At 43.1% G+C, this 117371-nt stretch overlaps 1 protein-coding gene across 1 annotated transcript; it reads right to left on the bottom strand.

Moving 5' to 3' along the window:
* Positions 1–12331: 12331 nt before the first annotated feature.
* On the bottom strand, positions 12332–107224 carry LOC126252172 (probable inactive serine/threonine-protein kinase slob2). The gene is made up of 2 exons (XM_049953041.1): positions 106897–107224; positions 12332–12441 (listed from the first exon to the last, which is right to left on the bottom strand). Exons 1-2 carry the CDS (start codon positions 107222–107224, stop codon positions 12332–12334), a joined length of 438 nt encoding a protein of 145 aa, XP_049808998.1.
* Between the last annotated feature and the right edge of the window lie 10147 nt (positions 107225–117371).

A 117371-nucleotide genomic window follows, 5' to 3' on the forward strand; every position in this document is an offset into this window, starting at 1 on the left:
TTTGCTCCTCAATTTGGTCCTACGGAACTTGACATGTAAATAAATAAATAAATAAATAAAGTATGAGATGGGAGAGGGTCAAAACATGCAGGCTATATTATAAACATGGCAGCCAATATAGAAGCCACCATCTCGGATACAACCTGTAATTTACGAATGGTAAGGGGTCATACAGATAGGCAATTACATGAGAAAAGCAATGCTGGCTCATGTGAACACAGCGTCAATCATTATCGAGCTACGACCGATGTTTCTTCTCTCCGGCTCACGAGAATGCTCTTAATACAAGCCGAAAGCAATAGGATCGTCCTGATTTCAGGATACAAGATAGCAGAGGATTTCAACCATCGTCACCCAGACAGACCATCCATTACCCACAGCGCAGGTGTGAAACTTCTCGCGATGTTCCATGAAACTGGCTGTATCACAGACAATCCGAATACTGAACAAACGAAAACGGCTACGGAGGAAATAACATTCACCGCTTCAACTTTTGTAGTCCTGTCTTCCTCAACTGCGTATAATATTACGGTATATTGGTAATTTTTCCTTTTTGGGCCGTCTGACTACAACTGAGTGAATCACAATGTGTGTGCCACACGCGTTTCGGCTTTATTCTCTGAAAGGCATTTTCAGTGGCCGGGAAGATGTACATATGTTTACTATTTAGTTTACATTTTGGGGCAGTGTACCTATAGGTTATAAACATTTTAAATTATACTTACAGGTTGTGCGGACGATTTTCTACATAAGATGTTTTTGTTCCATTTTTGGTGCCGTTCCTCTTCTTGTAATTGCCACTTGGGGTTTACTCCACAATTCACAGCACTAGGAACTTAACACTTGTTTTAATGCAGTGTTTTGGTTTGTGTTACCGACTGTCTGATGTTCTTGCCAAAGATCAAATCTTATTGCCAACTTTCGAGAGTAATTTTTGAAGTATCTGCGAACTGTTTGTGTATGCATGTGTGTGAGTCTTGGTGTGAAATATATTTATTTTGGTGTGCTTTTTCTTTTATTTCTTTTGTTTATTATTTTTTTTATTTTGTGGTTATTTGTGTGAGAGAAACGATTTTTATCGTGTCATTTCTTTTATTAAGTGTAGTAGGGAGTCTGTCCTGTTGTGTGTTTGCTCATTTATCACATGTTTGTTTTCAGCAATGGCTTTCTGAATGTGGAAGTTTTCTTGCATTTGTATGAGGTATTTGGCATGGTTATTTATTCTCATTATTTTTATTTCTGGTTTCATGTTTGTAGGATGGTGGTTATGGTGTTTTAAATGTTCTGCAAATGTGGAATGATTTATTTCGTACTTCCAACACCTAAAATATTCTTTGTACCATATTTTAAAATTCCTGCATGTCATCCTGCCTCTCAACTTTGACATACAAGTTTATATATTCCTAATCCCTGGAATTTATCCCTCTTGTTAGTTGGTTGGATTAGGTGTGATTGGAGGGTTTGCCCAGTCTTATGTGCTACGTGCAAGCTTTGTCTCTTCAGTATGTTGGCAGCACTGTGTGTTAATTTATGTGTATACACTATGATGTACCACCTGGTTCTTTTCTGTGTGATGTTGTCATTGTGTGTGTTCATTGAATGTGCTTGTGAGTTTGCAACTTGTGAGTTATCTTGCATTCTGGAAGTGTTGTGTTTGTTTCGTATTTGTGTTTTTATTTTTTGATTGATCCTGTGTACTACAAGTGTGTCGTACAAATTGTTCCTGGCTATTTGTGTGATTGTACTCATTTGTTTTTTCATACAACCTGTAAGTAGAATTTAAAATATTGCTACATCATAGCAAAAACCAGCCACCAGAACTGTTTATAACCTATAGGCACATTGCCCAAAAATGTAAACTAAATAATAAAAATATGTACATATTTCAGGCCACTGAAGATGCCTTGCAGAGAATAAACGCGAAACGCGCATGGCAAGAAAACTGTGTTTCATTCAGTTGTAGTCAGATGGTCAAAAAAGTAAAAATTATTAATATACCGTAACATTCCTCCGGTTCTCGCAGTGTCCAGATCACCGTACTCACAGATCACCCAGGAAACTGGGGTTAGCAGTACATCTATGATGAGAATTCTGGTCGCACATAAATAGTGCCCTAACAAAATGCAAATGTTGCAACATCTCACCGAGGAAGACTCAAACGGTCGCGTTCATTGTCCATAGTGGGTGACACTCAAGCTGGACGAAGACCTTTGCTTTCCATTTAGCTACACTGTTTACGAATGAAACTAATTTCTGCGTGAACGCAGAAGTGAAAAAATAGAATTAAGGTATTGGTCGGATGTCATCCCTCACTTTGTGGGGACATCGAAGGCAGCTGGCGCATTGGAAGTGGTGGTCCAGTGTGGAATATGTGGTTCTCTTATTGTTGCGGTCTTCTTTATTGATAGTACGCTAACAGTTATCTGCTGTCACTGCTGTCTGAAGACGGTACTTTACCAACTTTCTTTCAGCTTGATGGTACTCCACCTCATTACGAGCACGTCCGAAAATTCATATTCCTAGACATGATGGGCAATAGAGGTCTGGTGGAGTGGCTGCACGTTTTTTCAGTTTCAAGTCCATTAGATTTTTATAACTGGGAATATGTGAAGGCAGTTGTGTATGTGGTGAATACCAGTAGCCTTTCATACCTCATGGAACGGATTGTTTATGTTTGTGCTCGCATTCTGGCACACGGTTTAAGTCTATGAAGTATGGGAACGAACTTTGAAAGTGCTGGACAACACATTGAGTACGTCCTGTCGCCTTTATGTCTTAACAGCATTGGCCTTGTTCTGTAAAAACTGCGAAATAACTTGAGAATCAATAAAGCTGTGCTTAAATGAAATACTCCATTATTTTATTCTTTTCTCATCTAATTCTCCACCTGTTTAATATTCCCCATGATCCCATTTCCATGTGATAATTAGGCTTGCATCCAAGATGGAGGCTTCCAGAATAGCCTCCATGTTGGTAACATGGCGTAACAAGTTTTCCTCTTCTCTGATCTCGTACTACTTGATTTAATTTCTGTTTATCCGCCTGTTTTCGTTTTAGAAGTGTGCCTCCACATCTATTGACCACCTTGTAGACTTAGATACAGATACTGACTTACCTTACTTCTGTCACAACTAAAATACTTAATCTTTTAGACAGTATAAACTACTGGCCATTAAAATTGCTACACCACGAAGATGGCGTGCTACAGACGCGAAATTTAACCCACAGGAAGAAGATGCTGTGATATGCAAATGATTAGCTTTTCAAAGCATTCACACAAGGTTGGCGCCGGTGGCGACACCTACAACGTGCTGACATGAGGAAAGTTTCCAACCGATTTCTCATACACAAACAGCAGTTGACCGCCGATTCCTGGTGAAACGTTGTTGTGATACCTCGTGTAAGGAGAAGAAATGAGTACCATCACATTGATGACTTTCATAATGGTCAGATTGTAGCCTATTGCGATTGCGGTTTATCGTATCGCGACATTGCTGCTCGCCTTGGTCGAGATCCAATGACTGTTAGCAGAATATGGAATCGGTGGGTTCAGGAGGGTAATACGGAACGCCGTGCTGGATCCCAACGGCCTCGTATCACTAGCAGTCGAGATGACAGGCATCTTATCCGCATGGCTGTAACGGATCGTGCAACCATGTCTCGATCCCTGAGTCAACAGATGGGCACGTTTGCAAGACATCACCATCTGCACGAACAGTTCGACGACGTTTGCAGCAGCATGGACTATCAGCTCAGAGACCATGGCTGCGGTTACCCTTGACACTGCGTCACAGACAGGGGCGCCTGCGATGGTGTACTCAACGACGAACCTGGGTGCACGAATAGCAAAACGTCATTTTTTCTGATGAATCCAGGTTCTGTTTACAGCATCATGATGGTCGCATCTGTGTTTGGTGACATCGCGGTGAACGCACATGCGTGTATTCGTCATCGCCATACTGGCGTATCACCCAGCGTGATGGTATGGGGTGCTATTGGTTACACGTCTCGGTCATCTCTTGTTCGCATTGACGGCACTTTGAACAGTGGACGTTACATTTCAGATGTGTTACGACCCGTGGCTGTACCCTTCATTCGATCCCTGCGAAACCCTACATTTCAGCAGGATAATGCACGACCGCTTCGCAGGTCCTGTACGGGCCTTTCTGGATACAGAAAATGTTCGACTGCTGCCCTGGACAGCACATTCTTCAGATCTCTCACCAATTGAAAACGTCTGGTCAATGGTGGCCGAGCAACGGGCTCGTCACAATGCTCCAGTCACTACTCTTGATGAACCGTGGCATCGTGTTGAAGCTGCATGGGCAGCTGTACCTGTACACGCCATGCAAAGGTACTGATTTCTCAGGCTCTATGCAACCAAATTGCGTGAAAATGTAATCACATGTCAGTTCTAGTATAATATATTTGTCCAATGAATACCCGTTTATCATCTGCATTTCTTCTTGGTGTAGCAATTTTAATGGCCAGTAGTGTAATTGCATCCTTCACATAGATAATTCTTCCAGTGTATGTGCTACAGAGGCTTCCCACCCCACAGCAGGCGTACCTTGGGGTTTTGCCCTAATGTATATCCTCTACAGCGCCTAAACTCATATTCCTGTCTCCTTCCTCCAGCACGCGGGCGACACCGATTTCTTGCCACATAAGCCAACCTCTAGAAAAACCAACGATCCTTTCAACTGCATATCAATCAGTTTGCCTGCTAGTGCAATAAGTGGTTCCTCAATATCGACTCTTGCAAGACGCAGGTAATACTGACAGGACGAACCAAGTGCAGTATTCGCCTCCCTGTCTCCTACTGCACCATCTTTAACCGTCGCATCCGATTACCTAACATACTAAACTGCCTCAGATTTGCACTCTTGCGCAATCTCACATGATTCCACAACTACTAACTTCTCAACAAAAATCCCACAATAGACTAAAGGTACTAGTCGACCAGACATGCGAATTGCTTATCTCCACCATACTCCCCACTACCAATGTCTTAATTCGTCCAGTCCTCTCTTATTTAAGTGTCGCTTGCATTTGTGCTCAACCAAAATTTTCCTCTTTTGCATTTGACCTCCACCAAAATTTTCCCATTTCCTATAAATCCTCGAATGCTATGCTGTATGCCTTCCCTCCGCTATTTATCGCCTCTCTCCCCTCTCACACAGTTCCCTTGAAGTTGATATCAATCTGCCTGTCCCTGATTATTAACCCTCTTACTCTGACGCACTTTTACCAACACAACGCCCCACCGTTATACGTTCTGTGTATCCCAGCTCATAGAACCTCTGGCCACTTGCCTCCCCCTAGCTTGCCTCAGAGATCTGCACGTTCTTAAAACTTCAGCGGAATACTCTCTCACGACGTGAGAGCTTCTCTTTCCCTGCGCCCCTCCCCCATCTGAAACACACCCCATCCCCTCTTTCCAAATGTTTTTGGATCCTCCTCCTCAATTCTTTCATCCAAAACTTATTCCCGAACACTCTTCCACCACCAACCCTCCTCATCTATTGTTGCTTTCTTGTACCTTCAATAAAATGAAGTGCTGCGGTTTTATAAAGACTATGCTCAACCGACTATGTTTTAAGGAAGGCAATAATATTGTAAGTTTTGTTATATTTTTAGAAGCTGTATTGTGTATTTTAGTAATGAGGTCGGCTAAAGTGCGAAGCGCATCGCGGTTAGAATAAAGGGAACAAAAGCTAAGGAACATATCGTTTTAAAATTACAGTTTTATACTTTAATGAGTTGATTTTTATGCAAAAAATCCACTTCACTTCACAAGCATTGCTTGTATGTTGTTAAATGTTAATTGTACGACTGACACACTGTTAGGCATGGCATCATCCGATGTCAACGGTAGTTCCTTCACGCATGGAATGTGAGAAGTAGACAGCTGGGCAGCAAAGTTTGTACAAGAAAATGCTGATTTGACTAATGTGTATCTGTTCCTGGGGAAGACTTTTTTTCATTTTTATGACATGCTTTTATCTTTGTGTTTGTATTGGTCATAAGGTTAGAAGACACCAGGGGTAGCTGTCTTCGAATGTATCTGCTCCTTATTGACTTCTGTTTCTACGTTATGTTGCAACTATTACGATGTATGTGAGCGCCACTTAAATGTACTGCACTCATTTGCTGGTATACGTCTGAAAGGGAGAGGAGGACGCAACTCTTGTCGTTCTTCCGCCGGTTGCATTGTTATCGCCACAGAGTGTCTTAACGAATGTTTGCCTTAGTCGACCAACAACACCGTAACAGTAACATTATCATCCACCGTTTGAGGACTTTTCATGATAAATCTACTGCTGCGCACATGCATGAGCAACCAATATAAATACATGACTCGAGGAGCCAAGTTACAATTTATTGTGAAATCGATTTTTTCTCTCGGGAGGCCTTCGTATAATTCTTTACCTTTTCTCATTTTATTGGTCATTGCTTACAAAAGAATTGCTGATAAACAAGGAGATCAGATATAAAAAGTAATAGATTTAGCAGCCTCCTCTTCGTAACGTAGCTACAAAGAAAATCACAAATTTCTATATTAAATACAGAAAGCACTGGATTTTAATCATGCAAAAGACAAATCTGGCTTTAGAAGTAGCATAGCACAATGGACTATTTTCAAGGATGAATGATGTTACAAGAAGGCTCGTTATGTATGAATTACTGCTTTGTTTGGAATTCTGAGATTAAAAAAAGTAGGAAAGGAAAAAAAAACTTTCGACTCAGTTTCAACAGAGTCTGTATTAACAGCTGTTGAGAAACCAAATATTGATTCAATCCAAGTTAGTTATGGTAAGGGCCATTAAATAAGTAATGCAACACATTTTTTCTCGGTCATTTTCGGATGAAAAAATGCAGAATTTGTAGTGGGACATCGTGGAATATTCCCAGTTCAGCCACTTATAGCGTCCCCAGCGAAATAATAAGAAAAGACTTAAAAAACAATATTTATAAAGAAGAGACATTTAAAAATTGAATACTATACATTTTTCTCCGTATTATAATAATTTCTCTGTGTAAGTTTCGAGCGCAAAGAAATATAAAAAAATGATCTAAAGAGACGACAAGATACGCTCTTTTATTAATTTTTTTAGTCGTCTTCGCTTCTTCTCTTGTCTTCGTTGCGTGTAGACGGACATCTTACGAATGCTGGCCAATGTAAGCATATTTGTACTAATTAAGCAGATAATATATTGATTTAATATCATTGTTAACTTTTAATTTGTAAGAGGTGACCCCGATTTCATGTCCGCCTTCCTTAAATTAACCTGAATTCGAGTAATTTACAGTGCAACAATCGCAACGGCCGATGCAGCCAACGACGCCATTATGTGGCGATATTAACTTACAAAATTTAGCAGAAGCGAAAAACTCGCCCGCTATTAACGTAATATACATTTTTCTCCACAGCCGCTCGACGCTGCAGTAAATACGTAGCTTTAAGATTCTTATTTTCAGTACAATAGCCGAGAGCCAGAGCCAGGACTCCGACTAAAATGCAATGGTTAACGGAGATAAGAAGAAATACTCTCGCGCGTGTGTGGGCCGCAATTGTAATTAATAACTAAAGATTTTTTGCTTTAAATTGAACTGACTAGCCAAGGAAATTAATATGGAAAGTTTATTCCATTGTTCAACTTATATGCTCATGCTTTAAGATTCAGTGAGTCTAACGTTCATTAACGTAAAAAATAATTTATACTGAAGATTAAATTGTTAAAAAAGGAGAACTTCACAAAAGCATTTAATTGTAAATCACAATTAAATGAAATATCAGTTTCATTAAGGGCCACCACGTAAGTCGGCAACAATTAACGTTACCAATAAATAATGTATTAAATTACGACGGCCGACGGACGTGAGACACTATAGTTCCCACAGGTGGGGGTGATATACGTAGCCATCAAAATGGTGCCTGAAACGGAGGTGCGTTCCAAATAGAAGGCTGTCATTGCATTTTCTTTGAAGGAAAACTGGAGCATCGCAGATATTCATAGGCGCTTGCAGAACGTTTTAGAGATCCGACAGTGAACAAAGGCACGGTGTGTCGTTGGGCGAGGCGCCTGTCATCATCGCAGCAAGGTCGCCCAAACTTCACTGATTTTCCGCCTGCCGGCCGACCACACACAGTTGTGACTACTGCCGTTTTGGAACGTGAGGACACTCTCACTCGAGGTGATGGACGGATCACAATCGAAGACCTTGCTGCTCAACTGGATGTCTCTGTTGGTAGTGCTGACACATTCTCCACCAGTTGGCATACTTAAAGACGCGTGCTTGCTGGGTTTCTCGCCGGCTAACAGAAGACAATAAAGTGCAACGAAGAGACATCTGTGCGGGGTTGCTTGCGCGTTACAAGGCTGACCGTGACAATTTGACAATTTTTGTCGGGCATCGGCATAGGCAATGCAACACGGGTTCATCACTTCGAACCGGAAACAAGATGGTAATCCATGGAATGGCGCCACAGTACCTCTTCTCCGAAAAAAATTGCAATGTCACTCTCTCGGTCGGTAAAGTCATGGCGACGGTCTTCTGGGACAAGTGCATTGCGCTGCCCTCAGGAAACTGAAAAAACGACCAGCTTATTCGTCGACACAAAAATGCAAACGAACTTATCATTCTTCATGACAACGCAAGGTGTTACAGAAGTCTGTACATCCGAGAGGAGTTCAGAAAACTTCGTTGGCTGTTGAAACTTCCTGGCAGATTAAAACTGACCGAGAAGTTTCATATCAGCGCACACTCCGCTGCAGACTGGAAATCTCATTCTGGAAACATCCCCCAGGCTGTGGCTAAGCCATGTCTCAGCAATATCCTTTCTTTCAGGATTGCTAGTTCTGTAAGTTTCGCAGGAGAGCTTCTGTAAAGTTTGGAAGGTAGGAAACGAGATACTGGCAGAAGTAAAGCTATGAGGACGGGGCGTGAGTCGTGCTTGGGTAGCTCAGTTGGTAGAGCACCTGCCCGCGAAAGGCAAAGGTCCCGAATTCGAGTCTCGGTCTGGTACACAGTTTTAATCTGCCAGGAAGTTTCATATCAGCGCACACTCCGCTGCAGAGTGGAAATCTCATTCTCGTTGGATGTTCTTCCTCATCCATCATACAGCCTGGATCTCGCACCTTTCGACTTCCATCTGTTTGGCCCAATGAAGGATGCACTCCGTGGGAAGGAGTACGTGGATGATGGGGAGGTCACGGACGCAACAAGAAACTGGCTCAGAGGTCGATCAGTAGAACAGTACCATGCGGTCTTGCGGGCCCTCCCAGTAAGGTGGCGTGGTACCATAAAATTGAATGGAGATTACATTGAAAATTAGGATTTTGTGGCCAAAAGAGGAATAATATGGTATACTGGAATGCCGAATGTAGCCAGCTTGCTTTCAGAAAAAGATGTGTTGCATTACTTATTGAACGCCCCTCTTATATTATATACACTGCTGGCCATTAAAATTGCTACACCAAGAAGAAATGCTGATGACATACGGGTATTCATTCGATAAATATATTATACTAGAACTGACATGTCATTACATTTTCACGCATAGATCCTGAGAAATCACGCATAGAACTGACATGTTATTACATTTTCACGCATAGATCCTGAGAAATCAGTACCTAGAACAACCACCTCTGGCCGTAATAACGGCCTTGATACGCCTGGGCATTGAGTCAAACAGAGCTTGCATGGCGTGTACAGGTACAACTGCCCATGCAGCTTCAACACGATGCCACAGTTCATCAAGAGTAGTGACTGGCGTATTGTGACGAGCCAGTTGCACGGCCACCATTGACCAGACGTTTTCAGTTGGTGAGAGATCTGGAGAATGTGCTGGACAGAGCAGCAGTCGAACATTTTCTGTATCCAGAAAGACCCTTACAGGACCTGCAACATACGGTCGTGCATTATCCTGCTGAAATGTAGGGTGTCGCAGGGATCGAATGAAGGGTAGAGCTACGGGTCGTAACACATCTGAAGTGTAACGTCCACTGTACAAAGTGCCGTCAATGCGACCAAGAGCTGATCGAGACGTGTAACCAATGGCACCCCATTCCATCACGCCGGGTGATACGCCAGTATGGACATGACGAATACACGCTGTAAACAGAACCTGGATTCATCCGAAAAAAATCACGTTTTGCCATTCGTGCACCCAGGTTCGTCGTTGAGTATACCATCGCAGGCGCTCCTGTCCGTGATGCAGCGTCAAGGGTAACCGCAGCCAGCTGATAGTCCATGCTGCTGCAAACGTCGTCGAACTGTTCGTGCAGATGGTTGTTGTCTTGCAAACGTCCCCATCTGTTGACTAAGGGATCGAGACGTGGCTGCACGATCCGTTATGCCATGCGGATAAGATGCCTGTCATCTCGACTGCTAGTGATACGAGGCCGTTGAGGCACGGCGTTCCGTATTACCCTCCTGAACCCAGCGATTCCATATTCTGCTAACAGTCATTGGATCTCGACCGACGTGAGCAGCAATGTCGCGATACGATAAACCGCAATCGCGATAGGCTGTAATTCGACCTTACACGAGGCATCACAACAACGTTTCACCAGGCAACGCCGGTCAACTGCTGTTTGTGTATGAGAAATCCGTTGGAAACTTTCGTCATGTCAGCATATTGTAGGTGTCGCCACCGGGCCAACCTTGTGTGAATGCCTTGAAAAGCTAATCATTTGCATATTACAGTATCTTCTTCCTGTCGGTTAAATTTCGTGTCTGTAGCACGTCATCTTTGTGGCAATTTAATGGCCAGTAGTGTATCTATGTACATCAATGGTTCAGTTTCGAGCAGACTTCATCGGGAGAGTAGGAAATTCAAAACTGAAAACGTGTCGTGCCAGGATATTCAGTACTACCAAAATTATTATCAGAACTCAAGGATGACGTTCTCAAAACCTGATAGTGCAAAAACGACAATGGAATACGTGACAATAGTACCTGTTTGCCAGCAGCGCGAAAGAACGAGAAAATACTGCGAAGATGGAAGAACCTCATTCGAAAGAACAATTTCTCTGTATAACTGTTTTACGCAATCTACAGTTAGTCACATTAAAGATAAGAAGAAGAAGAAGAAGAAGAAGAGGAAGAAGAAGAAGTAAAGTTTTAGTATTTATAACAGCCCACGACAAGGATGGGTGGGCAGGAAACGAAATAAAAAAAAAGAAAAAGGAAAAATGGCATGGTAGACTACTCTGTTGACCATTAAAACTGCTACACCTTGAGGAAGTCGATTATCGTTTCAGCACATTGGTAAAAGGAAGGTATTGAAATACCATCTACGTTCTGAATATAAGGAAAGAGGGTATGTCGGTTGTTTGAGAGAAGATGGAATTATGCCTTGCACAAGAAAGTGTATTCGACAGTATCAGTATCGTGGCCTATCGAGACTGCGCTTTATCGTTCTGCGACGTTGCTGTCACGCAGGTCGAGATCCCACGACTATAATGCGAATATGACCTTGATGGGTTGAGGAGGGCCGTACCCAAGGCCATGCCGGATTTCACGGGTCTATTAGCTTAGTGGGACGTCTGTATTTTGAATTATCGCAAAGATCCTACAGATGATAGCATTTCGCAGGAATGGGCAATCCATTTCTATCCAGAGTCCTACTAATGGATCGTACTGCGGCCCTCACATTTTCTCGCCATCTGCTTCACCTTTTCACACTGTCGTATGCACTTTCGTCAGGTAGCTTCAACGTGCTTTTAAAATTACTGTACAGAGAGCTTACGATCGCCGATTTGTTTATTCCACACAACGACGGTATTTTTCACCAACTTATCACTCCTACACAGGCTGAAGTCAGAGTTTTCTTGAAACTTTCATCTCTAAATTACAGTTAACACATATGCAAGGTTTGTCTGGAAAGTAATACCACTGTAAATCATAAAATGAATTTATTGATCAAAATGGTGCACTAGATTAAAATACTTCGAAAAAGGGTCCTCCCGGCTCAAGGCATTTTTGCCAGCGAGATTTGCAAGAGGAAGGCCTGCACTGGAATGTACATGCGTACGAGCAGCTTTCACGCCAGTGGTCTCGAAACGATGTCCTTTCTAGGATGTCCTGGGCCGGGGAAACAAGAAATACTCTGCGGAAGCCATGTCGCGAGTGTAGGTGGGATGGCGCAGAATCACGACGTTTTTGACCAGATAGTCTCTCACCAAGAAGGCAGTGTGACTGGTCACATTGTCTTGATGGATCTTCAAGGAAACGACGATGTGAGTTACCTTTTTTCCAGCCTGTTTTGGGTATATCCAGAGTCTATTTGACACACACTCCTTTGTGGTTTGTGATGAAAAGTTCATACACATGAGACGTTATCTTCATCTTCCGGCAATGAAGGGCAGCCGTTGTGTGCTTCCTCGTCGACGGCATACCAGGCTTCCAAAATGCTGTGTGGCAGCGACACACCTGCCGTTTTGACAGAAATTTATTCCCAAATGCCTACTCAATCGTTTTAAACTTCTCGTATTCGGTACTCCGAAGTTCTGTGCAGTATTTGATTCTTTCCTATTGTTCGAGTGAACGCTGTGTCGCAGGTGCAACAGGACCCCTAGACAGAGGTTCATGTAGGGACCCGTCCTGACTTTCCAGGAGCTCGGAAGAAACCAGGGTTGGTCACGATGGGAAGCTAACAACCCTAACCAACCAACCTGAGTTGTTCCAACCAACAGGAGAGTCAGTGGTGATGTTACTTTCCAGACAAACTTTTAGAGCTAAATGAAAAAATAATTATTCTACAGTTACCGATTTATTCGTTGCTCCCTAAATTTATAAGACACGAATAAGACAGCGTAAGCAAGTTTGAATTAAAGCAAATCACTGCATTTTGCCTCATTGACTTTTCTTCCCTCTCGATAAAACGGCGAAATTACAAGCACGCAAAGCGGCAGTTCATCTTCACCAATAACGGAAATTCTAACGTGGCCTTTGACAAATTTGACAAATGGTTTCCCTCAGCTTGCTAAGGGTTCCTCATCAGGCTAAAAATTCTTTGGGAGTTATATCAAAATGGAACACAGCAGCAGGCAATTTTAAAAAGATTGTCACAGTTCGCACGACTGTGGAAGTGCACTATTCACTCCTCACCAGATGTTTGCTTTGAAAAGACACTGGACTCGCATTCGGGAGGATGACGGTTCAAACCTGCTTCCAGCCATCCTGATTAAGGTTTTCCGTGATTTCCCTAGATCGCTTCAGGAAAATGCCGGAATGGTTCCTGTGAAAGAGCGCGGCCGATTTCCTTTCCAATCCTTCCCTAAACGAGCTTCTGCTCCGTCTCTAATGATCTCGTTGTCGACGTTGAACACTAATCTCCCCCTCCTCCTCTTCCTCCTCCTCCACCACGTCCTCTAAAAAGCGCTCATCCTCTTCCTTAAGAAAGATGTGTAATTGCACACATTCTCTTAACATACAATCTTCTTCAACACTAAGTCCGTAAAGGCAAGCCACTTACGAGAAATCTCAAACTGAGCACTGTTCCTTTGTTAATGAGAATGGTTTGAAAGTTAGGTACACATTTTCTTGAAAGTCAAAGTGTTCGTCACAGCAGTCTACAGCACGCTACATGCCACTGGCAATTTCTCATTTTCAATATTTCGATACGATCGCCATTTATAGACTTAGAAAGCGGTCTGTACAGTGACAACAATCAGTTGTTTTGATCGACTTCTGACTGGCTACTAAAGTTATCAGTTTAACTCCAGTTGCGTTTAGAAGACTATCTTTAAACATTCGTATAATAAACAAACTGTTGTTGTTGTTGTGGTCTTCAGTCCAGAGACTGGTTTGATGCAGCTCTCCACGCTACTCTATCCTGTGCAAGCTTCTTCATCTCCTCGTACCTACTGGAACCTACATCCTTCTAATCTGCTTAGTGTATTCATCTCTTGGTCTCTCTCTACGATTTTTACCCTCCACGCTGCCTTCCAATACTAAATTGGTGATCCCTTGATGCCTCAGAACATGTCCTACCAACCGATCCCTTCTTCTAGTCATGCCACAAATTTCTCTTCTCCCTAATTCTATTCAATACCTCCTTATTAGTTATGTGATCTGCCCATCTAATCTTCAGCATTCTTCTGTAGCACCACATTTCGAAAGCTTCTATTCTCTTCTTGTCCAAACTATTTATCGTCCACTTTTCACTTCCATACATGACTACACTCCATACAAATGCTTTCACAAAGGACTTCCTGACATTGCAATCTATACTCGATGTTAACAAATTTCTCTTCTTCAGAAACACTTTCCTTGCCATTGACAGTCTACATTTTATATCCTCTCTACTTCGACCATCATCAGTTATTTTGCTCCCCAAATAGCAAAACTCATCTACTACTTTAAGTGTCTCATTTCCTAGGCTAATTCCCTCAGCATCGTCCTACTTAATTCGACTACATTCCATTATCCTCGTTTTGATTTTTGTTAATGTTCATCTTATATCCTCCTTTCAAGACACTGTTCATTCCATTCAACTGCTCTTCCAGATCTTTTGCTGTCTCTGATAGAATTACAATGTCATCGGCGAACCTCAAAGTTTTTATTTCTTCTCTTTTTATTTCTACTCCGACTTTTTCTTTTGTTTCCTTTACTGCTTGCTCAATATACAGATTGAATAAAATTGGGGATAGGCTACAACCTTGTCTCACTCCCTTCCCAACCACTGCTTCTCTTTCATGCCCCTCTACTCTTATATCTGCCATCTAGTTTCTGTGCAAATTGTAAATAGCCTTTCAAATGGTTCAAATGGCTCTGAGCACTATGGGACTAAACATCTATGGTCAACAGTCCCCTAGAACTTAGAACTACTTAAACCTAACTAACCTAAGGACATCACACAACACCCAGCCATCACGAGGCAGAGAAAATCCCTGACCCCGCCGGGAATCGAACCCGGGAACCCGAGCGTGGGAAGCGAGAACGCTACCGCACGACCACGAGATGCGGGCAAATAGCCTTTCGCTCCTTGTATTTTACCCCTGCCACCTTTAGAATTTGAAAGAGAGTATTCCAGTCAACATTGTCAAAAGCTTTCTCTAAGTCTACAAATGCTAGAAACGTAGGTTTGCCTCTCCTTAATCTATCTTCTAAGATGAGTCGTAGGGTCAGTATTGCCTCACGTGTTCCTATATTCTACGGAATCCAAACTGTTCTTCCCCGCGGTCGGCTTCTACCAGTTTTTCCACTCGTCTGTAAAGAATTCACGTTAATATCTATGAAACTGATAGTTCGGTAATTTTCACATCTGTCAACGCCTGATTTCTTTGGAATTGGAATTATTATATTCTTCTTCAAGTCTGAGGGTATGTCGCCTGTCACATACATCTTGCTCACCAGATGATACAGTTTTGTCAGGGCTGACTCTCCCAAGGCTGCTAAACAAACTATAGGACATGAAATACGGGGCTAGTATAAATGATTCATTCGTTTTCAAAACTCTATGTTTTCCAACGTCCTATATGTATAAATGTAACTGATATATGAATAGAACTGTAACCTCACCAAGTTTGTATTTTGCACTGGGTCTACGTTCTGTGAGTGCACCTCTGGTCACACGACACACTTCAAAGCGAAGGTCAAGAGCGTTCTTAATTTATGCATCAACATCCTGATAATTGTCATCATAGGAATTATGTGAGCTACTCAGTGTTCTTGGGAGTTGGAATGCGTGAACGAGATTCTTAATGTGCCCCTAAAGGAAAAAGTGACAAGGTGGAAGGTCTGACGCCCTGGGCAGGGAGGGGGGGGGGGGGGCGCAAGAAGTCATAGCCATTTCACCACTCCACGGCGACTAGCATTGATGCTGCAGTGACTGGGTGTGCCTTTTTGTTGAAAGATTAAATTCTCGTAATCAGCAGTCAGCTGTGGAAACAAACACAACTGCAACATACCGTAATAAGAGGTATTCGTCACAGTATTCTCACTGAAGAAAAACGTCCCCTACAGCATCGTCTGTGACTTCACAGAAAACATTAACCTCCAGCGAATGTCCTTCACGCGACGCAATTTCATGAGGCAGTCCCTTACTCTCACAGTGTTGCGGTTAACATTTCCAAATAAATGGAAAGTTGCTTCGTCGCTGACTATGAGCTTGGAGGGGAAATATTCGTCAAATGCTTCCTTCTTTGTGATGGCGCCGACCACAGTCTTCTGGTTTCAACTGTTGCACGAGATGTAGACAACGGTTCGATGTGTAAAATCTTGCAAACTCCTGCACACAGTGTGTTGCGGTATTCCAAGTTCGTGGCTTGCGCGGCCAATTGACTTTCTTGGTATGCGTACGAAAATTCCCTCAGCCTCTCCATGGTTGTATCTGGCACACTTGGTCAACCGGTACTTTTCTGTTAACACAGACAACCAGTGTCCTTAAACTGTGGGTGCCAATGCACAATGCTTTGTTTTTATGGCGGTTCTTTTCCATAAATCGTTCTGAATGCACACTCCAATGTTGCAACGCATTAACATCTAGCGTATTTCAACAAACAATAACTCTCTTCTTGCGTTGTTGCCATTTTGTCAAATCACTGCATTCGTAACGCCAGCTGGCGTGCACAATGCAGAGTGAGTTTAGGGTTGTATTCATGCATCATATTTGTACATGTAATACTTTGGAAAATAGGAAACTTTGAAAACGAGTTAATCGTTTATAGAAGATCTGTATTATCCGTTCGGACGTAATCGAGATTTTTACATATCTCAGCAAAGTTAATCTGGAGTAGAGTTTTCAGCAGGAGAATCGTGACAGTACCACCTATGGCTAGACCTACACTGGATCGGTATTCCTTCCGATACGATGTAAAGTGCTTACAGGAACCAATGTCGCCGTCCATCATCTGCCATGAATGTCTATAATGGCCCAAGTTAAGACCCGACTGGGAAGCAGTTACAGTTGTGGCATGGGATACTATGGCTGACGGAATAATTTTTTCTGTTGGCTTCTCTGGAAAAGAACGTTCTCCTTTTAAGAGATGTAAGAAAAAGTTATTGTCGTAGCAGTTTAATGAAAAGTTAAAGCAATTTGAAGTCCAGCATTACAAATAATGTAATTAAAATTTTCATTTTTCAAATAATTGCTCCCTTAGAGACTGCCACAGTTCAGGTTTAACATCCTGGTTATGGTAGCCTCTGTTCTGCTGGTCCCATAGGCGAGGCTCACTCTTTGCAAGAAAAATCGAAAACTCTTTCCCGATTTTAGCCGTCATTATGTGCAATCAGTTTGAGCTATCGAACTAGAGACTAACAGAATAGCTGCCAGTATGATTAACTTAGAAGTAGATATCCTCGAAGCACCGTAAATCACTAAATAATGGTAAGTCTTCTGGTCCAGTTAGGTTCCCTCTAGAGTATGCTGATGCAATAGTCCCATATTTAGCAATCGTATAAAACCGCTCGATCGACGAAAGATGCGTACCAAAAGACTGAAAAGTTGCACAGCTCACACCAATGCTCGAGAAAGAAAATAGGAGTAATGCGACGAATTACAGAGTCTTACCACCGACGCCTACACGCAGTAGGATTTTGGAACATATACTGTGTTCGAACATTATGATTTACTTCGAAGGTAACGGTCTATTGACAGATGACCACTACGGATTCAGAAAATATCGTTCTTGTGAAACACAAGCACGATGTAATGAATGGTATCGACAGTGGGTGGCTTTTGTCGCCGTTCCTCTGAAGAAACTTGTAATCAAATTACGTATGTATGGAGCATCGCTTCAGTTGTGCGACTGACTTCGAGATTTCCTGCCAGAAAGGTCACAGTGCGTAGCAATCGAAGTAAAATCATCTAGTAAATCAGACTGATCAAGACTGGATATGTCGTCTTGTTCTTTTCAAGCGGCCTCAGTTTTACTCTTTAGGCTGCATTTGTGATGACCGCTCGCAACTGTGCCGCTACAAAACATTGGACGCATGAAATCTCTCACTAGATCGCCTCCATGCTCGCTGACGTTAGTCATCCGGAATGGTGCAGAACCGCGATTCGTCGTTGTAGAATCCGCCTCCATAGCTGAGTGGTGAGCGCGTTAAAATGCTATGGGAGAGACACGGGTTCGATTGCCGGCTGGGTCGAGAATATCTCCGATTGAAACCTGTGTGTTGTGTTGCCTTCATCATCATTTCATCCTCATCGACCCACAAGTCGCCGAAGTGGCGTCAACTAATAAGACTTGCATCAGGCGACCAGTCTTAATTGACGGTAGGCCCTAGCCATACGCATATTTCATGTATCATTGTCGCCGTAGATAATGCGACGCCATTCATCAGCAGGCCATACTTCCTGATCACGATGCCAGTCCAAAAGCATCTGTTTGTTTTGTTGTGTACCTGGAACAGTAATTTCCTAGTCCGGTTGCAACCAGTTTGCGACGAATAATGCGGGATGACAAAGAATATTTCGGGAATCCATTACATTGTCTTGGATGTATAACCGATCTTTTAATTGAGAACAATATTATCAGGCTCATTCTCAAATAGGGGAGAGGTGACCGATAATATCGGAAATAATTAATAGCACTGAAAAAGTTTTAATTAAAATTATCGATATATAATCTCTCATCAGAATAACGCCCGCATCAAAATAGCGCCTCAGGAAAATCAAGGTGGGTTCAACGCGGCTACGTTTGTTTCTAAATTCTAATATACAAACGATGCGCGGGTACTGTTGTTCTCTTGTCTTGTTTTCTGCGTTCCGAATAAGTCTACGTAGCTGCGGCGTGCGATATTGCTGGCATTTCCGTGTGATACGCTACGAAACGGATCAGGGCACTTCTGTTAAACTGCAAAAAAGTTACCATGGTTAATTTATACGGGACAGACTTAGGTTGAAACGTAGATCTTTGCCGTGAGGTCACGGACTAAGAATATCTGAGCAATTGTGTGCGCGAGAAAAAGTAGCGCTCAGTATTAAACTCTATCACATGCCGAATAACCAATAATAGGACCTGTGGACTGTACGAAGGAACGTTAAATTGAATATAAGAACGGAACTGGACACTTAGATTTGTGAAAGTAAAAGAGTACAAAGTTTGAATGACTGTAACGAAGTATAGTATTGGACCATAGTCCTTGCTATAATATCTTTGAGTGACGAACTATCAAAATCACGGACATTTTACCTGCCGTAATTGCTGAGATTAATTGTAGTATCAACTCTCCTTTTCTCTATATACAAAACGCAATCATTCATAATCATTTAATTATTATGAAATGTTGTTCATTAAAATCTTAAGTCATTTCTACAATAACGTGTGTATTAGTCAACGATAATCATAGGCAAGCTGCAAACTATATCTCTGGATGACAAAGGGTTTGACTATGAAATATTACGAAGCGTAAATTGTGACTTAAAAGCTATTTAACATTCCATTTCCAATCGGACGGAAATAATACAAAATCGGAAACAGTGCGGAGAAGTAGTAACGTCAGAAATAGGAACCTGAAATATTAATTAACATCCAAAGACATTATTAACTAACTTGTCTTCGGTAACGCAGCATCAAATGAAGGGTGATCGACTGTGCAAAAAGTCAACATTAATTATTATTATGGAAACCCGAAATTTAGTCACCGTTACAGTGAAGATGTTGGTTGCTGCTCCATCTGATGTGTAGACATAAAAAGGTCGGGAAACATCAATATATTACGTCAGAGAAGTCGACGACAGCAGATCGACGGAGGACGGCTACGGATGGTAGACGCAGTTGTGAAGGGGATACGAGGTGCTTGGTGCACAATATGGCGATCCTCCCTTGTGGTGGTCAGACGTGGTCGACAGGAAAATTGATGACGAGTGTGCCTGCCCCACGTTCCCATGCAGTCCAGCATCTGAAAACAGTTACATCCGAATGCCTACAATCTGGACATTGCATGACTCGACCAGTCGGCCAAATGGATACCCACAATGAAGCCCTTTTGATGTGTGTAGTAGGTACATCACGCATGATCAGGTCTTTGGATGCCGAGTTTGACTTTTATCCGCTGCTGTGGCTGAATGGAAAGTTGGTTGTAGATTCGGTTTTTGTCAATAGAGCGGCCTGCTGCAAGTCAAAGCGTTATAAACACACTGACCATCCGCTGTCCCACACTCCACCCGCCGGCAGGTGTGGCCGTGCAGTTCTAGGCGCTTCAGTTTGGAACCGCGTGACCGCTACGGTCGCGGGTTCGAATCCTGCCCCGGGCATGGATGTGTGTGATGTCCTTAGGTTAGTTATGTTTAAGTAGTTCTAAGTTCTAGGGGACTGATGACCACAGATGTTAAGTCCCATAGTGCTCAGAGCCATTTGCACCATTTTACACTCCACCCCAAGGTACAAAATGAATACAGAAAAGCATCTGACGCTGTTCACTTCGCTTACATACCCTGAAGGTAACAAAACTAAACACGAACCACCCTAATGCGAACTGGTGGCCGTTCCCCCTCCAACAGCCAACACTGCACTGCCGTCCACCCATTCAAGACTTGGTGGGATCCAACGAATGCCGGACATTTGCCACGCCGGACATTTGCCACACTTGCCTCTTCGCCAGATAGCGATCCCTCAGGTAAGGGACGCCCTTCCTCGTACTTCTTCAGTCCACTTTGAAACCGCCGTCTCCACATCTTACTCGATACAACCAGTACGTAAGGGAAAAAAATGGTTCAAATGGCTCTGAGCACTATGCGACTTAACTTCTGAGGTCATCAGTCGCCTAGAACTTAGAACTAATTAAACCAAACTAACCTAAGGACATCACACACATCCATGCCCGAGGCAGGATTCGAACCTGCGACCGTAGCGGTCGCTCGGCTCCAGACTGTAGCGCCTAGAACCGCACGGCCACTTCGGCCGGCAGTACGTAAGGGACCTTCTTCTTCGACACCTTGGCCAAATACAGAGCTTCTTTTCCGAAATCGAAATAGTTATAACTTTTGGGAAACGAAAGCAATACCGACGATTATGACAGTATTTAATTAGTTCTGCCAAGTATAAACATAGATCCCTCTGTCTGTACGGTAGCTTCCTTTCACGCTTACTGATTGCGATAGAAACAGTCCATCGCCATTGGAGCAACAAGAAAGGAACGATGTAAAGAGAATGCGAATGTACACTAATCATTTCTTTTTGATCACTGCATTTGTGCCTACTTTAATTACTACAACTACATGCCTAAAATACAATAACGAAAGAAGAAATGGGTATGTGAATGTGTGAAAAGAAGAACGACATACTCGACATTAATTTACTCTCTAAAATGCGATATCCCTTGCGGCGAAACATTAGTTAATTAAGTGTAGCCGGACAATGTTCAGAACATGACTGAAAATACGTTCACAAAATAGAGATAAGAACATCTATGATTGACATGTCATCTAAAGTCGACCTACAATTTTAATATGTTAGAAATAAGGAAATGAAGTAATACAGAATGCTATGCTTGTAACGTACGTTGTTGTTCTACATTGTTTGGCTCTGGTATTTACAGGGTCACAGAGAAAGCATCGTAGGTTTTGGAGGGAAAAGCCGTAATTGTAATGATCTGCACTACAACAGAAACAAGAAGCACAACTTAAGGAAAAATAATGTAATGTGTGTTCCAGCTCAAAGCGACATTGAAGCAGATATTCCTGTGACTTAGTATGGGCAAAGGTTATATTCGACAACCGGAATAAATTAATAACTGGCGCCTTTTACCGACCCCCGGTCTCAGATGAAACAGTTACTGAACAGTTCAAAGAAAACTTGAGTCTCATCACAAATAGGTATCCTACTCATACAATTATAGTTGGCAGTGACTTAGATCTACCTTCCCTATGTTGACAAAAATACATTTTCAGACCCTTTTGTAGATAGAAAACAACTTCCGTAATTGTTCTAAATGCTTTTTTAAAAATTAGTTTGAACAATTAGCTCACGAGGTCATTCAAATTGTAAATGGTTACGAAAACACACTTGACCTGTTAGCCACAAATAATCCTGAGCATCACGACGGTTACAGGGATTAGTGAGCACACAGTCGTAGCGAGGCTCAATTCCGTAACAAAGAAATTCACCAAAAGTAAACGCGAAATATATCTATTTATAAAAGCAGTTAAAAATTCGGTTGACATCTTTCTAAGAGACAGTCTCCAATCCTTCCAAACTATGTAAGTGAAGACCATATGTGGCTTAAGTTCAAAGAAATAGTATCAACAGCATTCGAGAGATTCATACCAAATAAATTAATAAGAGACGGAACTGATCCCCCATGGTACACAAAATACGACAGAAAGCTGCTGCAGGAGCACCGAAAATGGCACGTATAACTTAGAGGAACGCAAAATCTCCAAGATTGTCGAAGTATTACTGAGGCTTGAAATTTGGTGCGGATTTCAATGTGAGATGCATTTAATAGTTTCCACAACGAAACTCCCTCTAGAAATGTGGCGGGAAATCCAAAGAGATTCTGGTTCTATGTTAAGTAAACCACCGGAAAGGCTCAGTAAGCGATGAGGAGGAGGAGGAGGGGGAGACAAGGGACCCAACCCTTCGGAGCAGGTAAAATCGTGACAAATGTCCGCACACCGGATCCAACAAGCCAGCTCCTCAGAGAACCCATTTGCGCCGTGCCTGTTCAGACGAAGCGCTTTGACACTCTACATTTAATGATGTTTCTCGTTAAATTTTTTGTTTTAATATTTTATTTTGATTTTACGACTACTGTCTCAGTTAATCCGTTGTTTTGCAAACATCCACTGAAGACGAGACTTGTGATTTGATGAAAGATGCTCAAGCCTCGTACCTGGCAAACGAGAAATCAATTTTTCCCTATATCTTCGCTAAAAATTCACATTCAGCACATTTCGGCGCCCAGTGTGGCCTTGATATTGAGCTAGTTATCGCCCTGTATCCTGGCTGCCTGCCCAACGGCTCCTTCATCCTAGGAAACAGGAAGGAATCACAGGGTACAGTGTCAGGAAATTACAGGCAGTGAGGAAATATTTGATTGTTCAGAGACTGTGTTCTTGCAATATGAACTAGGGCGTTGTTGTGGAGAGAAACAGCCCCATGACAGGTTCCAGCGACGCTTCTTCATGATAGTCTACCTCAGACTCGTCAGGAGAGTTCGGTTATACACTCCTGGAAATTGAAATAAGAACACCGTGAATTCATTGTCCCAGGAAGGAGAAACTTTATTGACACATTCCTGGGGTCAGATACATCACATGATCACACTGACAGAACCACAGGCACATAGACACAGGCAACAGAGCATGCACAATGTCGGCACTAGTACAGTGTATATCCACCTTTCGCAGCAATGCAGGCTGCTATTCTCCCATGGAGACGATCGTAGAGATGCTGGATGTAGTCCTGTGGAACGGCTTGCCATGCCATTTCCACCTGGCGCCTCAGTTGGACCAGCGTTCGTGCTGGACGTGCAGACCGCGTGAGACGACGCTTCATCCAGTCCCAAACATGCTCAGTGGGGGACAGATCCGGAGATCTTGCTGGCCAGGGTAGTTGACTTACACCTTCTAGAGCACGTTGGGTGGCACGGGATACATGCGGACGTGCATTGTCCTGTTGGAACAGCAAGTTCCCTTGCCGGTCTAGGAATGGTAGAACGATGGGTTCGATGACGGTTTGGATGTACCGTGCACTATTCAGTGTCCCCTCGACGATCACCAGTGGTGTACGGCCAGTGTAGGAGATCGCTCCCCACACCATGATGCCAGGTGTTGGCCCTGTGTGCCTCGGTCGTATGCAGTCCTGATTGTGGCGCTCACCTGCACGGCGCCAAACACGCATACGACCATCATTGGCACCAAGGCAGAAGCGACTCTCATCGCTGAAGACGACACGTCTCCATTCGTCCCTCCATTCACGCCTGTCGCGACACCACTGGAGGCGGGCTGCACGATGTTGGGGCGTGAGCGGAAGACGGCCTAACGGTGTGCGGGACCGTAGCCCAGCTTCATGGAGACGGTTGCGAATGGTCCTCGCCGATACCCCAGGAGCAACAGTGTCCCCAATTTGCTGGGAAGTGGCGGTGCGGTCCCCTACGGCACTGCGTAGGATCCTGTGGTCTTGGCGTGCATCCGTGCGTCGCTGCGGTCCGGTCCCAGGTCGACGGGCACGTGCACCTTCCGCCGACCACTGGCGACAACATCGATGTACTGTGGAGACCTCACGCCCCACGTGTTGAGCAATTCGGCGGTACGTCCACCCGGCCTACAGCATGCCCACTATACGCCCTCGCTCCAAGTCCGTCAACTGCACATACGGTTCACGTCCACGCTGTCGCGGCATGCTACCAGTGTTAAAGACTGCGATGGAGCTCCGTATGCCACGGCAAACTGGCTGACACTGACGGCGGCGGTGCACAAATGCTGCGCAGCTAGCGCCATTCGACGGCCAACACCGCGGTTCCTGGTGTGTCCGCTGTGCCGTGCGTGTGATCATTGCTTGTACAGCTCTCTCGCAGTGTTCGGAGCAAGTATGGTGGGTCTGACACACCGGTGTCAATGTGTTATTTTTTCCATTTCCAGGAGTGTATGTTCCTGTGACGGTACGCCTCTGACAAGGATAATCTCTTATCACAAAATATCCTCAGCATATCGTAGTCGGATACTCGTGGGCCATGGCCTGTTTTGGCAGCGATGAGTCCACATGTTCCCACTGCTTGCCTTGCCATTTTGCCTCGGGTCGTAATGACAACACCCAGCGCTAGCCCACAGTGGCTAGGCGCCTAAGGAAGTCATCTGGATTGACCTCACACAGCTGCAACATTTCTGCTGCTGCCTCGGTTCGGCGAACTGTTTGAAGCTTGTAAGCAGCTGCGGAACATTTTATCACGTTCAGAATGTCGATCAGGGTGCTGAGGACTGATCCGTGACTAATTTTCTCTCTTTCCAGTATCTCATCGATTGTGCTACGCATGGGCCTTCACTTCTTTTGGGAATCTCGGTTCTTCTCGGAAAGATGGACTGCCACTTTGTTGTTCGCTATTCAGAGTTGTTTGACCACCATGGAAACGACTACGCCAAGTAACCACCGTGTCGTATTCTTATTACACAAAATCACATACTTTTGTGCAGTTACAGAAAAAACTTCACATTCTGCAAAATTATAGTATGTCTATAGTAAGTTAACTTTCATATAAAACTAAATTCCTGGGTTTAAACTTTGTAATATTATTGGGATTTCCGTCGTATGAAAGCTGTGAGTACCCTTGGAAAGGCATTCAACTATCTGTATATTAAATGATCAACTTCTGAGATGAGATCTATTCTTTGAAAGACATTTGTTTTATATAATTTACGAACTGTAAAGATGCGCATCTAACGCGGACGCTAATACATCGATTGCGCAGTCAAAGAAACATTTTAACAGAAGCTGAACTGTCGTTCCGCTTCGATCTAAATAAAAGATGACAGTAAAAAAAAAAACCTTTTGTAGATCTTCAGATTTTAATGTACTTCTGCTTGTTATGTGAAAACGTAAAGGTGGTCGACTTTAAGCTAGAAAAGTGACCGGTCTTGCCAGCGTGCAGACAACACTATTAATTAATAAAATTCAAGTAATTTATGTTCGAAACTGTAAATCGGCAAGTTATTGTTATGAAGGTGTTGAACAGTGCAAGAATTGTCTTTAACGAAGGAGAAAAGTAATGACTGTAATTTGTGACAAAAACGTGAACCAAGGAGACAGCACAGGACAGGCTGAAATCTGATCGCACCATACAGTTAGAAAAGTACTTATGTAAGTTATATTGTTTATAAATTAGTCCTAATTTGCTAGTGAGAATTGTTTGAATATATTTAGTGTTTACCAGACTTCTTATTCTGTTCTTTTCCTTTATACTTTTTTATCCTCCATGCCATATTATTTTTATAAATGTCAAACAGCCTTTACTACAGCAGAGAATACTGCGGCATCCTGGTCGTGTACAGAAGGCCGCCCCTTGTCTTCTATACAACTCATAGCTGCCCCATTTATTAATGACTTCATTTGCAAATGCAATTTTTTCTTATTGTTCATTGTTAAAGGTCCCTTAGGTAACTGTAAAAGTCATACTGATTACGTAAAGAAATCCGGGTTGTTCTTTTCCAAATAATAGAAGTCTTTGCGTAATCAAAAACTAGCCTCCTTCTGACAACGATGAGGAGCCGACCAGAAGACGGACGTCTTCGACCGCTTTCGTGTCTCCTGTGGCAAAGCTGTGCCAAACTAGGAACACGACATTCTAGTATGAAACACAGATTTAAATTGGAAGAATTGAAATATATTTAACCTAAATAATAATTTTTTTATCATACTAGAACTTCTACCTACAAATTGACCTCGATAGGAATGAAATTATGAAATTTATTGATGGGATGTATTGTTTTTATCACCACTCAAAACACATTCGATTTTAATTAATAGTTTAGGTATTTCATTGGAGAACCAGAAAGGTCCCCATCACAAGTGTCTTGAAGTTATTCCTCTGGACAATCCTCTACTAGCACAATTGTAAGCACTGGCTATTGTAAAATCGTCGTCTTTTTCGTCTATTCCTTTATCTATACCACTGAAATCTTCCTCCGTCCACCGACTAAATATTTCATCAAGCTTACGATCGTTAGAACTGATGCGTTGCAGCAAACACATTTTGTACCATACCGAAGAAAACAGATACATAGTTCACGAGGCACGGCCTGGGAGACCCTAAAACGTGTCAATAATATGTGTCAGCAATAAAACAAAGAAGGCGATAAGGCTATCAAAAGCAAAATATTATAGGGTTGGCGATGTAAGGGAAGTGCACTGGCATTCCGCCAGAGCTGGACTTAGAGAGTGTATTCGAACATTTTTGCGCCGTCTGAGGGACCACACCTCGTGAGCTAAGGACTAGAACAGGCTATGCTGAGTTGGTGGAAATGTACGGGAACTTTTTGATCGCCCTTTATATTCAATAGCTGTTTCCTTACGACATTATTATAGTATCTCGTGTGCAGATGAGTGTTATGAGAAACCGCTGTGAACTTGGATGAAAGCACGGACTACGGCAAAATTTTCCTGATATCAGAATACTAAGAAAAATCAGTTACATGGCAACCGAAACGAACTAGCGTTTAAAAGGGTGGCGTACTACATCTCACAATGGCATAAAGTCATTCTAAAGCGTAATACTCCTCAGTCTCTCGGACCTCGTTTCTTTCTCTGTCTCTCTTTCTGTTTTACACACACACACACGCACACACACGCACACACACACACACACAAGTGGGTTTGTCGTTGATTTTTAATTAGCATCTCGAAAAATTAAAGTTATGCAATCAATTTTTAATTGTTTGTCGGTGCATATATACCCGCATCGGACTCGCTCTGGGTCGCATATACGCTGCAGCACCACATTAAAATAGAAACTTTTTGAGCACGTGAGACAGTTGCTTGAAAAACAATCACATATAAAAACCTATCACATAACAACAATTTATAGTGTTTGATGTTATTTTATTGAAGCAATGAACAGAATGTTGTTGTGTTCTTCAGTCTGAAAACTAGTTTGATGTAGCTTTTCCACGCTAGTGCAAGCACAAATGTTACAATGGAAAAGTAGATAATAACTGAAAAAACCATGTTATATCTTATACCGAATCGATTGAGACTGGACCAGGGCTCGAAACCGGTGGCGGTAAATAAAATATAAAAGAAAACCATCTCTGGTGGATTATGGTTATGACAGTGTGCGACAGTTGCATTTCATACTTTTCAAAAGCTCCTATTCTCTTATTTTCTGAATTGGTTATTGCTCACGTACACTACCACACAAGGTTACATTCCAGACCGTTTGAGAAATGAATATCCCTTTTTCAGAAATGATTTTCTAGATATTGCCAGTCTTCATCTTACTTCAACCATCGTCGCTTATTTTGGTCTCTGCTACTTTCACTGTCTCTTTACCTAATCTAATTTCCTCAGTATCGCCTGATGTAAATCGACTACATTCCATTACCCTTCTTGTGCCTTTGCTGATTTTTATCTTATTCAAGATACTCTCTGTTGTGTTCAACTAATTTTTCAAAACCTCTAAGGGCCCTGACAATAACAGTCATCTGCAAACCTCAAAGCGTTTATTTCCTGTCCCTGAAATTTAATTCCTTTTCTAAATGACTCCTTTGTTTCGTTTTATGAGATCAAATCAAAAAGTCTTTACCCGTATTATTATTAGCCAATGCGTCCGCCCCCGGTAGCTGAGTGGTCAGCGCGACAGACTGTCAATCCAAAGTGCCCGGGTTCGATTCCCGGCTGGTCGGAGATTTTCTCCGCTCAGGGACTGGGTGTTGTGTTGTCCTAATCATCATCATTTCATCCCCATCGACGCGCAAGTCGCCGACGTGGCGTCAAATCGAAAGACTTGCACCAGGCGAACGGTCTACCCGACAGGAGGCCCTCGTCACACGCCATTTCATTAGCCAACGCAAGGTACCTACAGGTAATGACGAATAAGCACCCTATTCTACGTGCCTTACACTGTTTTGCAACATAGTCCCCACACTGGCACACACATTTGGCCCATCGCAGCACGAAATTTGAGGTGCCCCTGCAGTGGAATTCGTCCGGCTGACTATGGAACCACCGTCGGACTTTGGAATCGCCGTCCTGCCAGGATCTTCTTCAGCGGTCAGAAAACCTGGAAATCACTAGATGTGAGGTCTAGACTGTATTGTGGGTGGTACAGAATCACCCAGTGAAATGCGCGGAGCTTGTCGGCAGTTCTGATTGCCACGTGTGGTCTCGCGTTGTCGTGGAGCGGAATCACGTTGTCCACATCGAGAATCCGTCGGCGCCTTCGCCTAATGGCAGCCCTCAGACGTGAAAGTGTGGAACAATAACTGTCGGCATTGATGGTTGCACCTTTTGGCATGAAATCCAGCAGGAGCGGTCCATGGCTACCCCAGAAAGCCGTAAACATCACTTTCCCAACATATGGTGCTGAACGGAACTTTTTTTGTCTTAGGCGAACCCACATGTTTCCACATCATGCTCTGCCGCTTGGATTCTGGCGTGAAATGCAGTATCCACATTTCATCTCCAGCAACAATGCCGTCCAGGAAACTTTCACCCTCCTTGGAGTACCGTTCGAGATGATTTAGTGCCTTTCGTCACGCCATTCAACTGCTTAGGTATCCACCGGCATGAAACCTTCCGTTATCTTAAGGACCCGTGAGGGGTGTCGTAAGCACTCCCATACGATATACCGGGCTCCTGTGAAATGGCCGTGACGTGCACACGCCTATCTGCTTTCACCATCTCATCTACACGGGAAATGTGGTCAGTCAGCAACGAACGCGGCCTGGCCGACCGCTCATTGTCATGCAAGACTTCAGGGTCTTTGTCCAGCTCACGACACCAACACCTCACAGTTCTCAAAGTGAGACACTTCTCCCCATATGTGGGCTGCATTTCCCTGTAGATCTCGACGGTCTTTCGTCCCTTGCTCCATAGTAAATAAATCACACTTCATTGCTCTAACGCTGTGGACGTGTGAAGCACAACCGCCATCTTTAACAACTGACAGCAGCGCCGTGCGGTGGAGCTACAGCCAGCACGAACCAAGAAAGGTCCAACGCTGGGAATAAGGCCAGCACGAACCAAGAAAGTTCCAACGCTGGGAATGGGTATGTTGACTTCACATTTTCGGCCGTAATTTGGTTAAAAAAAGGGGCAAAGACTTTCAGATTTGCCCTCGTATGAAAACACGTACATTAGCTGATCAAAAGTATCCACACACTATCTAACGCCTTATTGGCCACTAGATGTCATGAGAGGCGGACTGTCAAATATAAAAGGAGGCGGGAACTACTGTGTTCTACATCTGCATCTGCATCTACATGGATACTCTGCAAATTACATTCAAGTCCCTGGCAGAGGGTTCATCGAACCACCTTCAGAATTCTCTATTATTCCAATCTCGTATAGCGCGTGGGAAGAACGAACACCTATATCTTTCCGTACGAGCTCTGATTTCCCTTATTTTATCGTGGTGATCGTTCCTCCCTATGTACGTCGGTGTCAACAAAATATTTTCGCATTCTGAGGAGAAAGTTGGTGATTGGAAGTTCGCGAGAAGATTCCGCCGGAACGAAAAACGCCTTTCTTTTAATGATGTCCAGCCCAAATCCTGTATCATTTCTGTGACACTCTCTCCCATATTTCGCGGTAATACAAAAAGTGCTGCCTTACTTTGAACTTTTTCGATGTACTCCGTCAGTCCTGTCTGGTAAGGATCCCACACCGCGCAGCAGTATTCTAAAAGAGGACAGAGAAGTGTAGTGTAGGCAGTCTTCTTAGTGGATCTGTTACATTTTCTAAGTGTCCTGCCAATAAAACGTAGTCTTTGGTTAGCCTTCCCCACAACATTTTCTACGTGTTCCTTCCAATTTAAGTTGTTCGTAATTGTAATACCTACGTATTTGGTTGAATTTACGGCTTTTAGATTAGACTGATTTATCGTGTAACCAAAGTTTAACGAGTTTCTTTTAGCACTCATGTGGATGACCTCACACTTTTCGTTATTTAGGGCCAACTGCCACTTTTCGCACCATTCAGATATCTTTTCTAAATCGTTTTGCAGTTTGTTTTGATCTTCTGATGACTTTATTAGTCGATAAACGACAGCGTCGTCTGCAAACAACCGAAGACGGCTGCTCAGATTGCCTCCCAAATCGTTTATATAGATAGGGAACAGCAAAGGGCCTATAGCACTACCTTGTGGAACGCCAGATACCACTTCTGTTTTACTCGATGACTTTCCGTCAATTTCGACGCACTGTGACCTCTCTGACAGGAAGTCACAAATAGAGTCACATAACTGAGACGATATCCCATAAGCACGTAATTTCACTACGAGGCGCTTGTGTGGTACAGTGTCAAAACCCTTCCGGAAATCCAGAAATACGGAATCGATCTGAAATCTCGTGTCAATAGCACTCAACACTTCATGTGAATAAAGAGCTGGTTTTGTTTCACAGAACGATGTTTTCTAAAGCCATGTTCACTGTGTGTCAATAGACCGTTTTCCTCGAAGTAAGCCGGCCACTGTGGCTGAGCGGTTCTAGGCGCTTCAGTCCAGAACCGCGCTGCTGCTACGGTCGCAGGTTCGAATCCTGCCTCAGGCATGGATGTGTGTGATGTCCTTAAGTTAGTTAGGATTAGGCAGTTCTAAGTTCTAGGGGACTCAGATGTTAAGTCGCATAGTGCTTAGAGCCATTTGAACCATCTTCGAGGTAATTCATAATGTTCGAACACCTATATGTTCCAAAATCCTGCTGCATATCGACGTTAACGATAGGGGCCTCTCATTTAGTGGATTACTCCTACTACTTTTCTTGAATTTTGGTGTGACCTGTGCAACTTTCCAGTCTTTGGGTACGGATCTTTCGTCGAGCGAACGGTTGTATATCATTGTTATCAGTAAAGAAGCAGCAACAGCAGAATGACTTAGTGACTCTGGAAATGGACTAGCCACTGGATGTCATCTGAGTAACAAATCCAGCAGGGACGTTTCAAGCCTTCTAAAGCTGCCGAAGTAGTTTGTTTGCGATTGTAATGAGGACACGCGAAGGAAGAACCACAGCTGCACTCACTAAGACCAGGCTGACCTTACGTCCTGACGGAAGGGGATCGTCGGACATTGCGGGGGAGGGGGGGGTCGTTGTAAATGACTGCATGGGGGGTGACAAAATGGTTCAAATGGCTCTGAGCACTATGGGACTTAACATCTGAGGTCATCAGTCCCCTAGAACTTAGAACTACTTAAACCTAACTACCCTAAGGACATCACACACATTCATGCCCGAGGTAGGATTCGAACCTGCGACCGTAGCGGTCGCGCGGTTCCAGACTGAAGCGCCTAGAACCGCTCGGCCACACTGGCCGGCCGTGGGGGGTGACAAAGATTCGATTACAATGGACGAGCAGCTCCTCATAAGCCACACATTTATGCAGTCAGTGCTAGGCGACGTTTGAGGTGATGCAAAGAAAGTTGGCACTGGACCATGGATGACTGGAAACTAACGATTTGGAGTGATGAATCAGAACGTATCCGGGGGCAGTCCGATAGAACGTTACTTTCCATCACGTGTAGTGCCAACAAGAAGTACGGAGGATATTGTGTTATGGTACAGGGCTGTTTTATCGTTTAGTGTGTGGTCCCTTTGTTGTGATTGAGAAAACGCTAAATGTAGAAGGATATGAACACATTTTACACCTCGGAAATAATTTATATTGGCATGACAATGCAACCTATCATAAAGACGCATCTATGCAGCATTGATTTGTGGACAGTGAAATTCCTGTAAAGGACTCTCCTGCCCAGGACCCCAACCTGAACCCAATGCAACACCTTTGGAATGAGCTGGGACGTCGACTTCGCTCCAGGCTGCAGCGTCCCACATCCCCAATTTATCTGATTTTGGCTGTTGAGTGAGAACGGACCGCCATTCCTCCACGGAAATTCACACAACTCTGTGAAAGTGTCCTCAGCAGAATTCAAGCCGCCATAACGAGGAAGGATAGTCGCACCCAGTACCAATGTACAAGAATAGGGGTCCGGATACTTTTGATCACATAGTGTAGGTGTCTGTAACGCTACTCTCATGTTCCAAGTTCTCTATCTCGTTTGTGTAAACGATGCTACACTACTGGCCAATAAAATTTCTACACCACGAAGATGACGTGCTACAGACACTAAATTTAACCGACAGGAAGAAGATACTGTGATATGCAAATGATTAGCTTTTCAAAGCATTCACACAGGTTTGGTGCCGGTGGCGACACCTACATCGTGCTGACATGAGGACCGTTTCCAACCGATTTCTCATACACAAACAGCAGTTGGCCGACGTTGCCTGGTGAAACGTTGTTGTGATGCCTCGTGTAAGGAGAAGAAATGCGTACCATCACGTTTCCGACTTTGATAAAGGTCGGATTGTAGCCTATCGCGTATCACGTATCGCGACATTGCTGCTCGCGTTGGTCGATATCCAATGACTGTTAGCAGAATATGGAATCAGTGGGTTCAGGAGGGTAATACGGAACGCCATGTTGGATCCCAACGGCCTCGTATTACTAGCAGTCGAGGTGACAGGCATCTTATCCGCATGGCTGTAACGGATCGTGCAGCCACGTCTCGATCCCTGAGTCAATAGATGGGGACGTTTGCAAGACAACAACCATCTGCACGAACGGTTCGACGACGTTTTCAGTAGCATGGACTAACAGTTCGGAGACCATGGCTGCGGTTATCCTTGACGCTGCATCACAAACAGGAGCGCCTGAGATGGTGTACTCAACGACGAACCTGGGTGCAGGAATGGCAAAACGTCATTTTTTCGGATGAATACAGGGTCTGTTTACAGCATCGCGATGGTCGCATCCGTACATTTCAGCAGGTTAATGCACGACCGCATGTTGCAGGTCCTGTAAGGGCCTTTCTGGATACAGAAAATGTTCGACTGCTGCCCTGGCCAGCACATTCTCCAGATATCTCACCAATTGAAAACGTTTGGTCAATGGTGGCCGAGCAACTGGCTCGTCGCAATACGCCATTCTCTACTCTTGATGAACTGTGGTATAGTGTTGAAGCTGCATGGGCAGCTGTACCTGTACACGCCATCCAAGCTCTGTTTGACTCAATGCCCAGGCGTATCAAGGCCGTTATTACAGCCAGAGGTGGTTGTTCTGGGTACTGGTTTCTTAGGATCTATGCACCCAAATTGCGTGAAAATGTAATCACATGTCAGTTCTAGTATAATATATTTTTCCAATGAATACCCGTTTATCATCTGCATTTCTTCTTGGTGTAGCAATTTAAGTGGCCAGGAGTGTATTTGAGGTTGTGTGAACAGGATCTATGAACTGCGACGAAGAACACGTGAGGGCATGTGAAAGTGGCGACAGAGACACCTACGTGTTGTCACAGAAGAACTGGAAAGAGCGCTTCGAAGAGATAAATGGTGCGGAATACTGCAGCAACTCCGTAAAAAGTTATTGCGCACCGTACAAAACAATTCGGTGTGGTCCGCTCACGTAGAGGGCACGTTTGCTTCGCGATAACGCGTTCTAGCGATACCCAAAACACGGATGGACCGTTCGAAAAGCTTCCGTGCGAGCCTCTGGACCACCCACAGTCCAAACCGGAACTAATGCCTTTTTTTTACAGCGTCCGTAACGTGTCTTATCACCTCGCTGCAATAGAAAATTTTTCTTCGTAGTACGTGTGTTGCATGTTCTCATGAGATAGCTTAGCCTTTTGCCATACCGGTACACGGATGGATCATTCGAATAGCTTCCGTGCGAGCCACAGGACCACCCATAGTCCAAACCGGAACTAATGCACTTTTTTACAGCGTCCGTAACATGTCATATCACCTCGCTGCAATAGCTAATTTTTCTTGGAAGTACATGCGTTGCATGTTCTCATGACATCGCTTAGGCTTTTGCGATACCGGTATTTAGCTCTGTATACATTAATTAGTGCTCTTTGAAGTTTTTCTTCGTTTCATCTGATGTTCCGATCACACATGTAGCAGGGGATTTACATACATTTAATGTGGTGACATATATTAAATTTTTAAGGAAACAGGTATCAATGTAGCCAGTGGTAATTCTGTAGAATAAAACGATTTTTCATTTCACCCAAAAGGGAAATAAAGTACATAGGAAAATATGTTTTCTGGTTGGTGTTCCATTTAAGGGGTTCCGGAAAGGCTGAAAATCATGAAAAGTTCAATTTTTACTTTTTTGCTTTTTCTGAATCTGCAGACTATTACCTTTTAATAGATATATAATTTATTCAATTCCGAAGACTACAACTATTTTAAAAAAAAATTTTAAATGTGTTCTACATGGGCGTGACCGACTGTGGCGCTGTTAAACTGCTGTCAAATGGTGTTATTATTAACGTCCGTGTTCATCAGGTACATTTTAGTGATGTGAGATAAAGTATGTGTTGTGGCTAACCTGTGATGGTTCAATATATATCGCTGGTGTGATTGTCGATTGTTTCATGTCTATTTACTCTGTCGTTATCTCGAAAATATTCGTAATTAATTCTGTTTCTTGAGTCTCTGTTTTGTTGAAGTATAATAATGAGTAAAAGTAAAGTTATTAGAAATCCTCTGAAGGCTTTTAAGAAAAGGAGAAATGTTGGAAAGTCAAAGGTATTTAGAAATATGGGAATGAAGTTAGGTTCTAACATGGTACGAGCGATGCTTGCTTTAGACAAGGAACGCCTTCGGGCTGCAGACAGGGCTGTAAAGAGTCTAGAAATACAAGCAAGAGTAAACAGGAGGAGGAACAAGAGGAAGCTGGAGGAGGAGTTTGCAGAGGATGAAGATAATCCATCCTATGGACCTGGAATGCACTAAAAAGTTAATCCAATCTTTGTCGCTCGATTCCCAAAACTTTTATTTTCTCATACTAATTACATGTTTTCTAAGGATCTTCCAAACATATTTGTTTCAAACTTTCAGTAAATGTTACACAGTACCTTCTGCATAATTTAACACAGCCTTTTTCCAAAAAACTGTATATTTTTGAATATATAAATAAAAAATTGCAAAAAAATGTTGTGAATTTTCATTACAATTGAAAAAAAATCATCTTTAATAACTGAACTAAAATTTTGTAAAATCCCTGTGTTAAGTTGTAGCCCATATTCCAATAAATAATCTGTAAAAAGTTCAACTTCCTACCTCAAATACTTTCTGAGGAAATATGTAATTTATAAGCGTTATTTTAACATTGCAAGTATAGGGCGTTCCGGAGCCCCTTAAATGACAAGGAACTGGGACACGACTACAATTCACCGTAACTGCTCGCTGATTGACACACAATGTCTTTTCCCGTTCCTTCAAATGCCTCGTCTTGTGCGGCCGTCCCCGTTTGACGCTATTGTCACGCTGACTTTATGCTGTGTGACGTATAGCTTTCTGTGTACGACTGGCAGACCTCTGGTAACATACTCCCGCAGTTCAATTCATTTCCAACAAGTTATTAATATGTCATGTTACTTTATCTATCTCGTACATAAATTTCACATAGCAATTTACTTTAACGATATTGTGTGTGTTAACGTGGTATAGAAGAAAATATGTATCATGGGACCGAGGTAAAATATTCTGTTCAGTGTCTTCAGGCTGTTCACCAGAATACACGGAAATAAAAATCATTATAAAGGCAAGGCTTCTACGAAAGTAATATACAGTGTCTGAAGCACACATATATCAAATTCATTTTGGAAGTAATAGATACATATAAGACAAACAGTCATGATGGGATTACATGTTTCTTGCATATCATGAGTAACAAAATAAGTCGTTTGCGTTTCATGGACGGAAATTCGTATAAAGGCACTCACTATCCTGTTGTGTTATTGCACTGTCCAATCTTCGTTCTCTATAATTACCTCAAAAATTCTCTTCAAAATTGATGTTATAGGGTTTGTAGTTCTTGTGGTGAAATTGTCGTCCATTCTTCTCGTATCCCTCTTCTCAGCTCACATATGAGCTCAAATTGCCTGCAATTGCGATGAACAGGCCTTGCGAGTATCCCCCAAACGTTTTCCACGGGGTTCAAATCCAGGCTCCGTGCAGACCAGGGCAAGACATCGATATCTTTATCTTCAAACCACTTCCCCCTTGTTGACGAAACATGCACAGATGCGTTATCGTGTTCAAACATTAGACTTCCGTCCCCTACATCCCCATACATTCTAATCCGTTCTGTCTATAGCATCTCCTACTGTTCACCAAAACAATGCGTGTTTAGCCTTAGTACAGAGGGCTCCAAAATCATAATACTTACACCACCAAAATTTATCCTCATTCTTACCTGCTGCTGTGTTCTCAGATCACGACAATCATGCTGAAATCCATCCGGACCGTCAAATTCAAACTTCCTCTTATCACTAAGCGCGTGATATATGACCGAGCGATGCCGGCACGGTAACTCAGCGTGTTCGGTCAGAGGGTTAGCTGACCTCTGTAATAAAAAAACTGAGTTAATGGATCAATGACGGACTGAAACGGGTGTCTTGCGACGTCCGCCCCGAGCAGATACAACGAACAAACACGAACAAAATAGGATTAAAAAAAAAGCGAGGTGGCGCAGTGGTTAGCATACTGGACTCGCATTCGGGAATACGACGGTTCAAACCCGCGTCCAGCCATCCTGTTTTAGATTTTCTGTCACTTCCCTAAATCGCTTCGGGCAAATGCCGGGATGATTCCTTTGAATGGGCACAGCCGACCAATCCCCATCCTTCCTTAATTCGATGGGACCGATGACCTCGCTGTTTGGTCCCCTCCCACAGATTAACCAACCAACCCTGATATATGTTTATGCTCAGGTGTTAGAGTAGATTTCTGGTGTCGTTTCTTGAACGCAATACGTTTGTCATCAGACAAAAGTTCTCGTTCACGTCTGGCAGTTACTGGCAGCTGTAAACCAGCAGGAAGTTGAGAACAACAATTTGTGACCATCGCTTTACTCAAGAGTAACCGTTTCGATGCCTTATATAATTTTCTACTTTGCCCATATTTTCAGTCCTCCCCAGTCTAACGAAATTATATATCAGTGTACTTGAATGGTTCAATTTCTTGGCGATTTGACGATTAGAATGTCCCATTTCCTTCTAGGCGCCGATTTTCCTTTTTCATCATACGGAGACTGTTTCCCGTGTGGCATTTTCACACACAGGTTTATGAACACAATACGCATTGTCACGAATAGTATCTGTTTTCTGTCTGCAGGAAAGGTGCACAGACGCGCACGCTAACACCGCATAGATCCGACTGGCTTTATACCGATTTCCACCTTCTACTACCTGAATCGTTGATATCTTGTTATGCACTGTACTCTTGAAATCAAATGTGATACCATTTGACTGCAATTTTTACTGTACTGGATCTCATACTACACACGTCAAAAAAAGCCTTGCATCATCCCGGTTTCCAGAACTCCTGAAGATACACATTGACTGTGGATTTTGTGTCACAGACACAGTCCCTTTGACTGTTCAGAGATGACACTAAATCCGCCCAAAAATATAAACAACCATGCATGAGCAGCGCCTATTACACGGAGGGGGTCCGACAGCCGATCAGTTCCAGCCATTCCACCAGGAAGGAGGTATACGGCTCGTGTTGTCTGTAGTTCAACCATTCCTAGACGGTCAATACCGCGGTTCGATCGCGTCCGTATTGTTACTTTGTGCCAGGAAGGGCTCTCAACAAAGGAAGTATCCAGGTGTCTCGGAGTGAACCAAAGCGATGCCATCAGGACATGGAGGAGATACAGAGAGACAGAAATTGTCGATGACATGCCTCTCTCAGGACGCTCATGGGCTATTACTGCAGTGGATGAGCGCTACCTACGGATTATGGCTCGGAGGAACCCTGACAGCAACGCCACCATGTTGAATAATGCTTTTCGTGCAGCAACAGGACGTCGTGTTACGACTCAAACTGTGCGCAATAGGCTGCATGATGCGGAACTTCACTCCCGACGCCCATGGCGAGGTCCATCTTTTCAACCACGACACCATGTTGTGCCGTAAAGATGAGCCCAACAACATGCCGAATGGACCGCTCAGGATTGGCATCATGTTCTCTTCACCGATGAGTGTCGCATATGCCTTCAACCAGACAATGTTCTTTGGAGGCAACGCCGTCAGGCTGAACGCCTTAGACACACTGTCCAGCAACTGCAGCAAGGTGGAGGTTCCCTGTTGTTTTGGGATGCCATTATGTGGGGCCGACGTACGCCGATGGTGGTCATGGATGGCGCCGTAACGGCCGTACGATACGTGAATGTCATCCTCCGAACGATAGTGCAACCATACCGGCAGCGTATTGGCGAGGCATTCGTCTTCATGGACGACAATTCGCGCCCCCATCGTGCCCATCTTGTGAATGACTCCCTTCAGGATAACGACTTCGTTCGACTAGAGTGGCCAGCATGTTCTCCAGGCATGAACCCTATCGAACATGTCTGGGATAGATCGAAAAGGGCTGTTTATGGTCGACGTGACCCACTAACCACTCTGAGGGATCTATGACGAATCGCCTTTGAGGAGTATGACAATCTGGATCAACAGTGCCTTGATGAACTTGTGGATAGTATGCCACGACGAATACAGGCATCCATCAATGTAAGAGGACGTGCTACTGGATATTAGGGGTACTGGTGTGTACAACAATCTGGACCACCACCTCTGAAGGTCTCACTGTATGGTGGTGCAACATGCAATGTGTGGTTTTCATGAGCAATAAAAAGGGCGGAAATGATGTTTATGTTGATCTCTATTCTAATTTTCTGTACACGTTCCGGAACTCTCGGAAGCGAGGTGATGGAAAACTTTTTTGATGTGTGTGTGTTTTTTTTTTTTTGTATGTAGGCCGTGCGCACCTATTCCAAGCGATAATGTTAATTTTCCTATAAATATTCATTCCCTTATACTGATTTCCACTAGTGTATAAGCAGGTGTGATGTCCAATAAGATATTTAAGTGGCAGAGGAACTGCACGAGGCCTGTTTTTCTGTCATATTCTTTAGAGCATGGGTCGCCAAACTACGGCCCGCGGATCGGATCCGACCTGCGACTTAAGTTCTTCCTGTGCGCGCGACGCTACTTAAACGTGCTTCACACGAAGTATGTAGCACGAGACGTTGTGATACAATTTAAATTTGATCATTATTTTTAGAGCAAAAAGAGATCTTAAATATCGTTTTTAGAGTAATAGATCTCCTGACTGCTATATCCCTTAAACGCGCCATTTTCAGCTTTAAATTAGTGTATGTAAATATAGTATAGAACGACGGTGCGGCCCACGCTCTTCATTTTGTCCGTTATCCTGCCCGCTGTGAAAAAAGTTTAGTGACCTCTGCTTTACACAAATGTTGTTCGAGTTCAGACGCTGCTGTACAGTGTGGAGTCAATCTCTAGAGATTTCTTGCAAACCCATGTAAGCGTTACGGACATGAAGCTCTGTATAGTAGCATGGAAAGTCACTCTGACTCGTCGCGCCCTATTGCTCCCTCCCCACGCACTGTCTTACGCGGCCTTCGGTGTTCCCGCATTGTCAACAGTGGTAAGACCAGTCGAATGGCAGTCTTGAAAATTTTTTTACTCTATCTTTTAGACCTGTCGTCGGCTGAAAGCATTACAGTCTTTTGCGTCTGCAACCAATGCGAGCAGGTAACAGTTCACCTACAAACGATCTTGTAAAGAAGAGATGCTAAACATTTCTGGCGGAGAAAAGGAAAGAACGGAAACAGTGTTCACCCGCAGTCGTCTCCAAGAGGTTTAGTGGGAAGACCTCTTCCGGAGTGGTTGACGTGTTCCCTGCCCACCAGATTTTTTTTTGTTTTGTTTTCCTTTCTTCCTTCACGTTTCTGGACACTGTCTTCGGAATTCATTACAGAATCACAGACATTGAACATTAACCTAAACAAGAACTATACTGGAAGCCCCCTACAATTATTATATATATTTTGCGTTGTGTGACGTCCCCTCTCCCCTTTTGCTGTCGCTGTATATGTTGAGCCGCTACTGCTACAGCTCAGTCGGTGGAATGGAGACGCGACGCGCAGTGATGGTTGTCCCCGTCGGATAACGTGGAACAGCACCTGAAAATCTCTAAAGAAAATTGTTCCTCGCGTAATGTATGAAAGTCCGTTTGCCAGTCCGCACAGTCTTCTCAGCGATGCGAACTGCTGATTTTAATTGTCTGTTATGGTTCTATGGTGATTTGCTATGCCCGGTTAGTTAGTTATTGTAGGATTGAGTGAATCATTCATCACCGGCGTCGTTTCACACCACTGAAGCGAGGAAAAATTCATTCGCGGTTCAGTATCAGTCGTTGTTGTTACATTGCTAGGCAGAATTGTTCACTACGGCACGACACAAATCCAGAGATAATCTGTAATGCTATCTTCCTTTTGTGCGTCGTAATATTATTTCAGAAAAACACTCCTTTCAATGATCAGTGTTCATCAAGTCACTCTTTCAATTAAAATGTTCACAGTTAATTTTGATCATCAACTATCACACAATTCAATTAATGATGGAGCCTACACGTGAGATTTCCATTACTGACGAACAATTTTTATTGTTTCTTCCTAGCAGTTAGTTTATAATCATCACACACCACGCACACCGATGGATCAGATCAATTACGATTCTTTTCATTTCGGTGATCGTGACAATTACGACAACTTTTACAATCGGTGTATTTGTATTATCTTCGTGTAGTCGTATTAATGGTTCCTAGTCAAGATTAATCAGGTATTGCAGTCTTCGGTACTATGTCCATTCTTCGTTGTAACTGTTCACTTTGATGAAGGTTGAGTCCAACAATAATATCTCCAATAATTAAAGTTCATGAACTTGTCGTACACTATCAGAATATCACTTCAGTTCAAGTTCTCAAAAAAATGGTTCAAATGGCTCTGAGCACTATGGGACTTAACTTCGGAGGTCATCAGTCCCCTAGAACTTAGAACTACTTAAACCTAACTAACCTAAGGACGACACACACATCCATGCCCGAGGTAGGATCCGAACCTGTGACCGTAGCGGTCGCGCCGTTCCAGACTGTAGCGCCTAGAACCGCTCGGCCACTCTGGCCGGCTCAAGTTCTCAAGTCAGAATAACTGAGAACGAACTCCGCGCATCTCTGTCACGCAATAGTACTTTTTTTGAATAGAAACAATCTCGTACCGTTCCGTTTGCAGTACTATAATAAACGGTGCTCTCTCACGATTTGATAGCAAGCAAGTTAGCAAGCGACAAACATTTCCATGATGGAGCATTGTAGACGCATTGAATTTCCTTTACGCCGCGTTTACAACTCTCTTTCACAATAAATGTTATCTCTGACCGACATATTATTGTGAACTTAACTTTCGTCGTACTGTTTTGCAGTTATTACTGAGATGTTTGATAGCTAATTAAAAACAACCTTTCTTTCTTTCTATCTTTATATCATGACATAGTCAGTAATTATTGAAATTGGTGTTCATCAAAAGTTTAAGGTGTTATATTATTGTCAAAGTTGTCGTAACTGTCAGGATAACACTGTTCCCTACTTTAAATTATCATGACATTCTTATTTGGGTTTTCCGGTTTCTTGGAGTGTTACAGTTGTCGTGGACTTTCTCACAAAAATAGCCCTTGCAAAGTGGCAAGAAACGTTTTTCTCGAAAAGCTTTTGACAAGGATTCCTGCTGTAGAATCGCACTATCTCTGAGCTGCAATAACTCAGAACAAGGGCTGATTCTGCAAAATTCGATTAATGCAAATGCTGGCTCTTGCCCACAGTTACTAGAACGTTCTGAAACCTCAAAAAATAAGCGTTATTTTTGTAATGAACTCTTCAGAAGCGATGACGAGTTGACCGTCATGTCGAATTTACAGGTTCGCTTATGATATGCTGTTGGATAGTAAACGGGTACACATTACTGAACAGGAGTTACGTTACGACGATAGACGCGTAGGCCTCTTTTCTTCTGCAGTATGTAGCCTCTTGACGAGATTACCTCCACTGCCTGGTTGAACTTGCCTGACTGACACGTGCGATGCACTGCCTCATGTGGTTCTCGACGTACTCACACATTGCCCCCAGCATGCCAATGTCTACGTATTGGCGTTCTCGCACACTGTCATCGGTATAAGCCAAAAAGTGTGTCTCTATGTACTCTCATACTGCCATTGACATGTGTCATCGTACACCTCTCGATGTACTCACACATTGCAGCTGGAATGGGCCAGTGTGCATATCTCGACTTACTCGTACATTATCATTGAGATGTCCTAACATCTCGACATGCACACTGCCATTGGCATGTGCCAGTGTGCACGCCGAATGACAAGTCCAGCTATCCTTTTCCCATGCTTACAGCGTCCAAGAGCAGTGTTACTGTCTCCTTAAATACACTCCTGGAAATTGAAATAAGAACACCGTGAATTCATTGTCCTAGGAAGGGGAAACTTTATTGACACATTCCTGGGGTCAGATACATCACATGATCACACTGACAGAACCACAGGCACATAGACACAGGCAACAGAGCATGCACATTGTCGGCACTAGTACAGTGTATATCCACCTTTCGCAGCAATGCAGGCTGCTATTCTCCCATGGAGACGATCGTAGAGATGCTGGATGTAGTCCTGTGGAATGGCTTGCCATGCCATTTCCACCTGGCGCCTCAGTTGGACCAGCGTTCGTGCTGGACGTGCAGACCGCGTGAGACGACGCTTCATCCAGTCCCAAACATGCTCAATGGGGGACAGATCCGGAGATCTTGCTGGCCAGGGTAGTTGACTTACACCTTCTAGAGCACGTTGGGTGGCACGGGATACATGCGGACGTGCATTGTCCTGTTGGAACAGCAAGTTCCCTTGCCGGTCTAGGAATGGTAGAACGATGGGTTCGATGACGGTTTGGATGTACCGTGCACTATTCAGTGTCCCCTCGACGATCACCAGTGGTGTACGGCCAGTGTAGGAGATCGCTCCCCACACCATGATGCCGGGTGTTGGCCCTGTGTGCCTCGGTCGTATGCAGTCCTGATTGTGGCGCTCACCTGCACGGCGCCAAACACGCATACAAGCGACTCTCATCGCTGAAGACGACACGTCTCCATTCGTCCCTCCATTCACGCCTGTCGCGACACCACTGGAGGCGGGCTGCACGATGTTGGGGCGTGAGTGGAAGACGGCCTAACGGTGTGCGGGACTGTAGCCCAGCTTCATGGAGACGGTTGCGAATGGTCCTCGCCGATACCCCAGGAGCAACAGTGTCCCTAATTTGCTGGGAAGTGGCGGTGCGGTCCCCTACGGCACTGCGTAGGATCCTACGGTCTTGGCGTGCATCCGTGCGTCGCTGCGGTCCGGTCCCAGGTCGACGGGCACGTGCACCTTCCGCCGACCACTGGCGACAACATCGATGTACTGTGGAGACCTCACGCCCCACGTGTTGAGCAATTCGGCGGTACGTCCACCCGGCCTCCCGCATGCCCACTATACGCCCTCGCTCAAAGTCCGTCAACTGCACATACGGTTCACGTCCACGCTGTCGCGGCGTGCTACCAGTGTTAAAGACTGCGATGGAGCTCCGTATGCCACGGCAAACTGGCTGACACTGACGGCGGCGGTGCACAAATGCTGCGCAGCTAGCGCCATTCGACGGCCAACACCGCGGTTCCTGGTGTGTCCGCTGTGGCGTGCGTGTGATCATTGCTTGTACAGCCCTCTCGCAGTGTCCGGAGCAAGTATGGTGGGTCTGACACACCGGTGTCAATGTGTTCTTTTTTCCATTTCCAGGAGTGTATATCTTGCACGAGACACGCAGACTAGGCAGAGGTACTCACGCAACGACTGATGGCTTCTGTACCACATGGTGTGGCTGCACCACGGTTACTGTTGCGCAGATCTAACCCAGCGAAAATTTGTTGCACTGCTGGCATTTATTCGCTGCTGTACTTCGCAGCATTTGATATGGTGGCACGTGAAAAGTCGTGTCTGCGTGCTCTCGGTAGCGGACAGTCCTTTGCCACCAATACGCACGAACGGCTAAGCTCTGACACGACATGTCTTGCCGATACTGCGCTAGGATCATCTCACTCAGGATACTCTACAGTGAACACGTTGATCAGCGCGCCAAAGAAGCATGAATAGTAGGAATCTTCGGTCATTCCATTATTTGATGGAAGGATTTCATCCCACGGGTAGTAGGAAAGAACAAAAAGTTTAGAAAGAATACTGTATCGCAACAGTTTCAAAAGGTAAACGATATAGCTCAGTTCAGACAGAAATTCCATCAAATCTCGGTTCAATAAGCTCAAATACGAGAGGCCTATGACAACAAGCCTGATGGGATACAATCGTGAGAGCTTTCATACACATCTACATCGAATTGGAATTCTGAACAGTCAAATATGTGATTCTGACAACAAATCCACTGCAGGCCCAAATCATATAATTACTGCATGCTCAAAAAAATGATCAGCAGAGGGAGATGTTAGTGGAAGTGTTAAGGAAGATACGTACAGCTCCAGTGGATCGTTATATGGAACCAGCACAAAATTATACAAAACCAGCATAATACGAAACATTTAATTTTCATTACGTAAGAAAATGAGTCAAATATTATATAATTCATTAGTATAGTAAGTATTGTAAAGATGCAAATGTAAGTTCCATATTTGTACTAGATTGTTTCTGTTTGATTGGCGGTTGGACATTTTTTGTAATTTACCGAACACCAAATAACATTTAAAACGAAATTCCTGCGCTCCACTGTCGAGTCGAGGACCTTTACATCACAGTCACGTGAAACGACAAAGTATTCCATTAACCTGATGACCAAAGCGCTCTTTCTCCAACAAAGCAGCCGTTTGCACTTCAGGTTATCATATAAAAAAATGGAAATAAGCGTTTGGCGTCATTGGCCGGGAGGCCCCTTGCGAGGCAGGTCCAGCCGCCTTAGTGCAGATCTTATTACATTCGACGCCACATTGGGCGATCTGCGCGCAGGATACGGATGAAATGATGATGAAGACAGCACAACACCCAGTCCCTGAGCGGAGAAAATCCCCGAGCCAGCCGGGAATCGAACCTGGTCCCGTAGGACGGCATTCCGTCACGCTGACTCAGCTGTCGGGGCGGACCAGCTTATCACATAAAAAAATTACTAATGGTCTCTGTTTCGTAAAATGTTATAGCGGAGAGAATATGCAACTGTCAATGGCTGCTTGAGTAAGGGAAGAAGAGCCGAATAAATAACTTAAAAAGAAGAAGAATCTGTACTGTAGAAAAAAAAAAATCACAGACGTTTAGGAAATGCCGAGAAATGCCTTCCGCTTCAACACAAATGTGATGAACAGAACCGCCAAACATCTTCACGAAAAGCATGCAAAGAACGTAGCGCGGGTGGTGATTCACGCCTCAAGGATTTAAGGATTTATTACCCTGAAGACTGGGGTGGGGTGGGGGGGGGGTGATCCTTCTTCTGTCGGGTTCAGATGTCTATTTCATAATTATTGTTTTCTATTTATAACTGGTGCGTTGATAAGGCCCGAATGTAATAATCGGCTTTGGAACTTTTCTGTCATTCTTCTATGCGGTTGTATGCTCTATCCGTAATATACTCGCCAAAAAACATTAGCAGCCGTAAAATAAAAGTATTTGGTTTTTATTAATCAGGCAAATGAACAAAGTGGTTTTTGGAGTGGCACAATGTACCATTCGCGATCCGTGAACAAAATTACAGAACAGAACAGCTGGTATGAATCACAGCTGCGCCAGGAAGTCACAGATATCGAAGTATTCTCCCGTGCCAGCCTTGCATCCATTTGTTGGAAGTACTCGTATTCCAGTTTGTGTCTACTCCTACAGTTTTTACAGTTTTACCTCCCTCAAGTAAAATGGATGTTATTTCTTGATGTCTTAACTCATGTCCTACCATCCCGCCTCTCCATGCCTACGTTTTCCATATGTTCCTCTTTTAGGCGCTACAGTCTGGAACCGCCCGACCACTATGGTCGCAGGTTCGAATCCTGCCTCGGGCATGGATGTGTGTGCTGTCCTTAGGTTAGTTAGGTTTAAGTAGTTCTAACTTCTAGGAGACTGATGACCTTAGAAGTTAAGTCCCATAGTGCTCAGAGCCATTTGATTTTTATGTTCCTCTCCTCGCCTATTCTGCGGAGAACCTTCTCGTTCCTTACATTATCAGCCCACCTAATTTACAACATTGTTCTGTAGCACCGTACCTCAAACGATTTGATTTTTCTCGTTTCCAGTTTTCCTACAGTTCGTGCCTGACTACCATTCATTGCTGTGCTCCAAAGTACATTCTCAGGAATTTCTTCCTCAACATAATACCTATTTTTACGAGTATACCCGCAGACTTTGTATTGACCAGGAGTGTCCTCTTTGCCTGTGCTATTCTGCTTCGTACGTCCTCCTGCCTTCCTCCGCCAAGTGTTATTTTGCTTCCAAATAACAGAATTTTTGAACTACTTCTTCCACGTGGTCACTAGTTTTGATATTAATTTTACCGCTAATTTCATTTCTGCTACTCCTCATTACCTTCGTCTTTCTTCGGATTACACTCAGTCTATAGTGTGTGCTCATTAGACTGTTCATTTCATTCAAAACGTCCTGTAAATCTTCCTCACTTTCTCTCAGGACAGCCATATCATCAGCGAATTTCGCGACTGTAATTTTTTCATACTAAATTTTAGCCTCACTTCCGAACCTTTGTTTTCTCTACCTCATTACTACTATGATGTATAGATTCAACAGTAGGCGTGAAAAACTGCACCCCTGTCTTACACTTCAATCCGAACACTTCGTTCTTCTTCTTATTATTGTATATTACCCGCTTTACCCTATAGCTTTTCTGAGAATTTCGAACATCTTACGGCATTTTACACCTTTTTCCAAATCGACAAATCCTATCAACTTGTCTTGAATTTTCTTGTTTCCATTATCAAACGTAATGTCAGAACTGCCTCTCTGGTGACGTTACCTTTGCTAAAGCCAATCTGGTCTTTATCTAAGAACACATAGGAGCAATATGGAACAGAGGACTGTAATAGATGGAAAGGTCTAGATACGTTCTTTATCAAACAGTGTCAAATGGCTGATGATGACGATAATATGATGAAGATGCTGATACCCTCTGAACAGCATCTCTTAGAATTTCGAGGTTACGCCTGCATAGCTTACGTAGCATTTTTTACATCTGCGTCTTTTTTATTTGTTTTTATTTTTTGTAAAAAATATCGGCTTACGCACAAAACTTTTACGTAAGCGACGTTGGGTAAACGAGATACTGATGTCTCATCTTTACGAGATAACATTCACGTGTAACACTCAAGAGCACTGTAAATATTTATCTTCGGAAAGGAGAAAGGGTGTTTGTGCTGTCGAACCAGAGCGGTGAAATACGTGGTAATTCGCAAAAAGTTCGTGACCACTACGCACATATATTCTTAACAATTTAACAATTTGTACTAGAGAAATGTAAAGAAACTGCTGGTGTTGTGAAGGTTTCGCCCCTGTCTCAGAGTCGATAATTGGTTTACTTCGATTACGCAGATTACTCACATAGCTTGAAAAACGTACACTTATTGTCAATACAACCATTTTTGTACACGTAAAGTCTGTACTAGGGAAAACAATTGAAAGACTTTTGTTGGAAGGGTCCTGGGAAAATGTAGTACATCTATAAAGGAAATCAGTGTTATAATAATAAGAAAATGGAAAAAATTTAAAGTATGGTACGATTGCATTATTAGAAATGTACTGCATGCACGAATTTAGGGTATTCGGACGTCCTCTCGTACATTTCAATTGTAGATGCACGCAGCCGACTTAAAGGACACCAGTGCCTGTCAAAAAATAAAGAAAATCCTCCTTACTTGGCTCCACTTCACTTCACTAAAAATACTTAATACTTTTGTTAAGTCTTTTCTTATACAGACTCACATACAATACATAACACCTGTAATACTTCATACTTTGAGCAATACATCTTAACCATCCTTCTACATACGAGAGAGTGAACCAAAATCATGTACAAAGAAAAAAATGAATGATTTTTTTTTCGTCTGCGCCTTACCTCGCATTCATAGTTAATGTCTTTGCCGACGCTTATGGTCGATCGCTGTTTCATTCATTCTTTTTAAAAAAATAAATTTTAACTTTACAATATCCGGGGGATCTTTCACCATGTACCTACACAAATGCGTGATGTCCTTAAGTTCGTTAGGTTTAAGTAGTTCTAAGCTATAGGCGACTGATGACCTAAGAAGTTAAGTCGCATAGTGCTCAGAGCCATTTGAACCATTTTTGAACCTACACAAATCGCATTCGACATGCTAATGCGATCTATTCTAGAATATTGTTTCAGTGTTCGGAGTCAATTAGGCATGACAGCATACATCGAAGACATTCCGAAATGCGTTGCTATATGTGAATCGCTAATGGATAACATTCAAAAGCATTACTGAATTGCTTTAGACAAGTACGTGTCGCGCAAGGTGTCAAGGGATGGAAAAGATGCACAGGGGTTAAATAGCCACGTCAGAAATTTACTACGAAGACGACAATGCTTCATTACAGTTTCAAGTGACGTCAATGCCTAGCTGAGAAACAAAAACTGAACAAAGGGAAAATGAGTGTAACGAGAGGAAATCAGAGAAGCGTTCAGTGAAATTAAAAGTAAAATTTTGTCGACAGATCTTGCTGAATATCCCAAGGGGTTTCGATCTTGTGTAACGTTTACATATGTTCAGTTTTTGACGGGCCATCTACTGGGTCATCTTACCACTACATCAGAGAGAAGTGCAATGAGATGTTTACTTTGTAAATAATTTTTTACTAGTGTATAGCATACCTTCAGTTTTTACAGAACTGTACATATTGTCATATAGAAGATGATGTCATTAGATGAATGACGAACACTAGCTTTACTTAGCGAAGGTTTATTCAGCACTTACACATACAAGAGCGCCGAGCGAACTACCTCCGGCCAGAACACATATACTGTATATATATACAGTTACAGAAAATTCCAGTACAATGATTCTTGACATTTGTGGGTACTTATAGAATGTACCAGTACCGAATATAGAAATTAAAATTTTACAATTCAGGTGAGTTTTGAACTCACGACCCTCCATGCAACACTTTGGTATCATGACCACTACACCCCAGTGACTCAGCTGTTCTGTTTCTTCTTCGACAACATGTGCAGTGCGGTATTGTTCTCTTTCAACATATAAAAGTTAACAGCTTGTGTGCGGTTTATTGGAATGTTTTTACTGTAGAGAACAATATACATACCTATAGTTGCCATTTTTGAGTTTCGAGATTGTTTATTTTAATGTAAATTCGTATTTTTCTGCACTTCCTGATAATACGACAGTTTTTGCGTTCCAAGCCATACCCCAGTCCTAAAGGTGACAGATCAGAGGTTGTACTGTGGTTAAGTTCGACGTTCTAACTCATCCCAGAGGTGTTCCATCCGGTCTAGGTAGCTGTTCCTGGCAGGTCAGTTCTTTTCAGGAATGTTATTGTCCACAGACCGTTATTTCAGAGATGGTGTTTCATGACGGGATGCATTGTGCAACTGGCGCAGTTTTCGGTTCCAAACTGTTCCTTTACTGTATGCGGTACACAATGCTGTAAAATGCGTTCATATCCCTCCGCACTCAGCCTTTTCTTTAGCGCAATAAGGGACCATACTTTAAAACCGTTCAGTCTGACTGCCACAGCGTATGCCGCGATTGATCATTGCAAACCATTCGTTTCCACTCGTCCACTGTTCAGTGACGTTTCTCTTTACAACACTTCAAGCTTTGCTTAGCACAGACAAAGAAAACGTGTGGAACATGAGGAGGTGCTCGACCATTGTATCCCATTATTTTTACCTCACTACGCTTAGTCATGTGCTAGTTCGACTGCTGGTAGCACTTTGGAACTCACGTGTGACTCCTAATGGATTTTTTCTTTTTCTTTTTTTTATTTTCAACCGCCCTCCATTATGCTCGACGGTCCCTGTCCGTCATACATGATGTCTACCCGGTCCTGATTTAGCTGTGGTTACTACTTCTTGTTTCCACTTCGTAACCGCTTCACCAATAGTCGACATAGCAGATTTAGAAAGGATGACTTATTCTGATGGATTCGTTACTCAGCTGACATCCAGCGACCAGTGCACATTCAGTCACTGAGCTTTTCTGGTAGACCATTCTGCTGTTACTGCATGTCTACTGATAACACATTACCATCTGTCTCATTTTATATTGATCCGCCAGAACATTATGACCACCGACCTACTTTCGATGTAAACGCTTCCTGGCGAGTAATGAAAACAAAAAATGGCTCTGAGCACTATGGGACTCAACTGCTGAGGTCATTAGTGACCTAGAACTTAGAACTAGTTAAATCTAACTAACCTAAGGACATCACACACATCCATGCCCGAGGCAGGATTCGAACCTGCGACCGTAGCGGTCTCGCGGTTCCAGACTGCAGCGCCAGAACCGCGAGGCCACTTCGGCCGGCCGGCGAGTAATGACCGCTAGTCACACGCATGGTGTATGTGGTGAGCGTGCTGTCCGTGTGTAGAACAGGGAAAGCACGTGGTCTATCTCAGTTAGACTGAGGGCAGATTGTGATGGCCCGGACGCTCAGCATGAGCATTTCGGAAACTGCAAGATTTGTAGGGTGTTCGAGGAGTGCTTTGGTGAGTGCTTTCAAAACGTGGCGAAACCAAGGTGAAAATACGTCCAGACTTTGTGGGTTGCGCGGCCACCCTTCATTACAGGCGTCGGACTTCGTAGGCTGGACAGACTGGTAAAACAGGACAGACAGCGAACTGTGGTGGAACTAATATCAGACTTTAATTTTGGGCAGATTGCAAGTGTGCCTGGACACACAGTGCACGGAACACTCCTAACGATGGGCCTCCGCAGTCGACAACCCATGCATGTGCCAATGTTAACACCATGACGTCGGCAACTAAGAGTGAAATAGGCACGTGATCATCGGCGCTGGACATTGACGCTGTGACAGAGCGTTTCATACATCATGCCAATGGGAGGGCGCGAATCCGTCTTCTTCCAGGGAACAGCTCCTTGACACCGGCACAGCGGGACGGAGACAAGCTGGCGGCTGTTCCGTTGTGCTCTGGCGAACATTCGCTTGGGCGTCCATTGGTCCATAGGAGCTCGTGCAAGGCACTATGACGGTAAAGGAATATCGTACTCTGGTTGCAGACCATGTACACCCCCCCCCCCCCCTTCATGACGATCACGTTTCCTGATGGCAGAGGCATTTTTCAACAAGATAATACACCATGTCACAAGGCCAATAGTATGACGGAGTGGTTCACGGCTAGCTCCAATCGATGTGCTGCCACCCTTTCACCCTCCCCCCCCCACCCTCCCCGCAACAAATCGCTAGATCTGAACCCGTTCGAACACGTGGCGTCAGAGCTCATCGCCCTCCCCAGAAATTACGGGAATTAGGTGACTTGTGTGTACAGATATGGAACCAATTCTCTCTCGAAACCTACCAAGACCTCATTGCTTCCATGGCACGAAGCGTTGTCGTGCCAAAGGTGGACATACCGCTATTAGGTAGGTGGTCATAATATTCTGGCTGATCAGTCTATATTGGTGGCTTGCCCTCTCGTATCATCTCGTACTCAGTTCCCCACTAAATAAAGTGTCTGGATACTTTTGATCAGATAGTGTATTTCGCTTCATGCCATCGGTAACGTGATCAATGCCATCACGGATTGTAGCTATTGATTGTGTCTTGCGTCTGGTATGCTGCACGTACGAGCAGAATTTCATTGTATTTTCTGCCAGATTTTGAGGCAGAGTTTCTTTGCAGAAGCGATCAGAAGGGTCTCGCACAGAAGTATGTGTTAAGTTTCGAGATTCTGTAAAACATCGGCCATCTTCGAGATTTTGCGTTCTTTTAAATCTGGTGTGCTTGTTTTGTTGCTGCTTCAACAGTGTTTTCCCCCCTTTTTTGGTATGCTATGGGAGATCTTTTCCGCCTCTCATTGATTTGTTACGTATAAATCTCGCAATTCACATCAGATCATCAGTATTCTTTCTCTGAATTTAAGCCACATCTGGTGTACGCTTACATGCCTGTAGTCAGTTTGAAACATGTACTTCGGAATAGAACATGGAGCTCTAGCATCTTCGCTTTGCAACCTCGTATTTTAACTTAGTAGTTCTCCACAGTGATACTGATTTTCTGGAAGGCCAGTAATCATACATCCCAGAAGCACCTGCAGTGTTACTAACTGTATCTGAGACTACTGTGCAATAATTAGTTTCCGTTAGTTACGCGTCTATTTGTACTTATTCCACCTTAGTTTGCGTAACCAAACTATTTACACGTTTCATGCGACAACGTGGTTACAGTAACTACTTTTTACAGTTTTCACGCGACCTAAACGGCAGCAACAGCCAGACACCATTTGCTTTACGTGCTTACATCCGTGTATTTGTAGTCACGTGGAGTCCTTATGCCGGCCGCTGGTGGCCGAGCGGTTCTGGCGCTACAGTCTGGAACCGCGCGACCGCTACGGTCGCAGGTTCGAATCCTGCCTCGGGCATGGATGTGTGTGTTGTCCTTAGGTTAGTTAGGTTTAAGTAGTTCTAAGTTCTAGGGGACTTATGACCTCAGCAGTTGAGTCCCATAGTGCTCAGAGCCATTTTTGGAGTCCTTATATTTACAAGCTGCAATCGCTGCCTGTTTAAAAGTCAATATTGAGAGTTCTTATTTTTATTATTATGTATGGGCATGTTAGTCTGCATGCTTCGTGCAATGTAGCTGATATTTTATCAGCAAGTTTAAAGATTGGCTGCTCGTTTTGTGTCATCGCGAAAAAGGAATAGAGTGTCATGCATATGATACACGAGTTGGTTTACTTTTCTCGTTGTGGGGAGAGTTTTTCACGAAATTTCGATCACCAACCTTCTCCTAACCGTGTCAAAATATTTTGTTGAGCACCATCTATGATCATCATAGTAAAATAGAAGCTCGCACGGTAAGACTATAATGTAACAGTGCTGCCGGTGGTGCTGTAAGGTGGCACTGCCAGGTGCATAGCCTCGGAAACACTACGATATTCTACGCTCCGTTTTGTTGTTCTTCATGGCAAGCCATCTTGGGCTTACATTTCAGCAAGACAATGCCCACCCGCAAACGGTGAGACTTTCTAGTGCTTGTCTGCGTGCTTGCCAAATTCAACCTTGGCCAGCTAGGTCATTGGATGTCAGCTCAATTGACAACGTTTGGTGCATTATGGGCAGGGGCATCCAACCATCTCTGGATTTTGACGATCTAATGCGCCGGTTGCACAGAATATGGCACGATATCATGAAGCCATCCAACAACTATGTGAATCATGCCCAGCCGAATAACTGATTGCATAAGGGCCAGAAGCAGACCAACGCGTAACTTGCTCAGTTTGTGAAGCTCTTTCTCTTGAATAAATCATCCAGTTTTTTCTGAAATTGTAATAATTTATTTATCTGTTGTAAGAGGTATGCGCTGCCTGCGATATAGAATCGCTGACCAGAGAGCAGTGTTGTCTGCAGTACGAACTGTGTAACTGTAGCAGTTAGTTTTGGCTAGTCGCGTGTCTGAGGTTGTCTGCCCTTGTCTGCAGTCTGCTGCGGTCGGAAATCTGCAGATGGAGTATTATTGTATAAGGTAAAGAAGCAGCGTCGCGCATATCTAGTAATGTATCTGAACTGTCATACAAATGTTTTAAAAATGTCCTAATAATAATTTTGGTAATATAAAGCAATTTTTTTAAAAAAAGCATTCATTTCAAAAAAAAAAAAAAATCAGTTGCTTCCTTTCACAAATCACAAATGTGTAAGCCAGCATTGCACGGAGCTGTTCCGAAAATTTTTTTAGGTAAGAGCAGATATATTCACCGTTTTTATTGAGGTAAGAATTTTTGCTTTTTATTCAGAATGATCTTACAGGGCCATGACGCAGCACTGCTGTCGTCCAATATTACCAGGTTACTGAATTTATTTTTTTATTACGAGGTTTAGGAACTTTTCTGTTTCGAGCTTATATTAAATGAGAAAAGAATTTTGTGGGTACATTAAATGTGAATGCATTTGTGCACGGAGATTATAAATGGGAACCAATTTTGTTCTGAGGTCAGAATCGCTATCTATAATAATTATTTTAATTTCAATTTAATTTTGTGGGGAGGTTACACTTGGCGACAAACTGCCAGGATCGTATTTCTTTGTGAATTTCTGAGAAGTAGTCATATATCTGCTCTTATTTACTTAAATGTAGTTTGCATCTGGCGCAACGCATTTACTAATTTGTCACTCTTTCTTTCATAGATCATCGGTAACTTATCGCTCTTTGTTGTAATTGTGTTTATTCCATTTTTGCTTCGTCTTTGTTTCATTTTTGTGCTTAATTTTGATTTATGAATAATGCCGCGAAAAACTGTTAACAGTACATCGCGATGTGCAATGAGTGAAATAGCCGACTCGAATAATTTGACCGATAATACTTGCGACACTCAGTGTCTTAATGATAGTCCCTCATTTACAGACAATCAGTGCGCACCAACCACTAATAATGATTTTAATGTTAATTATGAGCAAACAAATCCAATTCTGTCCTTTGTTAATTTAACGACAATTGATGACGCGGCACGTTCTGATACCATGAACGCTGCCCAGTTTGACACGCCTAATTTGCGAAATTTATCTAGTGAACAGATAATTGTTTTCTAACGAAGGTGAACAATATTCACAAAACACGTCAGATTTATTTGATTCCGGTGTAGTGACCAACAGTGCACATCCGATTGGCAAACCTTTTTGTGAATCAGAGAATGACCTAATGGTTACACAAAGCGTGACAAGTGCACATACACCATCACACAGCACAGAGAATAGAGTCGCTAATTTTGGCTTGGATCAAATTATGGCAGAATTGCTACAACAGAATGAAAGACAAGACAACAATCACAAACAACTTATTAATGAAATTAATGAAAAACTAGACAACAACTGCAAACAGTTGAATGAAAAACAAGACAGGTCGATCGAACAAATTAATGAGAACTTTAAACAGATTAATGAGCAGATTGCAGCAGTTGCCGTGCAATGTCATGATACTAAAGAACAATTACGTGATGAGATTAAGGCTTGTGCTAGGAACAGTAGTGAAGAAATTAGATCTGTGTCACAAGAATTAAATAATACACATGCAGCTACAACTAAATTACTTAGAGACGAAATTAGTGCAGTCGCTAAACAATGCTCTGAAAACGCAACACAGTTACGCGACCAGTTTAAATTAATGTCAGCAGAACTTTCGCGCACACTGGATGCAAAAGTAGACGCGAAATTTGACCAACAGAACAGCCAAATTGACGAACGCTTTAATCACCACCTACAAAACAGTGAAACGCGTTACCGTAAATTTATACAGGAACAGAATAAAGTAAAGCGAAAAGTCATGGAAACAATTACTGCACAGAGACAGGAAGATAAGCGTAAATTGTTTACGAGAGCAAAAACATATGTAGACAATAATATTGCTACAGTATCACACGAAATTAATACTATCAAACAGTTGAACACCGAATTACATGATGAAATCTCTGATCTTAAAACAAAAACAGACACACACACAGTAGACTTTCAGACAGTAACCGACAGACTTGAACAATTAGAACTAATTCAGGATCCCGATGCCATCAAAGCAGACATTAAAAAATTGAACGAAACCACACGTAAAATACAAAAACAAATTAATGCTTGTGATAATAAAAACGATGATCAGGTAAAAGCACAGACTGAAAAATATGATGAATTGGGCAGTCGTATTGACGTTATCGAAAATAATAATGACACCAAATCGGACGATACTTCACCAGTTTCGTTTAATCAAACACCCGAATTCCAAAATTTATAGCAGACGATCAGTGAGATAGGTTCGTCCAATAATACATTACGTAGAAAATTGTCAAGTTTACAGCAAGAAGTGATGGAGATGAAAAATATTTCAGTCACTAACACAGCATACGCCACTTTGCGAACATTTGTCAGACTCACACAGCCAGTATCATTTAGGTAATTTACAAAGAGTACGTCAGTTAGATTCCGAACAGTCACAGACAAATAGATTCTCATACAATCCTGAACCTGTTCAGACATACAGAGACGACAATTTTGATTACAAGCATTTTCTATCCGTGAGAAAATTTAAAGTATTTAAAAATGACAGAACACAGATTCACCCGTTGGATTGGATACAACAATTTGTTTTTGAATTTTCACCGGAATTGCCTGTAACGCAAAAACTAAAATTTATTTGCAGTGCGTGATAGACCTCAGGGGATTCATTACACTTTGATGAATATGTGCCGTAGCGTGCACAGGGCCCCGAGCTGTAGTAGTGCTATTTCATTTTTAGTTTTCTGCACTGCTGCCTTCTCTTCTACTATCCTTTATATCTATCAAAACAGCTCTTCAGCTGTCGATCTATCTAGGATTAGAAATGTGTAAAGAAAACCTGATACGACAAGTTTTACCCGAAAGTGACAATTTTCATTAGACACTCCAGAACTACCAGCGTAATTTTAATAAGAAACTAAATTTTAATTATCAGTATCGTCGAAATTATCAGCAACAGGAACCACATTTTGGTAACAATAGAGGTTTTTCCCAACAACAGCAACAAAGCCAGCCGGTCAGCATACCTAACCAACAATGCAGTCCGCAAGGTCAACCAAGCTTTAATGTTTCGCCGCCTACACGTATAGCGTCAGCTCCAACAAATAGTAATGCACAGCAACAAGGGAATCAGTACGTACAGAAAACACACCATTTCAATTCTATCGCAATGCACCGTATAGAAATGACTATCATAACAGACGTAAAAGTAATGAGCACAATTTTCAGCGTACGTTTAATAACAGTCGGTCTTACCAGCAGCAGAATCATCCGCAACAACAAATTATCATGAATGAATCATCCCAAACGTAATACGTCAGGAAGAAATAAAAGAACAGTACAAATAGTGGAAATGCCACAGCATCCTCCCGCAAATGATAGCACGTCAGATAGAATTTGACTAGATACAGTACAGGTTGCATCTTCCAGTAACGCAAGCACTACTTTTGACACGCAGAATCTTGTTCACGAAAATGTTATTACTTTTGACGACATCCGATACACACTTTTGCATTAAAAGGCAGAATCACAACTTATGTAGACGACATTCTTATTGCAGAAGCTAACTGGTCTGAACACAATCTGATTCTTGAACAATTGTTGCAAACTTTTCGTGCACAAGGATTCACAGTTAATCTCAGTAAATCGCACTTTGGCAAAACTTCTATATGCAGTACGGAACCGAGGGACTGCTATGGTCGCGGGTTCGAGTCCTGCCTCGGGCATGGGTGTGTGTGATGTCCTTGGGTTGGTTAGGTTTAAGTAGTTCTAAGTTCTAGGGGACTTACGACCTAAGATGTAGAGTCCCATAGTGCTCAGAGCCATTTGAGCCAAAACTTCTATAAAATTTCTTGGACATGTGATTTCAGCAGAAGGCATTGCGCCTGACCCGGAAAAACTTCAAGCTTTACGTGAAATTACTGTTCCTACGACGAAGAAACAACTACGCAGCTTTTTGGGCTTAATTAACTTTTTTTGTAAATTTATTCATTGCTCTGCTTTAGACACCCCTAGATTATGTCAATTGACGGGTAAAAACACTATTTGGTCCTGGGATAGGCAAGCACATTCTGAATTTATGAACCTGAAAGAAGCTTTGTTGAATGTACCACTTTTATCACATCCATATCTTACTAGAAATTTTTCCATTGCCACCGACAGTTCTAAGGCCGGTATTACACTATCAAATTTCTTTGTCAAAGATTTGATCAAAGATGTGTTCAAATATTCCGTCAAATATATTTGACAAAGATCTTTGACGTAGCGCTAGAAGGGGTATTACACTGTTATCAAATTTTTCGTCAAAGTTCAAGATGGCTGACAACAACTTGTTACTAACCGCAGCAGTTGCACGTACCGCTATTGCATTGTGTGCACATGCGGAAAAGAAGTGGAGGAAAAAAAGGAACCATACATATGAGGTTGACAGTCTTAAATTCCTGGGATTACAACTTGATAATAAATTCAGTTGGGAGGAGCACACCACAGAACTGCAGAAACGCCTTAACAAATCTGTATTTGCAATTCGGGTGTTAATAGCAGACATAGGCCACATAAAAATGAAAAAGCTTGCATACTTTGCCTACTTTCATTCCATAATGACATATGGGATAATATTTTGGGGTAAATCTTCAAGTCAAACAAAAGTTTTCAGAGTCCAAAAGCGTGTAATACGTATTATTTGTGGAGTAAATTCACGGACGTCCTGCAGGAACCTCTTCAAAGAACTGGGTATACTAACTATTGCCTCTCAGTATATTTACTCCTTAATGAAATTTGTCCTAAATAATATATCTCTTTTTCCAACAAACAACTCAGTTCATACATACAATACCAGGAACAAAAATGATCTGAACAAGGACTTAAAAGCACTTACTTTAGTTCAAAAATGCGTCCACTACTCAGGAACACTCATCTTCAATAATTTGCCAGCAAACATAAAAAATTTAGTTACAAATAAAGATCAGTTGAAAAGGAGCCTGAAAACTTACTAGTGGCCACCTCATTCTACTTCATTGACGAAATTTTTAATAGAAACAAATGATGTATTTATTCATACTATTAGTATTGTTATTTCAGCTTTAAAAAATTGACATTTTCCACATCCACGAGGATCTCCTCAGCACGGGGCTATGGAACGAAAAACTAATCTAATCTAGGTGAAGCCGTGGGTTTTACGACGACACGATAAAAGCATTCAACAAAACTTGTTACGTGAGCTTACAGTGGATGATGTCAAGTCGTACATCAATTACTTAAGAATGGATGAGAATACATTTCTGTATGTGCTCAGTGAAGTGTATCCTCATATCACAAAGCACAATATTCACTTAAGAACTGCCCATCTTCAGAAGACAGGCTCACTGTAACACTCCGATTCCTTGCTACAGGAGAGGGTTATGTTAGGTTAGGTTAGGTTAGGTCAGGTCAAGTCTCCAATCTTCTTAATCTATTTTTGTATTCAGGGTGCCTCACGTTCTAAAGCGCCCCATCAGCTTCATACATCTCTATTAATTTTGTAGTTGTCGGCACACACCAATTGTATTTACCGGCAATGTTTATAAAAACACTACAGACGACAGAACGCTCCATGTGGTAACATGTCACATTGCAGTGAAGTGTGAACAGAAGACAAGTGATTTCTTTGATCAAATTTACAGCGAGGCCCTAGATTTGATCAAATATTGGACGACATTTGACAAAGTCCCTATTACACCATCAAATATCTTTGACAAAGATATTGGACAAAGATATTGGGCAAAGAAATTTGATAGTGCAATACCGGCCTAACACCGCTTTAGGCGTACACATTTTTCAGGAAATTGAAGAAGATGGTACTACAGTAATTAAAAACATCGCCTTTGCAAGTCGCATTCTGTCACCTGCTGAACGCAATTATTCTGTTACAGAACTTGAAACATTATGTGCTGTTTGGGCATTTACGAGATTTCGGTATTTTGTTTATGGAAGACACACTACCGTTTACACAGATCATACAGCTATACAGTTTTTACTTTCCGCTAAATTTACACACGACAGATTAAGCAGATGGAAACTTTATTTAGCCGGCCGCGGTGGTCTCGCGGTTCTAGGCGCGCAGTCCGGAACCATGCGACTGCTACGGTCGCAGGTTCGAATCCTGCCTCGGACATGGATGTGTGTGATGTCCTTAGGTTAGTTAGGTTTAAGTAGTTCTAAGTTCTAGGGGACTAATGACCACAGCAGTTGAGTCCCATAGTGCTCAGAGCCATTTTTGAAACTTTATTTACAGGTATATTTACAGGTATTTAATTTTACAATTGTTCACATTCCCGGCACACAAAATATTGTAGCAGACGCACTATCCCGTTCTCTCAGCAACAATCAGCAAGACATCGCAACCAACTTCTGCAAAGCAAATTTCAGCGTCATGTACATTCAACAAGTTGCATTTGAAAATTTCATTTCGTCGTCATTACAAGACATAGCACAAGAGCAGAGTAAAGACAACGTATGGAAAGAAATTAAACACCTTTGGCAAGATAGGAATAATGTTACCATTAGAAACCATTACATTGTACGGAATAATATTCTGTTTCGCCGCTCTCACCCTGGCAGCAACAATTGGTTATTATGTATTACTGACGAGCTTGTTAACAAATTAATTTGGTATACTCATTTAAGTTACGCACATTACGGAGCCAGAAAATGTTTTCTTATACTGAGACAGAACTGTTATTTTACCAACATGGAGAAACGTATTCGACGAGTTTTAGCGTCATGTAAAATCTGCCAGAAAGCTAAGTCAGATACGACTTCACATATTCCTCCGTTACATCCCATTGTACCTGTTAAATTGAGGCACATGGCTGCTGTAGATATTTTTGGTCCGATTCCCAGAACTAATAGAGGTTTTTGCTACATTTTTGTCGCTGTTGAACTCACTTCAAAATTTGTTACCTTCACTCCGTTACGCAAAGCTACTGCTAAAATTGTTTCGAAAGCATTTGTAAAACATTTTCTATTCCATGTAGGGCATGTATTGAAAGTAATTTCCGACAATGGATCACAGTTTCTATCTGCTATATGGACACGTATGTTACGAGCTAGAAACATTCCTCCGATCTATATATCCAGGTACCATGCTTCTTCGAACCCTTGTGAACGACTAATGAAAGAAATTGGTAAACTATGTAGAATATACCGCCATAAAAAACATACTGATTGGGACACACACATACTCTCATTCCAGGATGTAATTAATTTCATACCAAATGAATCTACTATGCTATCTCCAACTGTTATACTGAAAAATGTTGAACCACCTAACAAAATTAAAGAATTAGTAACCTTTCCTACATCTCGTCGACTACGACACCATGAAATAATTGACATTGCGCTGAACAACATCAAACGTGCCGCAGAGCGCCGGAGAAGACAGCAAAAACAGGTTTGTACACGCCGTGACTTTCACATTGGACAGAAGATATTAGTACGCACACATTATTTATCCAACAGAGGAAAGAATAGGTGTAGTAAATTTGAGCTTCTATACGCAGGTCCATATCGAATTCGCAACATTCCTCACCCCAATGTAGTACAAGTCAAACTTTGAGAACCAGAAAAAGTAAAGGCAGTCACCATGTCTCCAATATTTAATATTTTAAACCCTTTATTAAATGAATATACTTTATGAATTATCACACTGTAATGCCATTTCCTGATTTTTATATGACCAATGATGCAATTATATTTATGTGACTACTTGCTGATGATTATCGTATTTTTTCTTGGCAAGTGCCCGGCAAGGTAAGGTTAGCAGGTCGCTTTTCCTGTCTTTACACATCAGACCGTGCACATTTTTCCAGATAAACTTACATATTTTATGACCAATTATGCAATTCTATCTAGTGACATATTAATTTTATCAAATTCTTTCGCCATTAAAGCAACTCTCGCCTCTATCAACTACACAACATACAAGCTGAACACAGAAAGGCATTTCTTGTCGTTACACATCAGACCGTGCACATTTTCCATTCTTCATGTATGTATGATTGTTTTCCTGTTTTGTTTGTATGCACTATGAAATCTTTAAGATATAACAAACACCAGTTGACTTTGACATTTTGCCTTATGATATCTCAACATCGTGACTATTTTACTTCTTTTTTTTTTTTTTTTGCTGCTACATTATGATACTCTGTGTACATTTTTGCACCTGCACACTGTCTATGTTTTTTGACATATTACGCTTTCTGTCATGCTATGCTGTATGCTCAATTGTATCACTAGAAACCAGTTTTTATTTAATGGGTATATGATTTAAATGCAAGCCATTAATCATTGTTCAACATTTTCAGAAAGCAATAACGTGTAAAAAATAAATTAAACAAACCACAGTGGATTACTATGAAATGGGAATTTCACCTTCGGAATGAACGAAAGAAGATGCAATACCTCGTCACGAAGAGTAAATGGATCAGAATTAACAAGCATTAACAAGAATATACTATACACATCGTATGATAGCGGTCTTAACTAATTTTTTCTTTCAGAATACGAAGCGATTGATGCAGGCTGTCAGACAGAACTACACATCTCAGTTTAGTGATGAAATATGCTAGAAATAAGGAACTCTATACTATGAATAGTTGTATGAAGTAAATGGTAATATGAATAATGAATAATGAAGTGTCTTTTTGCAGATGATAATGAAAGGTGATGAAGAATATGGTAATATGAATAATGAAGTTTTTCTTTACAGGTGATGATAATAATGAAGTTATGGTGATATGAATAATGAAGTTTTTGTTTACAGGTGTTGATAGTGATAAACTTTATATGGCCACTAAACGCGCCACTTTTAAGTTTTTCTTTGCAGATGAGGATAATGATTAAGTTTATATATTTACTGTTAGTTAAGAAATGCTATGTAGTTATTTAAGTATTTGTTGCACTTTGTTTTGACAGTATGTCTTATGTCGCATGGTATGATGACTGAAGGTTTTGGAAAGGACAGCTACAGAACATATATATTTAATACACATTTCATTACCTGTTAGTTCGAAGTTCACTACTTTTCAGCATAATATGCGTTTCTTCTTTCAGCTTAATAATCCATTTTGTTTTTTTTTTTTCAGGAGAAGCTATTCATGAAATTAATGTGCTATAAGCAGTTGGTCATTAAACCTGTTTTAGTACTTGAATTTTTTTACCCATTTGTGTGTGTTATTCATGAATGTGATCACATATACTCTATTTGTTTCATAACCTTGCTACAGCTGACTCATGACGAATGACGTTACCTATCCTCATTTGCAGCAATAAGTCAAGAGTAAATATTGTTATCCCCCAGCAATTAATTATCGATCCCAACACAATGCATTGCTAGCATAAAAAAAATGTATAACCAGTCCCAAATAATGCTACCAGTTTAAGAGAGTTCTGAGTAATACTGAATGATGTTTTTCTAATCACAGACCTTCAGTAATAGTTACAGTGTGTTACATTTTAAATATGTCATATGTCACTTGAATGATGAGTTCTGAGTAATAGTGAATGATATTTTGTAATAATGCATACATGCTCTACATTCATTAGCTCCCGTTTGAATGATGACTTCTGATGATTTGTAACTAGCTAATGAGTGCCAATAATTATTTTAAATATGTCATATGTCACTTGAATGATGAAAAATGTTTTGTAATATTCAATACTTGCTATATGTTTAGTAACTGGTCAATGAGTGGCACTGTTCCTTATATTTGTATTATGTCACTTACATGCTATATATATGATGAATATTAGTAGCTTGATGCTACACTCTTTAGCTCCTGTTTGAATGATGATTTCTGATGATTTGTAACTGGCCAATGAGTGCCAATAATTATTTTAAATATGTCGTATGTCACTTGAATGCCCATTTGAATGATGACTTCTGATGATTTGTAACTGGCCAATGAGTGCCAATAATTATTTTAAATATGTCGTATGTCACTTGAATGATGAAAAATGTTTTGTAATATTCAATACTTGCTAATTGCTTAGTAACTGACCAATGAATGCCACTGTTTCTTATTTTAATTTTGTATTATGTCACCTACATGCTATTATATATGAATACCAGTAGCTTGATGCTACACTCATTAGCTCCTGTTTTGAAGAAAGACTTCTGATGATTTGTAACTGGCCAATGAGTGCCAATAATTATTTTAAATATGTCGTATGTCACTTGAATGATGAAAAATGTTTTGTAATATTTAATACTTGCTATATGTTTAGTAACTGGCCAATGAATGCCACTGTTTCTTATATCTGTATTATGTCACTTACATGCTATATATATGAATACTAGTGGCTTGATGCTACACTCATTAGCTCCTGTTTTGAAGGATGACTTCTGATGTTTTGTAACTGGCCAATGAGTGCCAATGATTACTATAACTAGCTGAATTATGTAAATAGTATGCCATTAAATAACTCTTGTTTTGAATGATCACTTTTGAATAATGCATAAAAATGGTTTGTAACTGGCCAATGAGTGCCAATGTTCACTATAATCAGATGACGTATGAACATTATTCTGTAATACTTAATACATAGTACAGAGATGTTCAGTAACTAGGCGATGAGTGCCACCAATTACTCAAATCAGTTGATAGACTAGTGTAATTCTCAATGATGACTGGCATAAGACTTAATGTACTTCACCTTCTGACCTAATTACCAGGAATTACTGCAATATCCGTTTGTCCTGTCTATCCTCATGATCATGGAGCACTATATTTGGTTTTTGCACTAATTCTACGTTGGTGTACCTTACAAGAATGTGGTGTTGACACGACATCCTGTCCACCACCTTGAGCGATGGAGATGTTATTATCATCCCACTGTTTGGTGTACCTAATGTACTACCAAAATGATAACATTGAATATTAATACGACATTTCAGTGTCTTGGCTACACTGATTAATACTTCAGGGAAGAGAACTTCAGATTGTCTCACTTGGTGTTGTGCTTCTGTAGAAAGATATGGACTTTCAGTGCAGCTATGTGCAACCTACTGTGCTACAACCATGATGCAATCCTTTCCTTTCCTATCCTATTTCTTGTAAAATGGTAAAAAAATACTACAGTGCGTATGCACTTTATGTCATTTGCTAATATGACTTGTACTCATTGCGTATACATTTTGTGATTTCTTGATATGTTCTGTACTCAGTGCATGTGCACTATATTTTATTTCATGTTCTGCACTTATATATATGTATATGTTCTGTGACTGTAAACTTAGTTAATTAAGAAAATTTTGTTGCTCATGGCAAGTCCAATTGACTCACCATCGCTGCCAAATTTTTGCCCTCCCAGTGGAGGGTTATGTAAAAGGTATGCGCTGCCTGCGATATAGAATCGCTGACCAGAGAGCAGTGTTGACTGCAGTACGAACTGTGTAACTGTAGCAGTTAGTTGTGGCTAGTCGTGTGTCTGAGGTTGTCTGCCCTTGTCTGCAGTCTGCTCTGGTCGGGAATCTGGAGATGGAGTATTATTGTATAAGGTAAAGAAACAGCGTCGCGCATATCTAGTAATGTATCTGAACTGTCATCCAACTGTTTTAAAAATGTCCTAATAATAATTTTGGTGATATAAAGTAATTTTTTTAAAAAAACAGCATTCATTTAAAAAAAAATCAGTTGCTTCCTTTCACAAATCACAAATGTATAAGCCAGCATTGGACGGAGCTGTGCCGAAAAAATTTTTAGGCAAGAGCAGATATATTCGCCGTTTTTATTGAGGTAAGAATTTTTGCTTTTTATTCAGAATGATCTTACAGGGCCATGACGCAGCACTGCTGTCGTCCAATTTTACCAGGTTACTGAATTTATTTTTTTATTACGAGGTTTAGGAATTTTTTCTGTTTCGAGCTTATATTAAATGAGAAAAGAATTTTGTGGGTACATTAAATGTGAATGCATTTGTGCACGGAGATTATAAATGGGAACCAATTTTTTTCTGAGGTCAGAATCGTTATCCATAATAATTATTTTAATTTCAATTTAATTTTGAGGGGAGGTTACACTGTGCATCTGAATCACATCTTCCGATGTCCACCCCTGTCGGATAATTCCTTCGTGATGCGTAGTTTTGGTCATATAGTGTGTGAGAGAGAGAGAGAGAGAGAGAGAGAGAGGAGAGAGAGAGAGAGAGAGAGAGAGCGAGAGAGAGAGAGCGAGAGAGAGGGAGAAAGAGAGAGAGAGAGAGACCCAAATACACTGATGATGGATCAAAAAGATAAAATATCGTTGGAACAATCATTTTACGTCATGCTTACAATATTGTATGTATTTAATTTTCCGTTACTGTATGTGAGACGATGAAAAGTGTTATGTTTACGTATTTCGGGGCGGCGCAGCGTTATCCAGCAGACGTAGATAAAGACGTCTGCAGCAGAGTTCAGCCGCCACAGCAACTCAGATAACGATAACGAACTCATTTGTCAGCGTTAAACCCCCAAAACCAGTGATTACAGCATGCATTCCGCGTTATCAAAAAAGTGAATGAACGAAAAACACTTCTGCGAAACCGGAACCTGGACGCCTAATGTGCCGCCAGCAGTAACAGAAAGTGGTGAGAAGGGAAGTTCGCTATCTGGGATGCCAGGCCCAGAAATAAATGCGAGGAGAGCTACTGAAATGACCGCTACGGTCCGACAAAAAGATGTCAGGACGCTGTGTCACACAGAATGGAGTAAATGGAAGTAAAAACTCAGGTGGCTGCAAAAGAGGATGTAGAAAACCATTCTGTGACTTAATAAATAATACTCCAGGGAAACGTGTCTTTCCCACAAAGTTGACCCAGCTTCACCACACTGGCATAGGGACATATACATCTACATCCACACCTACACTCCGAATTCCACGGTGGAGGGCAGATCGTACTAATATTATAGATTTCCTTCCTATTTGATTCGTGGAAAAAATTGCTGTCTATATACCTCTCTACATGTCCTAATAAATCTTATCTTATTCTCATGATCACTTCGCGAGAAATACGATGGTAGCAGGATGATGATCCATTACGGCATCGCGAGAACTACGTCATATATACAGGGTGTAACAGGTATAAGTGCAGATATTTTTATGTGTGGTACCTTAACATGTTGTATGATGTCCTTAGGTTAGTTATGTTTAAGTAGTTCTAAGTTCTAGGGGACTGATGACCATAGATGTTAAGTCCCATAGTGCTCAGAGCCAGCCTTAACATCTCCTGGTCGTTTTTTCTCTCTGTGTAGAACGGTCCTTCCACAAACACGTCACAAATTTTATTAATTGATGTTTTCTCCACGGTCGTCCTGCACCATTAAATGGACCACGCCAGTTAGTATAGACAAAACCGTTTTGCGTCCATGTGTCCACACTTCTACACCTGACCTGCTGCTCAGGGGAAAATAAGCATTAACGGCTTATTCTTGCCACATGTACTTGGAGGTACTAACATACCTAAAAACATACGACCTATTATGGCTATATTTACTAGTCCGTAAACGACGTAAATACTGATGTAATGTTGTCCAGTACACCGCCCTCCTCTACCAACAGAAATGTCTACACTCATACTCGTTACACTCTGTATTTACAAGGTTTAGCAATCTCGGTTACACTTTAGTATGAGCTATGACCACGTTTTGGCCCTACATTTACACTATTTGATCAAAAGGATCCGTGCCTCATTATGTACCGTTAAATGGAATTGACCACTAGATGCCACGGAAGGCGGACCTGGAAGTATTTTTTCAATTAAAAAAAACCGGAAGCGTAAAAGGAGGCGGTGAGTAATGTGCTGTCAGTTCATACGCAAAAACAGCAGAAGGGGATCGGCCGGGAGTGCTCAGTGACTTCGAATGCGAACCACTCATTGGATGTCATCTGAGTAACAAATTCTCCACCGATATTTCAACCTTCCTAAGGCTGCCAAGTCGACTGCTGATAATATGACTTGTAACACCCCAATTATAGAACCCATAATGAACACATTTTTGTTGCAAAAAGAAATAAAATAATCAGTAATCCTGACAGTGATGACAGCTACTAACAACAAAATTTACACTCTTCACAATTTGATTATCAAGAATGTTATGTAAATACTAATGCTTATCATAAAGGAAGGACTGAAAGAAAGAATACCATATGATACGTAACAGAAACTTTAAAGAAAGAATTTAAAAAAAAAATTATTTACGAAGGTTAAAGCCCAGACCATAAATTGACCAAAGATAACATTTATCCTAGAAAAGAGTTGTAGCCGCATCGAGCTGTAAGTTCGCTGCGACTACAACATAACTTGGCAATGGAGATGTTAACTTCACTTCTATCTTGTACTCTTGCAATAGTAGTACGCATGTTAAGCGCTACTAGATTATTTTAAAACCGATCTGAAGTTTAAAAGTTTTACGGTTGGAAGTATTAGTCAAAAGTCGGACTGAAGTAAAATCATCTTTACTGTTTAAACAGATAGTGGGATGCTTGAAATATGTGACAGAAAAATAACTCGTGTGATTGCTGATTTGTGATGGGACTTAGCCTTCGTGATATTTAATAGTCACGAACCTCAAAGGACACAGAAAGAGACTGATCGCCGACATATACTCAATGTAGGCAAGAGATATACGCAATCACGAAGAACTTACAATTGCGAAGTGTTGTCAGAAGCTATCGTCAAAGTCAGAATTGCTGATGCTAACAGTCGCAATTCCCTGAACGAAAAATCGGTGTGTATGCTCAGTGTAGGGACCAATAATTATGAAGCACAATAAACTTTAATTCATGATTAATTCTCCGTGTTGCCTACATCATTTAATGGACATTTAAAGTGTATTTGTGGAATTAACTGATTCTTTGGATAACATAAAGGTGAAAAGTGATTTAGTGACAGTTTAACTGTAAACAGCAATAATTTTACACCGAAATACAACGCATTCTGAACATTGCTCAAGGGTATGTTATCTCTGGAATTACGTCGTGTAGTTGTTGAATACGCGACGTAGTGCCGCCTTGACGACGGAATAATAATTAACAACTCAATATCCTCGCAAAATTGTGATGTGGCCTCGGCTTGGGTGATGGATTGATGATTCAAGACATTATATTTTCAACGTTTGAATACCCATCCTCAAACCGGACATAAGAACTACAGTCAGCAAGTTCGCTTGAACTGAAAAGTCTGTCGCGAACACCCAAAGGACTTTTGGTTATCATTTCAGATCAAGGGAGTCATCGCGTTATCGAGTGGTGCAGCCACTATATTTATAAGTGGAGAAGATCGACAGACATCTAACACCATTGCTTTAATTACAAGCAAGGGCGGCGCACACACTCCGGCGTGCTGCTCCGTCGAAACTTATATATCAGTTTTGAGAGACAGTATCTGAAAAATAACCAAACCGCGCGAGAAGTCTGTTTTTCTGATAGTTACAGATTGGCGTTGTTGTGATCGACGGAGGCCGTTGCACGTCATCTCGACTGGGACAACCATCACCAGCGAGCCGAGACAAAACGAGACGTCACAGAGTGTAAAGTGGGAACGCGAAGGAACAAAGGCAGCTAAGCCCAAACTCATTTATTGCTGAGCAAGGACCGACAAGCATAGCGGAGAGTGGTTCTGAAAAGTCGCATGAAATCAACACAAGGAGTCATTTATGATTTCCAAAGTGAGACCCGCAGTCCATCTAGCACAAGGACTGCTAGTAGCAAGTTAAAGAGAATGGGGTACAGTGGTCGAGCAGCTAATCATAGGTCACACATTTCTGTAGTCAGTGTTAAGCGACGTTTTAGGTAGCGTTTAGAGTGACGCATCTGGACAGCGGATGATTCGACGCGGCTGACGTGGAGCGATGAATCTCGTTATAAGGGTACACTGTGGGAATCCGACAGAACGGTTTTGGTTGGTCGAAAGCCTGGAGAAAGTTTCCTGCGATAACGTGTAGCCCAGAAGTGAAGTACACGTTATGAGGGTGTTATTCATGATTAGAGTGTCGCTTCTTATTGCGCTATTGCATGATAAAAGGACGAAGGTGTACTGACTGTGAAAGAAGAAGCAAAGTAGAAACAGCGAACGGTCCAAGCTCAACATGCACAACATTGAGCAAATTGGAGTAGCTGCGGCGTCGTGGTTCTGTGGTCAGGGTGTTGGAGAGCGAAGGGAGAGTTTCGTGTTCAAATCTACCTTATGTTACACATCTCTTTTTTTTTCACAAAATTATGAACTCTCCTCCCAGTCCATGACATGTCTGTTCGCTGCACTCAAATCTGCATCTGTGGCGTGGTGTGACATCAGTTTGCAACAGCAAGGTGTAAGGAAGGAACCTCCAGATGTACGTGCCTCCTATTTGTTCTACACATGTACAACATGTTATGACTCGCGTTGCGTTTTGGAAGTTTTGACTCTTTGGATGCCTCTGCTATAGGTCACACTCGTTTATTTGTTGCTTTCATTTATGTGGGAGATCTCGCCTGCTCTCACTGTTCATCAAGTTTACACCTGATGGTAATGTATTCTCACGACATGACTCATATTCTATACCGATGTGTAGTATGACAACTGCCAAAAATACAGAAGACGAACTGACGCGCCAATGACCGGAAGAAAAGTTCATAATTTTGTGACTTTTTTTTTTTTTTTTTTTTTTTTTTTTTTTGAGACGAGCTAGATCTGAACATAGATCTCCGCCTTTGCAGTCATCACCGTGACCACATAATTACGACTCTGTGGCTATTCAACTTCTCTCGATGTTGTACATCTTGAGCTTTGAGATATTCACTGAGCTGTTTTAAATAAAATCTGAGGGGAGTGCAATATGGAATACCGTTATTAGCAAGAAAGTCAATTATAGATTTCTATGTAGCAGATGAAATTCATGACTTAGTTCCATTTCTTGATACACAAAATGCCCATAGATATTGTGGTTGAGTTCTGCTAGATGTCTGAAGGGAAATATCAAAAGAGTTCTTGGCGTCTATGTGTGAAATCCGGGTAGGGACTTCTTCATCATCACCGTCAGAGTCCTCGTTCACAGTTTATTCACTATTTTTTCAAAACAGCAGCAATAATCTGGTTATCATTGAGCTCTTTACTGGTTTCATTGTCTTTGTCACATTGGCAATCCACTCAACTTCACTGGCAGAGACATCCACTTGTACAGTTTGTAGATCTTTGATTTCCTGCGTATCGTTGTTTTACTCGCCTTCGATCTGATCGAGTGATCAGTCATAACTTCCAGCTAAAGCTTAAACCCAGATTTTCGCAGCGTGTCAAGTTTTAGTTCCTTCCATGACTCAGCAATCGTATAGAGAGCGTCTCTGACGCTGAGGCATTTCATAGCTTCAAGTACGTTACAGCCTACTTCGGACGTCTCTAAAATTGAGCTGATGTACGCTGTTATACCATCTCTTGAACCATTTTATCGTTCCTTGATCCGTTCGTTGGGTAAGAGATGTGACATTTGGTGGAAGGAAAATAGCTTTTATGTCTGCTTTCACTAAATCCTCCATAGATGGATGTGATGGGGAACAAATTTGCGTAAAACCAAGATTTGAAAAAATTGCAGTTCATCGAAGCAGACTTTTGAATGAGATAATAAAACGGCAAGTAAGATAAGTTAGCCATGTTCCTGAATGACCTAGGCTTCTTACATTTGTCAACAATGAAAAGGGGAAGCTTGTGTGTACCATCAGCGTTGCTGCGAGGGGCTTATCTTCTTTTAAGTTTCGTTCCTGCCGCAGTTTAATTTGATGGAGAGAGCGTTTTGTTTGGCAGCATTTTATAGTTTAGGCCTGTCTCGTCTATGTTGTAGACTTGGCAAGTTAACAGTTCTTTTCCTTGGACTACTTTTTAAAACTTGACGGAAAACTCCTTAGCCGCCTCGGCATCAGCAGACATTTTCCGCAGAAATTGAAACAAACCGAACGCCATGACGGATTTCCAGCGACGAATCTATCCTAGCTGCGAACTCACTTCCGGCTTCTAGTTTTTGTGCAAATCCTTTGCCTTTTCTTTTATAATGGGCCCATATATAAGGATTCCTTTCCTTCTTTCTTGGTGGAACCACATCCACAATGTTTTTTGAAGCAGTTCAAGTTTAGGCTTTTTTCAAACTCTTCACCATCTATCGCCACTGTACCTGATTCAATGTCTTTCCGCTTTGTTCTGCAATCTTTTACTGTGTTCCTTCGCTGTTTTTTGGAGTTATTCCGCCTCGTGCCGTCTTCGCAGCTCTGCTAATTTTTATTTAATGACATGTGGGAAAAACACACATAACTGTACAGTACACAAAATGTATAACAAACAAATAAATACAGTACAGTAACGAACAGACAAGAACAATGTCGTAAAACGTCGAACGGTAAGAACTAAAAACTTCACAGTGCGGTAGTGTACAAAAGACACTGACGATGACGGAAGCGATACGAGAGATGATGGTGCACTAAAACAGACAAGCGATAGCAAATGTTACCTGTAAACAACAAAACAGTAAACAACAATGGCGCGACGAATAGTGGGTCACCGCCACAAGTAGGGGCAAGTTCGGCTCGAGCACGGTCGGACCAACCGGAGCGGCTCACAACCCGTGGGCGGACGAGAGGGAATTCTGCTGTACCTTCCATGGATTCGAGACTTGAGGAAGAATGGTTTGCTTTCTCCACAGACATTCAGACAACTCACTGAAAGTGTCCCCAGCAGAGTTCAAGACGACATAAAAGTGAAGAGAGCACACATCCCATATCAGTATCCACTTATAGGTGTTAGGATTCTTATAGTCAGACAGTGTAAAAGTAATGCACTGAATTGCAGACTCATATCACAGACGTAAATCCGCAATAGAATTTTGGACCATAGACCATGTTTAAACATAATGAAGTACCTAGAAGAAACGAGCTGTTGACACAGCATCGATTTTGAAAATATCGTGCTTGTGAAAGATAGCTGGCTCTTTTTTTCACATGCAGTAATGAGAGCTATCGACAGGTGATTCAAACTGATACCATATTTGTGGATTTCCAAAACGCTATTGACACCGTTTTTCAAAAGCTAATTGTAATCAAATTGCATGCCTATGGAGGGTAGTCGCGGTTGTATAACTGGATTCGTGATTTCCTGTCGGAAAAACAGTTCGTAGTAATTGATAAAAAGTCAGCGAGTAAAACAGAAATGATATCTGGCGCTCTCAAGGAAACTTTTTAACCACTCTGCTGTTCCTAATCTATATAAACGATTTAGACAATCTGAGCCGCCTACTTAAATTATTATCAGGTGGTGCTGTCGATTACTGCCTAGTTAAGTCATCAGAAAATCAAAAGCAATTACCCAGAAATGATTTGGACAAGATATCTGTAAGACGTCAAACATGCCAATTAACTCTAAACAGTAAAAAGTGTGAGGTCATCCAAATGATTACTAAAAGAAATCTGTTAATTTCGGGTACACGACAAATTATCCAAATTTAAAAGCTGTCAACTGAGCTAAATACTTCAGAGCTACGATTACAAGCAGGTTAAACTGAAATGTTTAGATGAAAAATGTTGTGGGGAAGGCGAACCAAACATTTTGTTTTGTTTGCAGAACAGAAGATGCAACGTTTCCACTAAAAAGAATGCGTACACTACATTTGTATCAACAAGTATGTTGAAAGAAGGAAGATTAGGGTTCGTTGTCTCGTCGAGGACGACATCATTAGAGACAGAGTACTAGCTCGGATTGGGCAAGGCAGTCGGCAGTTGCCTTTCGAAGGACTGGTTCCGGATTTTGACTTCAGCGATAGGGAAATCACGGAAAAGCTAAATCTGAATGACCGAAAGGGGATACGAACCGACTTCGTCCCGAACACAGTGTCCTGAAAATATGTGTTGAAGTCAGTCCATTGGTATTCATCTTTTATATTCTTATGAAGTTAGTCGTGTGTAACTTGTGTCACCTCTTTGAGGGGCAGGTAAACACCACTAAAATTTACCCTAGTGGGGCAAGAAAATTTATTTGCAAATTTCAAATTTCTTTTACATGTAACACATTTGTTTTATTGTCTTGATATGTTTTATACATTGAGTTTGTAAAAATTCACTCTAACAACAACAAAATATTAACATTGAATGTGGTCACTACAGGTAACCACCACCCCATTACAGTATGCAAATTCGATATTTGGTGGTTGAAGTTTGAAATAACTAGTTTTTAATTTTCGTGGTATCTCTTGAAACAGTTCTTGCCTGCTGTCAGACACAAAGGTACTTTGCACACTGAGCATATCCACACTGTTCGCACTGGATTTTTCTTTGAACTACAAACTGCACATCTTCTAGATGATGAGTGAATTGGTTGATGTTTATTGCTTTCGTGGCGAATACTTTCGTCTACCTATGGTTTGTGTGATTTGATCTGAGTTGTACTATTTTGGGATACAGAAGCAAAATTAGCTGCCACTGAAACTATTTTTGGAGCCAACAAGATTTTGTACACCTCTCGACGGAAGTCTTTATTGGAGAACTGCTCCATTTCGATTTCTTTGTGCATAATGAACGCGTTTGTCACACAGCAGTCAAAAAAGTGAAAAAACAATATCAATCACCATTTCTTACTTTTTCTGTCAATAGCATAGTCTGACTTTAGTCGATCAAAATTATCCACATAGTTCATACTGGAATTGTAGTCTTTCAATACAATTGGACAAGTGATATTGGTTATTGTTCCATCTTTCATTTTTCGAGTTACTGTGGACACATCTAATGGTGAATGACATGTTGAAATCAAGTTGACTGCCCTGTTATCTTTCCATCTATAGATTATTATGCCATCATTGCTTATTTTGTAATCGAATTCCCCTCTTTCCAGTTCCTTTTCCTCCTTGAGTTTTGGTATGTTTTTCCTTCTGATATTTATTGTTCCACAAGCGTACACACCATTGGATTTTAGGTCCTTGAACAGATCATATGATGTAAAATAATTGTCCATGAAAATAATATGATTCTTCCTGCGAAGACCACTGGTTAAATTTAGAACCACACGACTGCACACAAGACTAGAACTTGAACAGCTAGTCGTGAATGTGGGGTCATTTCCATCAGTGCCATCACTGTCAACACTGCTGTCACTAGAAGGTATTTGTTCAAATAAAATTCGGTAACATTCGTCCTCAGTTATTCCTTTTCGGCTAGACATATTCGATGGAGACGAAGAAAATATACTGGGTGGAGCAGAAGGGCGGTGGTTAGCAGCACTAACCACACAGAAATTTGTCAGTAAAACATGGATAATTCTATTTCAATTTAAAGTTACATTACACGAAGACTTATATGTGTTCAACACATAAATATAAGCAATTACTTACCACAAATTGTCGTATAAAGAAGAGCTGCAGAGAATACTGCACGCCGCTTCCAAGAACAGTGCTAACAATTAAGAAGTATCAACTATAGTTCTGAATAGGCAGCAAAAATTCGCGCAGAATACCTGCACTGCCATCTAGCGGCATTTTAGGCAACAATTAGCTCGTTGGCAGAGAGACTACTGGCTCAAAATGGCTCTGAGCACTATGGGACTCAACATCTTAGGTCATAAGTCCCCTACAACTTAGAACTACTTAAACCGAACTAACCTAAGGACATCACACACACCCATGCCCGAGGCAGGATTCCAACCTGCGACCGTAGCGGTCCCGCGGTTCCGGACTGCAGCGCCAGAACCGCACGGCCACCGCGGCCGGCAGACTACTGGCCCCTGAGTGGTAAAGGGAGAAAATATTATGTGGTTAGCCACAATGACCACCGCCCATTGAAACCGTCTACGTATGTGGTTACAGTTTTGCCTGCCCCTGAAAGAGTTAAATTCCTGTACCGCTGACAGTATAGGTCAATGTGTTGAGAGGGTTCTAATGCTCACATGGAAGAGCAGTCTCTTGATTTATAGTCATGCTCCGTAGATGCTTAGGATACGGGACAAACCCAGTAACGAAAAGAGTCATGCCTCTACCACGATTCACATATTTCAAGATTAACCGCTTCCTGATCTCTGAAAATACTGGAGACCCTACGGCTCTTATCGCTAATCCTTAATTTCCTTTGCCAGACGTTCACCTGCACTAGTTGTAACTGGTATCTGTAATCGACGTTTCTGGAATTACTATTAGTTTTTCCGGTTTACTCATTCGCATGCAGCGCAATATCTGATTGTTGAGCGGGACTGTTGATACATCACAGGACGCTGAGTGTAGCCCTTCGTAGTCCATCGAGTCCAGATACGCGTGACAGTCACGGGAACCCGACCAACTGGAGCAGCATTATCGCGGTACGATAAACCGCAGTATAGATAGACGGGCCACGATCCTGACGTCAACTGGGTGCAGACGTCTCACCTTCATCCACGAGGCGTATCATGATCTTTTCACAAGCAACCAATATTCAAACGAGAATTTCGAATAACAAACTCGCTGCTTAATCTTACATTACGTACAGAATTTAGATGGCGCTAGTCCTTACTTCGTGCGGTTGTGCTAAAATGCTAATTGTTTGCGTGTCCAAGCACGTAATAAGTAACACTACATGTCAATTTGACGCATTCGTGGTGTTCAAATATTAATGGGTACCAGAATACTTAGGATAATTGGTGACCCAATTTAGATTAGTTCATTCTTTCTGTTGATTAGATTGTCCAGTTGTCACGCTGTTCGTCTTAAAACGTGACGTTAAGTCGGGCGCAGTCGAGTTTTGGTGCAATCGTACCACGAAGTTTAATAAGGACATCTGCAGAGCCGCTCCAAAATAGAGCCACTGTCAGTGATTGCAGACCGAGCGCCACCACACGGCAGGTCTAGAGAGACGTCCTAGGACTCGCCCCAGTTGTACAGCAGACTTTGCTAGCGATGCTACACTGACAAATACGCTCTCATTTGCCGAGACGATAGTTAGCATAGCCTTCAGCTACGTCATTTGCTACGACCTAGCAAGGCGCCATTACCAGTTTATATTGAGATTGTAATTATGTATCATCAAGAGCGATGTTCTCCAATTATGGATTAAAGTTAAGTATTACATCAACTACGTACTTTATTTGCTACTATAAATTCCCTTAACTGTTCCAGACCTCACGCCAGTCTGTGTGAGCTTAAACGCGTACCTTTCGGCTTCCTCCAAACCCCATGAATTGGCTCCTGCCAATTCACAACAGTGTCCATACCGTCTGCATACTGACCAAAGATCTGATGAACACTGCTGGCATGGCGCCCGATGCCCTGTGAGGTTACAATGTAAGCACCGAATAACGTACAAGCCACCATCTGCCTCTCTGGTATTACACCTATGTTCTCTATAAATCTCAGCTAACCTTTCATCAATAGGCTCCATTTGCAGTTGCTGATAGTTTTGCGTTTTCTTATCCCTACAAACACAGACTTCTCCATATATAGCAACACACAAAACACGGGAGGAGACCCCTCCAAAATCCACAAACCAACAACGCCTAACAACTAACGTCAGAAGTCAGAGCTGCAAAGAACACAACACAGAAAAATGCACACAGCAATTTATATTTAATAACCGCCACTTTTAAAAACAAGCCATGATTTTAATCATTGTCCCCTGATTTAACATAGAAAATTTAAATTATACTCAAAATCACTATTTCCGAATATAATCGTCACCTGGGAACTTTACTGTCAAGAATTACATATATTTATCTATCTGACTTGATCAGAAGGTTAAGCTAACGATAAGATCCAGGCCAAGGGTCGCCATTATTTAATGCAAGGTGCCACTGCGTTGAGGCTCCGGTCAATCTGTTTTGCCACTGACACTGAGTATTCTCTCTCAAGGTGCTAGTCACTCATTGTCGTCCAAATGAAAAAGGAACTGCGCGCCCGGAAACGGAATGACAGGGTTGGCCCTAACATTTCGACTGGAATTGTTTCTGTGCCAGCCGGCCGAAGTGGCCGTGCGGTTAAAGGCGCTGCAGTCTGGAACCGCAGGACCGCTACGATCGCAGGTTCGAATCCTGCCTCGGGCATGGATGTTTGTGATGTCCTTAGGTTAGTTAGGTTTAACTAGTTCTACGTTCTAGGGGACTAATGACCTCAGCAGTTGAGTCCCATAGTGCTCAGAGCCATTTGAACCATTTTTTTGTTTGTGTGCCCGGATAAACACATAATTACTAAGCGGTGGTGGGGCCCATCAGCTACTGTAATGAATCGAGGGTTCGAATCTAGTACATTTATTGCTTGTGAATTCAGTGACTGCTCAGAAAAAAATGATCAAACACGGGAGAATTAGTGCATATACATATACAGCAAAGGACTTGGAAGAGCAGTTGAACGGAATCGATAGTGTCTTGAAAGGAGGATATAAGATGAACATCAACAAAAACAAAACGTGGATAATGGAATGTAGTAGTCGAATTAAGTCGGATGATGCTGAGGGAATTAGATTAGGAAATGAGACACTTAAAGTAGTAAAGGAGTTTTGCTATTTGGGGAGCAAAATGATTATGGTCGAAGTAGAGAGGATATAAAATGTAGACTGGCAATGGCAAGGAAAGCGTTTCTGAAGAAGAGAAATTTGTTAACATCGAGTATAGATTTAAGTGTCAGGAAGTCGTTTCTGAAAGTATTTGTATCGAGTGTAGCCATGTATGGAAGTGAAACGTGGGCGATAAATAGTATGGACAAGAAGAGAATAGAAGCTTTCGAAATGTGCTGCTACAGAAGAATGTTGAAGATTAGATGCGTAGATCACATAACTAATGAGGAGGTGTTGAATAGGATTGGGGAGAAGAGAAGTTTGTGGCACAACTTGACTAGAAGAAGGGATCGGTTGGTACGACATGTTCTAAGGCATCAAGGGATCATCAATTTAGTATTGGAGGGCAGCGTGGAGGCTAAAAATCGTAGAGGGAGACCAAGAGACGAATACACTAAGCAGATTCAGAAGGATGTAGGTTGCAGTAGGTAGTGGGCTATGAAGAAGCTTGCACAGGATAGAGTAGCATGGAGAGCTGCATCAAACCAGTCTCGGGACTGATGACCACAACAACAACATATACACTGAAGAACCATAGAAACTGGTACACCTGCATAATATCGTAGAATCCCATCCCACCCCCCCCCCAACCCCCCACCCCCACCCGCGAGCACGCAGAAGTTCCGCAACACGTCGTGGTATGGACTCGACTAATGTCTGAAGCAATGATGGAGGGAACTGACACCGTGATTCCTGCAGGGCTGTCCATAAATCCGTAAGAGTACGAAGGGTGGAGATCTCTTTTGAACAGCTCGTTGTAAGGCAGCCCAGATATGCTCAATAATGTTCATATCTGGGGAGTTTTGTGGGCAGAGGAAGTGTTTAAACTCCAAAGCGTTTTCCTGTAGCCATTCTGTAGCAATTGTGGCCTTGTGGGGTGTCGTTTTGTCCTGCTGGAATTGCCCAAGTCCGTCAGAATGCACAATGGACAAAAATGGATGCAGTCCATCACACGGATAATTACGTACGTGTCAGCTGTCAGAGTCGTATCTAGACGTTTCAGGGGTCCCATATCACTCCAACTGCATACGCCCCACGCCGTTACAGACCTTCCACCAACTTGAACAGTCCCTTGCTGACATTCAGAGTCTATGGATTTATGAGGTTGTCTCCGTAACTGTTCACATCTGTCCGTTGATGCAATTTGAAACGAGACTCGTACGACCAGGCAATATGGTTCCAGTCATCAACAGTCCAGTTCTATGTTGATGGCCCCAGGCGAGGCGTAAAGCTTTGTGTCGTACAGTCATCAATCGTACACAAGTGGGCCTTCGGCTCCAAAATCCTATATCGGAGATGTTTCGTAGAATGGTTCACACGATGACACTTGTTGATGGCCCAGCATTGAAATCTGCAGCAATTTGCGGAAGAGTTGCACTTGTGTCACGTGTACTATTCTCTTCAGTTGATTCCGTTGTTGCAGGATCTTTTTCCAGCCGCAGCGATGTCGGAGATTTGATGTTTTACCGGATTCCTGATTTCACAATACACTCATGAAATGGTCGCACGGGAAAATCCCCAATTCATCGCTACCTCGGAGATGCTGTGTCTCATCGCTCGTACGCCGACTATAACACTACGTTCAAATTGACATAAATCTTGGTAATCTGCAATTGTAGTAGCACTAACCGATATCACAACTGCGCCAGACACTTGTTGTCTTATACAGGCGTTGCCGACCGCGGTGCCGTATTCTGCCAGTTTACACATCTTTGTATATGAATACGCATGCCTATACCAGTTTCTTTGGCGCTCCAGTGCATGAACATGTGATAATCGTGGATCTTCAGAAAGGATTGGAAAGTTCTCATAAAACAGACCGAACGAACAAGAAATCGTGTTAATCGACTGCTACTCGCGAAACTGAAGTGTTGGGGATGACTGTGTCGGAATGTTAGTGAGTAAAGAGAAACAGAGTCTCGAAGAGTAAAATCATGACTGAAAGGTTACCACACAGCGATTGACTGACTGATATGAACCAACGTGCCTATCATTCCGTCCGAATTTCGTACGCTTTTGCTGCGACCCTTACATCATTTGCAGGAGGTGAGGTAACCGTTGGGGAAGGACGCTGGCATGTCACAGCCCGTCTGCTCTTAAATATGATGCTTCTCTCGTGGTGAAGGATTCTGTTCTCTACACCTCTCAATGGCCAAGTGTTCTTTGCTTCTCGACGACGAAGTCTCTACTGTGGTTCCCGACGGATAAGTGACTGATGCTTTTCTCCTGCTCCTTCTCAGTGTGAGCCCGCCAAAACTGCCATTCTGGCCAATCTGAGACCACGTGCTTTATTTTGCCAATCCGAGCCCCCCCCCCCCCCCAACAATTTTGTTCTGGAAGGTTCGGCATAGATTTCGTAGAAGATTCCAAATGCTGACTTATACGAACTCCTCTTTCCAGCAGCTGGCGAGTGTCGCCCTGTGGCACATCGCCATTCCGAAAGATTCGATGTTCTGAACTGTCAAAAGGCGTCCCACCAAAAATTACCCACGACTTTGTCTCCTCAATTTTTATGTTCAAGCCCTCAGTGACCTGTCAGCACTAGACAAAAGACTCGCCTGTGGAGGCGCCGCATGGCTACTGCACAATGCTGTGAAGTTATCACACGGGACACACAATTTGCGTGGGTGATCTGTCGTTCGGAGAAACCTCAGTATTCACATACGAGAACTGGCGAGGGTAGGGTGAGTCCGCTGAACTCAGCACGCAAGTGCGTTCTTTCCGGAGCATAGCTAACTTTGTCAAAGAAGCACGCCGCCCTCGGCCACGGTGAATGGGACAACGGGTGACGGTGCATCGGCTGCAGGTGGACGGCTTTAGCCACAGCGTGTGTCGTCAGCTGTCTCGTCCACTAAAGACAGGCGAAGGCGAGCGGAAACTGTTAACACCATACAGGGTGATTCAAAAAGAATACCACAACTTTAGGAATTTAAAACTCTGCAACGACAAAAGGCAGAGCTAAGCACTATCTGTCGGCGAATTAAGGGAGCTATAAAGTTTCATTTAGTTGTACATTTGTTCGCTTGAGGCGCTGTTGACTAGGCGTCAGCGTCAGTTGATGCTAAGATGGCGACCGCTCAACAGAAAGCTTTTTGTGTTATTGAGTACGGCAGAAGTGAATCGACGACAGTTGTTCAGCGTGCATTTCGAACGAAGTATGGTGTTAAACCTCCTGATAGGTGGTGTATTAAACGTTGGTACAAACAGTTTACAGAGAATGTGTGTTTGTGCAAAGGGAAAAGTTTTTGGTCCCTTTTTCTTCGAAGGTGCTACTGTAACTGGACTACAGTATCTGGAGATGTTAGAGAATTGGCTGTTCCCTCAGCTCGAACAAGAAGCACAACAATTCATATTTCAGCAGGATGGAGCGCCACCACATTGGCACTTATCTGTCCGTACCTACCTGAACGTCAACTACCCGAGGCGATGGATCGGCCGCCAGGCAGCCCGTGACAGAGCACTTCATCACTGGCCTCCAAGAAGCCCTGATCTGACCCCCTGCGATTTTTTCTTATGGGGGTATGTTAAGGATATGGTGTTTCGGCCACCTCTCCCAGCCACCATTGATGATTTGAAACGAGAAATAACAGCAGCTATCCAAACTGTTACGCCTGATATGCTACAGAGAGTGTGGAACGAGTTGGAGTATCGGGTTGATATTGCTCGTGTGTCTGGAGGGGGCCATATTGAACATCTCTGAACTTGTTTTTGAGTGAAAAAAAACCTTTTTAAATACTCTTTGTAATGATGTATAACAGAAGGTTATATTATGTTTCTTTCATTAAATACACATTTTTAAAGTTGTGGCATTCTTTTTGAATCACCCTGTATTTTTGCCTGCGCTAACTTTCTTTCACTTGCGCCTTCGTCCCGCAATGTTCGCAGCGTCGGCGTGGTTACAACGGATTTGGCATGGTTAATTTAAAGGGGTGGCCGGATGCCCTTCCTGCCGCCACCCCATATCCCCCACAGGACGGAATCAGTGTACCCCAGCTGTCTGCGTCTAGTGGAAACCACGAAATAGTACGGAAGTGTTACAAATGTCTGCGTGTCGTGTAACTGAGGCGGGATGTGGGGACCAGCCCGGTATTCACCTAGCAGGATGTGGAAAACAGCCTAGAAACCACATCCAGGCTGGTCGACCCAAGTCGTTAATCCACCAGGCGGATTCGATCCGGGGCCGGCGCGCCGACCCAAGTCCAGGAAGCAGGGCATTAGCGCTCTCGACTAACCTGACGGGTTTTGCCTGCGCTAACTACCAGAATGAATTCAGCACGCACTTTGGAAATGGGGAGCAGTTAACGGAAATTCTCTACAATTATCACCAACACTCACGGACAATATCGCTCTTTTGCATATACACCGGAATTTACTGATTAATTACACCTATCCTACCGACTATCAAGCGTGCTTAATGAAAAAAAAAGAACGAAACACTAGGCTGCGAACAGCCTGACGTATTTCAGTATACAGACAAACAAATGATTACAGTTCCGAACAAATTGGATGACTTATTCAAGAGACAGAGCTACACAAAGTGAGCAAGACAGTAACGTGTTGGTCTGCTTTTGGCCCTTATGCAATTGGTTATTCGGCTTGGCTTTGATTGAGGGAATTGTTGGATGCCCTACTGAGGCATATTGTGCCGAATTCTGTACAATTGGCGCTTTAGAACGTCAAAACCCCGAGATAGTTGAGGATCTTGTCCGTAATGCTCCAGACGTTCTCAATTGGGGAGACATCCAGCGACCTTGCTGGCCAAGATATTGTTCGGCTAGAACGAAGACAAGCAGTAGAAAGTCTCGCTGTGTACAGGCGGATCCTATTTTGTTGAAATTTAAGCCCAGGTTAGCTTGCCATGAAGGGCTACATAACGGGGCATAGAATATCGTTGACGTATCGCTGTTCTGGAAAGTTGCCGCAGATGACAAAGGCGTCCTGCATTGAAAAGAAATGGCACCCCTGGTTTCGGGCTTATGCCAGGCGACAGTCAGGTTGGTCTTCCACCAGTGTTCAGGGTGTCTCCAAAAATTGTAATCGTTCGTTTGCTGTACGTGCACATCACATCTACCATTTTGATAATTCCTTCTTGGTGTGTCATTATCTCTCCTTCTGTCTTATAGTGTACACTCTTGCTCATAAATTAAGGATAATGCTGATACATGGTGAAACAACGCTCTGGTGGGCGGTTTTCGGGTTTAAATCACCTCGGGGTATGACCATGCGGTGCATTTGACCTGCGGTCGTCGCACGGTGGCGCTCGCAGCATTCCACATAGGCAGACGTGTGTTGGTGCATGTCAGAGTACTGTGCGTGGAGACGTTTTCAGACGTGCTATTGGTGACTGTGTGTTCAAAATGGCTCAAAGAACATATATTGATGACGTTATGAGGGGTAGAATACTAGGGCGACTGGAGGCTGGTCAAACACAGCAGGTCGTAGCATGGGCCCTCCGTGTGCCACAAAGATTATGGTGACGATTCCAGAAGACAGGAAACGTGTCCAGGCGCCACAGTACGGGACGTCCACAGTGTACAACACCACAAGAAGACCGATATATCACCATCAGTGCCCGCAGACGGCCACGGAGTACTTCAGGTAGCCTTCCTCGGGACCTTACCACAGCCACTGGAACAGTTGTCTCCAGACACACAGTCTACAGACGACTGAACAGACGTGGTTTATTCGCCCAGAGACCTGCAAGATGACTCCTGATCACAGGGGAGCCCGTAAAGCCTGGTGTCAAGAACACAGTACATGGTCATTCGAACAGTGGTCCCAGATTATGTTCACGGACGAGTCCAGGTATAATCTGAACAGTGATTCTCGCCGGGTTTTCATCTGGCGTGAACCAGGAACCAGATACCAACCCCTTAATGTCCTTGAAAGGGACCTGTATGGAGGTCGTGGTTTGATGATGTGGGGTGGGATTGTGACTGGTGCACGTACATCCCTGCATGTCTTTGACAGAGGAACTGTAACAGGTCAGGTGTATCGGGACATCATTTTGCACCAGTATGTCCGCCTTTTCAGGGGTGCAGTGGGTCCCACCTTACTCCTGATGGATGATAACGCACGGCCCCACGGAGCTGCCATCGTGGAGGAGTATCTTGAAACAGAAGATATCAGGCGAATGGAGTGGCCTGCCTGTTCACCAGACCTAAACCCCATCGAGCATGTCTGGGATGCTCTCAGTCGACGTATCGCTGCAAGTCTTCAAACCCCTAGGACACTCAGGAGCTCCGACAGGCACTGGTGCTAGAAAGGGAGGCTATACCCCAGCAGCTGCTCGACCACCTGATCAGAGTACGCCAACCCGTTGTACGGCCTGTGTAGTTGTGCATGGTGATCATATCTAATATTGATGTCGGGGTGCATGCGCAGGAAACAGTGGTGTTTTGTAGCACATGTGTTTAGGGACGGTTTTCTCAACTTATCACCAATACAAAGGACTTACAGGTCCGTGTCGTGTGTGTTCCTTATGTGCCTATGCTATTAGCGCCAGTTTTGTGTAGCGCCACGTTGTGAGACATCCCAGTCTGCAATTATCCTTAATTTGTGAGCATGAGTGTATTTGACTTTTAAGAAGAAAATTAAAAGATAGTATAGAATAGAGAGGTTTATCCCATCACCTTAAGCGTCCGGGCTCGGCGGCTGGAGGGGGGGGGGGGGGGTTCGGAGAGGGGGGCAGTGAGTACGGATCCTCCAGCCAGTGACTTCCGAATGCTTTTAATAGTCTTAATTTTTAGAATACCGACGATAAATTTTAATTTGTTCTTGTTTTGGATATGTTACATACCTTGTTTTTCAAATGTACTTCCTTTTTTAATTATTATAGAACTACACTGCCGGTAAAAAATTAGTCCACCCTTTTAGATGTTTCCAATTTACTCAAGAATTATTTTTGCAATAGTCCATATGGTGTACATGAAATGATTATACACTACTGGCCATTAAAATTGCAACACCAAGAAGAAATGCAGATGATAAACTGGTATTCATTGAACAAATACGGTATGTTATAGTAGAACGGACATGTGATTACATTTTCCCGCAATTTGGGCGCATAGATCCTGCGCAATCAGTACCCAGAACAACCACATCTGGCCGTAATGACGGCCTTGATGCGCCTGGGCATTGAGTCAAACAGAGCTTGGGTGGCGTGTACAGGTACAGCTGCCCATGCAGCTTCTACACGATACCACAGTTCATCAATGGTAGTGACTGGCGTATCGTGACGAGCCAGTTGCTCGGCCACCATTGACCAGACGTTTTCAATTGGTGACAGATCTGGAGAATGTTCTGGCCAGGGCAGCAGTCGACAATTTCTGTATTCAGAAAGGCCCGTACAGGACCTGCAACATACAGTCCTGCATTATCCTGCTGAAATGTAGGGTTTCGCAGGGATCGAATGTGAGGTAGAGCCACGGGTTGTAAAATATCTGAAATGTAACGTCCACTGTTCAAAGTGCTGTAAATGCGAACAAGAGGTGACCGAGACGTGTAACCAATAGCACCCCATACCATCACGCCGGGTGATACGCCAGTATGGCGATGACGAATACACCCTTCCGATGTGCGTTCACCGCGATGTCGCCAAACACGGATGCGACCATCATGATGCTGTAAACAGAACCTGGATTCATCCGAAAAAATGACGTTTTGCCATTCGTGCACCCAGGTTCGTCGTTGAGTACATCATCGCAGGCGCTCCTGTCTGTTATGCAGTGTCAAGGGTAGCCGCAGCCATGGTCTCCCGAGCTGATAGTCCATGCTGCTGCAAACGTCGTCGAACTGTTCGTGCAGATGAGTGTTGTCTTGCAAACGTCCCCATCTGTTGACTTAGGGATCGAGACGTGGCTGCACGATCCATTACAGCCATGCGGATAAGATGCTTATCACGTCGACTGCTAGTGATACGAGGCCGTTGGGATCCAGCACGACGTTCCGTATTACCCTCCTGAACCCACCGATTCCATGTTCTGCTGACAGTCATTGGATCTCGACCAACGCGAGCAGCAATGTTGCGATACGATAAACCGCAATTGCGATAGGCTACAATCCGACCTTTATCAAAGTCGGAAACGTGATGGTACGCATTCCTCCTCCCTACACGAGGCATCACAACGTTTCACTAGGCAACGCCGGTCAACAGCTGTCTGTGTATGAGAAATCGGTTGGAAACTCTCCTCATGTCAGCACGTTGTAGGTGTCGCCACTGGCGCCAACCTTGTGCGAATGCTCTGAAAAGCTAATGATTTGCCTATCACAGCTTCTTCTTCCTGTCGGTTAAATTTCGCGTCTGTAGCACGTCATCTTCGTGGTGTAGCAATTTTAATGACCAGTAGTGTATTCTTAATTTTTATAATACCGATGTTAAATTTTAATTTGTTCTTGTTTTGGATATGTTACATGCCTTGTTTGTTAAATGTACTTCCTATTTTAATTATTATAAAACCATACTGCCGGTAAAAAATTAGTCCGCCCTTTTAGAGGTTTCCAATTCACTCAAGAATTATTGTTGTAATAGTGCATATGGAGTACATGAATTGATTATATTTACGGATGAACAGCACAAGCAGTTCTGAGGTACCAGGTATCGGCGCCTGCTGCAACACCCATTTTAGTACGTGGTGTAGCCTCCACGGGAGGCAGTTCAGGCGCCGACTCTGGCATCCAATCGATCGTACAAATGGCGAATACTGTCCGAGAATACGTTATGCCACGCCTCCTCGACCTGTTCATGTACTTCTGTAAGATTTGTTCGGTGACGAGTCACCCGTGTCACTTCTCGTCCCATGATATCCCACACATGCTCGACAGGACTAGGATGTCGTTTCTTTTCGCAGCAGGACTCCATTGGTTGTGACCCTTGGCACCCTAGCAGGACTGCGGTACGTCGACGATATTCTACGCTCCGTTCTATTGTCGTTCATGGCAAGCCAATCTGGGCTTAAATTTAGCAAGAAATTGCCGCATCTACATATGATGAGAGTTTCTACTGTTTGTCTTCATGCTTGCCAAACAGTACCTTGGCCAGCACGGTTGACGGAAGTCTGCTCAACTGAGTACATTTGGAGCATTATGGACAGAGCCCTCCAACTTTCTCAGGATTTAGACGGTCTAACGCCGGAATCGGACCGAATTTGACACAATATTCCTCAGGAGGACATCCAACAACTCTCTCAATCAATGCCAAGCCTAATAACCACTTGTTGCATAAGGGCCAGAGGTGGGCCAACGTGTTACTGTCTTGCTCAGTTTGTGAAGCTCTTTTTCTTGGATAAATTATCCAATTTTTCTGAGATTGTAGTCATTTGTCTGTCTATATACTGAAACGCGTCAGGCTGTAGCCAGCCTCGTGTTTCATTTATTTTTTATTTTTTACCAAACACACTTGATCCATCGGTAAGATAGATCTAGTTAAACAACAAATTTCGATGTACATGCAGAAGAGCAATATCATCTGCGCTTGCTAGGGAAGTTGCTGCTCGTCCTGCAGAGCACTTTGAGTGTCACGGACAGTGTGTGGGCGAGCATTATCCTGTTGAAACAACACATCACCTCCTGTTGCTAGAACGGCAAAACAATAGGTCTAACAACAGTTCAGAAAGATTTCGGGCTTGCAGCCGGTCGTCGTAAACTTCATTGCACGATATTTCGGCTGGACAACTTGTAACACCATGGCTCTACTGCTCTACTGATTTATTTTGCCTTTGTTTCATTTAATGTTACATTGCTGTGCTTCTGTAAATGTGTTTGTTTGAATAGGTAACACAAAACTGTATACTCCTTTCTTTGTACAAACTTTGATATCATAGTTTGGTTCAATGCAAAGTAGTGTATCTGTCATTTAAATGCTTTGTCCCATTTGGAGGGAACAAAACTTACTGTATATAATTGTAATTTTGTGTGAATAATTTTGTGTAGACATGTTAATATGTGCAAATGTTCTGTGTTATTCAATGCGTTTGTTTGCTGTTATGTAAACTGCTGATCCTCACTTAGGAATCTTAGTAATTTTGCGTATAAGAGGTAGTGTGGTTCCCCTCGGGAACGGAACTGTGTAGCGCGCGCAAATTGTGATTGGCTTAGGTGGAAAAGGTGGAACTGATAGTCAGTCGGGGACGAGCAACGAGTCGAAGACGAGCTACGAGTCCGTGCACTGCCATGTAAAAGGTGCATATGGTGCTAGTTCTGAGAGAGGCTTTTCCTGCTACTTTCCAATGCCTCGGATGGATGGATAAATAACTGGAACTATCCTGGAATTTGTATCTGTCGTCGCCACCATGAAATGACAGAGTCCAGCAATTCAGCCTGCGAATCCACCTACCAACATGCAGTTGCCACCACGTTGCGCAATCACTGTAACGTAATACTATAATGATGTACAGTGAAGGATCAGCTTAATGGATGTGTTATTGTGCTCAAATACAAGGTAATTTATATCTGAATTTATGTACCAACCTTGAATTTTCTCCTCATCATAACACCTCTCAGGTTCCTTTCCGTTTCAACTAAAGTGATTACCGAGTGTCCTTACTGAAAGTACGTTAAAACCCAGTTTTCTATTTAATGCCTCTTGAACATAGTAAAGAGAAAGTTAAAGTTAATGTGTCTAGAGAGTGAGTTGAAGTTAATGATGCTTGATGAAAATAATTTTCCTAGTAAAACTGCTTATTAATGTGTTGTTGCCAACTTCAAATTAAAATTTCTCAAGACTGAGACTTATAGAGTTTTGCTTAGTAAATGATCACATTACTGCCTGTTGTATCTTACATAAATGTTAATTTTATGTCTCACGGTAGTAAAAGTGGAAAACTGCATAGTAGGAAATTATATATTCATGATTACTAAGTGTTTGTCTCTCTTGTGTGCATATTAACAGTATAAAGACCACTCAGTTTGTGTAAGCCCTGAAAGTGATAGTGTTTTTCTGTACGTGTTATAATTTTGCTAATAGTTTTTGTGCTGCTCCAACTGTTAGATTCAATCTTACCGTAAACATATGAGTGTGTCAGAGTTCATTGCACTCGCGTGTGGCCAAGTATAGGTTGTGTTTATCCGTTAAAATTACTAATAACTATTTTCTTCAAAAGAATGTTAATCATTCTTTTGCCTAGTTAGGCTGGCGACCGTTTTCCATTATCAGTTAAACAGTGCAGATAGGCAAAATTTTGCTTGTTACTGTTCAAACATTTACGTAATTCTGACTTTCATTTCCGATAAGCCACCTCTGTTAGGTACAACACGGTCAACATAACAAAATTCCTCTCAGAGGGTAACACTGCTCTGTCACTTTATACCATAGTTGCTTTAACAAGATAGTGTTGTTTGACGACCTGCTTCCTACTTTAAGGTTATGGTATAACAGTAGCAGACGAGAGTGTTATACGTGGCTTTTCCGAGACAGGACTATTTGTTCTGTTGGGGCATAATAAGTAATAAACCAAATTTGGTATTTCATAGTATAAGCTACGTAAAAACGCTGTTGTAGTGTTATAAACTGCCAGCCATCTTCAGGTGAGCGGAACGAGGACTGACGAAGACGTTCTCCGCTCCAGCTTATACGAGGTGCGGCTAGAAAAAAACCGGACTGATGCTGGAAAAAACATTTATTTACAATTATTTACAATTTCATGTTATCTCCTTCAATGTACTCTCCTCCTCGGTCTCTACACCGCTCCATACGAATTTTCCACTGTTCATAGCAATGCTGCGGATCATTTTCGGTAAGTCCATACATTACTTCCGTCGCTTTTTCTTTTGCTGCTTCAACAGTCTCAAATCTAGTTCCTTTCAAAGCTGACTTGACTTTAGGGAAAAGAAAAAAGTCACAGGGGGCCAAATCAGGTGAGTAGGGTGGATGATCTAAGATGGGAATGTTGTGTTTTGCCAAAAACGTCTTCACTGACAACGCACTGTGAGCTGGGGCATTGTCTTGGTGAAGGATCCATGACTTTTTTCTCCACAAATCGTTCCGTTTTCTCCGTACTCGCTCACATAGGGTAGCCAGGACGCTAATGTAGTAATGCTGATTCACTGTTTGTCCCTCTGGTACCCAATCAATGTGCACAATCCCTTTGATGTCAAAAAAAACAATCATCATTGCCTTGAATTTCGATTTTGACATTCGTGCTTTTTTTGTCGTGGAGAACCAGGAGTTTTCCAATGCATCGATTGGCGTTTAGTTTCGGGATCGTAAGTAAAAAACCACGATTCATCGCAAGTAATAACATTTTGTAAGAAGGTGGGATCACTTTCAATGTTTTCCAGGATGTCAGAACAAATCATTCTTCGGCGTTCCTTCTGTTCAATTGTGAGACACTTTGGAACCATTTTTGAACACACTTTGTTCATGTTGAAACTTTCATGAAGAATCTGCCTAACACTTTCCTTGTCAACTCCTGTTAACTCAGACACTGCTCTGATTGTTAAACGGCGATCTTGCCGAACAAGTTTACCGATTTTTTCAATGTTTGCATCAGTTTTTGCTGACAATGGTCTGCCAGTGCGAGTGTCATCACTGGTGTCTTCGCGGCCATCTTTAAATCGCTTAAACAACTCAAACACTTGTTCGCGATAAACAATCATCGCCGTACACTTGTTGTAACATTACAAACGTTTCACTTGCAGATTTTCCTAGTTTGAAACAAAATTTGTTGTTAACACGCTGTTCTTTCTGTACACTCAACATTTTCAGACGCACAGACAAAACGTCAACTACTTAAAACAGACGCCACGGGCAGACTGAGTGCAGGAGGCAGATGAAACTCGAGCAGTAGGCGGAGCGAGAGTCACGTGACAGGCCACGCGACTTTCAGCCTTATTGCATTCGTTTTATTGTTTCACCAGTACTAGTCCGGTTTTTTTCTAGCCACACCTCGTATAGTGCGCTGATAGTACCGCCGCGCATGCGTTGCAATTGCGAAGGCAGAAGGGCCACACCGCCCAGCGGCAGCGCCCTCGCTGGTGGAAGTGCAGTACTCAGCTGCCGTCCGTATTGTCGCTGGCCGCAGCTATCGAAGTCTTCTGGCGTCTTCGTCTCGAGCAAATTTCGGAGATGACGGGATTCCATGCGTTATTCAAGTGGTAACCACTGTCACGGTTCATTAGATTTCCCGCAATGCGTATTTCAACTGATTCTTTGATAATGGAGTCCCAAAAAGTTGTTGCAGTGGACAAAATCGAAGTTTTGTCGTACTCCATTGAGTGTCTGTTAGAAATACAATGTTCCGCAACTGCAGACTTACTGGGTTGCAGTACGCGAGTGCAACGTTGATGTTCTGTACAACGATTTCCACTGTACGCGTTGTCTGTCCTATATAGGCCATACCACATTGACAGGGTATTTTGTAAATTCCCGCCTTCCGCGGTAACAAATCATCCTTCACCGATCCCATCAAATCCGAAATCTTACAAGGCGGACGAAAAACCACTTTCACATTAAAATGATTAAGAATCCTTGCTATCTTGAAGGAGATATTTCCGACAAAGGGAAGAAAAGCTAGGGACTTGACGGGCGCGTCCTCCTCTTTATCCACTTCCTGGTTCCTGGCTCTAGTTGAGAAGGGCCTGTTAATTTGCCGGGTCGAGTACCCATTGTCTCTGAACACCGTCCTCAAATGTGCCAGTTCCTTAGGCAAATTCTCTGCATACGACACTGTGTGTGCCCTGTGTACAAGAGTTTTAAGTACACTCATGGTCTGGAATGGGTGATGTAACTTGAAGACTGCAAATACAAATCAGCGTGAGTGGGCTTTCGATAGACAGGTCTAACAACATTCTGCAGGTACCGAGAGCTGGTTACCGTCGCCTCCAAATACACCAAAGGTGAACGAGAGTTGTAGCTTATCGCAACCCAAACCACAACGCTTGGGGTGGCGTCAGTACGTCTTGGACGAATGCACTCTACGAGACAGCGCTCACCAGGTCTGCATCGTAAGCGCGTGCAGCAGAATTTGCTTTAATCGCCTTTATCTTCTAACAAGGGAACCTCCCCATCGCACCCCCCTCAGATTTAGTTATAAGTTGGCACAGTGGATAGGCTTTGAAAAACTGAACACAGATCAATCGAGAAAACAGGAAGAAGTTGTATGGAACTATGAAAAAAAAGCAAAATATACAAACCGAGGAGTCCATGTGCAAGATAGGCAACATCAAGGATAGCGTGAACTCAGGAGCGTCGTGGTCCCGTGGTTAGCGTGAGCAGCTGAGGAATGAGACGTCCTTGGATCAAGTCTTCCCTCAAATAAAAAAATTAATTTTTTATTTTCAGACACTTATCCAATTTCAGGCATTCACACATAATCAACTTCGCTCTCCAAAATTCCAGGACATGTTCAGATTTGCCTGGACATATGCATGATTTGACGGTATACACCCGGAAAAATTTGAAAACGTTAAAAACATACACTCCTGGAAATTGAAATAAGAACACCGTGAATTCATTGTCCCAGGAAGGGGAAACTTTATTGACACATTCCTGGGGTCAGATACATCACATGATCACACTGACAGAACCACAGGCACATAGACACAGGCAACAGAGCATGCACAATGTCGGCACTAGTACAGTGTATATCCACCTTTCGCAGCAATGCAGGCTGCTATTCTCCCATGGAGACGATCGTAGAGATGCTGGATGTAGTCCTGTGGAACGGCTTGCCATGCCATTTCCACCTGGCGGCTCAGTTGGACCAGCGTTCGTGCTGGACGTGCAGACCGCGTGAGACGACGCTTCATCCAGTCCCAAACATGCTCAATGGGGGACTGATCCGGAGATCTTGCTGGCCAGGGTAGTTGACTTACACCTTCTAGAGCACGTTGGGTGGCACGGGATACATGCGGACGTGCATTGTCCTGTTGGAACAGCAAGTTCCCTTGCCGGTCTAGGAATGGTAGAACGATGGGTTCGATGACGGTTTGGATGTACCGTGCACTATTCAGTGTCCCCTCGACGATCACCAGTGGTGTACGGCCAGTGTAGGAGATCGCTCCCCACACCATGATGCCGGGTGTTGGCCCTGTGTGCCTCGGTCGTATGCAGTCCTGATTGTGGCGCTCACCTGCACGGCGCCAAACACGCATACGCCCATCATTGGCACCAAGACAGAAGCGACTCTCATCGCTGAAGACGACACGTCTCCATTCGTCCCTCCATTCACGCCTGTCGCGACACCACTGGAGGCGGGCTGCACGATGTTGGGGCGTGAGCGGAAGACGGCCTAACGGTGTGCGGGACCGTAGCCCAGCTTCATGGAGACGGTTGCGAATGGTCCTCGCCGATACCCCAGGAGCAACAGTGTCCCTAATTTGCTGGGAAGTGGCGGTGCGGTCCCCTACGGCACTGCGTAGGATCCTACGGTCTTGGCGTGCATCCGTGCGTCGCTGTGGTCCGGTCCCAGGTCGACGGGCACGTGCACCTTCCGCCGACCACTGGCGACAACATCGATGTACTGTGGAGACCTCACGCCCCACGTGTTGAGCAATTCGGCGGTACGTCCACCCGGCCTCCCGCATGCCCACTATACGCCCTCGCTCAAAGTCCGTCAACTGCACATACGGTTCACGTCCACGCAGTCGCGGCATGCTACCAGTGTTAAAGACTGCGATGGAGCTCCGTATGCCACGGCAAACTGGCTGACACTGACGGCGGCGGTGCACAAATGCTGCGCAGCTAGCGCCATTCGACGGCCAACACCGCGGTTCCTGGTGTGTCCGCTGTGCCGTGCGTGTGATCATTGGTTGTACAGCCCTCTCGCAGTGTCCAGAGCAAGTATGGTGGGGGGTCTGACACACCGGTGTCAATGTGTTTTTTTTTTCCATTTCCAGGAGTGTATGTTTTGGCAGGGTACAGGGAAAACTGTGCGACTGTGAAACTGTTGCATTCATTTGTTGCAGTTTATGTGACAAACTCATGTTTTCATCACTTTTTTGGGAGTGATTATCACATCCACAAGAAAACCTAAATCGGGCTAGGTAGAAGAATCTTTTTACCCATTCGCCAAGAGCACAAGTTAGGTGGGTCGACAACATATTCCTGTCATGTGACGCACATGCCGTCACCAGTGTCGTATAGAATATATCAGCCGTGTTTTCATGTGGAGGAATCGGTTGACCTATGACCTTGCGATCAAATGTTTTCGGTTCCCATTGGAGAGGCACGTCCTTTCGTCTACTAATCGCACGGTTTTGTGGTGCGGTCGCAAAACACAGACACTAAACTTATTACAGTGAACACAGACGTCAATGAACGAACGGACAGATCATAACTTTGCGAAAATAAAAAAAGTAAAATCTTCACTCGAGGGAGGACTCGAACCAAGGATCTCTTGTTCCGTAGGTGCTCACGCTAACCACGGGACAACGGCACTCTGAAGTTTACACCATCCTTGATGCTGCAGATCTTGCGCATGGACTCCTCAGTTTGTATATTTGGCTTATTTTTTTCATAGTTCCACACAACTTCTTCCTGTTCTCTCGATTGATCTGTGTTCAGTTTTTCAAGGCCTATCCACTGTGCCAACTTATAACTAAATCTGAGGGGGGTGCGATGGGGAGGTTTCCTTGTAAGTGATCCTCTGACGCCACCAGTCGAGCCGTACACGTCAGTGTCGTACCGTGAGTGGAAGACGGGCTAGAGTAGTGCATGCCCGTAGTGCCGCTGCTAATAACCGGTTCACAACAGTTCATGCTGATACATCTGGGCTCACGAGCCCTCTTATCTGTACACTGTGGTAGCTGTACGGTCTGCCACTGCTGCCCTTAAAATACGACGATCCTGGCAGGCATCTGTGCTGCTGGGACGTCCAGAACCTCGTCTACGGGTGTGAGAATGTTCACGTGACCACTGGTACAAGCATAGTTACACAGCTGCCGCAGCACGTCCAACCTGTGTGGAAATTCTCCTAAAGGACCATCGTCCCACTCGGAAGGCCATAATTTGACCATTTCAAATTCGTCCAGTTGGCTGTAGGTAGCACAACTGCGCCTGCGCTGCATAGTCGCCTGCTTGCTTCGCACGCTTGTACCACAATCAGCCTTCTTCTGGCTGTGAGGATTCTCTAGTAATAGGTAGACACAGGTGGCGCTCTAGTAGCTATGCTGCTACGCAATCTGTTGGCGGACGACGTTGACAAAAATATCGTACATCTACTATCCCCTAGGTGGCATATGCCGTCATCGAACCAAAATCAACGTTGTCTTTCCATGTGTACTCACTTTTTCCGGCAGTGTGTTTACACTACTGGCCATTAAAATTGCTACACCATGAAGATGACGTTCTACAGACGCGAAATATAACCGACAGGAAGAAGATGCTGTGATATGCAAATGATTAGCTTTTCAGAGCATTCACACAAGGTTGGCGCCGGTGGCGACACCTACAACGTGCTGACATGAGGAAAGTTTCCAACCGATTTCTCATACACAAACAGCAGTTCACCGGCGTTGCCTGGTGAAACGTTGTTGTGATGCCTCGCGTAAGGAGGAGAAATGCGTACCATCACGTTTCCGACTTTGATAAAGGTCGGATTGTAGCCTATCGCGATTGCGGTTTATCGTATCGCGACATTGCTGCTCGCGTTGGTCGAGATCCAATGACTGTCAGCAGAACATGGAATCGGTGGGTTCAGGAGGGTAATACGGAACGTCGTGCTGGATCCCAACGGCCTCGTATCACTAGCAGTCGACGTGATAAGCATCTTATCCGCATGGCTGTAATGGATCGTGCAGCCACGTCTCGATCCCTAAGTCAACAGATGGGGACGTTTGCAAGACAACAACCATTTGCACTAACATTTCCACGACGTTTGCAGCAGCATGGACTATCAGCTCGGAGACCATGGCTGCGGTTACCCTCGAAGCTGCATCACAGACAGGGGCGCCTGCGATGATGTATTCAACGACGAACCTGGGTGCACGAATGGCAAAACGTCATTTTTCGGATGAATCCAGGTTCTGGTTACAGCATCATGATGGTCGCATCCGTGTTTGGCGACATCTCAGTGAACGCACATTGGAAGCGTGTATTCGTCATCGCCATATTGGCGTATCACCCGGCGTGATGGTATAGGGTGCCATTAGTTACACGCTTCGGCCACCTCTTGTTCGCATTGACGGCACTTTGAAGAGTGGACGTTACATTTCAGATGTGTTACGACCCGTGGCTCTACCCTTCATTCGATCCCTGCGAAATCCTACATTTGAGCAGGATAATGCACGACCGCATGTTGCAGGTCCTGTACGGGTCTTTCTGGATTCAGAAAATGTTCGAGTACTGCCCTGGCCAGCACATTCTCCAGATCTCTCACCAATTGGAATCGTCTGGTCAATGGTGGCCGAGCAACTGGCTCGTCACAATACGCCAGTTACTACTCTTGATGAACTGTGGTATCGTGTTGAAGCTGCATGGCAGCTGTACCTGTAGACGCCATCCAAGCTCTGTTTGACTCAATGCCCAGGCGTAGTAAGGTCGTTATTACGGCTAGAGGTGGTTGTTCTGGGTTCTGATTTCTCAGGATCTATGCACCCAAACTGCCTGAAAATGTAATAACATGTCAGTTCTAGTGTAATATATCTGTCCAATGAATACTCGTTTATTATCTCCATTTCTTCTTGGCGTAGCAATTTCAAAGGCCAGTAGTGTCTCTTAGAACAGATTTAAAGTAATGGCTTGCGGTGCAGTCACCGGTAACTAACTGAATTTACTATTTATGTCTCCTTATACGTTCCAGGCTATTAGATTTATTTTGTAGTCGCTTACTATATCTAAGCTTATATGTTGGTAGTCTGTATTTGCTTGCCTCGATTAGTTTAACGATCATATTGATTTCTGTGCGTTTGGCCGGCCGGTGTGGCCGAGCGGTTCTACGCGCTACAGTCTGGAACCGCGCGACTGCTACGGTCGCAGGTTCGAATCCTGCCTCGGGCATGGATGTGTGTGCTGTCCTTAAGTTAGTTAGGTTTAATTAGTTCTAAGTTCTAGGGGACTGATGACCTCAGACGTTAAGTCCCATAGTGCTCAGAGCCATTTGAACCATTTTTTTTCTGTGCATTTGTCTTTCCTGTTCGTCGGAATTTGTCCTACTGCTGCATATTTTGTAGTCGGAGACGTGGTCACCTGTTTACGTACTCAGTATGGAGAGCTGAAGAAATTGTATCGACTAAAGTGTGTTCCACGCGTCTTCTTTACAAACTACGTTGTTTATGGTGTCCTCTGTTAATGCGTTTCTTTATTGCCGTGTTTGCCCTTGGTTACTGAGCGGCCTATAAGTCAGGCCGGCGTGTTTCGGGGTTCCAGTTGCCCTGCATGTACAGCTCGATTCGTTGCTCGGTGTGACGCAGTGGAAACGCATAGGATAAGGGCCGTGACAGAAAGTTAACCATGCCAGGCCTGGGACTGGCGTAGCTCATCTTCAGTGCTCCTGCATATCATCAGGGAAAATGTTGTACACCTAAACGGCGACCATTACCGTCCTTGTTGCCATGTCTCTACCCGCCAGAGTGAGCTGACCCGTGTCGTGAATTGGTACTCCAGTGATCTGTTCAGTTCTGTCACGTCTCAACATTTAAAACCCGTATGATGCTGCGCGATATCTGATCGTAATATCGTCGGGGTTAGTAACACATACGGTGCTTCCGCTGATGCGGTACCAAACGTTCTGGAAGTTCTTGGTAACATACTCCTCTGACCTCGCCCGATAGCTCTTTTGTCCATGGCGAGTTTTAGACGATGTGAGCATGCACTCACAGCAAAGCTCAATACTGATCCAAATAGCGCACAGTGGTATGTTCGTCTCAATGTGGCTGGTAATCTGTAATTGGGCGATTTTGGTTCAAATGGCTCTGAGCACTATGGGACTTAACATCTATGGTCATCAGTCCCCTAGAACTTAGAACTACTTAAACCTAACTAACCTAAGGACAGCACACAACACCCAGCCATCACGAGGCAGAGAAAATCCCCGACCCCGCCGGGAATCGAACCCGGGAACCCGGGCGTGGGAAGCGAGAACGCTACCGCACGACCACGAGATGCGGGCTTGGCCGATTTTATGCGTGTCAGTTTTTGTAGTATCTTTTTCTGTTTTATCCGTTGTCGGTCGTGTATGTTCGTTGAAACAATATTTCTCGTCTTCGTATATCCCTAAATACGAGGGCCGTTCAGAAAGTAACCTCCGGTTGATTTAAAAAAATACACCAAGTTAAATAAAAATATTTTAATATATACATCTTACAACTACATCTTTGCACTATTTTTCTACATAGTCTCCATAGCGATTGAGGCACTTATCGTATCTCTTCACAAGCTTTGAAATTCCTTCTGCATAAAAAATCACCCGCTTGTGCCTGGAACCAGCCTGTGACCGCATCTTTGAGCTCTTCGTCGTCATCAAACCGCTGTGACCCGAGCCATTTCTTCAAATGCATGAAGAGGTGATAATCACTTGGCGCCAGGTCTGGGCTGTAAGGTGGATGGTTGATAACGTCCCACTTGAAGGACTCAAGAAGGGCCGTTGTTCTGCGAGCAGAGTGAGGACGGGCGTTATCGTGCAAAAAAACGATACCGGAAGTCAGCATACCACGGCGTTTGTTCTGTATAGCCCGTCGTAACTTTTTTATTGTTTCACAGTACACGTCTTGATTAATGGTCGTACCACGTTCCATGAATTCAACCAACAACACCCCTTTGGCATCCCAAAACACCGTTGCCATCAGTTTTCTGGCAGAAAAATCTTGCGAGGCTTTTCTTGGTTTGGTAGGCGAATTTGAATGTGCCCACATCTTTGATTGTTCTTTTGTCTCAGGGTTCACGTACTTAATCCAGGTTTCGTCACCGGTCACGATTCTGTTTAACAATGGTTCTCCTTCGTCCTCATAACATGACAGAAAGTCTAATGCAGAGGCCATTCTTTGAGTTTTGTGGTGGTCGGTAAGAATTTTGGGCACCCATCGTGCACAGAACTTACGGTAACCCAATCTTGCTGTCACTATCTCGTACAAGAGAGTCTTAGAAATCTGTGGAAAACCAGTAGACAACTCCGACATTGAGAAACGTCGATTTTCACGAACTTTTGCATCAACTGTCTGAACGAGTTCGTCAGTCACCAATGATGGTCTACCACTCCTCTCTTCATCATGAACGTTTTCTCGTCCACTTTTAAATAAACGTACCCATTCACGGACAACTCCTTCACTCATAACTCTTGGTCCGTACACGGCACAAAGCTCACGATGAATAGCTGCTGCAGAATATCCTTTGGCTGTAAAAAACCTTATGACAGCACGCACTTCACATTTGGCGGGGTTTTCTATTGCAGCACACATTTCAAACTGCCACAAAAACTAAACTAGCGCAGGTACGACGTTCACTCGACCACGGCTTGATGCCGACTGACCTGTTGAGTGCGTGAACGCACAGATGGCATCGCTACTCCCCCCACAACCCGCACTGTGACCAATCGGAGGTTACTTTCTGAACCGCCCTCGTATCTTGTTACTTTTACGCATTTAATGCTTGTGTTCCCAAGTTTAATGCACGGATTCCTTTTCAGTGATTATTTCATTAAAATGTACGCAGTTTTGTTGTTAACCTGTTCGTATTGCCCCATTGTTTAATTGTCTGTTCTACTTGCTTTCTCTTCCATCCGGTCTCTTTTGGCAGCCGATACGAGAACTAATACGTCATCCGCGTGTGCCACTACTCCACACTCTCTAGTGTCTCTTTCCAGTACATGGAGGAGGGTTCATTGGAGATATCCTAGAAAATGGACCATTAGATCTATCCGTGCGGACAACCCTTGGTTATTTTCTTAATAAATCTGCAGTTGCCCGAGCACCATTCTACGACCCTGTCCCTACATTATTCAAGGGAACTGTGGTATAGAGCTTCAGGTAACTCCAGTTCTTTGAGCTTCGCGAACATTGTAGGCAACCAGAGATTGTCAAAGGCGCCTACAATGTTTATGGTTACTGCAACTGCATGTTTATATGTGGTTCCTGAGAATATACAGGGTAGCCCATTGATAGGATCGGACCAAATATCCCACGAAATAAGCATCAAACGAAAATACTACAAAGAACGAAACTCGTCTAGCTTGAAGGGGGAAACCAGATGGCGCTATGGTTGGCTCGCTAGATGGCGCTGCCATAGGTCAAACGGATATCAACTGTGTTTTTTTTTAAATAGGAACCCCAATTTGTTATTACGTATTCGTGTAGTACGTAAAGAAATATGAATGTTTTAGTTGGACCACATTTTTCGCTTTGTGATAGATGGCGCTGTAATACTCACAGACGTAAAGTACGTGGTATCACGTAACATTCCGCCGGTGCGGACGGTATTTGCTTCGTGATCATTACCCGTGTTAAAATGGACCGTTTACCAATTGCAGAACAGGTCGATATCGTGTTGGTGTATGGCTATTGTGATCAAAATGCCCAACAGGCGTGTGCTATGTATGCTGGAAACAGGAAGTGATCAGCCACATGTGAAACATCAACCACGACCTGCAACAAATGACTATGCCCAAGTAGGTGTTTTAGCTGCTGTCGCGGCTAATCCGCACATCAGTAGCAGACAAATTGCGCGAGAATCGGGAATCTCAAAAACGTCGGTGTTGAGAATGCTACATCAACATCGATTGCACCCGTACCATATTTCTATGCACCAGGATTTGCATGGCGATAACTTTGAACGTTGTGTACAGTTCTGCCACTGGGCACAAGAGAAATTACGGGACGATGACAGATTTTTTGCACGGGTTCTATTTAGCGACGAAGCGTCATTCACCAACAGCGGTAACGTAAACCGGCATAATATGCACTATTGACCAACGGAAAATCCACAATGGCAGCGACAAGTGGAACATCAGCAACCTTGGCAGGTTAATGTATGGTGCGGCATTATGGGAGGAAGGATAATTGGCCCCCATTTTATCGATGGCAATCTAAATGGTGCAATGTATGCTGATTTCCTACGTAATGTTCTACCGATGTTACTACAAGATGTTTCACTGCATGACAGAATGGCGATGTACTTCCAGCATGATGGATGTCCGGCACATAGCTCGCGTGCGGTTGAAACGGTATTGAATAGCATATTTCATGACAGATGGATTGGTCGTCGAAGCACTATATACCATGGCCCGCACGTTCACCGGATCAACGCCTGACAACATGCGTCAGCGCATTGTCAGTGCATGTGCGAACATTACTGAAGGCGAACTACTTGCTGTTGAGAGGAATGTCCTTACACGTATTGCCAAATTCATTGAGGTTGACGGACATCATTTTGAGCATTTATTGCATTAATGTGGTATTTACAGGTAATCACGCTGTAACATCATGCGTTCTCAGAAATGATAAGTTCACAAAGGTACATGTATCACATTGGAACAACCGAAATAAAATGTTCAAACGTACCTACGTTCCGTATTTTAATATAAAAAACCTACCCGTTACCAACTGTTCGTCTAAAATTGTGAGCCATATGTTTGTGACAATTACAACGCCATCTATCACAAAGCGATAAACGTGGTCCAACTAAAACATTTATATTTGTTTACGTACTACACGAATACGTAATAAAAAATGGGGGTTCCTATTTTAAAAAATCGCAGTTGATATCCGTTTGACCTATGGCAGTGCCATCTAGCGGGCCAACCATAGCGCCATCTGGTTTGCCGCTTCAAGCTAGACAAGTTTCGTTCTTTGTAGTTTTTTCGTTTGACGCTTATTGAGATACTTGGGCCGTTCACGATAAATGGACCACCCTGTAGTGAAAGCCCCGTTTATGGCATCATCGATTGAAGGCATATTGATTGGATCTGAATCAGTGAAGGGCGGTGTGTGCGTGCAAGCGGTCGCATAGGAGCCTCTCCTGGACCGTAGCTACTGTATTTATTAGACAGATAGGTCTGTATGATTCTAGAACTAACGGATTACTGTCCGCAAATTCTTTTGATTGTTATTGAGTTGGCTGTCATCCAAACTATTGATACTCTGACCAGCCTTAGTGCAGCATTTAATACTCTGGTTAATATTGGAACGACCTGTGGCGGTGCCTGTTGTAATACCTCAGAGTGGATCCCATCCGGCCTAGCTGCCTTTTCCTTTCTCAGTCTTGCAATCGCTTACGCAACCTCCTCTTAAGCAAACGGGCAGGTAAAAGTAGTCGTGTGGTTCCTCAAGCTGTTCTCGTAGTGTGCTGTGTGGTTCCTAGTCTGTGGTCATGACATAACGAAGGAGTTCATCCAGCAGGTAATTTGCTATTTGCCTCCATCGTGGTGTCATGGATCTATCCCCGTGCCTTAGCGTTGCAAGAATGAATGGAGATTCCATTTTTTAAGTCAGTGTTTTGTATGGTCCTCCCCGCATGTTTTTTTTTGTGTTTGTGTAGCCACAAATTGCCCATGTCCAGTGTTTTTTCTTGGTCTCTGTGAGAGTAGTTGTAAAAGTTTCCTTCGCTACTCTATATGCAGCTTACCTTAGTTGTTCCCTAGTTGTAATGGTTCTCTGGTGTAAACGTCTTCTTCGTTGCGTCCCGCGCTCCATACCGATTTTGTTCTTTTCTTGGTAGCTGTTGAAATTGCCTTCTGCTGCGCTTTTTGTAGTGCTTCAAATAGTTTGAGGTTTCGGAATTTCTATTAATTTGTTGTTTTCTTCCATTCTCTTTTTTCCCTGTCCGCTGTGCCTATTAATAAATGTTTTGCCTTTCGTTCTTAGGTTGAGGTTGTGTCTTGCGTCTTTGCGGTGTGAAATATTATTACATTGTGATCGCGTGTCGTTAAATGTTAGATTGAAGTTATATCTACAATCACGAGCCAAAACATTATGACCACCTGTTATGTTTGTCCGCCTTTGGAACGAAATACATAACTGATTCCGCGTATCAAGGACCCGACAGTTTGTAGGTAGGTTTGTGGAGATACGTGACATTCGATGTCTACGAACAGGTCGTGTAATTCGCGTAAATACTGGCCGCTGATTTGCGTACGCGGTAATGGCGCCGGATAGCGACCCAGATGGGTTCTGTAGGATTTACATCAGACGAATTTGGTCGCCAACACATTAACATGACTACACTATAATGCTCCACAAATCAATGTAGCACGGTTCTAGCTCCGAGACACGGACAATATTACTGCTGAAATATGACATCGCCGTCTAGGAAACATCAAGCATGAGCGGATGCCAGTGGTTCGTAACTGTCAGCGTATCTTCGATTCATACCACAGGTCCCAGGCAAGCGCGGGAGAACATCTCCCATAGCATACTTCTGCTTCCACCAGCCTGCGTCCGCGGCGTGCTGCACGTTTCGAGCCGCCGTGCACCTCGATGACGGCGTTTGTGGACACTATCATCGACCTTGTGTAGCAAAAATGTGATTCATCCGAAGAGCCGACACTTTTCCTTGACTGACAATCGAATCCCGGCGGTCCCTTGCCCATTGCAATCGTAATTGACGGTGTCGTTGGGTCAAAATGTCAACACATAGGAGTGGTCTGATGCGAAACTCCAGGTTCAACAATGTACGATGAGCAGTATGCTCTGAAACACTCTTGCGTACACCGGCATTGTGCTCTTTCATCATAGAGGCCATAGATCACCATCTATCAATTTATAGAGCAGACAAGCCTCCGAAACCCTTGTTTTGTGAATAGTCGTGGACGTCCAGCCATGTACCGCTTAGTGGTAGTTTTACTGTCCTACCTTGTTTCGTGCAAGCTCATGACAGCAGCACGTGAACATTCGCCCAGATTCACCTTTGTCGAGATGTTCACAGTGTCTGCGTAATAATAATCTACCCTTTGTCAAATTCGCTTGCCTCAATAGATTTTCCCGTTTTCAGCCCATATCTTCCTTCGCGTGATTCCTCGTCGTGTCTGCTTCGCTTACATACGTGGGCAGTGGTCACAATGTTTTGGCTCATCACCGTATATTGCTAGTTGATCCGTCGCGTCCCGTGTATATTGGGAGTTTTCCTTCCTTGCTCACTACGTGCAGTCCACATTCTTCAATGATGTTAATTACTACTCTTCCCTCGTTTGTCCTGTCTGACTTCCACTGGGTAGACCGTGAGTTGATGTTTGAAGTTACAATTAGTCTCTTTCATTGTAGCCGGCTGGAGTGGCCGAGCGGTTCTAGACGCTACAGTCTGGAACCGCGCGACCGCTACTGTCGCAGGCTCGAATCCTGCGTCGGGCATGGATGTGTGTGACGTCCTTAGGTTAGTTACGTTTAAGTAGTTCTAAGTTCTAGGGGACTGATGACCTCAGAAGTTAAGTCCCATAGTGCTCAGAACCATTTGAATCTTTCATTGTATGTTGCTATGTCCTTCATAAACGGTGCATATGGTTCCACCCTGTGGCAAAACTGTCCATAAATGGGTACCACCACCCATGTTTCATTGCCCTGTGTTACATCAACCGGCACGAGATGTTCGTTACGTAGCTGGCTGACCTTCTCACTGCCGATTCAGGGCCTGAACAGCTACGTCGCCTTGGCCTCTGGGTTTGCTGTAGCCGTTATTGCCCTTGTTGGTTGATTGATTAATTTTCTCCCTTTGATGCAGTGCTCTTATAAACACGTGATATCCATTCTTAGCTGTCAATGGTTTTTGGCAGTTCTGCGCCGGCCGGAGTGGCCGTGCGGTTCTCGGCGCTACAGTCTGGAGCCGAGCGACAGCTCCGGTCGCAGGTTCGAATCCTGCCTCGGGCATGGATGTGTGTGATGTCCTTAGGTTAGTTAGGTTTAATTAGTTCTAAGTTCTAGGCGACTGATGACCTCAGAAGTTAAGTCGCATAGTACTCAGAGCCATTTGAACCATTTTTGGGAGTTCTGCAGGAATCAAAATGCCTGCATGACATTACAATGTAGAATTCTCAAGGGTGTTTCGCATATACAGGGTGTAAATTTTAAGTTGAGAAACCACGAAAAAATGTGTAGAATCCAAAGTTGATTATTTCCGAGGGGGAAATCTGCTGGTGCTAAAATTAGCCCTCTACCCCAGCCCCCTGGGGGTGGGGGGAAGGCAACGTTAAAATTTCAAATGGGAACCGCCATTTTTTATTGCAGAATGATATTCTACATAAAAAAATTTGCACAATTTGTCTTACGAATTTTTTTTTTTTTTTTCATTCTTGGTAGTTGGCGCTGTAATTCAAGATAATCCATGTTCCTTGTATTTGTCTTCAATGTGTTCCACGAAAAAGAAAGGTTTTGCGGCCAAGAAGGTGTCCCCATCGGTCCTGGTACAGACCATGTACTGGATGACGATTTTTCTCCTTGCTGTCTAGCCCTGTGTTCTTCCTACAACAAGGCCAGGGAAGGGAACATGTTTGGATCGTACTTTGTTGCATCATACGACGCCTCTCCATTTGAAGAGACTGCTGGGGCTGTATGATCACCACCAGGAGAAAGTTTAAGTCACTTCATGTGTGAACTATCTGTCACGGCGTTACCCACTTCAGATGAGGTTCTCCCCATGGGCGCCACCCAGCCACAGCACAGCAACGGCTACCTGGGAGTTCCCGTGCCCCGGTCTTGACAGGCACATACTCCATGGCATACATGGGGAGTGAGCAACGCAGGCGCCGACATTGTGATCCCTGTGTGGTCATGGGGTACCATCGTGCAGGTACTTCATGAACTCCCCCACCACAGGGGAATGGCTACCGTGTTGGGTTTTGGGTGCACTATGACAACAGGAAGGTCAGGTGCCAGGGTGGAAGGGTAGATGGGTGGAAGTGCAGAAAGGCACTGAGGCAGAGCACATACCACAATGGGCGACCTTCCCTGCACGACACAGACTTCTGTAAAATCTGGAAAAGATAACAGGTCAAACCCAATAATGGGGACAATGTAACCGTCAATGGAAGATGGGAGTAAAACTAGAAATCAAAACGAAAATCGTGAACCAAGTTCAGGAAGGGTCTGCACCAAGAATACTGTCCGACAGAAAGGCAGAGGAGGTAAGAGATTGTCTAAGCATTGAAGTAATGTTGCAAAGGCTGGGGCCCCATGGCAGCCAAGCTCCTACTTACCAAAGAGTGGTGAGCACCCTAGGTGGAGTAATGGTGGCAGAGCCAGTAGTGGCAGGGCGGGCGACAGTGGTGCTGGTGGTGGCAGTACCAGTGGTGGTGGTGGTGGTGGTGGTGGTGGTGGTGGCTGCTTCGGTGGCAGCAGTGACAGTGACAGGGGCGACAGTGCTGAGCCGGCACTAACGGTGCTGACAGCGACGGTTGTGCTGACTATTTTGCAGGTGCCACTGTTGCTGGAGGCGTCAGTGCCAGTGGTGACGGCGCTGGGGGTGATGCGCTGGTGAACAATGGTACTGGTGGCGATGACAGTCGTAGTGACGGTGCAAGACATGGCTGTTGTTTACAATGAAGGACTGGCAGCGATTCGAGGAATGACTTGGAGAATAATGTGGATTGTTTACGGTCTGGAGAAAGTAGAATGGATGGTCACGAGCCCTGTAGCGTGAAGGAAGAGGCTTTCGAATACTGAGTTGGTCTAGGAGCTTGAAATTTGTCTGAGTGGGCGCTGGCTTCGACCTATAATTGAACATAGAACAGAGGAGCAATGTCAGCACCAACGTTATGGGACTGTAGATCGTAATATGTATTAGCACCAGAGTAAGCGAGGAGAAAAGCTCATTGTCGAGTGTCATCTTGAACCACAGAAGCCAAAATGTACTGTTTCAACCACGTGACGAAGACAGCCACAGCTCCAACTCTTCACTGAATTCCTGAAGTAGCAGAGGCTGCGCTGTCGATTACGGGGTAAAGGTGGCATCTCGGTGGGTTAACTTCAGTAAGAAAAGTTCGAAGCTGTGTTGTCGGTACTTTACGCAAATCAGGAGCTGCGGCAAGATGCCTGAGGGTTGTGATTTCCTTCCGAAAAGAGGCAGTGAGCATTGAGAGCACACACATGCAGGGAAAAAGTCAAAAACAGTCGTAAGTAGTGCATGAGTAGGAAACAGGTAATCTGGGAAAACATGAAAAGTCTGTTCATGTGGATACTAGTCACAGTTGGGACGTAATCCCTAAGCCAGTTATCTTCATTCTCTTAGTAGTGTTTGTGACAGAAGCAACACACTTCGATTGCTGTACCTGGGTAGAAAGGAACAACTGTACTTAAATATATTTAACAGAATATTTTAAAAGTTTGTCTATATCTGAACCCACGCTACTTGGTTTAAGCTGAAGGTCAATCACTGACACAGCATTGGAATGTTCTTGGCTGAAAATCAGTGGCTGACGTTGCACTGGAATGTCCTTAGATAGACAAAGTCTGTGAGTCTGTGGTCGGTGGTGAGCAGTAGGCTGAAGATGGGTTGAAGATAGTCCAGTGAGGCAGTGAGCTCGAGGGTGGGATGAAGATTGGCCCAGCGAGGCGATGAGATTCAGAACAGGTAGAAGACAAAATCCACTGAGGCAGTAAGTAGAGGTTTAGCTACTTGGACGCAGCAATGAAATGATCATCACTCTGCTTGGCTATGTGAACTGGCTGTAGAGTGGCTGGGCAGCATTCGTAATACCGACCCACTGGAAGAACATCAGCTCGGCAGTCAGTGGGTACGTGACTCGGGAGTCAGTGGCAGCAATGCTTACAGCGGTGCTTACGCCTCTGACATAATACTGGCGCAACATAGTACCATGACAGCTGCTGGAGATTCGGATGGAAACAACCCAGCTTATTTGTGTTGATCTCTTTTTTCGTGCTGTCTCCGGAGGTAGTGTATAGATATATTTTATGTTTTGCTATCAAATAACGTGAAGTTCTCATTGTAATGTATGACATATAATAATAATAATAATGTTTATTAAAATTCATATATTGCGAAAAATTGGTGGGATGTTATCTCTACTTGAAAATTACACAGTTTCATACGCTCCCCGTTTGCTGCACGATAAATGCTAAGTAAAGTAAGAGCTTTTGCAGCTTTGCCACTGTGCAGGTCACTACGAAAGTAATGTCCCGTGTGATCGATAAAACATTGTCTGATCATAGGTGTATGGACACCTATTAGTGGACATACCTATGGGGTGTGTGTACCCTTCACCTCTTTAGCAGCTTGAAATGTACTGGGATACTTTCATTGAGATGCCTAAATACCTGTGCAGGAATGGCAGCTCATTCTTCCTCAAGATCCGAAAGCAGAGTAATTAGTATAACGCTAGTGCGGAATTTTAAATGTGCCAAATATGACCTTAACATACAACAAGCGTTGCCCACTGGGAAGAATTTTGAAAAGTTTGACCATGTATTAAACTAACGGACAGAGGGATTCGAACGTGAACTTCGTAAAGGTGGCAATTAGTAGACAGCAGAAAGACTATAATTTAGAAAATAATGAAAGTAGAGAAAATTTACATAAATGAAACAAAAAAAACGGTCGCCAGTCTAATTAGGCATAATAATGTGTAAACATTATTCTAAATGGATTTATGTATACTCTTTCAAAAGCATTAATTCTTTCTCAGTAAAGTGCAAGGAACACCTATAACGACCAGACGAACTACACAGTGGGTAGCAGTAATTATCAACAGTATAAATTAGCGATCACAGAAATGTAAGAGAGAATTTCTCTACAATCATCACCTCAACCATTAACTGATTCAGCAAGGAAAATGTTCTCAACAAAAAACAACACGAGAGTAGGTGGCACCTGGTAAGAGTTCAAGTTTAACTAACATACATACACACATCACAAACGCAATAATATGACACTGAAATAACACATTTCATTTTCATACCACAGTGTCAATGTTTCAGATTCACTGCAAAACCCAGATTCAAATTGACTTTCTCCTGCTAGTAAAGATCAAAGTGGGGGCCCTTAAACTGTCCCTTTCTTTATAAGTAACTATTCTCACATTTCAGAAACACTTTGCATCACAAAAATGCTGAACCGCAACTCCACTTTAAATTATTTAGCCCTCAATGCTTTAAAACAATTTACGCTAGCAATATTCTTATTAAGCTTTGGAAATAAATTAAAGTTAAATTTCGGATTGGATCAAATTTAAGTGCCTCATAACACCACTAGTGAAGCAAGTGATTTCTACTAACCACATTTATGTTCATTAGTACTAAAACTTTGGTACTTTCAAATTAAAGCAGTTCATAGGAAATTAAAACTTTTCATCAGTTAAATATTATGTCCCTCTCTTTTTATCTGTTAAACTAATGATTTAACTAACAACTTACATATGCTTTAATGCATTTAAAACTGAACTTAGGCACATTTAAAGAGAAACAAATTAGCATTTCTTCATAGTTACGATAGTCAGTTATTAACACAGGATAGGAGTCTACTTGGCATCTTGAAGAAGTCAGTTCAAAAATTAAACACGTATTTTGCAACACTGATTATTATTGCAAAAGTACACACTGGTTCATACTGACATACATATGTTTTCCAAAGTTGATGACTGGGTGTTGTGTGATGTCCTTAGGATAGTTAGGTTTAAGTAGTTCTAAGTTCTAGGGGACTGATGACCATCGATGTTAAGTCCCATAGTGCTCAGAGCCATTTGAACCATTTGAACCAAAGTTGATGAGGCAGTTGCTCAATATTGGTAGCAAGCACGTAGTGGCTTTCAGGTCTCCTTCTGGCGGTTTTAAGCTCTATTTAAAGAGCTTATCCAAATACGAGAGCACCCTTTTTTACAGACGGAACCACATCCGAGGCCATTCCATTATAGATTTGCCTCACTTGGCACCTACGGGGTTGACTATGTGAGTGCTGGCTACTGATTACTTTAACATGCTCTCTCTCTTGCTGCCCAGAGTGACCGCCACTTCCACCTTTCCTTGCGCACCAAGCCCCTTCCGTAGTGCAGGGGGTTCCCTAAGTCTTTTCTTTCCTTACAAAACAACTCCCTAAGTATGAACCAGTTATTTACAAACAATTTTGTTTTCATAAACAGACATATTTAATAAAGTTTCATTATTTAAGCACACTGTTAAGTTAAACAAATTATACATAATCAAGTTCCATTTCCCTCCAACAATTCAAAGATCTTAACTCATAAAGAATAAACACTTCAAAGTTATATAAGGGGTGGTCCACTGGTAGTGACCGGGCCAAATGCCTCACGAAATAAGCATCAAACGAAAAAACTACAATGAACGAAACTCGTCTAGCTTGAAGGGGGAAACCAGATGGCGCTATGGTTGGCCCGCTAGATGGCTCTGCCATAGGTCAAACGGATATCAACTGCGTTTTTTTAAATAGGAACCCCGATATTCATTACATATTCTTTTAGTACGTAAAGAAATATGAATGTTTTAGTTGGACCACTTTTTTCGCTTTATGATAGATGGCGCTGTAGTAGTCACAAACGTATAAGTAGTTGGCATCACGTAACATTCCGTCAGTGCGGACGGTATTTGCTTCGTGATACATTACCCGTGTTAAAATGGACCGTTTACCAATTGCGGGAAAGGTCGATATCGTGTTGATGCATGGCTATTCTGAGCAAAAAGCCCAACGGGCGTGTGCTATGTATGCTGCTCGGTATCCTGGACGACATCATCCAAGTGTCCGGACCGTTCGCCGGATAGTTACGTTATTTAAGGAAACAGGAAATGTTTAGCCACATGTGAAACGTCAACCACGACCTGCAACAAATGATGATGCCCAAGTAGGTGTTTTAGCTGCTGTCACGGCTAATCCGCACATCAGTAGCAGACAAATTGCGCGAGAATCGGGAATCTCAAAAACGACGGTGTTGGGAAAGCTACGTCAACATCGATTGCACCCGTACCATATTTCTATGCACCAGGAATTGCATGGCGACGACTTTGAACGTCGTGTACAGTTCTGCCACTGGGCACAAGAGAAATTACGGGACGATGACACAGTTTTTGCACCCGTTATATTTAGCGACGAAGCGTCATTCACCAACAGCGGTAAAGCAAACTGGCATAATATGCACTATTGGGCAACGGAAAATCCATGATGGCTGCGACAAGTGGAACATTAGCGACCTTGGTGGGTTAATGTATGGTGCTTCATTATGGGAGGAAGCATAGTTGGCCCTCGTTTTATCGATGGCAATCTTAATGGTGCAATGTATGCTGATTTCCTACGTAATGTTCTACCGATGTTACTACAAGATGTTTCACTGCATGACAGAATGGCGATGTACTTCCAACATGATGGATGTCCGGCACATAGCTCGCGTGCGGTTGAAGTGGTATTGAATAGCATATTTCATGACAGGTGGATCGGTCGTCGAAGCACCATACCACGACCCGCACGTTCACCGGATCTGACGTCCCCGGATTTCTTTGTGTGTGGAAAGTTGAAGGATATTTGCTATCGTGATCCACAACGCCTGACAACATGCGTCAGCGGATTGTCAATGCATGTGCGAACATTACTGAAGGCGAACTACTCGCTGTTGAGAGGAATGTCGTTACACGTATTGCCAAATGCATTGAGGTTGACAGACATCATTTTGAGCATTTATCGCATTAATGTGGTATTTACAGGTAATCACGCTGTAACAGCATGCGTTCTCAGAAATGATAAGTTCACAAAGGTACATGTATCACATTGGAACAACCGAAATAAAATGTTCAAACGTACCTACGTTCTGTATTTTAATTTAAAAAACCTACCTGTTACCAACTGTTCGTCTAAAATTGTGAGCCATATGTTTGTGACTATTACAGAGCCATCTATGACAAAGCGATAAAAGTGGTCCAATTAAAACATTCATATTTCTTTACGTGCTACACGAATATGTAATAAAAAATGGGGGTTCCTAAACGCAGTTGATATCCGTTTGACCTATGGCAGCGCCATCTAACGGGTCAACCACAGCGCCATCTGGTTTCCCCCTTCAAGCTAGACAAGTTTCGTTCTTTGTAGTTTTTTCGTTTGACGTTGATTTCGTGAGATATTTGGCCCGGTCGCAATCGATGGACCACCCTGTATACTTAATTACACCATACTAACTACTCATAATCAATAATGGTGTTAGAGTAGGAATGTCGGATTCCGGGGTCTGTAGAAATTCCAAAGCTCTAATTCATCCCAAAGATGTTCCACTGAATTCAGGTCGGGATTATGGCATGCCAGACGCATTTCTGGAATATTATTGCCCACAAACCTTTGCCTCACAGTTGCTGCTTTATGACAGCGTGCATTGTCACATTGATACAGTCATCATCTCCGAACTGTTCCTCTACTGTACACAGTACACAGTGCTGTGAAACGTGTTCAGATCCTTTCTCATTCAGCGCTTTCTTATGCACAATAAGGGGACCACACTAACCATGAAAATCATGGCCTGATTCAAAACTCCAAATCACTCGTTTCCAGTCACTTGCTATCCACGCCGACGTGCCTTACACCACCTCAAGCATCGCTTAAGCACTGACAACTAAATGTGTGGGTGATGAGGGGCTGCTCGACCATTGTACCTCATTATCTCCAATTCCCTACGCTCGGTCACGCTGCGCAAGTTGAACAGCTGTTAGCAACTTTGGTGCTCCCGAGTGATACCTTCTGCTGATTTCATGTGATTTTTTACAATCGGTCCCCGCAATGTTCGACGGTACCTTTCTATCAATACATGAGATCTGCCTAGCCTTGCTTTAGCTATGGTAATTCCTACGCGTTTCCAGCTCGCAATCATATCGCCAAGAGTCTACTTGGGCCACTATAGAAGGGATGAAATGTCCCTGACGGTTTTGTTACCTGGGTGACATCCAATGACTAGTTCACGTTTGAAGTCAACTAAGCTCTCGTGACCGACCCATTCCGCTGTTGCTTCTGATATTGGCGAGTCTGCCTTAGTGAAATCTAGTGGTTATTTAGCATTGCACAGGGGTGTCCAAAAATGTAAAAGAGACAAATTTTTAACAGTGAAACACGCTAATTACACTGCACTACTGCGTTTTTGGAACTGTTTTGAGCCAGCTTGAGTGGCCGAGCGGTTCTAGGCGCTACAGTCTGGAACCGCGCGACCGATACGGTCGCAGGTTCGAATCCTGCCTCGGGCATGGATGTGTGTGATGTCCTTAGGTTAGTTAGGTTTAAGTAGTTCTAAGTTCTAGGGGACTGATGACCTCAGCAGTTTAGTCCCATTGTGCTCAGTGTCATTTAAACCATTTTGAACGGTTTTGAAATGCATTTTCTTGTAATAAAAACATAAAAATTTCAGGTTGTTTCTTTGCGTATATCAAGACATCAAGATCAAAACGATGACGGCTCTGCTGACAGGACGAAATGGTTTCACAAGGCGCTGCTTGCTGAGCACTGGTTAAGATTTTTCGCTCTGCAGCAACATGTAAACTATTGTGATACTTCCTCGCAGATTAAAATTTCATGCAGGATGCAGATCGATCACAGATCGTTGCAGATGATGGGCGATGCTACTGTCAATTGAGCTATCCAACGACTCACGACTCTCAATACAATTTCTATCTGTCAATATCTCTCATCTGCGAAAGGGAAAGGTCTGCGTTCGACTCCCAAACCTGTTGTAACATCTCATTTCCTGGCCGCGCCTATGTGCTCTTCCTGCGGCTATAGTCTATGACAGAATCGTATTCTGTGGGAAGGATTAACTGGTCAGTTATTACCTAATCATCCTAAATGGGCTGTGGCTAGAGCATTCATATTTGACTTATAAGGAGGGTAATTTAGGTACGACGGTCGGTGTCTCCAAGACCTATTGGACAAAAAGTTCATAAGATCCTGGTAGAAGTTAGGACATTACACAAGCGCTCTGAGGAGGAGCAAGAAGAGGCCAATGAGACTGCCTAGATTGTGCTGCTGATTCTGATTGGTTAGAATGCTTCAAGCTTGCTTTTTTTTGTGGGGCGTTTTAGGGACTCACGACACTGGGAATTTTGACTGGAGGTGCGGCGTATTTCTGAAACAGTAACCCGTGGTCTAAGGTTAGTGTCTTCGATTCGTAACCAAAATGTTCTCTTTACCGGGTATGAACCCCGCCACTGCTTAAATTTGGAACAAAAATCATCAGCAATGGTATCCTAAGACTTCCGGCATAGTAAGTCACTTCCGGCATAATAAATCATCTCATTCAGCCAACAGCCTTGTCAAAGAGTGCGGAGGAGCTCAGAGAGGTTTAGGGCACTCTCTCGCTCATGATGGGAAACCGCCACTAACGGCGGAAGAATCAGCAATGATCATCGGTATGAGGATTCAGAAGGCATTAAAGACAATGTATATCACCGAATATGTGGTCTTTAATTGAAAAAGTGTCATGATGACCTCTCCATTGGCAAGAGATTCCGAAATAGTCTTCCATTCGCATCTCCGGGAGGGGACTGCCAAGGGGGTGGTGACCGTGAGAAGAGCATTGAATAAGCAACGAAAGGATAACGTTCTACGACTCGGGGCGTGGAATATCAGAAGTTTGAAAGTGGTAGAGAAGATAGAAAATCTGAAAATGGGAATGCTGAGGCTCAATCTAGATATAACAGGGGTCAGTGAAGTGAATTGGAAGGAAGAAGACAAGGATTTCTGGTCAGGCGAGTATAGGGTGATATCAACTGTAGCATAAAATAGTATAATGGGAGCGGATTTAGCTATGAATAGGAAGGTAGGACAGAGAGTGACCTACTGCGAACAGTTCTGTGGTAGAGCCATTCTCATCAGAAGCGACAGCAGACCAACACCGACAACAATACTTCAGGTATACGTGCCGACATCACAAGAAGAAGAGATATGGAAAGTATAGGAGGATATTGAACGAGTAATTCAGTACGTAAAGGAAGATGAAAATCTAATAGTTATGGTTGATTGGAATGCAGTTGTCGGGGAGGGAGTAGAAGAAAAGGTTATGGGACAATATGGGCTTGGTAGTTGAAACGAGAGAGAAGAAACACTAATTTCGTTCTGCAATAAATATCAGTTAGTAATAGTGAATACTCTGTTCAAGAATCACAATAGGAGGAGATACACTTGGAAACGGTCGGGAGATAAGGGAAGATTTCAGTTAGATTACGCCGTGATCAGGTAGAAATTCCTAAATCAGATGCTGAATTGTAAGGCGTACCTTGTAGCAGAAATAGACTCAGATCACAATTTAGTAGTGCTGAAGAGAAGGCTGTAGTTAAAGGTATTAGTCAGGAAGAATCAGTACGCAAAGAAGTTGGATATGGAGGTACTAAGAAATGAAGAGATGCGTTTGAAGTGCTCTGAGACTATAGACTCTGCAATAATGAATAGCTCAGTAGGCAGTTCAGTTGAAGAGGAATGGGCACCTCTAAAGAGGGCTGTCGCAGAAGTTGGAAAGTAAACCTTAGATACAAGGAAGACAACTGCGGAAAAACCGTAGAAATCAAATGAAGTATTTCAGCAGATCGATGGAAGACGGAAGTACAAAAATGTACAGGGATATTCGGGAATACAGAAATACGAGTTACATAGGAATGAATTAAATCTTAAAAACAGGGAACCTAAGGGGAAATGACTCCACGAAAAATGTGAAAAAATCGAACATGAAATTATTGTCGAAAGGATTGGTTCAACATATTGAAAAGTCAAAACAGTCTTCAATGAGATTAATAGCAAGGGTGGTAACATTAAGAGTGCAATGGAAATTCTACGTGAAATGCAGAGGAGAGAGCGGTTAGGTGGAAAGAGTACACTTGTGGCTTCTGCTAGAGAAGGGATTTATCTGATGACGTGATAGAAGAAGAAACAGGAGTCGATATAGAAGAGATAAGGGATCCAGCATTATATTCAGAATTTGAAAGAGCTATGGAAGACTTAATATCAAGTAAGGCAAAAGCGATAGATAACATTCCATAGGAATTTCTAAAATCATTTGGGGAGTGCAACAAAACGCCTAGTCACATTGGTGTGTCAACTGCATGAATCTGGCGACATACTATCAGACTTTCGGAAAAACATCATCCACACAATACCGAAGACAGCAAGAGCCGACAAATGTGAGAATTATCGCACTATCAGCTTAACAGCTCATGCAGTCAAGTTTCTGACGAGGATGGAAAGGAAACTGGCGATCTATTAGATGACGATCAGTTTGGCTTTAGAAAAGGTAAAGGCCCAGAGAGGCAGTTCTGACGTTGCGGTTGATAATGGAAGCAAGACTGGAGATAAATCAAGACACGTTCATTGGATTTGTCGACCTGGAAAAAGCGTTCGGTAATGTCAAATGGTACAAATCTTCGAAATTCTGAGAAAAATAGGGGTAAGCTGTAAGGAAACATGGGTAATATACTATATGGACAAGGCCCAAGAGATAACAGTAAGAGGAAGATCAAGAACGAAGTACTCGAATTAAAAAGAGAGTACGACAGGGGTGTAATCTTTCGCCTCTGCTGTTCAATCTATACATCTGAGAAGCAATGGCGAAAATAAAGGTTCAAGAGTGGAATTAAAAGTCAAGGTGAAAGGATACCAATGATAGGATTAGGCGATGGCATTGATATCTTCAGTGAATGTAAAGAATAATTACAGGATATGTTGAATAAATTGAACAGTCTAATAAGTACAGAA

This window comes from Schistocerca nitens, chromosome 4 (genome assembly GCF_023898315.1).
Source record: "Schistocerca nitens isolate TAMUIC-IGC-003100 chromosome 4, iqSchNite1.1, whole genome shotgun sequence".
Lineage (NCBI taxonomy): Eukaryota > Metazoa > Arthropoda > Insecta > Orthoptera > Acrididae > Schistocerca > Schistocerca nitens.

Coding starts and splice junctions, on each gene's coding strand:
- LOC126252172 (XM_049953041.1), bottom strand. CDS start 107,224: ATGTCTTGCACCGTCACTACGACTGTCATCGCCACCAGTACCATTGTT. Junction 12,442..106,896: donor AGGGTGCTCACCACTCTTTG/GTAAGTAGGAGC, acceptor TCAAAACGGCAG/GTGTGTCGCTGCCACACAGC.